Source organism: Acinonyx jubatus, chromosome A2 (genome assembly GCF_027475565.1).
Source record: "Acinonyx jubatus isolate Ajub_Pintada_27869175 chromosome A2, VMU_Ajub_asm_v1.0, whole genome shotgun sequence".
Classification (NCBI taxonomy): domain Eukaryota; kingdom Metazoa; phylum Chordata; class Mammalia; order Carnivora; family Felidae; genus Acinonyx; species Acinonyx jubatus.
Window position 1 is genome coordinate 144,379,311 of NC_069383.1, and position 125,480 is coordinate 144,504,790.

At 51.1% G+C, this 125,480-nt stretch overlaps 2 protein-coding genes across 3 annotated transcripts; one reads left to right on the top strand and one right to left on the bottom strand.

Annotated features, from left to right (window-relative positions):
• Positions 1-3,230: 3,230 nt before the first annotated feature.
• PRKCD (protein kinase C delta) lies at positions 3,231-32,904 on the bottom strand. 2 transcript variants are annotated; one of them, XM_053219217.1, is made up of 20 exons: positions 32,669-32,904; positions 29,144-29,257; positions 28,580-28,765; positions 16,953-17,086; positions 15,645-15,844; positions 14,261-14,321; positions 13,927-14,089; positions 13,809-13,840; positions 12,411-12,496; positions 11,990-12,119; positions 11,176-11,276; positions 10,430-10,517; positions 10,113-10,210; positions 9,769-9,942; positions 9,488-9,579; positions 8,842-8,904; positions 7,688-7,826; positions 7,336-7,524; positions 6,604-6,732; positions 3,231-3,953 (listed from the first exon to the last, which is right to left on the bottom strand). In XM_053219217.1, the coding sequence occupies exons 4-20, from the start codon at positions 17,065-17,067 to the stop codon at positions 3,795-3,797; spliced, it is 2,019 nt and encodes a 672-aa protein (XP_053075192.1). In that variant the 5' UTR covers positions 17,068-17,086; positions 28,580-28,765; positions 29,144-29,257; positions 32,669-32,904; the 3' UTR covers positions 3,231-3,794. The 2 variants fall into 2 exon arrangements, with proteins under 2 accessions (XP_053075192.1, XP_026894762.1); XM_027038961.2 differs by lacking the exon at positions 28,580-28,765.
• Positions 32,905-62,187: 29,283 nt separating this feature from the next.
• Positions 62,188-97,962, top strand: RFT1 (RFT1 homolog). The gene is made up of 13 exons (XM_027038960.2): positions 62,188-62,338; positions 65,822-65,907; positions 68,221-68,337; positions 69,438-69,627; positions 70,624-70,725; positions 75,307-75,444; positions 82,024-82,102; positions 84,981-85,031; positions 85,956-86,086; positions 87,430-87,574; positions 91,179-91,284; positions 96,129-96,378; positions 96,940-97,962. The coding sequence occupies exons 1-13, from the start codon at positions 62,276-62,278 to the stop codon at positions 97,105-97,107; spliced, it is 1,626 nt and encodes a 541-aa protein (XP_026894761.1). The 5' UTR covers positions 62,188-62,275; the 3' UTR covers positions 97,108-97,962.
• Positions 97,963-125,480: the final 27,518 nt, after the last annotated feature.

Sequence of the window (125,480 nt, forward strand, 5' to 3'; positions counted from 1 at the left end):
CTTCCAGGGTGTGGCCTGTTCAGAGCAGCGTTTCCTTTTTATTATTTTTTTTAATGTTTACTTATTTTTTGAGAGAGAGAGAGAGCCGGAGAGGGCAGAGAGGGGGGGTGGGGAAACAGATGATCCGAAGTGGGCTCTGCGCAGAGAGACTGATGCAGGCCTGAACTCAAGAGCCGTGAGATCATGACCTGAGCGGAAGTCAGACTCTTAAACCAGCTGAGCCACCCAGGTGCTCCAGGGCAGCATTTCCTGACTTCCCTTGGATGACTGGGCAAAATGCAGATTCATGGCTCCCACCTAACTGGCTCCCAATCGATGCAGGTTGGACCCTCCAGGGAGCTTTAAAAATGCTGATGCCTGGTCCTTCTCCAGAGATCACCATTTTTTATTAGACACAGGCACCCTGAGCATGGGGTTCCAACGTGCTGTCAGCGCTGAGACCTGCTGCTTAGAACTTGGCATAGTGGCCATGTCTCATCAGTACGTGCTGCATGCTGAATTTGAGAGACTTAAAGGGACTTTGGTCTGGGCAGTCCATTCATTCATTCATCCCTCTCTGTAGCCCCGCCCTGTGCTCCCAGAACCTATGGGTGCCTTCATAAGCTGGCACATAGAACTACTGGGTGGAGTCACTCTGAATCTTTCTAACTTGCTCATTTTGGTCTCCTGGCCTTGCACCACTTTTTATGTTAGGAAAGTATTCAACCAGCTCCCCAACTGCTGGGCTTTCTGCTTCCTTCCCAATTAATCCGTGCGATGGCAGGCATCCTGGGCCAGCCTCCTGGGGCCTGTGGGTGAGGTTCCTCTGAGCAGCTCTGCCTGAGAAGGGGGATGGCTGGGACATGGGGCGGGGGCGTCTGAGGTTTTAATCGAAACTGCCAAGTTGCTCCCCACTGTCCAGTCAGAGGCCCAGGAATTCAAACTGCACGTGCAGCTGGTAGGTCCTCTGTCCTGATTGAGGGAATGGAATCACATGACTGCTGTTGACTAAGCCTATTTTTGTGTCCTGAGTCCGTGGGGAGCTCTTAGAGACCTCCTCCTCACCCACAAGTAGCAGCATGGTTATCCCCACTTCACAGAAAAGGAGGTTGAAGCTCCAGGAGGTTGTCACTCCCTGAGGTCACCAACTAGGGACAAGCAGGAGTCGAACCCGGGGCCATCTGACAGCAGAGCCCATGTTCCTGCCCCCCAGGCCCTCCTGCATCCGTTACCATGCCTGCCCAGCACTGAGTTCGAGGCCTGGCACACATTTCGGGCAGGGCACAGCACTCCATCTGACACCTGCAGGGGGTGAGGGGGGCTGAGCTCACTGCTCCGTTTGCACACCTACTTGGTAGGTGGAGAGGAACAGCCTGCCTGCTTCTGGATCCCCAGGTTTCAGTGTAAATGTGGTTCTGGGCCCAGCCACAAGAGGCATTTCCTGAGGCTGCCGGGTCAGGCCTGGCACCTACCCAGCTCTGACAACAGGCCTGGAGCCACACAGCCTCCCAGGGAGTTTGGCAGCACCCTGGCCATTGCTTCCCCTTCCCAGGCTGCTTGAGGTGGGCTCCACAGGCCCAGCCCCTGCCCTTTCCTGGGCTCTTGTACCCCGTGGGGTACAAGCATCAGTCCTTAAGGGGCTCCCTAAAGCCAAGAGCTCCTCAAAGCAGCAAGATTGTCCCATTTTACAGATGAGGGAACTGAAGCTCAATGAAAAACCTCGTGGATGGCAGAGTGAAACTCAAACTCCAGGCTCCTGACTCTCAGCACCACATTCTTCCCATCACCCTCTGCTGCCTCTGACTGATAAACCACTCATCCCCACTCCACACAAGAGGAAGCTGGGGCTCTCGGTGCAAGGCTCCGCCTTGGAGCTGCAGAACAATGGAGAGAGGCTTGGAGTTCAAACACCAACTGTACTTTCGTTCTAAATTCACTCTGCACAGCCCCACGGGGTCTCTCAGGGCCTTGTGTGTATTGCAGCAGAGGTAGGGGTCGGGATCCCCCAGCACAGCCCATGCCACGCTGTCTCTTCCACCTGACCTTGAGTCCCACTTCGGGGGTTTTCACTGCTGTTCAGCAGAGGGGGGATTCAACAACTGCTTTCTAGAGAGTACGGCTGGTGGATGGAGAGGGGAGGGGGCCTTTAGTCTCTCTGGGGAGAGTTTGCTGCCCCCATCCCCACAGCCCCCTCCCCTGGCCAGCACCAGCCCCACCTCATCCCACCTCTCTCCAGCCTTGGAAACTTGTACCTCAGCCCAGAAAAATGAACTTGCTGGAAGTCAGCTGCCCAGCTGTCAGGGCCAACCAATCAGGCACTGGGGCATTTTGCCCACCTCCAGGGATGAAGGGCCAGGGGCTGGACCAGGGGGGCTGGAGGGCAGGCCCTGCCTCAGGCCTGTGGCCCAGAGTGGGGGGGTGGTAGAGAAGGGGGGAGGAGTAGGGAAAGAGGCTGAGAGGAAGAAATGGGAAGCCAGAGGGAGGGAAACACCGAGGTGGCGGTAAGGGAGAGCTGCCCATGCTCAGGGGTCACTGGTCGCCACCTTTGTCTCTCGGAGCCAGTGTCCTCACTACACCGCAGGCACACTGGAGCATGGTGCTCAACCCCGATGCAGCTGCTCAGCATGTTCTCATCCTTCTCCCATCCTGCTCCCCTCCCCTTCCCCAGGCAGGCAAGGACTCTTGAGAAGTAGATTCTAGAACTCTAACACAGACTTCTCTGTGGCAGGGACAGGGAAAAATAGCGATGAGATACAGAGTTCCATCTAGTTATCACCTCGCCTTGTCCCCATTTTACAGTTGAGGAAGCTGAGCCTTAAGATGATTAAGTGATAGGCCCATGTCTTTTGGCTACGCTGGGATTTGAATCTAGATGGGCCTGAAGCCTCAGCCCTATTTCCTTCCTCTTCTCTGTCCTCCCCAGTCCGGGCCAGCCTCCAAGCCTTTGCTCATGTCTCTCTGCTCTTCCAGACTGGCCCCCACTCTCCTAACACAGCCTGTGGTGGGTCCCACCTCCTCCCATCGCCCCACAGACACATTCAGGACTCCCTTCAGCCACCCAGAAAAAAGGTTTCTGCTTTAGGCCCAGGGCCTTAGAGGCACAGGAAACCCATAAATACAAACACATTTGCATGAAAACCCAGGCGTCTGTGTCTGCAGCTAACAGCTCAGTTAGCTTCCGGGATAGAGCTTCCAGAAGTGGGAGCAGCGGCCACCAGCGTTCCTGGGACAAATGTGTCCCGACAGCCAGGTCAGTACCATTTGGTGTTTATTCAGACACACAGATAAAAGAACCTGGTGGTTCAAACAGCTTGTGCTCTTTTTTGTTTTTTGTGGTCACATATATGTATCTGTGTATATATGTGTATATATATACATATATATTTTAAAAAATCAATAGATCACCAGTCCCTCATATGTTTCTTCTATACTGAGCAATATATACAGCCTATTATATATATATATGTGTGTGTGTGTGTATAATATATTTTTTCAATAGATAACTACATTCAAGTAATGAAACACAGGATTTACAATTTCCCTCTGATGGCAGAGGAAAAGCAAATTCACACATAGTTCACAGAAGTACCATAAGAGCCCAGCCAGATAGGAGCTGAGGCCCCTCCTGGAGGTAAGGGGGTGGCAGCAGCAGAAATCAGACAATCACACTGTTGCTCATTGTTGGGGGGGGGGGGGCGGGCAGGTACCGATGAAGGGGGACGCCCAGTCTGCTCTGCCTCGGGCTGGATGGGCAGGCCGTGCTGGCTGACGCAGGCTCCTCAGCTGGGGAGGGTTGGGGGGCATGTCTGGAAGTCTCACTTTTCCAGGAGTCTCTCAAATTTGGGGTTCACGAAGGAGAAGCCAGCAAATGCAGTTTGGTCCATGGAGTCGATGAGGTTCTTGTCGGTGTAGGAGAGGCGTGCCTTCTCGTTCAGGAACTCCTGGTCAAAGTTGCTGTAGTCTCCAGGGGACTTCTGTGGGCAGAATGCAGGGGCAAGTGAGTGGGACCCAAGGGGTGGCCGTCCAAAGGTTCCTGAGTTCCCAAGACTGCGTCCCAAACACCTCAGAATCCCCATAGTGCTGGGCCAGACCAGAGCTGGCCTTTTTTTTTTTTTTTTAATGTTTATTTTACTTGTTTTTTATTTTTAATGTTTATTTATTTTTGAGAGAGACAGAACATGAGTAGGGGAGGGGCAGAGAGACAGTGAGACACAGAATCCAAAGCAGGCTCCAGGCTCTGAGCTGTCAGCACAGAGCCCAATGCAGGGCTCAAACTTGTGACCTGTGAGATCATGACCTAAGCTGAAGTCAGATGCTTAACTGACTAAGTCACCCAGGTGCCCTGAGCCAGCCTTATTAAGAACAGAAAAGGGAGTCTCTCCCAAGAGCCTGAGAGGATCCCAGCTGGATAGTGGGTGCTATCTCACAGGGGGATAAAGGAAGCCATCAAGGAACTCTGGGCCTGGATAAGGAGAGGTGGGCATCATCCTGAACAGGGTTCTAGCAAACCACAGCCTGTGAGCGAACCCCACCCACCAAAAGCTTTAAGAATGGCTTCAAAAAAAAAAAAGAAGAATGGCTTTCACATTTTTAAAAAAAATTTTTTTTTTCAACGTTTTTATTTTTGGGACAGAGAGAGACAGAGCATGGAGGGGCAGAGAGAGAGGGAGACACAGAATCGGAAACAGGCTCCAGGCTCTGAGCCATCAGCCCAGAGCCTGACGCGGGGCTCGAACTCCCGGACCGCGAGATCGTGACCTGGCTGAAGTCGGACGCTTAACCGACTGCGCCACCCAGGCGCCCCTCACATTTTTAATGTTTAGGGGAAAAAAATCAAAAGGAGATTAATATTTCATGATATGTAAAATTTAAATGAAATCCAAATTTCAGTGCCTGTAAATAAAGTTTTATTTGTATAAGACTATACACATTCGTTGATAAATCTTCTATGGCTGCTTTGAGACTGGCCTGCAAAGCCTGAAATATTTAGCACCAGCCTGTTCCAGGAAAAGTTTGCCAAGTCTGCTTCTGGGGATACAATGGAATGATACTAGATCTCAGGCTGGTGGCCTTCAGGCCAAACTGAGCAGGTAGGTACAATCATTTTGACTGGTACTGGGTTTTAATGGGATCTGAGTCAATTATTTTATTTTTTAAAAGAATTATATACACACACACACACACACACACACACACACACACAATGTTTATTTATTTTTCAGAGAGAGAGAGAGACAGAGCATGAGCGGGAGAGGAGCAAACACAAAATCCAAAGCAGACTCCAGGCTCCGAGCTGTCATTACAGAGCCCGATGCGGGGCTCAAACCCACGAACTGCGAGATCATGACCTGAACTAAAGTTGGACGCTTAACAGACTGAGCCACCCAGGCGCCCCTAGCCAATTATTTTAAAATTGGACAATTTGACATAAAAACCCAGATTTCTGGCTTCTTTTGAAAACTGGCAGAGCAAACAGCCTTGGCCCCATTTCCCGGGAGGTCCACTCTTGGTACTGAAGCCCCTCGGACAGCTCGCCAGAGGCCCCATCATTTCCCACTGACGGCCCTGCTGACCTACACACCTGCCCTGTGTTTTCTAGTGCAGAGAAATAAATCGGCCCCTCTTTCTAGCAAAAGCGAGAGACTGAAAGCAGGCTGTGTGGCTTTCCTACAGCTGGCCTGGCCTGGTGATACGGTGCCCAGCCCAGGGGCCCCCGAGTTTGAGACCCCTGGAGCAAGGGCGATGCTCTCTGGTGACAAAACACAAATGTGGGGCACATTACACAGGCTGCCTGCCTGGGGGCAGTGTGTCCTGACAGAGACAAAGGGAGCGAGAGGGAAGAGCTATGGTCAGAGAAGGGCTACAGAGTCTAACTTCTTACCTAAGAATTCTGGCCCCAACCTGCCTGTGCTCTCCTGCTGGCTCCTAGGTGGCCTCTGTAGATTCTGGGCCTTTGTGTGAACATTCCTCCTCTGTCTGGAATGCCTCGCAGCTGCCCTCTGCCTGGCCTAGTCTCCCCACCCTGCTCATACCCCACTTCTTCTCAGACCCACTCTGTTCTCTACGTCTGGGCTCCTGCTGACAGACCCTCCCACCCCCGCCCAGTGACAACTGGTCAGGTGTGGCCTTGTGACAGCTCTCGTACTGTCGTTTCCTATCACAAATGATCATCAGTGTGCAAGTGATGAACTCCCCCAGAGTTTCTCTGGCTCTGGGCCTGGGAGTGCAGCTCAGCACGGTACCCATCAGGCACTCAACAGGCAGCCAGCAGGCTCCCAGCATTTCCAGTATTCCTTGGAAGACAGATGGGAGGGAGGGAGCGAGGTCTTAACTCTGATTCCCACAGCCTAGTCGCCTGCATACAGGGGGCCCTAAAGAATGTCTGGATCTGCAGTTCCCACTGTTTCTTGACTGACTGAGTGAGGGAGAGAGAGGGTGAGAACACAAGGTAGAGGCTGTGACCGAATGTGCACGTGAGGCCGGGAAAGCAGGTTTGCTGGCAGAATGGAGAGGAGGAAGGCATGTAAATGAAGCAAGAGAGAAGCAGAGCAAAGGAGATGCCCAACAGGAAGGCAGCGGAGGGCAACATCCAGTAGGGGCCCCCATGGGAGTGGGATCACGTACCACTTTGGGCTTGAAGGGCGGTTCCACGGCTCGTTTCTCCAGAAGAGTCCAGTTGATGGTCTTGAAGAAGGGGTGGATTTTGATGTTCCCTGTCACTCCCAGCCTCTTGGTTGTATCCCTTTCAAGCAGCTGCAACCCAGTAGGGGCCCTGGTTAGCACCTGAGGGCTGCAGGGAGGCCAGAGCCTCCACAAACCCCCCGAGCAGGCCCAGGGGTGCCCAGGCAGGTCTAGTCCAACCCAGCAGCACAACCCAGGGCCCCTGGAGCCAAGAGGGTCCTCTCTGGCCCCGCTGCACCGCTGGGCCCCTCAGAGATGACAGTCCATGGAGTAGGGCTGCCAGGACTTCCTGCTGGTGGGACCGTGCTTAAAAGCAGTAGAGTTCATTGGGTGTTTATTGTCTGCCTGGCATAGACCTGAGCACCACACGTTTATGGTTTTTTTCCCAAAAACTCTGTGAGGCAGTTTCCCCTGTAGCCTCCATTTTGCAGACAAGGAGACAGACTCAGTTGAGCTTCAGCTTATGACCCTAAGCTCATAATCACCATACTAGGCTGACTCGGCACAGTGGACTCAGGAGCTCCCGGGAACACGGAGAGCAAGCGATACCCCCCGGTGTGTTAGGACCAGAGCATCAGTGAGGCTACCATTCCAGAGATGAGGGGCTTCTGGCCATCCCACGATCTGAATGTGTACTGACCCCTGCCCCAGCCAGCCCAGCCCGGGGCCTCCCACCTTCTCCAGAATATCCTTGGACTCCTTGGTGATCCAGCGGGGATAATGTGGTGTGTCCACACGGATGGACTCAAACAGTTCGTCCTCATCGTCACCATGGAAGGGGGACTGACCAATGAGCATCTCATAGAGAAGGACTCCAAAGGACCACCAATCCACGGAGAATGAGTACTTCAGGCCCTGCAGGATCTGGGACAGGAGAAGGGGTGCAGGAGCTGAGAGGTGCCCCAGGGCATGAGCAGCACCCACCAGGCCTCTTCACCCTCCTAGCTGTGGCTCGGACATCACAGTCCCCACCCCCACTGAGACAAGGTATCTCACTGGGCTGGTGGCTGGGACGGTGCCCACTCACTTCGGGGGCGATATAGTCAGGGGTGCCACAGAAGGTGCTGGCCTGTTTCTCCCCGAAGATGTTCTCCTTGCACATCCCAAAGTCGGCGATCTTGATGTGGCCATCCTGGTCCAGCATCACGTTGTCCAGCTTGAGGTCCCTGAGAGGATGGTGTGGGAAAGGGAGTCATCAGGGACCAATCCCCCTCCTCTCCCCTCAGCCCCCATGGCCCCACTTCCAACCCTGTAAGCCTAGGAATCTCCCCAAGGGGACAAGGGAATGACAAAGAGGCAAGGATGCAGAAGGAGAAAGACGTGCTAAAAACAGGTGTTCCCTGCAAAACACCTGCTGGTGTGCTACATGCTGGATATACACCATCCTACTTCCTAAAGCCCGAATCGAGGCTCAGAGCGGTGATGTCATTTGCCCAGGGTCACCTAGCTGGTCAGCAGTGGAGGCGGCCCCGAGCTCAGTTTGGTCTGACTCCATGAGGGCAGGGACCACATCTGCTCTACACAGTCTGTGGTTGGAGGAGGTAATTTATGCACACGGTAACAAGTACCAGAGAAGGGCAAACAGCACAAAGTCCATTTTCCCTAACCTCGATACCCAGAGCGATCCCAGGCACGGACAAGCACATCACCATGTGCCGCTCGCCTCCACCTTCTAAATCCTGAATCCTAATATTCAAGGCACACTGTCCCACGGATTAGTAACCCACCTGGCAACGTAGCTTAGCCCCGTCCCACATCAGTGCACAGTCAGCCTTTCTGATGGGTCCTTACTAATCCACTGCAGGACGGGACTGTCATTTATTGGGTGAGAATTGATGGAACCAGTCCCTACTGATGGAAGCTTAGACTGCTCAGATGGGGCCTCGGAGCAAGATCGATTGCTCCAAGGAAGGGAGACACTACCAGGCAGTGCATACTCCCACCAGTGGAACCAAGTATGGGCAATGAGTCCCCAGTGCCTGGAGCTGGGCCAGCCTCAGCAGAGGGGCCACAGGAATCCCAGCAATGGAGTAGGAGGTTTAGGCAAACACCCAACTAACAACGGACTCTAAGCAGAGATAGGGCCATGGCTGGGCTGGGCCTCACTCGGAGCATTGTGGGGGATATGATGGGTTGGAGCTTTCCCTCCTGAAAGGCTCCCAACCACTCCCCTCCTCATACCTGTAAATGATCCCTTTGTTGTGTAGAAACTGTAGTCCACAGACGATCTCGGCTGCATAAAACCTGGATGACAGAGAGAGACGAAGTGTTCTGGGATTTCCGTGACCAACTCCTGCTTCTTCCTGGGCCCTCACCCCTATCCCCAGGGTCAGGAAATGCTGCAAAAAACCCCATGGGCCACCTGGGTCTGATTAAGCACATCTTGTATCAGGCAAGAGGGGGAGGGGGCCTGGCAACCAAAAAGAAAATTATTAAGGAAAAGCTCCAAATGAGACAGTTCTGTCATGAGTGTATACATTTATACAGACATACACACATACACACACACACACACCACGGAGTTTGGGAAGGGGTACATACTAGTCTGGGGGCCACACACCAGGGTCCTGTGTTGTACAGCATTACCATCTGCAAGGCTGCCCAGCCTGAGGCTCAAGGAGCAGGGGACAGGACCCCAGTACGCCTGTGCTGTGCTGTCAGCCAGAGTTCACTCACCACCCGTGGCTTCCCATATGGTGGGGACAGCCCCAGGCACCCCAAATCTCTCCAAGCCCAGCTCTAGCCCAGGCTGGCTTCTCCAGGGACAGGGAAGAAGGAAAAGAGGGCAGACCAGTAGGGCTCCTCCCCCCACAGGTCCCTCACATACGTAGCACGGTAGAGCTCGAAGCGGCCTTTGTCCTGGATGTGGTACATCAGGTCCCCCCCGTTGAGGAACTCCATCACGAAGAACAAGTGGTCCTGGGGTGGAAAGAGCGGTGAGCAGAGGCACAGAAAAGGGCTGAAGCAACTCTACTGAGGGCTACCAAGGGCGGAAGGAAGTAGGGGACAACTCTGCCCTGGAGGACACAAGCAGGGGAGACATGGCCCCGCTGGGAGGCCAAGGGGGGCTGTGGCTCCAGACACAATGACAGTGGGAGGGCTGGGTACCTTGGTCTGGAATGTACAGAAGAGGTGGGTGAGAAAGGGATTCTCCCAGGCGAGTGCCAGCACCCGCTTCTCCACCATGGTGCACTCCACATCATCATCGATCAGAACCACGTCCTTCTTGAGGGCCTTGACCGCAAAGAACTCCTTCCTGCCCTTCAGCTCTGCAAGCAGCACCTGATGGGTGGGCAGGATGATGAGCAGGGGAAGGCCAGGCCAAAAGCTAGGACACCACAACCGCACCCCATCAGGAAGAAGCCAGGTAGGGTGGGATGCAGGTGCCCCTGGGCTCCTGGGTTCCTGGGCCCAGGTCCATTGAGTTGCCCCAGGGCCAAATAGCCCCTTACCTTCCCAAAGCTGCCTTTGCCCAGGACCTTGTGGAAGGTGAAGTTCTCAATGTTGCACCTGGTGCTGCCCTCCCAGATCTTGCCATAGGTCCCATTGTCTGCCCAAGAGATGGCACTTTAGACTCAGGTGTCTGTCTGCTGAGTCCCCTCCCCTGGGGCCAAGAGGTGGGGTGGAGTAAGGGGCCTCAAAGAGGAAGGGACTCCCTCTCCAGGGGTGGTGTCTCCCTTCAGGTCTCAACAGTAGAGGGAGGTTGGGTCCCATCTTGGGTCCTAGTGGGGAGTGGGAACTTTCCAGGGGTAAATGGGCCCAGCTTCACCTGGGACAATTTCTCCAGAGATATCTGGCTTCTTCTCAAAATTCTGGTAGATCCCAACAGGCTCTGTTTCTGACTTCCGGAAGGGTCTCTAGAGGAGAGGGTAGAGGTTAGGGAGACATCCAGTCAGTCATACCAGGATCAGAACTCTCAGCCAAGAAGGAGGACCCCAACCATCCATGACTCCACTCTCAAAACCAATGGGGGACAGCAGGGGCAAAGCCCAGGACTCCAGGGAGCGCACGTGCGCGCGCGCACACATACACACACACACACACACACACACACCCTGTAGCACAGGGATACCTTGATGGCCTGGAAGGCACTGAATAGAAAGAAAATTTTGTACATTGAACCCTTTCACCACTTACCCAATGGATTATTTGTGTTGCCTTCACTGGTAATTGATTCTAGAATTTTACCTTAAAGTGTTATGGCATTTCTCAAGCTCCACCCACACCCAAACACACAACATACACAACACATAAAACATACACGCAATAAGGGCTCTTAGTTCCAAGCATTCCAACCTTGTGGTCCTCTGGGCTCACCAAGTACACAACCACATATGAGAACAAGCCCACCACCTTCTGCTAATTCTTGGACTACATCTTCCAGAAGTGGGGTCATGAATACAAATGCTGCCCACCCACTCCCCACCCCAGGGTTCTCTAATAGTAGCATGAGCCCTGACGGCCCACCCCCAATCCTGCCACCTTGTGTCCAGGGTTCCCACCGTGTCTGCCTACCTGGCTCACTTGGTTCAACGCCTCAGCCAAGAGCTTCTGGTTAATGCCACAGAGGTTGGCCACCTTCTTCTGGCACTTATGGTGCACATTCATGCCACAGTCTGGGTGAAGCAGACACAGGGCCATCAGGGCCCCCGCTCAGGCAGGGCCTGACAGGCTGCCAGCAGGCTCTGGGAGAACTGTCCCCGTTCCCCCAGGCTCAGCCAAGTGCAGGGAGGAGGGGAGGAGGGGAGGAGGGGAGGAGGGGAGGAGGGGAGGAGGGGAGGAGGGAGCGGGAGGAAGCAGGGCTTTGGTGGAGTCTGCCAGGTTTCTGGTCTTTAAAAAAAAAAAAATGCATCTGAAGCCATTGTGAGTGATTTAAATCTTTCATTATTTAAAGAAGAAAAAAAAAAGGCACAAGATAGGAGACCTAACTCTAAACCCTTCAAAGAATGTCTAGGGCAACCTAGACAAGCCACTTTTCCTCTCAGGGGGCCTCCTGTTTCTGCCTCACTAAAGCCTGGGGCCAGGGAAGGGGTCTGTGAAACATGTTTGCTCAACACCTTCCGCCTGCTTGTCCCTCAGTGATTCCCTGGGCCCTACTCTACTCTTACCCCTATCTTCCACTTGAGGACACTGAGCTCAGAGCAGTGGGGACTCCTGGTCACACAGCAGGTAAATGGGGAAGCCAGTGGGTAGAGGACATCGAGGCCTTCCCCAGCAGCGGGGCAAAGGCAGCATTAGTTAGTGGGAGTTTAGGAGGTCTGGGTGGGTAGGCACCAGCTGGGAGTGCCCTCCTGCCCAGCCCTAGTCCCCGGAGCTGGGTGGCACGCACCTTCACATTTTAGTCCCTGCTTCACCAGCCCCCACAGCAGGCTGCCACAGTGGTCACAGAAGGTGGGGCTCATGTAGTTGTAAACCTTGAATCGGTGCGGCATGTCGATGTTGAAACGTTCTTTCTGGAACTGGGAAGGAGAGTGTCACAGGTTGAGGGTCACATGCCAGCTCTAGCTCCTTCCTCAACCCCCAGCTCTCCTCAACCCCTTGCATGGCAAGATGCTCAAAAGGGCTCCACTGGGCCATGGGGTAGGGGGGACAGGGGGGAAGGTGCAGGAACTGGGCAATCTGGAAGTCCAAGGAGGCAACCAAGAAAAATGGGGAGAAGGGCAAACTCCACAGGGAAGGGGTGGGGAGAACCCAAATCCCTCCCAGCTGGCCAAGCCCCCCCAGGTCCCCCGCCCTGGGCCCAGCCTCACTATGGTGTCCCGGCTGTTGGCTGCGGTGCCGGTGCACCGGCCGATGATCTTGTCGATGCATTTCTTGTGGATGGCAGCGTTGCATTCTTGAGGAGGCACAGGCCAGGAGGGGGATGGGAAGGCACCAGGAGGGGCAGAGCTGTGAGCTGGCGCCCGCTGGCCCAGTCCAGCCCTCTATACAAAGCCACTGTTCTCCCTGCTCGCCCACACCCTCACCCCACAGACGCCTGGGGCCCACAGCTTGCTTTTTCTCTCCTCCTGCCTGCCCTCGTAGGAGGGGCCTGGAAAGGGGAGGAGCAGGGAGGGCGGGCCAATTGGAGGATCTCAGAGATTAGGGAAGGTTCAAGGGGTCCTAGTGGGCAGTGGGGGCAGCAATGAGGGCACAGAGTATTGCAGTGAGAGGACTGCAGGCAGAGAGCCCCCTGTCTCTCTGCTATGCTTGGGACAGCAAATGGGTCCTAAGCTCTCTCATGCACATGCATGCACATGCACACACACACACACACACACACACACCCCACCACAAAGACACCAGAATATACACACTTCTGCATAATGACAATACGCTCTCTATATAAAATGCTTACTATGTGCCAGTCACCTAAACTGCCGCTTTATATATTTTATCCCATTTGATCTTCATAAAGGCTATTATCCCCATTTTACTGAGGGACAGAAAGGTTAAGTCACTCTAAGGCCCTACAAATAGGAAGTGGCAGAGTTAGGATTCAAACCCAGGCCATCTGGCTCCAGAGCTTGTGCTCAATTTTTTTTTAATGTTTATTTATTTTTGAGATAGAGGCAGAGCGTGAGTGGGGGAGGGGCAGAGAGAGAGGGAGACACAGAATCTGAAGCAGGCCCTAGGCTCTGAGCTGTCAGCACAGAGCCTAACGTGGGGCTCGAACCCATAAACCATGAGATCATGACCTGAGCCGAAGTTGAACGATTAGCTGACTGAGCCATCCAGGTGCCCCCAGAGCTTGTGTTCAGAACCAGCACCACTGTGGAGGTGTCTTATATGTGTGTACCGATATACACACATGTCTAAACAGAAGCACATGTGTAGCCAAGGGTATACTGTAAAAGGTCTAATAGCCTCTGCAGGGGAAAAGAGCCGTGATAAGTAGCATTGGCTGATTTCTATGTAAATACTGCACCAAAGCCTGGGAAAAGACACAGAGAACTGGCTTTCATGAGCCAGAGCAAGCCCGCTCATGCACCCACTGAGTGTGGTTCTCGTACACAGACACTCTGATGTGGAAAATCTCACATGCACACATACAAGCACACAGAGTCTAGACATGTGATCCTTGCACAGGGACATGGGCTTTCCTGAGAACGCACGCGGGTACTGGCAGACACACGTGTGCAAACAGACCGGGCAGTGGAGACACTTACGCCTGCATTTGTAGCCTTGCTTGTTGAGACCCCTGAAAGGCAAATCCCCAGGGTGAGTTCTGGGTGTGGGGCCCTCCCTCCCCAGACCCCACTCTCAAGAGGCACAGCCAGCCCTCACCAAACAAAGTCTTTGCATACAGAACAGAAGGTGGGCTGTCTGAAGAAGGTGGCAATAAACTCATGGTTCTTGATGTAGTGGATCTTGGCCTGCTTGATGGCTCCACGGCGGTTCATTGTTGGGAACTTGGCCTCGTCTTCACCCCGCATAGACTGTTTGCAATCTGGCGGCCGTGGAGTAGTGAAGTCAGCCCCAGCCCCGGAAAGGGTAACATTCCTGTAGTCCCTCCCAGGGTGGCCCTGGACAGACTGCCCACAGGGACTGCTTCCCTAAGGTTCTGTCCTGGCTCTGGCCTCTGAACATACACCCCCAGCCCAGATAGGGAGGGTCTTACCTATGTCTTCCAGGAAATACTGCACAGACATCAACACCTTGGCCTGGGGTTGCAGGTCCAGCTGCAGGGGTGAGGGTAGGGAAGGGGTGGGGGTGGAGGGGTCAATGAGGGCGGGCTCCAGCCATGCTGGACTCAGAACCCGCCCCCATGGTTGGTCCCCCAAGGCCAAGGGAGTCCTGGCAGCCTAGCCAGACACCTGTCTGCCCAGTGTGGGCACGGCCCCGCCCTTGAGCTCCGCCCCCACCCTCTACCCAGAGGTATTATTACATTTGGGGAAGTGAAAAGATCCAGCCCACACCCAGCCCGGCCACATGGCCCAGGAACAGAGTGGGAAGGGAAACTCCCCACCCCCACTCCTGGCTGCCCCCTTAACAAGGATCTTAGAATGCCCCCCCACACCCCCAAGTCCCTGCACACACAGAGACACAGACACATGCGTGTTGAGACACCCACGCTGGTTCTCTCTGTGTCCGAGTCTCTGTATGCCCAGTCTCCTCACATAGACTGGCTGCTTCTGGCAGGACCTTCACCTCTGCCAACACCCATGCCTGGTGACTGATATTGTTTCTTGGTGGAGTAGACAGACAGCACAGCAAGTATCTCTACCTGACCAGCCAAATGTTCGTACAGCCCTAGGTCAACTTCTCTCCTGGCCCTTTCATGCCTCACTGGAGGCTCACCAGAGTCCCTCATGGTCATAGTGTCTTTCCAGTGGGGACATCTTGGCTGCAGGAGCCCACATGTAACCCCAGGGGGCAAGAGGTGCTCTGCCAGCGCTGACATCCCATGGCCATAAGGGCCACATGGCCATATGCATGTGCGAAGTCCAGGTTTCAGCAGGTGAGTGATGGCCATAAGCCTTCCCTTTCTCCCACCTCCTCACTGTTGAGGAGACATAAGTGTGTTCCCTAATGCCTGCCTGGGCCTGGAATATCTGTGAAGGCTCCAAACAGAACTTGGAACAATGGGGGCCTCTGAGAAGTGGGTGCGGTGCCTGGTGGTGGGGCCAGGACATACCCTTACATACATTCTGAAATGTTTTACCTTGTGCATATCGTGCTTTCACAAAACTAAAAGGGAAAAGAGTAGTCGCAATGGCAAGGATGGTTCCCTTTAGCACCTACTATGTGCCCAGCGCTACATAAGCCCTTGGCATCCAGTGACTCATGTCACCTGAACAAATGACCCTGAGGTGGGGTCTTTTACTAGCTTCTCCTTTTACAGATTCAGAACTGGGCTCAGAGGGGCTGGGATCTGGTAAATCACAGAGCCAGCACCGATCGCAGAGCTGCTCCAGTGGCCAGACAGGACCTGCACCCCGCAGCCAGGCTCACCCAGGGGCCCACACACGTGCATGCACACGCTGCAGCCCTCACGTCCTCACCCAGAACTCGGCCTTGCCGTTGTTCTTCTTGCAGCGCTCAGCCAGTACCGACACACCCACTGTCACCTCAGACATGGGCTCTTCAGCTGCTCGCATCAGCACAATCTGGATGACGCGGCCCTCGTAGATGTGGGCATCGAATGTGGACTTCCACTCGGGGTACATGGTGGGCTTCTTCTGCACCAGTGTCTTCCCGCGCTCTGCAACATGGCCGGGCAGGCAAGGTCCGGCTCGGGTCCCTCTGTCCCACCACCCCACCCCCAGACTTCCCATAGCCTTCAGCCAGAGAGAATCTGCCTGGCTCTCCCTCTGATATTTCCACTCCCCCGCCTTCACAACTGTGCTCTGCTCACCTCCCCAGCCTCATGTCATTCCTAACACACTCCAGAGCACACAGCTGCCTGCAGCTCCTCTAGGAAGCCCTGCTAGGTCCCATCCCAGCCCCTGCTCTTCCCTCTTCCTGTGACCCTCTTCCTCAGCCCCACTTAGCTGTCACCTCCCCTCATGCACTCAGTGAACAAATCTGGAGGCCCGTCATGCCAGCCTTGGCATTTGGAGGTAAAGAACACGGCAGAAAGAAAAGTGAAAAACAGTGCCTGTCTCCCTAGAGCCCAGTCCAGGGCAGAGACATGAGCCCATTAATTCCTCAAGTAAATGTTAAATCACAGCTGTGATGAGATTGAAGAAAGCAAGGCCAGGGCTTTAGACCTCTCTGGGTCATGGTCAGGTGGCATGCCCCAGCCTAAGGGTCAGGGAATGCCTCCTGGAAGAAGGGACAGCTCAGCCGGGACCTAAGGGATGAGCCAGGGGCTCAGCAAGTGAGGACAGAAGCAAGAAGGAATGGTGTGAGATGTTTGCCTCTTCCAGGAGGACCTTGCTGAGCCCAGCCTAGGAAGGTGCTTCCTGTGGGCTTCCCTGTCACGGGACTCATTGTCTGGCTCCCACACCTGACTGTGAGCCCCATGAGGGCAGGGCTAAGTCAGCCCTGGAGCATGGCAGTGTCCTCAGTGCCCAGCACAGGGGCTGGCACAGATGAGCATGAGGAAATTGTTGGGTGAACCCACCAAGGGGGGAGGAGCCAGAACCCCCCCTCCCCCCCCACCTCCACCCCACGATCACCCTGGAGAAGGCTGTACACAGCCAATGCTAGAGGCCCTATGGGCACTCGGTGGTCTTCACGGTCCTACATCCACAGCTGGGCTGGGCCGGGAGGTGAGGATGAGGAAGAGAAGGATCCCTCGGAAGTTCTAGGGGAACAAGGCATGGGCCCTACAGGGCCTCCCACCGAGCCTGGATTCTCACTCCTACCTGTGCTAAGTGCCTCCTTCATCTTCACGGCACAGAAGGGCTGGCTGGCCTCGTCCGCAGCCTGCAGGGAGCCGAGCTCATAGGAGGTGAAGGCGATACGCAGGAACGGTGCCATGCTGGGGCCTGCAGTACGGCTGTACAGACAGAATGGGTGAGGCCGGGCAGCAAGGGACAGTCCCAGGAGGCGCTGCTCGGGTGCCCCCGGGGGACTCTCACCGCATTGAGTTTGGCCCATTGAGTTAGTCCTTACAGGGCACTAGTTCTAGTTGCCGTTGTCAAAACTGAGAAGTTTTCTGGAAGTCTGGATTTGTGGCATCCCTGGTAAAATGAAGATGTGACTTCAAGCACACTGGGCAACAGCTGGCTGGCACCCCTGCCAGTCTACTCCAGGCCAGGGGCCCCCTTTTTACTCCTTTCCAAAACCTACTGGGACCCTGGAGGCATTGAGTCTGTGACCACGAGTCATTTATTTGGAGACTCATTTAAGGCCCCCTGTAATACCCAATTCCTGTGCACGTACTATGTGCTGAGCACTCAGTATATGCTGGGCTCCAGCACGTCAGTGCCGGCCAAGATGGGCAGGACGGTACCCCTGCCTCCCTGCACCCTGTTCCCTTGCAGATCTTCTTGGTTTTCGAAGTTTGTTTTTTATTCATAACTACCCAGGAGGACAAATAGGGCCAAGATGACCACCCCCACCTTTCAGATGGAGAAACGGAAACCCTGAGGCTGAGCCAGAAGCTAAAGCTGAGATTCCACTAATTAAGCACCCACTTCATTCAGGGACCAGGGCAGGGAAAGGCCCCACCCTCACCCCTGACCTTTTGAACCCCAGCCCCTCTGGGTCAGGTGCCCCTCATCCTACAGAGGTTGCCTGCACTTTCCAACTAATTTTTCCCAAATATAAAACTATTTTAATGTTGAACGTAACACTGAATTTGTTTTTTAAACCACACAGGTCACCCCCACATCTCGCCCTATCCCTTGCTCTTCCTCAAATCAAGGGTCACTGAAGGAGGTGACCCTGAGGGTCTTTTGGGTTGTTATTCCTGGAGGAGGGCCACATGTGCAAGCCCCTGGGTGTACCCTCATACACCTACGTGGACACTGGCTCTGGGCCCCACACACGAGGCTGCTCCATAAACATGGCTGAACGAACACTCACTCATGTACATGCACATACGTATGTACTCACTCCATATTGAACGTAAGCCAGCGTGGCGGCAGTCTCAGACACGTGCCCCTAGACCCCCCCCCCCCCACATACATGTGAATATGCCAGAGCCGCCCTGCCCCCGGGATAGCTCCCCCAGCTCCTCCACAAGGCAGCCAGAGTAGCAGCCGGGTCTGCCGAGAGCTCCCAGCCCAGATGAGCTCACAGGAAACACTGACCTCAGCCTGAAGCCCAGCCCAGGGGCCCCGCCGGTCTTCTGAGGCCAGCAGCCAGGGGAGAGGGGAGGTGCGCCAGGCGAAGCAGACCCCACCACGTCCCCTGCCCAGGCCTGGCTCCTACTCAGAAGGAGCCAGAATGGGTGTGTAGGCTCACATCTGAGCTCAGATCCCAAAGCCTTCAGTGTAAGACCAGCCAAACCAGCCACTATGACCTCTTGGTAGGCAGGGAGGAGGAGCCAGCCGTGGGGGGCTGCTGGCTCCTCCCTGAACTCAAGCGTGTGTGAGTGTGTGAGCTGGCGTGTCTGAAGGTGTGAGTGGGTGGCACAAAGTGGGCACTGAGCTAGTGTGAATGGGAAAGAGAGCAGGCTCCATGGGCCAGGCTGGCTGTGTGTGTGTGTGTGTGTGTGTGTGTGTGTGTGTGTGTGTGTGAATCTGGGTGAATGTCCCAAACTGTCAGGCAAAAAGGACATCGTGCCCTTCGTGAGGCCACCCTGCTGGCCTGGGGACCCAAGGTGTGGAGCACCCGGCTGAGTTCTCCCTGGGGGGTCCAGATGATCGACAGGGCCCCTGCACAGCACACGTTTGCCACAAGTTTGCATCCACAACCCCCAGGCCCGACCCCAGCAGACATGCTGGGCCGTGTGCTTCCCAACAGGATAACCCTGGGACCCAGGGTGGGGCACTGACGGGCTTTCTGAGTATCTCAGAGGATGAGGGCTGAGTGGTCACACCGGCAGGGACAAAGGAGCAGTAGTCACGCTGCAGGGGCCTGGGTTCCTGCGAGAGAGGGGGTCAGGGTAGCCTTGGTGGCAAAACGATCTGGGCATTTGAGGCAAGCGGTCAAGATGCCTCCCCACCGCCTCCCCTTGGGGCCCAGTCCAGATGGTCCCAGGCTCCATGACCTCACCCACCTCTGTCCATGGGGACCACCCCAGGGGGCTGCATGGAGGAGATGGAATCAGAGAAGCCCCAGGAATGTGAAGCAGAGCCCAGCCTCGCAGGCCGCCAATCAGGCCTGTGCTCCAGCACCCAATGATCACACTCAGAGCAGCTGCTGCTCAGTTAGAAGCCACTGGAGGGAAACCGTAACCACAGCAAGCCCCAGCCCTGGCCCCAAACCTGTGCAGCCAGGCCGCAGTGCCATGAGGAGGGGGACCCATGGGGCTACTCAGCAGTAACCCCAGGGTTGGGTCACCCAAGCCCCAACTTCATAGATTAAAACTAGGGCATGGGCCCTCCACCCCACTGCACGGCCCAGACCCCAGGAGGGAGACAGACACCATGAACCAGGATCTTCTTCTATTACCACGTGACCCTGAGAGAGGTCTTGGGCCCTGCACAGTGGAGCCAGCGCTGCCCATCTACCTTGCAGTCTGAACACTGGTGGGGAAACCAGGGACTGAAGTAACAGCACAAAAGCAAGGTGTGCCGATTATTTATAGCCCCCATGCAAATAGGCCCAGGCCCACAGGCCCCAAAGGAAGGCCACTGGCTCAGCCTCACTGCCGCTCTGCCAGGCCATGGAAGTGGCAAGGGCTGATCCCACACAGACCTCCATGAGGACCTGCCCCTCAGAGCCGGCTGAGGCCAGCCAGGCCTTTCCCAGCTAGCAGTGGGCTGTTAATCTCTACTCTCCAGTTTCTTCAGCCCATAGCAGAGGCAGCCCTATGAAGTGGGGGAGTACTGGACACAGAGTCAGAGGATCTGGGGGTGAATCTCAGCACCCTCACTTATAAGAAGGATCATCCTTCCCTAAGGCCAACACACACCAGATTAACCTTGTAATGGCATTGGCTCACTTCGTGTCCGTGCTGGTTCTGGAAGTGGGTATTTTACTGATGAAGAAACAGATTTGGAGAGGTTAAATGCCCTGCCCAAGTTCACACAGCCAGTAAGTGGTAGAAGGATTTGAATCCAGGCCTGCATCTTGCAGCCGATGTTCTTTCCCGTATACCATGTCAGGAAGAAGAGACAAAGGGAAAGAGGGAGCAAAGGTACAGACAGATAAATGTGCCAAGCACCACACACAGACACTGAGGACAGAGGAAACGAGGAGAGGGGTAAGGGCACCAGGAGAGTGGTGCCCTGTGCTTAATCAGAGTCTATCTGCCCAACCCCCTCTGGGCCAGCCCTAGACCTGACCTTGAGGACCTCTTCCTTTTCTGTATGAGGGTGGTACAGACCCCTGAATTCTACCTTTCCGCCCATCCCAGCCCCTTGGGCCAGCCTCTGGTGCTCAAAACCTGGGGAAGCCTAGGCCATACTAGATTCCAGTCCCAAGGCATGAGGGCCCACTGATTTGGCTCCCCACCCCACCCTAGACCAGCCACCCAGAGGTAAGGAAAGGTGGTGCTGGGCAGGACCAGAGCAGGCAGGTCACCTCCTCCAGGGCAATGTACTCCCAGGCCGTCCAGGGCAGTGGACAAGGCCAACCTTGAGGTGAGCAGAGTGACCGCACTGGTGAGGATTCCTGGGGCACAGAGGACAAGTGTGCATGCTGCACATCCACGTGTACACCCGTGAGTGTGTTCCAGCAATGGGGGTGATGTGGGAGACATGGCCTGAGGTGTGCCATCCGGAATAGAAGTGTACTTTCTAACTCTTCCACAGCAATCACGTGTGATTTGTTCAATAACAGTTTTGTTAAAGGTGAAAAATAAAACCCATTAAGTCAAAACATATCTAAGAGATGGACCTTTAGACACTGACCCGCCCATCTCCTCTTTGCAGGGAGGGGGAAACCAAGAATGAGGTCCTGCAATGAGAGTCTCCAGGTCCCCAGACCCGACCTGGCCCCTCTACTCCGGTCCTTCCCTGGCACTGGATTCTGTCTCATAGGCCACAGGGACATGCTCACTGGACCGAGGAGCAAAGTGGGGCCCCAAGAAGAGAGACTTGGCCAGGCTCTTGGGGAGTGTGTGCAAACATAGATGGAGGCTCCCTCAGAAAATCTGCCAGAGAAATAAGAGGGGGCAGGCTGAGGTCGAGAAAGGCAAGCAAACAGAGCCGGGGCAGCTGCTGGGGCAGAAGACGCCCTCCTCCCATGCAACCCTTTCCCACACATATCTGCCCAATCTTGGGGCCAGCCCCTGTCGCCTGCCCATGGAAGGCACCACCCGCTGCCAGTCAAGGCTGGGTGGAGGTGGCTGCAAAGTGGAGGCAATGTCGGCCCAGGATTTCCTCGGTATACAGACCCGGCCTGGGAAGTCGTTCAAGGTCTAGCCCACTTGGGCCTAAAAGGATGAATGAAGGAGGGAGGACACATGAGGCCCAGAGAGTGGGAGTGAAGGCGAGTGAAAGGCAGTGTGATCAGTAGTATGGAGCAGGGCTGACTCTGGCAGAGCAGCAACAGGGCAAGGCAGCCGGGCTTGGCAGGGAGGATGGCCTCCCCAGATGGCCTTCCCAGACGGAAGCAAGTCAGAGAGGCCACAGGGGTTTCACAACCCAGGAAATGGGCTCATCAAGAAGAGCAGGAGGTGGGGGAGGGGAAGGGCTAGGCAAGGTCCCCTCTAAGGCCCTTCTACCAGGTCCTGTGCCCCAGCCTCCATATGACCAGCTTTGTCTTGGAGGAGGACCAGCTATGGTCTCAGATCATAGCCAAGTCCCAGAGCAAGTCCAGACACTTGCTCCCAACCCTCAACCCCCACGAGTGCTCCTTCTTGCCCCGCCCCTCACAGACCAACCACTGCAGTGGACTCTCCTCCCTTTCCCCAGCGACCCCAGTCACCACCAACCCATGAAACCTCCTGGGCTCCCACTGCCCTTGGAGAAACCCCAGACCTCAGCCTGGCCCTGGCTTGCTTCACCTCAGGTCTCACCTCTGGCTACTCTGTGAACTCCTGTCTCGCTTTTAAGCCCCCTCTTTTACATATGCTATTCCCTCAGCCAGAATATCCTGAATTCCTACATATCCTTCCAGACAGTTCTAAAGCCAACCCTGGGGAATCAGGAAGCCAGCTTCTTCCCTGCCTCATGTACTCACTACAGGTACCCTGTGCAGTTGTCTGAGAAGTGCATGCTGAGGACCTGGGTCTGTTCTCTGGGCACTGTCTCAGTCCCTGTCTTGGGCTTCTCAGCTCTGGCCACACATATGAATGTCCTGGGGACATTCAAAAATCATTCTGCCAGGCTGACCCAGTCCACAGGGATCCAGTGGGAATCACAGGTGAGGCCTGAGCAGCATGAGTGAAGCCTCTGCAATTGCAAAGGGGTGGTCATACCCTGAGAACCAATGAAAGATGTGGACCCTCTTCCCAGGAAAGCACGTACAGGTGGTGACATAATTCTGCACACGATGGGGTGGGGGCTCTAAGTCCCAAAGGCCCAGTCCAGCCCTCCTCAGGCCCAGCCAGCAGGCACCACAGTGACAAGACATACTGGGCCATGGAACTCACAGCTAGGAAGGTGGGGGACAGTCACATAAATATGTAATTACAGAGGAGGATATGACCGCTGCTCAGGTAGTGAGTGGAAGGGAGCGAGAGGGGCTGGGGTAGAATGGGGACCAGGCTTCAATCTGAGAGATGTGCAGGGGTGCAGCTTGCCCAGCCAGTCAGAGGATCTGGAAGGGTCTGAGAGGCAAGACTTGGGACCCTGGCTGTCACTGGCTCACACTCACTCCTGCCAGCACATGGTAAGGGGAGGGGTGAGGATAGGACCTTCTTGGGGGCATAGTCCATGCCAGGCCCAGGCTTGAGTCACTCAGCTAGTCCTAGGATTGGGGAAGCCCTGGGCTCAGTCAGAGGGAGAGTTCCAGGTACCCCCTGAGAGAGAAACAAAGGCCCCTTCATGGCAGGACTGAGGACAAGGGGGCCTCTGTGAAGAGCTGGGGTGGGGGGTACATGAGGGTCTTTCCCAGAATAACCGCACATGTGTGCACACACGGGCACACCCACCAACCCAAACACACAGTTACACATGGGGAACCCTGCTTGCAGTTAGACACACACACAGATGGTTGTAACCACAGGCATATACACACTCCTAGGATGACTCAGTGACACACACTGAGAAACACCACCCCCCACAACCGCTGTCACCTGTTGACAGACATCGATACCCTCATGTACTCATAAGCACAGAGAGATCTGTGTGCACACACGGTATCACCAGCACAATGGACAGAGATATTCCAGGCAGACACAGGGATAAACACACAAGTCTGGAAGCACCCACACACATCTGGCTAGGGTCTGGCACCAGGAATGTCCAAATGTAGCCTTTTCGACCACAGCCCCTGGGGCACAACGGCTAAGGAGGGAAACAGCAGCTGGGTGTCAGGCAGCCTGGGCCTCTCCATGGAAGGAGGCAGAGAAAGTCCCTCCTGGCCCAGAGCAAAGTCCAAAGTGCACAGAGGAAGAAGTGGGCCAGTCGCATACATCACTGGGCAGGCCTCCCCGCCCACCCGTCTGAGGGGACAGCGGAGGCTGAGGACGAGACCGGGGGTCACAGGTGGCAGTCCGAGGCCTGGCACACGGAAGGAGGGGAAGGTTCACACCTGTCAGGTGGGACGGCCACGCCAGGTACCTCACACATGACCTCCAGTGAGCTCAGACTCACTGAGCAGAACTCAACAAAAAGAGAGCAATTCACCCAAAGCCACAAAGCCGATGGGGCAGTCCCGTGGGGAGGCAGAGGGGGACCCTCCAGTTCTAACTCTGGAACTGGCCACCTGGCCTCCTGTGGGGTGAGGGCATGTCTGTGTGCCTGGGGGTGGGAATGGTTCCTCCTCCAGCCTCCAAAGAGGTGGGCCCCGAGTCTACTTCCTCCACCTTGTCCCTCTGCACCCCCAGAGGCCTCCTTCCAGATTCCCATGGTTCTCCCCATAGTTGACATTAATCTCTGTGTTTGGGAGAAGGTGAAATGGGCACCTAAGGCTTTTGCCACCCATCACCACAAGGGGAGCAGGGCTCGGATGACGCCTCCCCATCTGGGGATCGGGAGAAGCCGGGAGAGAGGCAGGGCCATGGCATGCCATCCCATGGCGGGCAGTGAACACAGGAACTTAGGAGTGGGGGTCTGGGTGTGGGTTGGACAGGTCTAGTTCAGACCTGGTCTGCTCCTTGGTGCCCTGTGAGCCTGGTGAAGGTGCCCTGGCATCCCCGTCTGTAAAAGGGAGTGATCTTGCCCTGCCTAGGAGGTTGTGCTGAGTGCAAGACCTGGCACCATCATCCTTATCACCACCTCCACCCTCACACCTGGCCTCTCCACACCTGCCCCCCTGCCCATTTCCAGCCGTCCTGTCACCAGGATCAGTGTTAAAGGGGCTCTCTCCAGCCTCCCACCCCTGTAATGCCCTGCTCTGGACTGCTGCTCTGGGAAAAGACCAGGCTTGGCAAAGGCAGCCTGAGACCATTGGCAGACCCTGGGCTAGCTGCTCTCTCTCTCAGGCCCTCGGTCTCCCTGTACTGATAATTCAGACCCACAAGCTTTCTCCAGCCCTAGTTCTAGAAGGCCCTGCAATCCTCCTGTCTCCCTCCACCCTGGTCCGGGCTCCCAGCCCCTGCAGCCCACACCAAGCAAGCATCTGATCTAGCCGCTCCACTGTGCCTGTTTACCCAACAAGCCAGTGACATGATCCAAAGCTTCCGGGGCTGTTGTGAAAACAGTGGCTCAGCCACCGCAAGCCTGCCCTCCTGGGCACCTTGGCAGGGACCTTCGAGGGACAGCCATCCCAACCCCATACCGAGGGCCTCTTGAACTTTCCCACCAAAGACCCGCCGAACCCCGTCCTCCCCAGCCCAGGCTTGCACGCTACCTCTTGACTCTCATGTCTCTGCTTTCAGCTCAGGTCCCACAAACTCCAGGCCTGCCTGTGGGCCCACCTGCCTCCCCAAGCTCACCATGCTCTAGAGACACTCAAATGCACTTGAGCCAGGCCTCCTCATGTCCTCCACGCAAGTGTCCCCTCATCTCCTAGCAGGGCCAGCACTGGCCCCATGACACCAGAGGAGGTGGGGGGTTCACCCTCCTCCCCACACAGCATCACCATCAGTTCTGTGCTGCATTCTACCCTGAAGTCATCTCTTCTGTCCACCGCTGTCCCCATCCTAGCACCCCATCACCTTCCCCAGGCTCTGTACCTGCTTGCTCTCCATCCTCTGCTCTGGCCCCACAGTCCTTCTGCCCCAGCAACTAAGGCAGATCTCGTCACTCCCTGCCCAAGTCCCTAATGGTTACCTTTTCCTTCCCAATAAGCCTAGGCGCCTCCCCCGGGCCTGACCCACCCTCCCTGACCTCCTCGGCCACTGCCTTCCCCTCACTCCTCTGCCCCAGGCCACAGTGACCCCTTTCAGTTCCCTGAACAGCCAAGTTCCTTCCCGCTTAGGAGTCTCCGCATTTGCTGTTCTGTCTTCCTGCCCCTCCTCTGAAACACACACTGGCTCCTTATCATTCAGGTCTCAAATGGACAACTCCTTGACCTTCCCATTTCACAGATGAGGCAGCTGAGGCTCAAAGCAGTCTAGTCCCTGGCTCAAGACTACACAGCCAGTAAATATCAAGTGAGAATTCGAACCCAGGTCCGTCTGGTGCTTGCAGAGGTCTTGCTCCTAAACCTTCAGGATATGCCCTCACTCAAAACTCCTAGCCCAGGCCCCTGCCAATCTCCAGCCCTCCAGTCTTCTGGCCCCCGCCTACAATACCACTATCATTACCACACCAACACCCGAGGCCCCCAGCCTCTGGGCCCTGGATAGCAAAGGGCTTCCCCTCCCTGTCGCTAGCACAATCATGTCCCTGTCACCAGCTGCCACGTGTCAAGGATGTATGTATGGACATGTGTGTAGGGGGAGTTTCTATCCCCAGATGTCTACCCCCTTCCCAGTCCACAGGCTGACTCCAGGGGTCCAAAGGGCAGGCGGTCTGGCAGGAGGGCTCACCACCCACCCCCCATCACCAGCGTCAGTCTCTCCAGGCCCAACGTCCCGCAGGGGACCAGAGTCAGGGAAGGGGCCCAGGGGAGGCTGAGGGGGCAGCAGGCAGCTGCCTTTCTCTTCCCTGTATCCATTTGTCATGAGATCTATTTTCCTCCCTTTGAAAGGGAGTGAGGGGGCTGGGCTGCTGAGTGGGCACAGCTGCTCCGCCCTGCAGCTCCTCTCCTCAGAGGACATGGAACGTACCCTCCCCACCCTGCAGCACTGCCACCGGGAGGCAGAACAGAGCGGGAGTGAAGGAGCCTGAGACCTGGCTTCTCAGCCGCGTTGTGCAGCCACCTGGCCCTGTGACACTGGGCCAGTGCCCAGGCCTTCAGACGATAATAACCCCACCATCAGTACCACTTGCTGTTTTGGGGGATTGTTACCACAAACTGAGTGCTAAGTGCTTTACATAACTCCAGTTTCTACCCCTTAAACACTAATAAAGTGCCAGGCAAGATGCTAGCTACTTTGCATACATTATCTGTAGCTTCCGGCACAACCGCAGGAAGATGGATGCTATCATTGTCTCATCTGTCAGAGAAGAAAGATGAGGCACCAGGCATCAAAGCCACTTGTCCAAGTTCATTCGTACAGCTTGGAGCCGGCTAATCCCTGAGACGCAACCCAGCCGACGCCAGTTCACGCGATGCGGCTCTGCCTGCCAGAGTTAGCGCTCTGAGCCTCTGAGCTCAGAGGAAAGGAGGAGCTGGGGTGATGGGGGTTGCAGGGGACTTCATAGCCTCAGCTCCCCGAGCCCTCTCCTTGGGCCTCTGTCAAGGCCTGGTCAGCCCTGGCAGCGGGAAGCCTGGTCAGTCAGCCTAACCCACTGGCCAGGCCCTGCTCCCCTCACAGGCAAGGCCGGGGCGGGGCAGGCCACAGCCGGAGGGCTGGTCAGTCCCACTCTGAAACCACTTCCTGGGCAGCCCAAGGGAAGTGAGCCTCCGGAAACACCTCAGATGGACAGATCTCTCCCTGGGCCCAGGCCTTGGAAAGTGTACAGACCGCCCTGGGAGAAGTACCCTGCTTGCCTCCCAGTCGCCAGAGCCCAGCAACTCTGCTGTGGGCACTGACACTGCGGGGACAGAGGAACTGATTGGACCCCCACCCACCTTCGAGCACCTTAGCCCCATGACCACAGGCAGCCCACTTCCTCCTCTGCGGCAGCAGCCACAAACGGTGCCAGCACAGCTGAAGTCGTCCCCCATCGTCCCTCCCCCCACCCCCTACCGAGTCCTGGTCAGCCGGTGGGGGGGGGGGGGGCCTGGCCCAGGTGAGCAGGATGGCTGGTGAATGCCTGGGCAGGCAGAGCCCACCTCCTGGTGTGGCCCAGCCCCCTGGAGCACCTGTGGTCACAACCACACCTCAAACCTCACCCTCAGTGCCAGACGCAGGCTGGGTTGTGACCCTGACCAAGGACCCCGTTTCCTGACCCAGGATGGGCAGTGTGGTGTGTGTGGGCAGGCTTCTGAATGCAAGGGTGACTGGCCGAGCACCCGAGTGCGTGTTTGAGCATGCCTGTGGATGTGTGTGCGCATGTGTGGTGTGTGTGTGGGCACTTGAGGGTGTGCAGGCCTGGGCGCAGAGGGCAGCTCAGTTTCTATATCCCTGTGTGAGCATATCTGTGTCTGCGCCGGCTGGGAGGTGAGGTTTGAGCTTTGAAAGTGGGCTGGCTCCAAGACTAATTGGTTGAATTTCTTAGGGAATGAGGCTCAGGGCTGGGAGTGGGTGGGTCCCTGACCTCAGGTAGCAGAGGCCTCCAGCCCGCCAAGGACACGTCACCTCCTCCCCTCACCAGGTTTGATGGTAAGTTGAATAAACAGCAGACCCAATGATGACCCTCCCCTTGTTTAGCCCCCACTCCCATCCCAGGAGCCAGGGCCCTGCCCTCCTGCCCTCCTGCCCTTTTTCCCCTCCAAGTTAAGCTCTGAGAGCACAGCCCCCACTGATCTATTCACCACCACCCCCCACCCCTGCTGCCCCCCGAAAACCTGTAGATACCAGTAGGGGCGGGAGTGGGGCAGTAGGGGCAGGAGCAGGGGTTGATCAGGGAGGCTTCCCTGAGGAAAGACCACCTTTGCCACCCCTCCCCACTGTCACTCCCTAGGTTCCAAGTGCCCTCAGCAACCCCCCCCAATCACACCCCAGAATCTTATCCACTGAACTTTGGACATTCGATAGGTAACTCTCAGGGCTGTTTTCATTATAATGAGGGCAGAAGGAAGGAGGTCTGGCCCCAAAAGGAGGAATCTTTAGCTTTATAAGGAGCCTGAGAGAGTGCAGCCTTCCCCAGTATTACTTAGAGACTGCCTAACTCACCCAGAATCTGGAGGCTGGGGAGGAGAATTGTGTATCTCTCCTTCACCCCAGAGAAGATGGGCAAATGAGGGAACTGGGATGTGGAAAAGAACTCAGGAGAGACCTCATTCCATCCTCAGTTTGGTGTCCAACCCACTGTGGGGCCCAGGGCAAACCTCAGTTTCCCTGTGAGATGATGAGAACAGCCTGAGGCAGAGACAAGAGGCCATAGAAAAGCTGATACATCCACCCTGAACCCTTGGCACATGCCCCTCCTTCTTTCTAACTGACTAGCAAAATGTCACCCCTCCTCACCCCAGACGGCCGGTGGGCCCCAGGCCTCTGTGCTCCAAGGCCACAGTCTTCCCTGGGCCAAGAGCCAGTGTCAGGCAGGGAGCCCTCATAGGCAAGGCCAACTGCTGCCCGCTCTGGGCACCCAGGCCCCTCACTCAACCCAGGGACTCTGTGTGACCCTTCCCCTACCCGACCCAGCCCCAGCCCCAGCAGATGGGGAGGACCCCAAAGAGGAAGGCCACCCCGGCACACTGTCCATATGTCCATCTGTCTAGGAGGATCCAGTCTTACCTGGGGCTCCTGGCTCCCCCTTGCCCTCAGTCCTGGCTCCCGCTGCGGCCACCGCCACACTACCACCACCAGAAATAGGTCCGCTGCCCTCACCTGGGCCAGTTCCAGGCAGACCTGCAGGACCAAGAGGCAACAGCTGAGCTGGGAGGCACTGCCAAACAGGCTTTCCCCATCAGTCAGCCCCAGAACGACCAACGCAGGCCCGGCTCAGCCCCATCTGGCTCTGAGGCCTCAGCCTCTTTGGACCCAGTTTTCTCTTCTGTGAGGTGGAGTGTTGGGCCCAACTTCTCCAGGGCACTGGCCCCATGTCCTCTCCACGCTAGGGGTTGGATCGCTGTGTCTCAGCCCTCAGAGCATTTCCAGACTACAGACGCAGCAAGAAAGCTCCCACTGTCCGCCCGAGGTTGTCCTAATCTTCCTGTCTGCAAGAGGTTGCCCTATGACTTAGGAGACCTAGTGGCAATTGGGGGAGCCACTGCTCTGTGGCCTGGGGTAATTTCCCTGAGCCTCAGTTTATCTTATCTTTAAAATGAGGAGACTACATCTCTCCAGGTGGTTCTGAGGCCCCAGTGATGCGGCATGATATAGCTCCTGTGCTAGACTCACCTTGGGAGTACCAAATGAATAGTGACATTTTAAAAAAAATGTTTATTTATTTATTTTGAAGGAGGGGGCAGAGAGAGAGAGGGAGAGAGAGAATCTTAAGCAGGCTCCACGCTGAGCATGGAGCCCTACGAGGGGCTCGATTCTGAACAAGGAGATCACGACCTGAACTGATATCAGAAGTTGGATGCTCAACCAACTGAGCCACCCAGGTGCCTCATGACACTTTTTTATTCTTTGTTTTATACCTTTTAGCTCAGGTGATTCTCACATTAATATTGTGCCCATTATACAGCTGAAAAAACTGAGGCCCAGAGAGATCCTAGAAGGAAGGAATGGCAATGGCAGCAAGGTGTCCCAGGTCTCCTGGCTGAAAGGCCTGGGCCTCCACAAAAGATTCCTCTCCCCAAGATGTGAGCTCCTCCTCCCACTGAAGACCCTCATCACTGCTCCCTAGGGACTGAGGCATCCTCAGGTTTGTCTGTACTTTATTTCTAATTTGAATTTAAACTCCAATTAGCTGTGGCAGCTAAATGGTGTCAAGTGGGCTGAATAAGGCTGCTGGGGTCTCTGCCAGCCCTCAGCCCTTCCGAAAGCAGTCTGGTAAAGGGCATGGGAGGGGGCACCAGACACATCACAGAAAAGAAACTGAGTGGGGGACTATCTGGGCTTTTATTAGCCCAGCTCTCAGGAAAATGGAGACCATAGAGTAGGCAGTGGGGAGTGGTCTCCAAATAAGACTTAGCATGTGCTGAGCTCTGACAAGCAAGCCTGTGTTAGAGGACTGTTGACACAGGACCTCAAGTCCTCACAGCAACTTTCTCCGTTCTGCAGGTAAGGGGACTCAGCCTTAGAGAGGCTTAGCCCCAGTCTTGCGCCCGTAAGAGGCACAGTGAGTATTTGAGCCCTAGGTCTTGGTCACAGCACTGCAAACCCAAAGACTTGCCCTCGGGTATCCTTCAACTTGGGGGAGCAGAGGAAGGCAAGAGATAGAGGCCTTCCCCAACTCCCCAGGAACCAGGGCTGGCCTTGAGATGCCCCGTGCACATCCACACCCTCACAGCCTCCCACATGCTCACACACACTGGGGCTCTCACCTTCCCACCCAGCACTGTCACCTTGGGGCGCAGGCACCACACTCTCGGTTCCCTACAATCACAGGGACTCCCTAGCACACAGACTGGCAGTTTCATACAGTCAGACTGTGAGTCTCCCACCAGTCACACACTCACCAGTCTCGCCCAGCCACAGTTCTGAACACACCAGATCCCTTATACCAGCCTATAGCTAGGTATAGCTGTCCAAACACCTCTACGTCACACACACACACACACACACACACACACACACACACACACAGGATTGCCCTCTACCGGCCTGTCCACCGCACCCCAACTCAGTCCACAGCAGGAACAAGGAAACTCAAGGGACCAGTCCCCTCCCTTGGTGACCAGGTCAGCCTGGTCACAGAGGCTCAGTAGCAGAGGGAGAGGAAGAACGAGTGTTACACACATACCCACACTCAGACACACACATGAGCCTGGTGGGCTAACACTCTAACACAGGCTCCCAAAACTAACAGCTCAAATGTATTTGGCCAGTGGGTCACCATGGCACACCCAGTGTACAACATAGGACTGTCCAGACACACAAGGGACACATAGGCACACAAAGACACACACACACCCCAACACATTGACGGGAGTCTGGTGATAAAGAACACACCAAGACATAGTGCACACAGAGTTGCGAAGGGCACACAGAGCCTCAGGACACACAGACATACACACATGTACATAGGGAAGGCACACAGGTGGGAAAAGACCACAGAGGCAAGTTCCAGACACAGTGACAAAGAACACACAGGCAGACACAGACACACAATGTACCTACATGTCCAGATACAGGCAACTCATTACAAGGAGTCAAGTCCAACTGTATAGGGTAGGGACCAGAGGAGAAGGGGATGCTCTTACGCACAGCAAATCCTTCTGACCAGGTGTGAGTGGGGGGCTTAGTGGGGCTCTCCCTTCTCACGGGAGGAAATGAGAGTCAGAGAAGTAGGACAGTTCTGACGGTGCCCACCTCCAGCCTCTTCACCCCGAATCTCCTCCACTCTCTCCCCTCACCTGGTCGGGACCCACAGGGGGAGGGGTGGCGTCTGAATTGCGGAGGGGCTAGGACCGACGGGACCTGGAAGGGGCCTCTAGGCGAGGGGGCTCAGAGGGGCGGAGGGGTGGGGCGGTCAGGGGGATGGTGGAGACTGGAGCCACGCCCAGCCGGAGACAGATGGAGAAAGACCGAGAGAGACACCCAGACTGAAAGGAGAGAGCGAGCGAGAAGGAGGCGCCGCTCCGGCTGGGCCGGGCAGGGACCCAGGGGCGGGCGGCGAGGCAAGGCAGGCGGCCTGGCTTCTGCTCCGCGGTAGAAAAGGAGAGGCTGCGGGACCGGCAGGGGGCGACGAGCGTGGGTTGGGGGCGCGGCTCTGGGAGGACAGGATCCAGGGGCGGCGGGAGGTGCGGTGGGGGTGGGGCACGCGGAGGTCTAAGGACAGACAGATCAAGATTAGGAAGACGCGGACGCGGGAACACAAGAGGGGGTGGGGACAGATGGACCGACCGAGGGCCCCAGGGAATCGACGGGGACGGGCGGACGCTCGGAGGGTCTAGGGACATACTGGCGGGTAGAGAGGCCGGGAGCAGACCAACGAGAGGGCCTCGGCCCGTACCGCTGAACGGAGGGACAGACCGACGGACCGGGGACGGAGGCACCGGCGGGTCTCGGAGCGCGGCGGGGACTTTCGCTGGCCGCGGCTCAGTTTCTCAGTTTTGGAAAGGAGAACCGGATTGGAGAGGGGGAAGGGAGGGGCGGCGCGCCCTAAGGGTAGCCCGGCTCCCTCGTCCGGTCCCGGCCCTCACTCACCTCCCGCGCACCTCCAGGCGCCAGGGGTCTCGACGTCTGGGGTCCAGCTCCGTGCTCCGTTCCGGGGCGCGCGCGAGGACTGGGGGTCGATGCGGGCCCGACCGGGACGGGCCCGGAGGCCGCTGAGTCCCGTCCGGGCCTCAGCGCGGCGGGCGGATGCCGAGGGTCGCTCCGGGGATCCCGGTGCCGCAGCCTCCCTCTCTCGAGCCGCTGCACACGGAAGTGCCAGGGGGCGGGGCGGCGCGACCTCACCCAGGTGCCTGCCACGGCCCCGCCCCCGCTCAGGGCCCGCCTTCACAAGGGCCAGCCCCCTAAGGCCCCGCCCCCGCCGCGGAGAGGAGGGGGTCCCGGCCTCCGCCTCCCGGTGCCGGTCACTCTCGGCCGGTCCCGGCGCACCTCGGCCCCTGCCAGACCTTGGCGCGCGTACCAGCCCTCAGAAGGGGCGCCACTTTACAGAGGAGGACAATGAGGCCCGCGGGAGGAGGACGCTCTCCCAACCCCCCCACCCCATTCTCCACCCCTCTCACACCGTAGCCTGGGAGGTGCCGGCGGGGCTTCCCCAGCTCCCAGCGCCCACGCCCGGGACTCCCCACCGGCCAGCTGGCCCGCCGCGCCCGGTCTCTCTCTCTTTCTCTCTCTCTCTCTCCCCCCCGCCCCTTTTTGTTGGTGGGAGTGCAGACGCGGCTGGGTCCGGTGTCTGCTGCCAGGCCGGCTCGTCCCGTCCCTGGCCCTGAGAGTGGCTGAGAAAGCTCCAGGGTGGGAGGCTCTAGCTGGTTCATCACTGCTGGTCAAGAGATTCCAGGAGCAGCCCCTATCCTGACCCCTCAGCTTTCTGCTCTCCTGCCCCCCACCGTCCATAGCTCCCCACCGCCCCTAATAGGCACCTGAGCTTCCTTCCACACTTGAAACTTGGTTGTCAGGCATAACTCATTCATTCACTGGGTACCCTCTGGGCCTAAAGTCTGGGGATGGTGAGGGACCCAAGGAGTCCATTCCCTTGCCTTCAAAGCTCAGAAAGGAAAGAGCTGATGACTCCATACTCCAAAGAAATGTCATTTTCCACAGGCAAAGAAGAGGGTTCCAGGTCCCAGACCTTCCAGGGGAACACCTAGACAGCTCTTCCCTGCTGAAGCCTAATGATTGGAAATGAGGGGCAATTCCTGAGGAGGCCTGAGTTGATCCAAGGGGCTCATGGCAGAGACTTTGGTTTTCTCAAGGAGCAGGTGGTGGCAGCTGTTACACTGGAGTGGCCTCCTGGGAGAATGGATAGGGACAGAGGCTGCCACATTGTGCAGGTTGGAGGACCCTGGGTTGTGAAAGATGTATGGGGAGTACAGGACAGACCAGGTGGGTCATGGGGCTGTGGTTAGATTGGGAGGAGGAGGTGTTTAGTGAGACCTCCAGGGATGGAGAGCCCTGGCAGAGGTGTGGATCCCAAAACTCTGTTTTAAGGGGGGTAGGTTTAGACTGGAAAGAGAAAAACTACAATGACTCTTTTTATCACAGAGCAAACAGGGACACAGGTATCCTATACCTGGAAGAGAGGGCCTATTTTGAGAACTGGTTTATGTCCATGTTTGTAGTCCTATTGCCCCATTGGGGTAGGCTTTTTCCACCAAGCTGGACCCCTCTGACCACACTGGATATCATTTGGAAAATAAACCTTATGCCTTACCCCTCACAACAGGACCTTTGAACATTCTATTCTCTGGGCCCCAAATGCCATTTCCCACCCACCCCCATGTCTCTACCTGTCTTGGTTGTGTCCACTCACATGACACTCCTCCCTGATGCCCAGCTGTGAATCCATGGTACTGCCCTGAGCTAAGGGAATGTATTCATTAGTGTGTTTTGTGTCCTCATTCTCTCACCCCCACCCCACCCCATGGCTTCCCTGGAGTTGGGCTGGAGGGAAGGTGAGCTTCAGGTGACTTTTGTCCACCCGGGATCAAGTTTCCTTTCTGGTTCCTCCCTCCAGGTCTACCTCGGCAAGTATTCTCTCCCTCAGCATCAACAATAGGTCCACCCTGTACCAAGGACTGCTGGAGAGAGGGCAAAGGAGGGTTGACCCTCAGGGATCTCCAGATCCAGCCACGGGAACTTTGCTCCCACACCCTGAGGTTCACCTTAGAAAATGGAAAGGAAGAATAATGGCTATCACTAATGGAGCTTCCCCAGTGCCAGGCCCCGTGCCCAGTATTGGATATGTTCAATTCAATCAGTTCTCAGACCCTATAAGGTAAGGGTTACTGTTAGTGTCACTTTGAATGAAGAGCAAACTGAGTCTCAAAGAGAAGCAAGGCCACTTGCCCAGGGGTACAGAGCTAGTGAATGGTAGAAGCAGGATTCAAACCAAAGTCTGCCTGGCTCCAAAGCCCATGTTTTATGTCCGGAGTTCTCAATCTCAGCACTATTGCCCTTTGGGCCAGATAATTCTTTGTTATGAGGACTGTCCTGTGCCTTCCAGGCTGTTTAGCAGCATGCCTGCCCTCTACCCACTAGATGTCAATAGCACTCCTCTCCCTCAAGTTGTGACAGATAAAAATGTCTCCAGACACTGCCAAATGTCCCTGGGGCAGGGAGAGGGGCAGGGGAGCAGGCAAAATCACACCTTGTTGAGAACCAAGGCTTTAGAGCAGGGCTGGTATTGTGAGAGCAAGAAAGATTGAAATTAGACACCAGGAAGTACTTTCTGGGCCCTGAGGATTATGCAGACACGTGGGCTCAGGGGCTGTGAGCACACACTGGCCTCAGCCAATCTTTCTCTTCTGGAGACTTCAAGGGGAAGTGTGATAACCCAAAAGGGGCAGAGAGGCTAAGGCTGTGCAGGCCACACTGTGACAAGGGCAGAGGAAGGATGCAGAGACAAACGCTGCGACCACAGGCCCCAGAGAGAATAAGCTTGGGTGGGGTCCAGGGAGTCCAGACCAAAGTCAGCTGGAGCCACTGTGCATGGTGGAACTGTTCCTGGGTGCCACACTGGGTGGGCCAGAGCAGGGTCCATGAGAGCTTGCCTCTGTGCCCTCATAACCTGCCTGCTCCAGGCCTTCAAAGGGCCTACTGAGGCCTGGAAGCTAGCCTTGGCTGTATCACATGCTAACTGTATGACCTGAGGCAGGCGACCACACCTCTCTGATCCTGAGTCCTCACCTGAAAAAGGGGCTGATGACAGACTCATGTCAGGGGCTGAGTAAGGGTTAGGTGAGATGATGTGTGGGAAACCTCAGTCAGGGTGGACACCTGGTGAGGGCTCAGCTCACACTGGCCAGGGGCACAGGTATCATCACTTTGCTGAGTCACAGGCTGTGAGCCTTGGAAGAGCCCTTGATGGCCTCTCATGACATAGGGTGTAAATCCCCAAGCAGGGCTGGGTCCATGGCAGCCACCAGGAAGTGGTACTTTCTCTTCTTCCTCCTCCGGGTTTGCAGCCAAGGAAACAGACCCATCACAGATAGTGGTGGACAGCATCCAGTCTCCTACCCCCAGCATCTGCCCAGGGCTAGTTCTCTGTGGATTCCCTAGAGGGTTTGTCCAGAGGAGGGCTAGCATGACCAGTGCAGCCCCTACCCCACCCATAGACCATGAACCCTGGGGGCCCCCAGGCCCCTCTGCAGGAAGTCCAGGACTCAGCCAAGCAACCTAGAAAAGGCCTAAACCTTCTTCTGTCCCTGGGGCCCACCTACCTGAGGGCAGGATAGGGTCCCCCCAACCCTTGATCCCTGCCAAGAGTTGGTCCTTGTCCTGGCCTCTCTGCCTCTCGCTCTCTGTTTCTGCTTCTCTGTATCATCATCCCCATTCCTGAAACTTTGGCTGCCAGCACCATCCTCATCACACCCAGAGTGCTGGCCTGGCCAAGGTAGAGTCACTCATGTTTCTGGAGCAGGAAGCCCGGGCCAGCAAGGGTGTTGCACCTGGGTGATTTCTGGGGATGGCAGAGCAGTTGGGGGATGAAGGTTGGAAGGGCACATGGGACATGGTCCAACCTGTGGCTATACCTCAGGCCACCAAGATGGTCATGAGCAGGGATTTCAGCCTCAGGCACTGGGTAGGGGGCAAGCAAGGGCAGTGAGTTTGGGAGCAGCGCCACATGGTAGTAGAGTGCCAAGCCAAGGCCTAGAGGGGTCAGGTTCACATCCTCCTCACACCCTGGACCTGTGACTTAACTGTGCCTCAGCTTCCTCATCTGTGGAATGGAGATGATAAAGGTAATACTGGCCTGGCGGGTGGTTGGGAGGATGGGGAGACCAGGCTCACGGGGCACTAGGCATGAGACTCAGTCTGTGTTGGTGTTAACTGCCAAATAAAGAGTTGATGAGGCCCAGCTAATAGTCCCCAAGTTCTGTAGTCAGTATATTTGTGTTCAGGTGAAACTTGGGAAATACTTGGGAGTAGGCAAGGGGCAGGTGTTTTCTGAGAGCACGGGACACGGGGTTTTTTTCTGGAGCTATTACCGGTATGCAGCACCTGGCCTGCCCCAGTCCCACGTTGACCATGGCACAGCCCCTGCCTGCCTGAGTCCCCACTTCTGGCTCCACACCCAAAGGGGTGTGGGGGGGCTGGATAGACGTCGGTGCTGTCAGAGGCAGAAACAGAAGGAAGGCTTTTTCTTGACACAGAGACCCAAGGGAGCCTTCTCCACCACCTCCACCTCTCCTATCCCGCACACGCAACAGCACCCTCTGCTCTGATCTGCTGGGTCTCACACTAGGCTCTGACACCTGGGAGTCTGAGCAGCCCAGTCACCCACAGGGCTTGCCAGCCCCCTGGCCTGGCCATGCCTCAGTTTCACTCCACACACACACCCACCCCCCCAGCACGGGTAGCTCACTGAGCCCTTTAGCCCGTGGGGAACTGGAGGCAGGCCCAGCGCGGGAAGGCAGCCCACTATGTAGGGAGGGTAGGGAAGAACCGCAGGCACACTGGCGTCCCCAGTGCGGCACAAACATCCCATCTCCACCCCGACAGCCACACGCGCCCCCGCAGGCACGTCTCCGAGCTCGGGTACCCACTGGCCGGGGGCCCGGCCCCGCCCCGCCCCAGGGAAGCCTTTCCGAGGCCGGCCGGAGGCCCCGCCCATCCCTGTGACGTGGGCCTGGTATAAAAGAGACGGCTCTATTCCGGGTTGCGCAGCCACCTGGAGGTTGGACTGGCGCCGACACCTGGGCCCCGGCGCCGGGCGGCGCCTTCTCCTAGACCTTCCCCGCTGCCGGCTCAGTCCCGGAAAGTCGGGGAGACCTGAACACGCCCATTTCATGGATGGCGCAACAGAGGTCCTGGGAGTGAAGGTGGTCCAGCATCCTGCTAGCTAGCTGGGAACCTGTAAGAAGATCGGAGGACAGGGGTGGATGGGGGATGAGAGATAGGGAGAGTCACAGAAACCTAGAAAAGTAATGTTACACATTAGCGGTTGGTGATGAAAAACAGAGCAAATAAGGAAAATAAAGACTAGCTTTCAGAGGAAAGTAGAAATCTCCCATAATTCCTCCAATAACTTAATCTTCCCTGACAGACCTACCCTCCACGCTGTGATTGCATCTTAGAAATTGTTCTGTTGGAGGCCAAAATCACCTGGGAGGCTTTCTAGAGGAGATGACAGAACACTATGGGGCTCAGGACCCCTTAATAATTTTGCCCCGAGATCAGGACTGGGGGATCCTAGGTTCCTGACCCAGACGTCACCCAGAGTTTGCCAACAGCTTTCAGCAGGACTGTGAGCAGGGCCTGAAAAGAAGTGGTTGGGCCAGTTGGACCAGCAGAGCCTGAGCAAAGTGCCCACACACTCCCATAGCCAGCACCCTCCATCCCAGGTCCTCAAGCAGTATAAGAGGCCCTGGGGCACCAGGACACCCTAGCCAACCCACTCACCTGCCCCCTCCCACCCCCCACCCCCCATTGTTCATCAAAACCCCTGCCTCTGCTCAAGCTGTGCTTTGCCACTGGAATGTCATCCCATCAAGTTCTTAACCATTTAACCAGGCCCCCTACAAAAAAAGTCCTCCTCCAGGGAGCCTCCCAGATGCCTGCCCCTAACCAAGGAGGTCCTCTGCTTTCTATGAGCTCTCCCCTCAACTCTACTCACCCCACCCACCCAGTCCAGGGTCTCTCCTGAGGCACCAACCACATGGGGCAGAGGCTCCAGAGTAGGTAGAACTAACATGCAGCTCCACACTAACTGGCTGTGTGACCTTGAGTAGCCCCCTTGGGGCTCCCTTACCCCTTAGGGCTGCTCTGAGGATGGATTGAAATGTTGGGAGCAGGGGTGCCTAGGTGTCTCAGTTGATTAAGCATCCGACTTCGGCTCAGGTCATGATCTCAGATTTCGTGAGTTTGAGCCCTGCTGTGGGCTTTGTGCTGACAGCTCAGAGCCTAGAGCTTTCTTCGGATTCTATGTCTCCCTCTCTCAATGTCCCCACCCCTCTCGTGCTCTCTGTCTCTCTCTCAAAAATAAACTTAAAAAAACGTTTTTTTTTTTTAATTAAAAAAAGAAAGAAATGTTAGGAGCAGAGGACCCAGCCTGTGCCCAGGACTAGAAACAGACTGCTACTGGGCTATCCAAGCCCGCCTCCCCAGACTGTGAGCTCCCTTGGCCGAGACATACTTCTGCCTGCAGTGGGCAGAGACAGAAGTTAACCTCCTGGGGGATTAGAGTCTCACCCTCAGACTATTGCCCACCCCCACCGCCTTCACACGCCTGAGCCCTGCCTCTGCCCACAGGCTTCTGTGGGCATAGGCTGTGGCCACCTTGGCCACAGCAGCTAGGCAGGCAGCCAGGCTGCTGGGCAGGCCTGGGCAGCAGGAATGGCAAGCCCTTAGGGCAAGAAACACAGCCAGTTCCCAGGCCAGCCCCTTGGGGCCTGTGAACAACTGGGCCCTCATCCCAGGGCAGTGGAGGAAGGGGACGAAGAAGGCTGAAATTTCTGGATAGAGGATGGCATTTGGGTCAAGGGCTGGGGTACAGAATCTAAGCCCTCAGGCAGATTTCATGTGGGGACCTTTACACCCCCACTCTAGGCCAGTGGGGGGGAGGACTCAGGCCAGCTGAGTATAGCTGCAGCAGGCTTCCCCAAGGTGGGCACTGGAACGGAGGCCTCAGCTCCAGGTACCAGGCCCAGAATCACAGGAGCTGCCAGGTGTGGGGGAGATCTAGGATCATGCTTGGGGACCTTGCAAAGAAGATGAACTAGACTTTCAACTTGGCCTCAGGTTTCACAACCTGGAAGCCTGAGAAGTTCATGCTGATGTCTGCTCTAGTTCCATCATGTTACAAAGCAGCCATGCTGGTGTGTCCTCTGGGGTGGGAAGGTAGCTCCCCTGGGCCTGTGTGTGTGCCCACACCACTCCTTTCCAGGGCAAGCCAGGAGGGAAGATAAAGCAGGAATTGGGGAAATTGTGAGGGGGGTTGAATGCTGGGCTTTAGAGGCTGCAGTGGGAGTGTTCTGTGGCACGTGACTTTGGGTTCTTGTGTGTGTACCTAAGGTCTGATGGTGTATATGTGGGTGGGTGGGGGTGGGGTGGTTGGAAGGGGGGGTGTGGCAGAAATGCCCAGTTTTTCCTCCTGTTCCTCAAACCCCCTCCTTCCATACCTCCTTCCTCATGAAGCCACTGGAATCTAGAGAGGAAGGCCCCAAGGAAGCTTCCACACTTTCTCTCAGGCTTTCAAGAAGGCAGGTGGTTGGGGGTGCTGTGTGTGTGTGTGTGTGTGTGTGTGCCTGGCATAGCCATGTTACAAAGTAAAAAAATAACATAAACTTTTCTTCCCTGAGGCAGAAACTTTGTTCCAAAAGATGGGGAGGGAAGAAAGGATTCCCAGAGGCTGGGATGGATCGAAGTGAGCCTGCTCTAGGCAGCCTTTTGGCCTTCTCCCATGCTCAGTTTCCCCCACACACAGTGGTTGCCACCCCAGCCCGGCCCCAGGTCACTGTGGAAACTTTGTCCCCTCAGCACCTTAGTCTCCCATTCTGACTTCTCACATTCATTTGTCCCCACTGTCGCCATCCTGGCCAGGGCCACTGGTGTCTCTTGCCTGGCCATCTGCAGTGTTGTCTACTCAGGACCCCACCGCCCCACCCCCACAATTTTTTCTCCTCACAGCATCCACACAATCCTCCTAACATGTCAAGGAGTATGCACTCCCCATCCTGAAGGATCTCTCAGGACAAAGGACAAAGTCCACACATGACCACCAGGCCCAGCATGGCTTAGCCCCTGAACTCCAGTAAGAGGAAGTTCTTTCAGTTCCCACCGGACAACACCCTGCAATTTCTCACCTCGGGCATTTGCCTGTACAATTCCCTTTGCTTGGTGCTCCAGGCCCAGCTACCTCCTCCTCCATCTTCAGGCAGGTCCTCCTCTAGGAAGCTTTCCCTAACCACGTGTACCCAGTTAGGCAGACCTCAGCCATCAAGGCACAGTGTGCCTTCTATCCCTGGGGAACACCACCACCCAGGATTTCTTCTTCACTCATCCCTGTCCAGCTGCCAAGCCTGAGCCTCCTCCCTCAGGTCTCTGAGGAAGAGAGAATAGAGTACAGGGAGAAGTAAGGGCAGGGGACAACCAGGGGGTCTCAGGATGACTCCTGGAGCCCTGTCCCACCTGCTCTATAGGGCCTCAGCTGATTGCTCCTATCCCAATTATCTCCTGAGTCTGCTTTCACCAGAGCCACCAGGTCTTGGGTTACCTGGACCTCAGCATCCTCCCCCACTGATCGTAGTCCCCTAGCTGAGTCCCAGCTCAGAGGGAACCCTAGTAGCTGAGGGCAGGCCTGGCATCTTGTGTCTTGTCTGATGGGAGGTAGGCACAAGGTAAACTTCTGGAGGACTAACCAGGGGTGGACCTGGAGCACAGCTGAGGCTAACGTGGGCCCCCAGTGGACACGCGTGGGGAGATGCCTGGGCAAGCACCACAAGGCTGGGGGCTTGGCCTGCCATGCCTCTGACTCTGGCTAGCTGCAGGATCCCGGCAGGCCCCTGCCCCTCCAGGCCTTGATGGCTCCAGCTGTATAAGGGAGCGACAGCATGGTACATATCAGTTTGCCACTAGGATGATACTGGGTCCTGCCAGGGGCTGAGCAGTCAAAACAGCCTCTTGTTTAATGCTCAGGGCAACCTGCAAAGTCAGGGTAGCCCCAGTTTATAGATGAGGAAACGGAGACTCAGATGGGTGAGGCTATTGCCCGAGGCCACTTGGCAGGTCAGGTGGCAGGGCCAGGTCCCCAGATCGGTGTGAGGCTACAGCTTCCAGGCTTTCAGGAGGAAGAGCTGGTGGCTTTAGAGGCAGGGGCCCCTGGTGGTTAAGCCTGAGCCCCAGGCAGCCAGACTTCCCCACGGTTCAACCTTCTCTGGCTGGGTGACCTTGGGCAGGTAGGTCAGCTTCTCTGAAACACTATGGAATGACCATGAGAGACCTAGTTCTCTGTGACCACAAGGATTAACTGACCAAGTGAGGGAAGGGGGAGGAGGATTCCTGCCTTCCCCATCTCATCTCTCCCTCCTTCCCAGGTATGCATGAGGGTCTGCCTAGGGCACAGATGGGAGTACAGTTTGGAGGGGTGTAGGAATCATGTCCTGCAGTTCTGCCCAGCCACACTCTTCTCTTTACCCCTTGGCTGAGAGGCTCCCCCACTTCCACCCAGAGCCCGCTAATTGCTGTCTAATTGCCTACACCTGGGTAGAGCAGGCATGCCGATCCCGTCCCACAGGTGAGGAAACCGAGGCTCGGGTGAATCCTTGCCCTAGGCCACACAAGTTACTGGAGGAGACTGAGACAGGAGCCCAGGGCCTGGTTTGTCCACCTGTCCTGCAGAGGGTCTCTGGTCCCTTCTCTACACAAAGGATGGATGCTGAGGTGGGGGGCAGGCTCTGCCACCCAGCAGTTGGTTCTGACAGGGGCATGGCCAGGACAACTTCTCAGGAAACTGGAAAGGGGGCAGATATTTACAAGACTGTTTGGGCTGGGCCCAGATTGACTTAGAAGTATCCCCACCAGAGGAGGGCATGGGGTCTAGCATGATTTAAGAGGCCAGGCACCTGTTTTCCTCTGGCTGGCAGGGATGCGGGGCTGGAGTATCCCTGCTGCCAAATGCATGGGTGACTGCCCTCCAGAAACCCCTATTCCCTTTTACATGCCTATGAGATTCCCAGCTCACAAGGCAGCCCAGCCTCTGAGCCCGAGCCTCCTGAGATCAGGAACAAGAGTTAGCAAAAGGGCCTATCCTTACAGCTATTATGTTGGAGGGCAGTGGCTAAACATAGGGGGCCCTGGTAGGAGGTCAGGAGCCCCTTTGGGATGATGGGGGCTGGCCTTCTTGCAGGGAGCTCAGCCCCTGAACTGTGTGACCTTGGGCAAGGCACCTTGCTTCAACTCCCTTATCTATAAATGGGGCCCTTTGTACCCCTCAGAGCTCAGGGAGTGTGGACCAGACAAGGGTCTGGCACAGTGCCTGGATCAGATGCATTCTCCATAGATCACTGAGACTTCTGCTATATGACTTAATTTTGTTATTATCGGGGTATATAAGGGGATGGGCAGGGAAGCTTCCATAGCCTGAAGCCTCTGCATTAAATCTAAGGTTCTTAGAAGCTTAATGCAAGCCATTTCATCCAACTCTGATTTAACACTGTGTCATGGGAGACCAAGCTTCCGACAAGCAAAGTCACTCCCAGGTTACCAGCAACAGATCCCAACAGAGCTGAGAATAGAACATAATTCATTGTTCTTTCCTTCCTGCCATCATTTCACGGGCACCTACTGTGTGATAGGTTTTGTATGGGGGTGCTGAGGAAGCAGGGAAGGCTCTACTGCAAAGGTGCCCCTGGCCCAGGCCAGGAGGACAAGGGAAGTGGGGGTGAGAAGACAGAGAAGGCACCCCAGGCAGGAGGAGGAGCTGGAGCAAAGACTCAGAGCTAATGAACTCACTACATCTAAGCCCAGTTCCAGTAAACAGTGAGGTGGGCCTTTGGGGCTTGTGCAAGGTAACCCAAGGGTCAGTTGTGGGGTGCGGGGGTGGGACGGTGGTTACATTCTCAGTGCCTTGGGTGCCATGCAAAGGCCTAAGCCTGCAGGTGGGCCTGTGCTGAAGACAATGGGGAATGAAGGCTTGGGGAAGGGGTTTCCCAGACAGGAATGAAGGGAGAAGATCAGGAGACTAGAGCTTTCTAGGCAGAGGACACAACGAAAGCAAAAGCCTAGAAGCAGGAATGGCTGCAAAAAGCACCTTGAAGTGAATGGATAAATGAAGGCATGGCCTTTATTATTCATATTCATGCTGCCAGGCGTTCTTGGGGCCCAAGGGGCAGGGACTGGAGTGCCCTGCCCCATGCTCTTAATGGCCCTGGCCCAGTCGGTGTGGGGAGACAGAATTCTACTTGCTCAAGTTCCCAGCTTCCCTCCCCCAAGGCAGTGCCTGAGGCTGATGACAGCCTGCTCCTTGAGCATAAGGTTTGGCTACCTGAGAAGGCACCAGTGGGTGTGAATGCAAGGAACCTTCACCAGTCTTTGCCCTTCTGACCTTTGAGCTCGGTGGCTCAGCCCTCACCAAGGGCTACTGGGAATCTGACCAGCAGCTCAATGGTAAGGGTATGAGTGTGTGGAGGGGGCTCCTGGGCCACCTCAAACACACTTCTTTCCTTCACCGTTGATCCTGGAACTTTTGTCCTTGGGTCTCGTACTCCCTGGTGCCACGGTTCTGGCATGTGACCATCTTGGGGCCTATATGCCTGCAGGGTCACTCCCTTGAGGGCCATGTCCTCTTCTCCTGGTCACTCCCTATGCCACCACCCATGTGACACCACCCTGTGAGGGCCAAATACAGTGTGGACACATAGTAAAGACTGGCTTTCCTGTGGTGGCACCCCCGTGCCCAGAGACACGGCTCAGAAGCGTTTGTCCACCACACATTTCTTGACTTCCCCAGCTCAGGGTCTGCCCTTGAGGCACCCTTACTCCTAGCCACCCCAGTGGGAGTCATGCCAGCATCTTCCCGCATAAGACCAAGGCCTGGGTGGCTAAGGGGAGGAGGAGGTGGGGGAGACCGAAGGGGAGGGGACGGGGATGGAGAGTCCACTGTGGGTTCCTGGCTTCCCAGGCTGCTCCATACTATGGCTTCACACTGTGCCTAAGAGTGCCCTGGGTGCTCCCCATCAGGTTTCCCAGCTGCTCCAGGCTCCTCAGAGCAGAGGTGGTTCTGGGGAGACGTGGGCTCCCGAAACCTTTGCACCCTGCAGAGGTCAACCTTTTTGGAAGGGCCTTCTCCCCAAAGAACTCAACCTTTATCCGTACTAGGCAATGGCCAGCTGGTAAGGGCTGCCCAAGAGCACTGTCTGGGCATCATAATAAAACTTGACAATAGCTGCTCCTGCTCAGTGCCCCAGAGCTCCTGCACTGACCCTGCTACTAACCTTGTTAGTGCTGAAAGAGAATTGTAAGTGGCCTGGGATGGCCGACTATGCACCGCACAGAACTCGGCCAGCTCAGGGGCCACGGAGCTACAGGGAGCCCCTGCCTGCCCCATCTTGCTCTGTCCTAGGCCTTCAGGTTCAGAGCATCCCAGATCCCCAGCACCAGGACTTGCCGCCATCCTGCGCATCTACCAGTCTTGGAAGTGGTCCCCAGGGAGTCTGGGTAGAATCTGGACTCTGCAGATGGTGTGGAAAACATGAACTTGGTCTCAGATTAGAATAATAATAATTCCAGCCCCCACCTATCAAGTGCTCACAACCTACCAGGCCCTGAGATAACACTTGATGTTCTTTAACTGACAAGCCTCCCACAAAGCCTTTACGATGTGAGTGGGTACCATCAGGAACCCCATTTCACAGGAGGGAATACTGAAGGCCAGGGAGGCTGAATGACATGCTCAAGACACAGCAAAACTGAGCCTCACACCCCACTGTTCTGCATTCCAGGCCAGAGTTCATAGTCATTAGGCCAGGCTTCCCCTAAAGCCATAGGAGCAAGGGTGTGACAGTTGGTACCTGGCCCAGGTGGAGCCAGACAAGAGACAGATGTGGAGGCATTGGCAGCTGGCAGGGGAAGGACAGAGCTCCTCTTCCAGAGCCTTCTTCCCCAACTGTGAATGTCTGTGTGGATCCTGCCTGCATGGCCTCACAGGGTAAATGCCCAAGGGGCAGTGGGAGTTGGGGAAACAAGGGTAGCACATATGGTCTGGCAGCCTCACAGTTGGCCCTCTCGACCCTGCCACCCCTCCCTGGCGGCCCGCCCAGACTTTCTCAGCCCGGAGGGGACATCCTGCCCATCCCTGCCTGCTCTGATCCTACTAGATTCTTCCCCCACAACTTGGAAAACTGTGTGAGGGCAGGGGCTCACGCAGAGCCCCACCTGACCCTGTGTGCCCCTCAAACAAGCTGGGCCCAGTGAGGACACCCGGGTCTAACAGGCGTGGAAAGCTTGGGCCTGCCCCCTGCAACACAAGGCCCCAACACCTGGGCCTTTGTCTGGATTATCTCTGGAATTTGCCTTGGAAAACTCTTGGTTCCTGCTTACTGGTGAGGGCAGAGCCAGGCCTGCCCTTGTCCCTGGACTCAGGGTCTCAGTCACATTGCCAGGAAATCCTTATGAGCATCTGACTTCTCACTTGCTCTCTGTTATTCTTTCCCATTCTCTTCTCCCTATTCCCTTCCTGGCTCTTACAGATACACTGGTAAAGAGGCCATGTGTTCGTATTTCCATCTCCACAAAGGGTGATGACTTCTGCACTGACCTTGTTAGCAATCAACAAGGAACCCACCACCCTTTATTTTGTCCTCTTCTGTTCAGAGAGCTGAGAAGTCAAATGAGGGAGCAAATTCTGAGGTGGGCTAGTGTGGCCCACTCTGCTTGTGGCAGGTATTGGTAATTGATCGCAGCACTTCTTGCTGAGCCTGGAGAGATACAGCTCAAACTCCTTCATGTATATATATACATGAGTATATATACATATATATACATATATATGTATATATATAATATGCAATATTATATATTATTATATGCATTATTTTATATATATATAATTTTTTTAAATGTTTACTTATTTTTGAGAGGGAGACAGAACGCAAGCAGGGCATGGGGAGAGAGAGGGGAGACACAGAATCTGAAGCAGGCTCCAGGCTCTGTGCTGTCAGCACAGAGCCCGACACAGGGCTCGAACCCACAAACCACGAGATCATGTCCTGAGCCGAAGTTGTACTCTTAACTGACTGAGCCACCCAGGTGCCCCTAGAATCCTTCTTAACAACAGCTTCAGGGAGCCATCAGCAACCAGCCGGAATTGACATACAAGTCGAAACCCATCTACCCACCCTTCTGCCGCCCACTTTCTGCTGAGGATTGAGGCCAGGGTCAGGCCAGGACTTCTGTGCAAAGCTATCCTTGTCCTGTCCCACCTTGCACTGCCTGTGCCCTGATTTCTTTGTCCTCGTTCTCAGCGCCTGACACAAGATGGGAAGAGGGTAGACAGGATCATCTGTCTTCACGTCTCAGGTTGCTGTGAGGCAGTGATGGCCTGGTTAGGGACTTGGCCCCAAAGTGGTGCAGTGCCTTGAGACCCAAGGCATCTGGGCTGCTGCATCTGAGCACCTTCCACAGCTGCTGCATCAGGGACCCTCCCTGAACAAACCTCTTTCCAGGGCTGCCTTGGGGCCCAAGAAGCACAGGTCCCCTTGCCTGGCCTCCTGCTCCCCAGGCCCGCATTGTGCCTTCCCTCCCAGGTTGAAGACAAGGTCCTGACCATGACTTGCCTTTTGTAGTCTTTCATACACATAGATTAACACCCACTGAACGTCAGAGCCTCTGGCAGGGGTCAAGAGCCTCCCTGAGCAGAAACAGAGGGTCCCTGATTCAAGGAGTTTGAGGTCTGCAGGGGAAAGGGGTGTATTCCCAGATGGGTTATTGAGAAAGCATCAGACTCAGGGAGGGCCAGACAGGTGGGAAGTCAGTCCCAGCTCTGCCACTGGGGCCTCAGTTTTGTTGTGTGTGACATAGGATTATAGTAATAACACAGCAACACCTGCCTCACAGACTTAGTTAAGGATTGAACGAGATAACATTCCATCTTTCAACATTATTCATTGAGCACTTACTGTATGCCAAGGCTTGCATTCAACTCAAGGGATGCGATTGCTCTCTTAGAGCTGACAGAGAGAGAGCAGGCAAATCACCAGGAAAAGACCTCACAGAGTGAGCAGAGCCCAGATGGGGGAAGTCTAGCAGAGCCCAGATGGGGAAAGCACTGTGAGAGTCAGAAGAACCCCTGACCCATCCAGAAAATCAAAGAAGGCTTCCTGGAGGAGGTGACTCCTTAGGGAGGAGGAGGAATAGCCAGGCTTAGGGACAAAGGTGTTCCAGGCAGAGGGAGCACTCTGAGCAAAGGCTAAGCAGTGAAGATGGTGCATAGGAAAGTGCCCAGCACTGGGCTTCAGCATTTGTTTAAAAAATACAAGGCAAGAGACAGGCCCAGACAGAGTGCTGGATGTGGGACAGATGAACTGGGTTGACTGTGTCCAGGGAGCTGCATTATTTACTGTCCCAGCTATAAAATATTTACACGGGCTTCCTGATGATTTATGGTGTTTGCTTTCCTACCTCCGGGCTCCTGCAGGTAAACCATGTGCCCTAGAGCTCACCCTGGGAGGAGTCCTGAGGTGCGGGTGCCAAGCACCTAACTGGGCCAGGAGGAGGGCTCTGGTCCAGCCAGCCAAGCTGTGCGCTGGCTCTGAGTTCTAATGAAATGTAAGCCCCATAGGCCTGAATTCCCTACCCCCAGGGTCCCCAGGGCAGAGCCAGGAACCCAGGATGACAGAGGTCCAGGCTGCAGAGAGAGGCAGACCCAGACAGTGGCCCAGTGCTCACTGGATGTGTGGTCTTAGGTGCTGGGTCTTTCTCACCCTGTTTTCTCCCCTATAAAATGGGGTTAATAGTAGTATGATATTTTGAGTAGATTGAGATCACATGGCACAGGATATGAGCTCAGTGACAGGAAGCTTGAAATTCCTACATGTTTCACTAAATGTCTGCAAAGTGTAATATTAGGACAACTTGTCAAATGTAGCACACCTCAACTCTTATAAAGTGATTCAAAAGTGTTTTATGACGTGGGAAGTGGGTATATTTTAACCTGCTTGGGTTGTGAGCTGAGCCTGCAGAAACCTTAGAAGGGTCTGACCTCAGTTTTCATGGGAGGGAGATCAGCTTCCTCTGCTCCAACTCCTCTCTTGGAGTCTTTCTAGAAAGTGGCCCAGTTTCCGGTTCATTTCTGGAAAGGAAGAAAGGAAGAGCCCCAGACAGTGGGAGGGCAGTGGAGTAGGGGACTCAAGTGGACCTCTGTCTAGGCCAAGTGGTGCCCCCTATTCCTCTGAGGGGAAGTAACCCCTCAGCCAGGCAGAAGGCAGAGCCCTGATGGCTGGAATCACTCCTGGCCCTGTGGGTGGGAGGTCTAGACCGGGGCTGATGGGCTCTCAGGCTTATGCAGATAGGACTACAGGGAAAAGTGGGCATAGGACCAGGTGGGCCCCAGCCTGGGACAGCAGGATGAATAGGACATTAGGTGAGAAGGGATGGTGAGGTCAGCAGATTCCTGAGGGAGGCTCCTGGAGAATCGTGGCCTGGTTGTGGATGTGGACCAGGGTCTTCCAGGGCCCTCCTGGACCTGTCTGACCAACCTCCCCATTGAGCAGATGGGCATGCTAAGGTCAAAGAGAGAAAGGATCAAAAGGCCACATAGAATCAGAACTGGGACCAGAACCCAGGGATGTCATGCCCTTGCTCTAAGAGTCACAGATCTGTGGACTTTCAGAGAGCAAAGGTCCTCAGGGACCATCATTTTCTGACCCCCTGTGACAGTGCACAGAAGGGGAATGTGCACATCCTGGACCTGTTTGCCTTTCCCAGCTCTGATCTTTGTCCATGGAAGGGGCCCAATCTCTTCAGGCTGCACTCCCCAAACATCTGTGTGGCTTGGTTTAGCCTGTGGGGGTCCTGTGGGGGAAAATGGACAGAGACAGGAAGAGAGACCCCTTAGGCAATGTCTCCAGCTTGTGGCTATATCTCCTTCATGGACTCAGACCCCCTGGACAGACCCAGTGAGGTTTTAGCTTCTTCTGGATGACATGCATATCAATCAGTAATACTTTAGTGAGAATCAATTGATTGGTTCCTTAAGTTCAATGTATTCCCAGGCAGATCCATAAAGCAGAAAAGCTGGCACAGAGGTGGGGTGAGGAAAGCAGATCCCCGAAAGGAGAGGAGGCTGAGGAAGCAGAGAGTGGGCTGCCACAGGCAAGCCCCTTTATGCTGGGCAAGTAGCCTCACCTTTCTGGACTTCTAGGGTCTGGCAGCAAAAGAGAAGCCAGTCTAGGTATTTCAAATAGACGCAATTAAATGTAGGGAATCCATTGCGCAAGTCGTGGAAAAGTGGAGACGTTATACAGGGACTGGAAAGGCAGCCCAGAGAGAAGCATCAGCAGGCAGCCACCACTAACCCCAGGGTAAAGGGACAAAGGATGAGGTGGTGGTGTGCATGTGCTAGCCCTGGAGATCCCCTCCCCAGAGCTCAGCAGCCTGTTGGATTTTCCCCATCGTGTTTCTCAACTGGGGTGTTTGCAGCAGCAACTTCCCCATTTTGCACATACTTCCGTCCCTTGGCTACAGCTCTAGGGCACACAGTCTTCTGGAAAACTGCTGCTTCATTTGCCTAGCTTGTCTGGGACTGGAGAGGCTGCGGCCTGTGCATCACTCCTACAGTGTCCAGAGGGGGCCTGCTGGGCCTTTATACTAGGGACCTGGGGAGAGAGCTGAAGAGTGAGGCCTTCTGAGGAGCAAGGCCCTGGAAACCCAGAAAGTTGAAATCTCCATCCCATCATCTAGACTCCAAATAGCAACAGTCCCTCAGGGTCTTTAGGCCAATGCTCCATCAGCCAGTGGACCCACAAATCTTTACTGAACACCTACTGTGAGCCAGGCATCTTTATGTCACCTTGGTTTTACCTGACTCCAAACCTGTGAGGTAGGTATTCTGATATAAGCCCATTTTGCAGATGGGGAAATAGAACCTTCAAAGGGTCACTTGCCCAAGGTCCCGACACTAAGATGAGGCTGTGCTACTTTACATTTATTCCCGCACAGCCCTGAGGTACAGACGTGGAGAGCACTTGGCATTTGCCATTTCAGCATGAGGGGCTTCTAGTGTTTAAGAGTAACCACAAAGGTCAGGGACTTTCTGTCATTCAGTGCATGGCTGAGGCATGGATTTGAACCTTGTATAGGTCAAGGCAGGCGGTGGGAGGCTGATTTTGAGGCTTAAGCGAAGCAAAGCAGGCTGAACTCCTCGCCAGCACCCTGTGGGAAGGCATGGGGGCTATCAGGCTCTGGGGTCAGGTTACCCTCCCACCCCCGCCCCAACTACAGTTGCCTGTGAGCCATCCCTTTATCTCCTCAGCTGTAAGATGAGATACATAATCCTGACCTTGAAGAGTTCTTGTGAAGACTGCAATCACATATGTAAAGGTCCCAATGCTCCAGGCATAGAGTAGAAGTGAAGCTGATGTTGGCATAACTCATGGCTACACGGCAGGCCATGAGGCCTGAGTCAGAAGGAGCTCCGAGGCAGCCAGGGTGATTCTAGGGGGTCAGGGAAGTGAGGAGGGTCCATGCAAGTTGAAGGTCAGGCAGGCAGGAGGGGCTGAGGTGTGTGCTCAGCGGCTCTGGCCTCGGGGATCACAAAACTCCTGGGTGCAAATGGTGGCTCTGCCCCTTCCTGGTGGTATAGCCTTGTGCAAGTTACTTCAATGAGGCCTCACTTTCTTCTGTAAAATGAGGGTGTCACCAATGGCTATTTCCTAAGGTATGTTGAGGAAGTGAAATGCAATAATGCACCTGAAATGCCCAGTATGTGCCTGGCACATGCTAAGTGCTTTTAACTAACATTGATAGTAGCTGTTATTTAACATCCGTGGTTACTATTATTTTCACGATGGCTGGACAAGAGCTTTGGGGCATGAATAGATGGTGACTGTCCTCTATGGCTCCGGTGGTATTTCCTGGGTCCCAAGGCCCACTGGCTTCTCAGCTTTGGCCTTGTCTGAGGGAGCATTCCTCCGGTCCCCATCACTTCCCATCAGACTTGGGCTAGGGGAGTGGCCGAGGCACTTCTGACAGTTTTACCCGCTTCTGTGAGGCCGAGGTCACTTAAGAAATGGGTCTGGATACTCCGCTGTGAGTAGCTGGCTCCCTGCCCTGGTCTCAGCACTGATGTCACTCTGCAGAGGCCCTCCCTGACCACCCCACTGAAGTAGGCCTCGGATCGTACCACCCTGCCTTCCTGACTTCAAGGCACTTACAGAGATCTGGAATTATCTTATCAACTTGCCTACTGGTTTGTGGTCTACCTCTCCACACTGGGAGGAATGCTCCTTGAGGCAGGGTCCTTGACTGTATCTTAGCTCCCAGTTTGGTGTGTAGCACTTAATAGGTACTTGGTAAACATTTGCTGAACACACGGATGAGCGATGACAGGGAGGCAAAAGGTGAATCTTGTAGGAGGTACAAGAAGAACACTGGACAGAGACGAGAAGGCCTGAGTTCCCAGCCTAGCTCTGCCCCAGCTGTGTGCCCTTGGGCCACAGCCACCCCACGTGTACCATGAAGTCTTTGGTAAAAGGAGCTCAGAGATCTTTTCAGGTTCCAACATTTTATGCCTCCAAGGGGTGTCTGCCAAGCTGCAACTCAAGGAAGCCTCCTCTGCCACTGGGTAACAGGAAGTCCCTATGACAAATGCAACCAGGTCTATATTGAAATACGTTCTTGGATTGGCTATGTCTGAGCTCTGGGTGACTAAGCCCAAAGAATTCTCCCTTTCCTCGGGGCTGCTTTCCACAGCACGTGACTTGAGGCACCCACACACAGGAGCACATACACGCACACATTATTCACACACATGCACAAGCTCACGCACTCACACAATCTGTATGCACAACTCTTACACCTGCATATGCATACTCACGTATACCTGTTCACACATGTACACGACACAACACAGGGAACACTCACCCACATACGTACTCTGTGCATGCTTACTCAGACACGTTCACACACACACACACGTACAGATGCTTCCTCACACATTTACATATACTCTCTCACACCTGCACACACACACACACACACACTCACATTTACTGTCACACATGCTTACTCACACAGTCAAGTACAAACTCATTCAGTCACATACACATGCACACACTCATACACAATCACATACACCCTTCTGTTGCACAAGCCCAACCCCCACCTGTCTGGCAGCTTGTCCTTCTAGAATTGCATGGGCCTGGCCTCGTCTGGTGGCTTCTCCCTCCTCTCTTTTCCCTTTTGGTTCCATTTATTTTTCTTAGTCATGATGAGCATATTTGGAGAAGGATCTATTTTCACCCTATCTGGAAACATATTTCCCCTTGGCCATGAGCTCGGCAGATTAGTGAGAAGGCTCAGCTGCCATGATGTGGGCCAGGAGGGCTGAGGCAAAGCCAGGATGGAGACCAGAGAGCCACAGAGGGCCGGAGGGCTTCCTGGGGTGGTCTTTCTGCCCAAGCTGGGGCCCCAACTCTGAAATCCCTTTTGGGTAACTCTGAACTCAGGGCACCTGCTTCCCAGAGAGGCAACTGTGCCGGGGGGAACTTGGCACCCCTCTTTGCTTTTTCCATCTGACCTGGGGGTGTCCCTAACTCCTTACCAACCTCTCTTTTCTCTAAGGGAGTCAAGCCTTTAGAGATCGTCTTGTCCCTCACAGTTTTCAGATGACAAAATAAAGAACATGAGCTATATTTAGTGAACATTTCCTCTGCCCCAACCTGTGTAAAGGCCTTTACATGCATCATTTCATTTCAGCCTTATAACCACCTTGAGAGATTGTGCTAGTATTCTCCTGTTTCACAGATAAGAAAACTGAGGCTCAGGGAGGCCAAGAAACATGCATAACGCACACAGCATTGGGGACAGAGCAGGGTCCTTCTGTCTTATGGCTCAGGCCTCAGCAGCCCCGCTGTCGCCAGCACCTACCCTGCAGAGCTGCCTGGAGATGACCAGGAGCTATGTGGCTGGCCATGGCTGGGTAGTAGTAGGTTTAAATCAAGAATCCCTAAGGGAGCATACTCAGGGGGTACCTGCCACTCCGGTCAGCTTCTGGCTGCATGGTACTGACCACACGGGTGGCAGGTGTGGCAGGGCAGCCAATGGGCAGGGGAGGCCCTGGAAGGGTGCATTGCACAAACAGAGCCTCTGAAACCCGAGGCCCTTGTCAAGTCTGTGCCTCCTCCCCTTTTTAGAGCGGTGTCCCTTCCTTCACACACATGCTCCAATGCAATACTCCTGGGAGGCAGAGCAGGGCAAGTTTTCATGCCCCAAGCGGAGTCCCTAAGTTATGTCAGCACAGAGCAGGTGCTCAGTAACCACTGGCTAAAATAAAAAGAACTTTAAAATTGGCAAAGGATTTGAACAGACACGTCTCAAAAAAAAAAAAAAAAGACACGCAAATGGTCAATAAGCACATGAAAAGATGCTCAACATCATTAGTCATTAGGGAAATGCAAATCAAAACAACAAGTTACCGCTTGACACCCACTAGCATGCCTATGATCAGAACATGGACAACAGTAAGCAATGGTGAGGGTGTGGAGAAATCGGAGCCCTCCCATGCTACTGGTGGGGATGTAAAATAGTGCAAGCCACTGTGCCAAACAGGTTAACATAGGGTTGGCACAACCCCACACCTATGTACCCACCTGAGAATTGAAAACAGGTATCCACACAAAAATCTTTACACAAATGTTCAAAGCAGCAGTATCCATGATAGCCAGAAAGTGAAAACAACGCAAAAGCCCATCAGCAGTTGAGCAGATAAACAAAATGTGGTCTACCCATACAATGGAGTATTTATTATTCAACCAATAAAAAAGAAGGATGTCCTGACACATTGCACAACACGGATGATTCTCACAAACATTATGTTAAGTGAAAGAATCCAGATATAAAAGACCGCATTCTGTATGATTCCATTTATATGAATTATCCAGAGTAGGCAAATCCAAAGTGATACAAAGTAGATTCTTGGCATGCAGGAGCTGCGAAGAAGTGGGGAAGGGGAATGTCTGCTAGTGAGTCTGGGGTTCCTTTTTGGCGTGATGGAAATGCTCTGGATGAGATCAGAGGCAACAGTTGTACAACTGTGTGAATACACTAACACCCCCTAGATTGCACATTTTAGAAAGGGTGAATTTTCTGTCACAGAATTATGAAAATAAATATTTAAAAATGTTTAAATAAGGCTAACCAAAAAAAAAAAAAAAAGTAAAAAAAATCTCTATGGGGGTGGGGGGTGGAGGTCCAGAAAGATTCAATGCTTTGTCAAGGTCACAGGGAGAAATGATGTCAGCCCCGTCGTAGCAAATCCGGTGAAAATGTCACTGATGGCTCCTGTTGATGAGGCATGTTCATTCCATGTGCCTGGTGGTGTGGCGGCCTCTCCATGCATGACCTCATTCAGTTCTCACTGTAACCCACGGGGCAGGGGCTATTATTACCCACATTATACAGATGAGGAAGGGAGGCTCAGAGAAGTGAGATGAGTTGCCCCAAAGGCATTTGACCTCAGATCAGCCCACCTCCAAAAGGTAGGGACAATGATTTGGAGAGACCCTTTTGTGTGTTGCTGTTTGTTTTGTTTTGTAACATGGCCAGCCAGCCGACTGACTGCAGGAAGAAAGACAGGAATGCAAGTTGGTGCTTGGTGCTGCAGCAGCTAACGGGCTGGTGGGGCCCAGGGAGGGCCTGCCCTGCTTCCCAGCCCCACCACTGGTCCTCAGTCCGGGATCCTGGCCTGTTCAGAGGCAGGTGCTTCACAGCAGGCCTTCAGGCCTTCAAGAAACTAGCACAGTGGAGTCTGGGACAACTCTCTATGCTGGGCTGCTGTTCTAAAGAGCAGGACACACAGCATTGCTCAGGCTAGGGGCCTCTCACTGGCTCCAGCCCAAATTCTTTGGGGTTTTGGATAAACAAGGGCTGCTCCATTTCACCTCTGTGTGACCTTTGTACGTGTGTAGCCATGGGTCCCAAGAGCCAGGCCCCAGGGACAGCGCCTTCCTATTTAGCCCATGAGTAGCTCTGGGTGTCTGCACCACATCCAGGCCAGCTAAACGCCAGGGCATCTCCTCCCCAGGAACTTCACGAATTGCTTAGCAGCTGCTTGGAGGAAATGGTAAGGGGTGGGCCTCTGGGGTCCCACAGCCTGGGCTTAGCCTTGGCTCTGCTACCTGGTGGCTGAGTAACCCTAAGCAAATCACTTTACTCTCCTGAGCCTCCGCTTCTTCCTCTGTAAAATGGGGATAATAACAACTGAGATTATTATATAACTATTGTAAGCCCACCTCATAAGATTGATGAGAGGATGAATTAAAGTGATGCATGGCAAGTGGGGGCCTGACTCTACAACATTAACCATTACTACACTCACAGGGTCTAAGGACCCAGAATCAGCCTGAAGGCTGACTCCCAGAGCAGCACGCGTATTTGTCTACCTGCATGCATCCACACCTTCAGATCCTCACACGGTGCCTGCACTGCACGTGACCATATCCATATGCACATGTGAACTCGCAAGCATGTAGCCATCACGTGCATGTCCACATGCGTCCTTACACAGACTCGTATCTGAAGGCAGACCCTGGCAAATCACCTGCTCACACATGCACGTGCACACTCGCCTTCCCCGCATGCATATGGACACATGTACCTGAACTTGTATTCTTTCACACATATGTGTCCACACCCTTGAACTTGTTCTTCACGGAGCCCTCAGTCCAGCACTAGGCCCCAGACCAGTCATAGAAGTCTGCACTCCAGGGCAGTCAGAGTCTATTCCTAAATCCCCCAAAGGGCTCTGCCAGTTGCCTCCTATGAGCCCTCACTGCTACTGCTCTCTGGGCTCAGCACGTCCCTCTGTTTGACCAAGCCCTCTTGCCCTTTCAGGCACAGCTCAAAAACAGCCCCGGCCAGAAAGCTTCCCTGATGTCCCAGCCAGAAAGATCTGACCCCTCCCCCTGAATTCTCCCGGCCGTTTTTTCCACCTCAGTGGGCCTCGTATCACTCTTGTGTTTTCCTGGAGAGGGACACTGGGGTTCTGAGAGGACAGTGGTTATGGCTCATTCACCCTCATGCCCCCTCCCAACGAACAGCACAGGGGAGGCGGTGACTCTTAAATAGAGGCCGTTTTGAAGTGAACCACACTGAACATGTCAGGTTACCCTCTTATCTCTGCACAAGTCAATGACCAGAGGAGCCAGCAAAACCAGGGGCCTGGGGCTGCTCACCCTCAACCCATGGGCAAACCCTGGGCCCCCAGTGCTGCACTGTACACCCTTTCTGGCCTGGAATTTCTCCAAGACCGTCACCTAGGCACTGCCTCCAGCCCCTACTGCCCTGCCCACTGACCCAGAGCTGAATCCTGACAGCAAACCCCTGCAGCCTGGACAAGCCTGGGGGCAGATCTCAGGACTTACTTTGCCTGCTTTAAGCAGACAGACTCTCTCAGCTCATCGAAGGAGATTTTCCAGGGTGCCTGAAGAACTGCCCTTAAGCAGTGCTTCTCGGAGCCTGGTGCACTGTATCAGAACCATCTAGGGTGCTGGTTCATGCATATATTCCCTGGCCCACCCCAGCCTTCTTGAATCAGAACTGCTGAGGAATCAGCATTATCAATAAACACTCTAGTTTAGTCCTGGTTTGGAGTCTGAGAGCCATACTGCCAGGGTCAAATTCCAGCACCACCATTTACTAGCCCTTCAGCAAGTCCCTTAATTTCACTGAGCCTCAGTTTCCTGGTCTGTAAAATGGGGATAATAATGGTGCCTACCTCGTGGGGCTACTGTGGGAGTAAAATGAGATCATGAAAGCAAAGTGCCCGGCACAGTGCCGGCATGGGGTCAACAAATATGGACTATTAGTCGCACAGCCACGTTCTCATGTCCGGGACTTCTGAATGAGGGGCAGAGCCTTGAGGTTTTCCTGTGGGGAGGGGCCCTGGGGGAGGTCCTCCGGGCAAGCAAGAAACCTTGGTAGAGCAGGGCCCTCACCCAAGACACCTGCCACCTAGCGGCTGGTGTATGGGACCGTGCCCAGCTCTGTCTCCACTCTGCAGAGGCCAGGGGCACCACTTGCCCTAGCTTCCCCCCTGCCTCGCCACCGCCTGGCAGCCCCCCTCCCTGCCTGCTGCCTAGGGAGCCTAGCTGGCTTGGCGTCAGCCCTGGCACTCCCTCTAGCTTTGTAATAAAATAGCCTGTTTGGGTCAGCTTTCCTTGGCAGGGAGGCCACCTGGCACAGAGGGCAGGACGGAGGCGGGAAAGCCTGGGGAAACAGATCCTTCAGTGACCACCGATTATAGTCTGGTGTTCTCACTGGTTCCTCAAACCAGGTGACCCCTGAGAAAGAACCCTTCTTGTCTTCCTGCTTTTCCTAGAGTTTCATCATTCATTTATCCATGCATTCACTCATTCAATAGCAAAATGTCTAATGCATGTCAGGCACTGAGGCTTGACGGTGATCACCAGGATTGGCAAACTTTTTCTGTAAAAGGCCAGATAGCAAATATTTTCAGCTTTTCGGGTCACACTCGTCTGCTCTTGTAGCAAGACAGTAGCTGTAGATAGTATGCAGACAAATGGGTAGATGTGGCTATGTTCCAGTAACACTTAATTTGCGGACACTGGAATTTGAATTTCATATCATTTTCATGTGTCATAAAATATTCTTCTTTTGATTTTTCCCCCAACAGTTTGAACGTGTAAAAACGATTTTTAGTTCACAGGCTGGATAAAACAGGCAACAGCCAGCAGATAGCCGTTCACCATCGTGAGCTTAGCCCTCCACACAAAAACCATGGGGTATGCCATGCCCTGTTGGTGCCAATGCTGTTAGGAGAGGAAAGGCCTTTGGAGAGGCTCAGCACGGAGGTGAGGGAAGCTTCCAAGCCCACTGCCGCTCAACCACTGCAGCCCTCCCAGAGTCCATCCCTTCAATGCCACATAAGTTCCTTGTGGTTTAGATATGCAGACTCTTAGGTCTCCTTTGGGACTTGCAGCTTTTTTTTTTTTTCAAGTTTATTCATTTATTTTTGAGAGACAGAAAGCACAAGTGGGGGAGGGGCAGAGAGAAAGAGGAAGACACAGAACCTGAAGCAGAGTCTCTGAGGCAGGCTCCAGGCTCTGAGCTGTCAGCACAGAGCCCAACGCAGGGCCCGAACTCACAAACCATGAGATCATGACCTGAGCTGAAGTCAGATGCTCAACCGACTGAGCCACCCAGGTGCCCCTGAGACCAGAAGTTTTTGAGGGCAGGAACATCTTCAAGCATTCAGTCAGAAAGCATCTGGGTTCAAATAGCAGCTTGACTGCTCCCTAGCTGAATGACCTCGGGTGTGTCACTAACGTCTCTGTGCTCCATTGTCCTCCATTGTAATACCCACCCCATGAGTTGTTGAGGGGATAAAGGAGTTGAAACACGCATGTACAGTGCACACGCGAGTGCCTGACATGGAGCCAGTGGTCAAAAGGAGTTGAAACACGCATGTACAGTGCACACGCGAGTGCCTGACATGGAGCCAGTGGTCAGTGCTCATTGACACTGAGCACAGTCCTTTCCCCCACCCACCCCAGCACCCAGTATGGCTCTGGGCACAAAGTGTGTGCTCATTCTCTCCTCACTAAGTCCTAACTTCCAGAATGAGAGAAAAGGCCCCCAACTCCATGCCCAGGATCCCCTTGGGGTCTGTATCCTGGACTCCCATGAGGCTTTGCCCTCCGGACTTCACTTGGAGCATTTCCCTTTTGGCTTCTTTGCCCCAGCGAAATGATCTCCTTGTCCCTCCTAGACCAGCCCAGCAGGTTGCCCAGGGTTAGGAGTATGTGGACATGAAGAGCTCTTGGTTGGTTCTGCTTCAGGGATGAGCTATGGAGGAGGTGGCTGCTTGGCTGGGAATAAAAGGAGTGGGAGCCTGCCTTGCCTGCCAGCCCAAGCTCCATGGTGGTGGACAGCCTGCCCAGGTCAAGCCCTTGGGCATCTCAGCCATTGGGCCAGATACCCCAGCCTCCTAGCATTTTTTTCCCTCCTCTCTAGGTACACTCCTCTCCCACATGTTGATTTACTCTGCCTTCCAGAACAGCATCCTCTCTCCCCCTCCAAAAACCTCTATTACCTTATTTATTTCATTTTTTTCATAGCACTTATCACTATGTGAAATTTTATTTTTATTTATGTTTTTAAATGTCTATTTATTTTGAGAGAAAGAGACTGCAAGCAGGGGAGCAACATAGAGAGAGGAGAGAATCCCAAGCAGGCTCTGCACTGAGCCCCATGTAGGGCCCAAACTCACAAACCTTGAGATAATGACCTGAGCCAAAGTCAAGAGTCAGACGCTCAACCAACTAAGCCACTCAGGCACCCTGAAATTTTATTATTAGGATTTTTTCGGTATCCCTTCCACTAGAATTTAAGTTCCTTAAGGGCTAGACTTTTGTCTGTTTTGTGATTACCTTCGCAGAACAGATGGATAGATAATCTCTCTTATTTAATAGGTGAGCATACTGGGGCACCTGGGTGGCTCAGTTGGTTAAGGGTCTGACTTTAGCTCAGGTCATGACCTCACAGTTCATGAGTTCAAGCCCCGTGTCAGTCTCTGTGCTGACAGCTCAGAGCCTGGAGCCTGCTTTGGATTCTGTGTCTCCCTCTCTCTGCCCCTCCCCTGCTCATTCTCTGTCTGTCTCTCTCTGTCTCTGTCTCTCTCTCAAAAGTAAATAAACATTAGAAATTAAAAAAAATTGGTGAGCATACTGAAGTCACCAGGTTAGTGAGTAGCAGAATGAAGATTCAGGGCCAGATCTGTCTCATAGTCAAATACATTCTGAACCTCTACCATAAGACAGAACTTGATGAACCTGGCAAGATGGAGTGGGGGAGGAGAAGGCATAGGCCTTGAGTCCCATAGTCTGCTTCCAGCAGCAATAGCAGCTATAACAGGGCAGGAGGCATTTATGGAACTCCTAGGAGCCTTCTCCAGCACTGCTGCAGGAGGCAAAGTCAGGTGGGCTTCACTCTTGCCTTCTTGAATTCAGCTCATGGGCTGCTTAGACAGAGACACATGTTCTAGCCTCTTCACTGCAAAGCAGACTGCGCTAGAAGCTATAAAGTTCACAAAGTGCTTTCCAGGTGCTGTCGTAGTCTGCTTAGACTGCTATCACAAAATAACATGGACTAGGTGGCTTAAACAACAGGAATTTATTTATTGCAGTTCTGGAGGCTGGAAAGTCCAGGATAAAGTGCTGGCTGGTTTGTAGATGGCTGCCTTCTTGCTGTATCCTCACATGGCAGAGAGACAGCATTCCTATTCCTCTCTCTCTTGTCTCTTCTTAAAAGGGCACTAACCCTATTCATGAGGGTACCCCACTCATGACCTAATTACCTCCCAAACGCCCCACCTCCAAATACCATCACGTTGGGAATTAGGGCTTAAACAGATGAATTTGGGGAGGGCAACAACATCCAGTCCACAGCAGGTGCTGACTGTATTACTCGGGAAATCCTGGACAATGGGGTCTTGGAGAGTGGTTGCAGGGGGAATGCCATCAGAGAAGGTGCCTTGGGCAGAGGGCAACAGGAATAAAGGCCAATGAGAGAGGGCCTGTTTGAGGAATGGTAAGGGCTCCGATGGCTAGGCCTGGAGAGTGCTGGGGAATGGCGGTGATGGTCTGAAAGGTGGTTCAGAAGGTAGGCTGGGGTCAAATCACGGAAAGCCTAAAAGAGACTGGGAAAGTGCCCTCCCTAGGGATGCACAGTAGATAATAAGAACAAGGACAGAGCAGCTGATGCTGTGTGTTGGGTGCTTTACGTTTTACAAAGCAATTCCCAGCCATTCCTCTGCTCTGTCCTCACAGCTGGAACATGCGAGCAAACGCTGCAAGTTTAGGATCAGGAGCCCAGGGTCCGCTCCACTGAGGCAAAAGTTGTGCAGTCTTGAACAAGTCGTCTTACATCTCCACTGTCTCCCCTTACTCCTCTGACAACAGGACCCAATTCTCAGAAGTTTAGGAAGGATTACACAAGAGCACACACGTGAAAAAATGCTGCACTTAACTTCTGATCCTCAGTCCTTTCTTTGTAAAACAGGGACAATTCCTGTCCTGTCTCATTTAGGGGGCTGTGTCGCAACTTTGTAATCAAGGCCAAAAGGGAAGAATCTTATTAACAAGGCCGGAGAAATCAGTGTTTCTTGGTTAGCAGGCTGAGAGCCTCAGGGAAGAGGCTTTGGGCTACTTTAACAGCTTCTCCTAACTTATTTGGGACGGGGAAGGATAGGCACAGAAAACTGAGCTCACACGAAAGGGAAAAGAGATGCGGCGCAGGAACACTGACGTCACTCAAGCCGCTCACTTAAAGGGCCAGAACGTTTCTTGCTTCGTCCCCGCCGCCCCCAAATCACCAATCAGAGAGCGAGCCGCCCCATGACGCTATCTCCCCGCGACTAGGCCGGCTGGCGGCGGCGGCGTTTCCTGGTGACCGAGGCGGGGCGCAGAGAAGATGGGCAGCCGAGAGGTGCTGGGCCAGGCGGCCCGGCTGGCCTCCTCCGGTCTGCTCCTGCAGGTATTCTGCCCCGCCGGCCGCAGACCAACCCGCAGTCCGGAGGCGCGGGGAGGCGGTCCTGGGGCCCTTGAGAGCGCGCTTCGGGGCACACCCAGTCCCGGCGTGGACCCCCACTACTGAGGGTTCAACAGGAGACGGTGGCGGCGGAGAACCGGCACCTGGGCAGGAGTTCAGAGGTCTGGCTGGGAGACTACAAACAAGTCGTTTTCCTTCTGAGCGTTATATTTCCCATATGGTAGTAGGACAGGGTCAGGTGGCAGGGGCGCCTTTGGTGCTCTAGAATTGGATATTTTTAAGGCAAGGAGTTCACTCTCTCCTTCCCCCACCGCTGACCCTCAAACATCTTCAAGCTCTCTGACTCTGAGTTCATAGAGACAGTATGGCATAGCTAAGAAAAAGATACCTGGGCTTAGACAGCCCTAGATTGGAAACCTGGTTCTACTACGTGCTTTCTGCATGAACCAAGACAAAGGATTTCTTTTGCTAAGCCTCAGCTCCTCATCGGGAAAATTGGGGTAATAATAGTACCTAGCTCATAAAGTTTCTATGAGGCTTGACTGAAGTCATTCAGATAATTGTATTTAATGCTGTACCTGGCTCTTGGTGGGCACTTAGTAAATGTTAGCTGCATTTTCCTTCTGGCTATGTGACCTTAGATAAGTCACTTCCCCTTCCTGGCCCTAATTTTCATCATCTGTCATTTAAGGTACATACCAGTTGGTCCAAATGGTGTCTAAAGATCCTTTTAACACTAGGAGTTAGTCATTCTAAGTGGCTCAGTTCAGCCTTTATTCAGAAGAGTCCTGAATCCACCCTTCCCCTATATTTTAGAGGCAGCATTTCACTTGGATATTAAGAGAGAACCAGGCACATGTGAGCTCAGGTTTGGTCCTTGTCACTTGGTAGTTCCCTGCCCTTGTGAAAATCGCTTTACTTTGAATATCAGTTTCCTCATCTTAAATGAGAACATTAGTGCAACCTCATGGGGTCATTAGCAAGATTAGATGACATGCCTGTTAAGTGCCTGGCGCATTATAAGTACTTAGTGAATGTTAGGTATTTTTATTATAGTAATAAGGATTTTCTTAAATGGTCATTATAGGAATGGAATGAAACAATTTACATAAAGCATGTAGAAGAGTTCCTTGCACAAGTCATGTGCTTAATAAACATTCACCTAACCCTAAATTAACTAAACCTTGAATGTACCAAGTTTTTTCTTCTATCCACAACATAAAAAACTGAGTTCATTGCTTTATCTGCAGTGCTGATTGTTCAGGCTTTGATGATACCTTACGGCCCAGATTGGCTTCATAAAAAGAAAACAAGTCTTGGGGCGCCTTGGTTGCTCAGTCAGTTAAGTGTCCAACTCTTGATAGTGACTCAGGTCGTGACCTCGAGGTTGTGAGGTCGAGCCCCGTGTCGGGCTTTATGGTGACAGCATGAAGCCTGCTTGGGATTCTCGCTCTCTGCCCCTTCCCTGCTCGTGCGCTTACACACTTTCTCTCAAAATCAATAAACATTAAAAAAGAAAGAAGGAAGGAAGGAAGGAAAACCAGTCTTAGCAGAAAACACAATGGACTGGGAGTCAGGTGGCCTACCATAAAGTCAAGCTGGGTCATATGATTATTATGTGACATTGGGCAAATCACTTTGCTCTGAGTCTTAACTTGCTTCCTGTGCATTTATCCAATTGCTTTTAAGGGTCAAATAATTAACAGATGTGAAAGAGCTTTTTTAAAACTGTAAAGTCCGTTACAAAGTTAAATGAAGACTGTGTTGCTACTAAGGGCCACTTACATGGAGCAAATACTGGGTCGCATGAACAACATTAGAGCTTCATTAACTCGGCCCTTTCTTCAAACCAGTTAGGTTTAGACCATGGTAACTTTGACATTAAATTTGACACTAACTGTATGTACGTCATTTTTTTAAAAACAGCCATAATCTAGGCTTCCTGAGTGTTTTAATCTGGTCTTGGATGTATTCTCAAATTACAATGCAGACACTTGAGGTAGCTTTGCAATTACATTGTATCCTGAAAGAATTTGAGCTGGCCATAGTGAAAGTGTTAATTCCTTTCATTTTTTAAAAAATTTATTTATTTTGTAAGGGAGAGAGCTCATGAGCGGGCAAGGGATGAGGAGAGAAGGACAGAGAGAATCCCAAGCAGGCTCCACACTGTCAGCGGGGAGCCCCAGGCAGTGCTCAACCCCATGAACCTGTGAGATCATGACCTGAGCCAAAATCAAGAGAGGCTTAACTGACTGAGCCACCCAGCGGCCCCCATGCCTTTCACTTTCATTGTCAAAAATGCTTTCACCTCTAAGGTCTTATTTGATGGTTGTTATCAACCCTGTAAAATAGGTAACCTCATTTGACAGGAGGAAATTAAAGCTTATAAGAGTTAGGAGACGAAGGGCTTAACAGCTAAATGGTGATTTGAGACTCTCAGCTGAGTGGTTTTTCCATTCAGGGCTCCATGAATTGGCTTCAAATGTCTAAATTTGAGTAAAAAATTTGGTAAGTAGGTATGTATCTGCATGTTTCCAACAACTACAGAGGTTTCATCAGACTCTCAAAAGGCTGCCTTTGACTCCATATTGTGATATCTTGGCTTTGGAGACCTTGCTGCTCTGTGACACTTCAGGGACAGTGTTAAACTGTACTCTCCCTTTTTGGTCATACCTTTCCCTGGAGATTTTTAGACTGTTGTGGTCCACTGGCATATTTTGATTGAGTCTTTCAAATTGCACCTGTTCACAGATAACTATGAGAGTGATTTGTCATTTGCTCTGGAGCACACTGTGGAGTACACCTGTCATGCTTCCTGGATGCAGACGGGGGCTGAGGTTTGCACCCCGCTCAACATCCCCCTTTAGCATCCCCACTTAGCACCCTGTTGTTCTCTGTCTCATGGAAGAATTCTTTGCTCAGGTTTGAATTGACAGGTTTGAAGTCTTGGGATATATCCCTTTCAAATGGTAATAGCTGGAAAGAGATTGAATGTCATTATCAGAATCCCCAGATATTGCTAGGCAGAGAAGAGAGATTAGACCCTGTGATTCCTAGAGATTCTGCCATTCCCTGCAGGCTGCCACTTGCTAAGTGTGTGCTATTTCTCAACAAGCTGGAGGGAGGGCCAACATGAAGCACTGACTAGAATTCTGTCTCCTGAAGTGCCTGACTTTGAGCCCAAAGGAATTCACTGACTTGTCAGGCCCTCCCTCTTACCAGTAAATTAGAGAGATTTCCAAGTGCCTTTGTGCACTGTTCTACCATTGCACAGGAGTGCCAGGGGACCCCTCCAGGAATGAAATTTCAGCTGAAACAGACAGGTGGTAGGTCTTCAGGAGGGTCTCTATGGCAGAGCTGCCGTACATCAGTGTGTTATTAGAAAGAGCAGCCACATTGTTTTCATTTCAACAAAATAAATATTCCCAACATAATTTATTCTCATGTATTTTTCTTCTTTCTCTGTAGGTGTTGTTTCGATTGATCACCTTTGTCTTGAATGCATTTATTCTTCGCTTCCTGTCAAAGGAAATCGTTGGCATAGTGAACGTGAGGTAAGAAGGGAGTACCCTGGCCTTGCCCACAGTTCACGTCCCCAGTCAGGGCACCTGTGTGTCACCCTCAGATTTTGGAAACAGGGGCCTTTACTGGAAGTGGAGTGTTCTAGCAGTGGGCTGAGGAAGAGCACGCTGGGATGGGGGAATGAGCAGGCAATGCTACTTTTAATGGACCCATGGAGTGTTTTCCATTAGCAGCCTCCAAATGCACATTTCTCTGCCAGCTGTTCCGGTTTGTCTGTTCTTAGAACCCAGGAAAGGAGTGGGAGTAATTCACTGCAAACCCTGTCTCAGGTATAATCCTGTGTTCTTGTCCTGCTGACAGCACAGGAAGCAGGAATCCCGCGGCTGGTGAGGATGTGCTTCGTAATTGCAAGGCTGGAGCAGCCTGCCTTCCCTCCTCGGTGACTTTTATAATTGGAAAATGGTGGTTAGGGTGACAGTGTGCATCCTTGTCATGAGTCCCTTGGCATCTCTTAGAAAGCTGCTTGCTTTGTCTTTTAGACTCCATTTGTTCCTTCTACTCTCTTTTCTGTTCAAGGGCACCCACGCATATTCTGTATTCACAAATGACACAAAAGTCTATGAAGTGATGTGAATGCTCAGGTTAGCTCAGCTTCTCAGGTGATATCTTCATGTCCTCATAAACAAGACCATATGTTCCAGACAGCATTTTACATCGAATACCCACCAAACGTATGCTCTGGGCTCCGTTTTCAGAGCTTAGAGAAGGTTCTCAAACTTTGAAGGGCAAAGGAATCATCTGGGGGAGTTTTGCACTAGGTGGGGCTGAGAAGAGGTCCAGAAATCAGGATTTTGACAAGTTCCTTAGGTGATTTTGAAGCAGGGATCGAGAAATACTGTTTTAAAAGTGGGAAGGGGGGCACCTGACTGGCTCAGTGGGTCAAGTGTGTGACTGTGATCTCAGGGTTATAAATTTAAGTCCCATATTGGGTGTAGAGATTACTTAAAAATAAAATCCTAGGGGCACCTGGGTGGCTTAGTTGGTTGAGCATCTGACTTCAGCTTGGGTCATGACCTCATGGTTCGTGGATTCGAGCCCCACATCAGGCTCACTCACTGCTGTCAGCACGGAGCCTGCTTTCTCTGTCCCCCCCACCCTTTCTCGGCCCCTCACCCACTGGTTCTGTCTCTCTCTCTTTCAAAATAAATAAACTTAAAAAAAAAATCTTAAAAAAATAAATAAATAAAGCAAGCAAGCAGGAAGGAAGAAGACCAAATCTCTTAGGTGTTCAGATTTGAAAGCAGTTTGGGCCTCTTGCCATCTGGTCTTCCCCAGATTCTCAGGTCTCTGCTTTGACAACCTTTATCTGGCCGGCCCTCTGCTTAACATACAGTTCAGTCTCCTCCTTCCCGATGTTGGACAGAAGCACTGGATAGCAGCATGATCCTTGGACATTCTCAGAGAGACCTTAGCCCAGCTAAGGTCTGTCTCCACGGCTGTCTCCATTCTGACTTCATCACACATGGCCTGTTGATGAGGGAAAATCTCAGCTCTTACTCATGCAGGTGCAAGAGGGTCCACCTAAATATTGCCCACCCGGGAAAGATGGCAGACAAGCCTTGCTGACCTGGGCTGCAGCGGCCTCTGTAACGGCCACCAGCCTATTGCCTATTGCCTATTGCCTGTCCTGAGATGCTTTTGGCCAGAGCTGCCACTCAGAGCCTCAGCTTCTCATAAGAGCTCTCATTGGTCACCAGTCTCAGGGTGACCAAGAGGTCCTCTTGCTGTGTGTGGTCATATCTTGTCCTTTTCTCCTATTGTCAGAGCCATACCTCTGCCTATAGCCATGAGGCCTTAGGCTTTGGGGGCCACTGTGGCACTTTCTATCCCGGATATAATGCTCTATAGGCACACTTTCAGGTGTCCTTTGTTTGGTTCCTAACTCTGTTGTTCAAATGGATCAGACTAGTACAGGGACCCTGTAAAAACTCACTGCCCTTCACATCACCACCAGTGATTTATGACCAAGACTTTCTTTCTGTCGCTGGCAAAGTCTCAGAAATTCTCTCTATGAAAAAAGATTAGAGTCACTATTGATTATTTTTTGTTAATGTTTGTTTATTTTTGAGAGAGCGCGCAAGAGCGAGCGGGGGAGGGGCAGAGTGAGTGGGGGGCGGGGGGACTGAGAAACCTAAGCAGGCTCCAGGCTCTGAGCTGTCAGCACAGAGCCCAATTCAGGGCTCAAACACACAACCCACGAAATCATAACCCAAGCTGAAGTCGGAAGGTTAACCTACTGAGCCACCCAGGCACCCCCATTATTGATTTCTGCTTTTCCTTTAAAGGCTAACACTGCTTTACTCGACCACCGTCTTCCTGGCCAGAGAGGCCTTCCGTAGAGCATGTCTGAGTGGGGGTGCCCAGCGAGACTGGAACCAGACCTTCAACCTCTTGTGGCTAACGTGAGTTGTGCTTTGGCAGGAGACCGTGCAAAAGCAAGCGTCGTAAGTGTTGTAAGTTAAACAGCAACACTTGCCCAAAGCTGAATTGTCTCCAGTCTGGGTTTCTGGGGCCTGGGCATGGGACAGGAAGGAGAAGGCATCCAACATCTTGGCTGTTTCCTCCCTGGATGGCCAGGAGCCAGGAGGAGGCTGTGGGTGGGGGCTTCAGGGCCAGGTTTCTACCCTCTTGGGAGGTTGTTTCTGCCATTCCTGATGCCCACTCTGGGCCCCAGTGGGCCTGTGCCGTCTTCTTTAGTCCTAATCTTTCCCCCTCCCTGTGGTCTTTTCTGAGCTTTTAACAACCACTTAGCATTCTTTGAAAGCCTTTTAGGGCTTTCATTATATCTTTCTTCAATTTTGTAATGTGGATTTCAATTCTCAGCCCTTGAGAATATTCTTGAAGATCAAGTACATCAGCTAAAACTTGTAATGGCCTTTCTGCAGTTAGATTCCTGCAGGGAGGGCTGGCACTTGAGGTTTTTTCTCAGTGCTGCCTTCCGTAACTCCTTGCCTCATGGAAATGACTGTCACGAGGCTGGTAGGTGTTCATTTTATTAGAGGATGACTGTTGGCTACCCAGTCATATTTAAGTGCTCTGTGGTGCACATGCTAGGGGACACTGTGCACTGGACTGTTGCTTATTTGGGTGCAAGAACTGACTGTATACTATATTTTAGTCATTTGTGTGCAAACAACAGGCACATACTTGCCAGGAGTTTTGTTTATCTTGTCAGTGTCACACTGTGGATAGGAGCATAGACTTACGAGTTAGATGGGGATTGGGTCCTGCTTCTGCCCTTGGCTAATTGTCCATGACCTTGGCCAAATTCCCCAGTGCTTGTCAGCCTTAGTTTCTCCATCATTTCAATGGGGTAATAGCAGGATCATTGTGAGGGGTCTGTGTAAAAGGGGTAGGTCTGAGTGCCTGGCATGTAGTAAGTGCCTTAATAAGTGGTAGCTATTTTTAAAATTCTATTTCTTTTCTGTTTAATGTTACTATTTTAATATATATATTTTTTATTTTTAGCATATTAAAAAAACATTTTTTTTTCTTTTTCTAGGGTCCCCCTGGGTATGTTTTGGTCCTTGCTCCTGGGCTGGGTGTGGTTACAGTTGCTGGAAGTGCCTGATCCTAATGCTGTCCCCCACTATGGAAGTGGAGTGGTGTTGTTCGGTCTTTCGGCTGTGGTGGAGCTTCTGGGAGAGCCCTTCTGGGTCTTGGCACAAGCACAGATGTTTGTCAAGCTCAAGGTCAGCATGCCTTCTGCTCTGATGGGAAATTCAAAGAAGGGAAAGAGTGGTTTCTTAAAAAGATTTTCTAGGGGCGCCTGGGTGGCTCAGTCGGTTAAGCGTCCGACTTCAGCTCAGGTCACGATCTCGCGGTCTGTGAGTTCGAGCCCCGCGTCGGGCTCATGGCTCAGAGCCTGGAGCCTGCTTCCAGTTCTGTGTCTCCCTCTCTCTCTGCCCCTCCCCCGTTCATGCTCTCTGTCTCAAAAATAAATAAACGGTAAAAAAAAAAAAAATTAAAAAAAGATTTTCTAGGAGTGATGATTTTTTTTCAGATTTGCATTTAAAAAGAAATTTGGAAAAAGGTAACATGATCAGTTTAATTCATTCCCTTGAAATTTGGCAGATGGGCTGGGCTTAAGTTTACATCTGCTATACTATTAATGCAAAAACAGGTTTGCTAATAGGGAAGTTATTAGCTTAGATAAGAATTTAAGAGGACTGTGAAGGTTTTTCAGATTTTCCTAGTGATTCTATTTTTAATTGTGTGCTAATATTAATTTTTTGTGTTTTAAAATCTGTTGTTTAATATGTACAAAAGAATATATGCTGTATGTGTAAATCTTTTTTTTAAGTTTATTTATTTTTGAGAGAATAGGGACAGTGTGAGTTGGGGAGGGACAGAGAGAGGGAGAGAGAGAGAGAATCCCAAGCAAAGAGCCCTATGCGGGGCTTGAACTCACAAACCGTGAGATCATGACCTGAGCTGAAATCAAGAGTCAGACACTTAACCAACTGAGCCACCCAGGCACCCTGCTGTATGTGTAAATCTTAAAGCATGATAATACTGAAAATCTATGAACTTACCACCCAGCCCAACTAGAACATTGTCATGCTATGTCTAACCACATGCCCCACCCCCATTGCCGGGGTAACCACTATCCCAGGTTTCTATTTGTCATTCCTGTGCATCTTTAGTTTTTAATAACGTAAAGTGCACCCTTTACTACATATTTGCAGGTGATTGCTGAGAGCCTGTCGGTCATCCTCAAGAGTGTCCTGACAGCTTTTCTTGTGCTGTGGTCGCCTCACTGGGGGCTATACATTTTCTCTTTGGCCCAGGTAAGGGTTATGGCTTTTCACTTTTGTATAATCTATGTTTCTCCATTTGATTTTCTTCTTTTTTTTTTTAAGTTTATTCATTTATTATTTCTGAGAGAGAGAGAAAGAAAGAAAGAGAGAGAGGGAGGGAGGAAGGGTGAGTGAGCACAAGTGGGAGGTGGGCAGAGAGAGAGAGGGAGAGACAGAATCCAAAGCAGGCTCCAGGCTCTGAGCTGTCAGCACAGAGCCTGAGGCGGGGCTCAAACGCTGACCGCGAGATCATGACCTGAGCCAAAGTTGAAAGTTTAACTGATTGAGCTACCCAGGTGCCCCTGATTTTTTTCTTCTTGTTCCCATTACTGTGTGGTTTACATTTGCAGTATTCATGCATGTGAGGCAGGCTGGAAGCTCTAGTAAGATGGTCGTGACGGTTCTTTTCCTTTGGCTGTCCACTCTACACCACGTGCTGATGCTACTGATATCCCCAGGGGCCCGGTGAAGGCCCAGCACTCGGCCTCATTGTCCAACATGACAACTCCTTTAGATGTTCTGTGGGCGAGCCCATACCAAACTCACCTTTGATTGTCTTACTGTCTCATGGAGGAGGGAGAAAAGCAGTGAGGGAGTGGGGTGAGAACCAAATTGCATGTGTGTTTTTTTTTCCCTGGATTTTAATCAGTTGTTCTCAGGATAGGAAGAAACTCTGCCAAGCCTGTTTGAAACTTGCATTGAAATCTCACACAATGCAGAGCACATGAATTGAGTCTTTAGCAGGCGCACTCTCACTTTCAGCAGCTCTGGCCTCGTTGCCATCCCAGTTTCTAGTTCTAGTTCATATCTGTAGCTTGAATAAAAGTACGACTAGGGTATAGTGCTCATTTTAAAAACAAAACCTAAGATCAGATAGATATCAGAACATCTTATAGGGCAAAGCAGTTTGTAATATTTCTTGATGTATAGGAAGGTAAATTAAAATTCTTAGTCACAGTTTTAGTGAAAGTCTTTCCTGTGTCCTAAGCGAAAACCGCAAATGTATTTGTGAACACATTAAAAGTAGATTTAAAAATAATATTATAAGAATGACAATTACCTCCCAAAAGTAGTTTGCAAACAGTTGCATATTTTAGAGAAGTTATTTGTGATTATTTTTGCCATGTTTTATTAGATCTGGGATTACAGTACTTTGCATTCATCATGTTTTTGATATATTCTTCCTAATAGAACAGGAGGCCATGGAGATGCCCAGTTATTGGTTGGCCCTTCTTGGGAAAGGCGCTTGCATTATGACTTTCTGATGGTCCTAGCTCCCACTCAGGATACATCATAGGTCAGCAAGGCCCATTCTAAGTTTATTTGCTTTCTTATTATAAGACTTCAGAGAGCTCTTCTCTGGTACATTCTCTGTCAGTGTCTGTGTGAGAGGCCTGAGGGCCATCAGCACCTCATATCAGCAGGCGATCCCTGCCCAGGGCTCTGGGATTCTCCTTTGTCCTACGCACTTCCAGGTTCCTCCTTACCCCATCATATATCAAATACCCCATCTTTAGAATATATAAAGAATTCTTACAACTCAACAACAAAAAGACAGACTACCCTAAAAGTGGGTAAAGGAATGGAATACTACTTGTCAATGAGAAAGAATGAAACATGGCCTTTTGTAGCAACGTGGAGGGAACTGGAGAGTGTTATGCTAAGTGACATAAGTCATACAGAGAAAGACAGATACCATATGTTTTCACTCTTATGTGGATCCTGAGAAACTTAACAGAAGACCATGGGGGAGGGGAAGGGGAAAAAAAAGTTACAGAGAGGGAAGGAGGCAAACCATAAGAGACTCTTAAAAACTGAGAATAAACTGAGGGTTGATGGGAGGTGGGAGGGAGGGGGATGTGGGTGATGGGCATTGAGGAGGGCACCTGTTGGGATCAGCACTGGGTGTTGTATGGGAACCAATTTGACAATAAATTCCATATTAAAAAAATAATAAAATAAATAAATAATAAAAGGGGGTAAAGGACCTGAATAAACATTTTATCAAAGAAGATATGCAAATAAATAGCCAATAAGCACATGAAAAGATGCTTAATATCATCAGTCATTAGGCAAATGTGAATTAAAAACAATGAGATAACTTTATACCAATTAGGATGGCTGTTATCAAAAAATAAAAGTAAAACCCAGAAAATAGCAAGTGTTGCTGAGGATATGGAGAAATTGGAACCCTCATACATTGCTGGTGGGACTATAAAATGGTGCAGCCACTGTGGAAAACAGTTTGGCAGTTCCTCAGAAGGTTCAAACGTAGGGGTGCCTGGGTGGTTCAGTTGGTTAAGTGTTGGACTTTGGCTCAGGTCATGATCTCCCGCATCGAGCCCTCTGCTGTCAGCACAGAGCCCACTTCAGATCCTCTGTCCCCCTGTCTCTCTGCCCCTCCCCTGCTTGTGCTCTCTCTCTCTCTCTCTCTCTCTCTCTCTCTCTCTCTCTCTGTCAAAAATAAACATTAAGGGGAGCCTGGGTGGCGCAGTCGGTTAAGCGTCCGACTTCAGCCAGGTCACGATGTTGCGGTCCATGAGTTCGAGCCCCGCGTCGGGCTCTGGGCTGATGGCTCAGAGCCTGGAGCCTGTTTCCGATTCTGTGTCTCCCTCTCTCTCTGCCCCTCGCCCGTTCATGCTCTGTCTCTCTCTGTCCCAAAAATAAATAAATGTTGAAAAAAAAAATTAAAAAAAAAAAACATTAAAAAAAAAAAAAGTTAAATGTAGAACTGATGTATGCCCAGCAATTCCACTCCTAGGTATATACCCAAAAGAATGAAAGCATGAGTTCAAACAACTTGTACACAGCAACACTATTCACCATAGCCAAAAGGAGGAAAGAGCCAGATGTCCATCAACTGATGAAAGGATAAACAAAATGTGGCATATCTATGCCATGGAATATTACTCAGCCATAAAAATGATAATGTGCCACGACACCATGAACTTTGAAAACATGATACCAAGTGAACAAAGCCAGACACAAAAGGCCACCTATTGTGTGATTCCATTAATATAAAATGTCCAGAATAGGCAAGTCCATAGAGACAAAGCAGAATTTGATTGCCAGGGACAGAGGAGTAGAAAGTGACTGCTTAATGGGCACAGAATTGCCTTTTGGAGTGATGGAAATGTTCTGGAATGAAATAGTGGTGATGGTTGTACAGCACTGTGAATGTACGAAAAGCCACTGAATTGTATGTTTTAAAATGGTTAAAATAGTCAACGTCATGTTATGTGAATTTTTCCCAATAAAAAGAGGGAAGGATCATGTAGTTGGGATTCAGTGCATGAAGACTACTCACAGTTTGTTACTGCCCCCAGGCGCTGCTCTGTGGGAAGATGAAGGGAGGTAGGGAACGGTACTCTTGTCACAGAAGATGTTGCATCTGGTGCTATGGCTCACAGCAGAGCTGCTGTGTCTCAGAGGGCTTGAGGCATGATAGAAGGATGGTGGATGGCGGGCTCTGTCCTCAGGCATGGATAAGGGTGGAGAGCTGAGGAGCCTGAACCCACTAGACAAGACTCCCCTTTCTCCTTGCTCTGTGCCTTTGCCACAGGAGCAGGCCTGACGTTACCAGATTGAAAGCGGGGCCTGGAGGTCCTGTTCCTTCCTGAGCTAGTGCACATTGCTGTTCCCAGGGGGGAGAGAAGGAAGAAGAGAGCTTGTGAAAGGGGCTGTTTGGATACTCCTCCCAACCTGCAAACAAAACCCCAGGCTGCCGCTCCTGGCCAAAAGCCACCCTTTTGTCCTGGGTGAGTGGAGGGAAAGGTGGGCCCTCCCATCACCCCCCTGACTCCCTCCCCTGTCCTGTAGTAGCTCTTGCCTTGCCCACACAGTGGGCTGAGAGGAGGGAGCCAACAGCTTATTTCTGCTTTGTAATCACAGTGTGACAGGCTTCCTGGGTTTATGGAAAAGCCCCCATCCTAGATGATGGCAAGTCCCCAGATACTAGCACAGTACATATGGGTCCTCACGGTGTGCTGTCTAGGCGGGAGACTCGTTCCTTTGGCCAACTACAAACATTTTGAGAACATATGTGACATTACTGTAGTGGTGACACTATGGGCTGTCTGTGATGGAAATTATGTTCTGCCTGCCTGGAAGCACTGTTCTCCTAGTCAGGTCAAGGGTTTGGAGCACTTTTCCCAGAGATGCCCCAGCAGAGCTGGCTTTTAGTGAGTAGTGCTCTTTTCCAGAGGGTGGGGCATTGCTCGCTAGAAGGTATAGTTAATAAAGACGGTTCTATTTCTCTTTTTTTTTAAGATTGACTGATTGATTGATTGATTGATTGATGAGAGAGAGAGAGCGGGAAGGGCAGAGAGAGGGAGAGAGAGAGAATCCCAACCGGCTCTGCGCCATCAGCACAGAGCCTGACTCGAGGCTCAAACTCACGAACCGTGAGATCATGACCTGAGCCAAAATCAAGAGTCGGATGCTTAACCAACTGAGCCACCCAGGCACCACAAGCCATTTCTTGATTGGCCTTTGAGGTCAAATTCATAGTTATATCTTAATTCTGCCTATATTAAAACTGTGCAATTTAAATCCATTATTTTCTTTTTTCAGCTTTTCTATACTGCAGTTCTGGTGCTCTGCTATGTTATTTATTTCACAAAGTTATTGGGCTCCTCAGAATCAACCAAGCAACAGACTCTTCCTGTCTCCAGAATGACAGATATGTTACCCAGTATTACAAGAAGTAGAGTAAGTAATACATTCTATCTCTTGTCATTTTAATCACAGATCCTGATTATCCTTGAAAGGAAGAAACTATTACTTTCTTGTTTATTGCTATAATAGCAAGGATAGTTCCATAGCTTATATTTATTGAGTGCTCACTAAGTGCTAGGCCAAGGTTTCTCAGCCTTGACATTGTTGACATTTTGGGCTAGATAATTCTTTGTTGTAGGGGCTGTCTTGTAGATTGTAGGATGTTTAGCAGCATTCTTGATCTTAACCCAGTAGTTGCCAGTAGCTACCACCTCTCAGCTGTAGTAACCAAAAATGTCTCCAGACACAAATGTCCCCTGGGGGATAAAACTGCCCCCCTCGAGGACCGCTTTGCTAGCTCCTATGCTGGGTGCTTTCATGCCTTATTTAATGCTTATACCAACTCTGTGAGCCTGACATTATTATTGCAATTTTAGGGTTAAGGAACTGAGGCTTAGAGACTAAATATCTGCCCGAGGTGAGGGTCAGAGTGAGGGCAGGGGCCTGGAGTGGCTTGAATCGCCACAGAGCACAGGCTGTAACCACCGCGGGCCACTCTCTGTTTTGCTGTGTCTTGGTTTTTCTCAGGACTGCCTTCCAGCACAGATGGTCCAGCCTGCTGACAAAGCAGGGTGACCCCTCCAGAGCTCCATTACCTAGTGTCAGGCCAGTCTCTCCGGTGACCCACTTTCCCACGTAGACCACTAAGGATTCTAGCTGCTGATGTGTAGGAGTGAGGAATAACCTTTTTCTTCTGAACTCTCCAGCTCTCGGTCTATTTGACTTTTATTTCCTGACTCTGGTGGGGTCACTGCTGCCTGTGGCCCCGGCATGGTACACGTGATGTTATGCCACGTTGCCTCTGCTCAGATGCTTTGTGAACTGGGCCGACTCACTTTCCCTTTTCCCATACTTGTTTGCCGCCCACATGTGGTGCACGTAGTGGAGGTGAGGCTTCAGCTGGACTTCTCCTTATTCCTTTTTTGTGATTACTTGAGAAAGTAGGAAAGTATTTGAGATATAAGTCTCAGAACTTATGGAATCCTGTTAGACAGCTTTTCAAGAAAGACCAGATGTTATGTAACGAAGCCAGATATGTTCTCATTTGTTAGATAAGCGTTCTCCATTCCGATCACACAGATCTCACCTTTAGCCTAAATCAGCATGGCAGTTTTGAGATACCATGCTGCCTCATCTGCAGACTTGGAGGATAAGGACTTGGGATCACTTCTCCTGCGTAGAGCTTCTGCCACCTGCCCACAGAGCAGCTTTTCATACCGGGCCAGCCCCTGGGTCTGGCAGTATTTTGGAAAAGAGCATTTGGACTATTAACACAGGCAAGGAGAGGGTAATGAAAAGAGCCTCAGTGTGTATTTAATTCTGTGGTGGGCATACAACTCTGAGCTGCAGTTTAGTTGTCTGTCAAATGGGGATACTAAAAGTACCTTTCTCCTAAGGTGCTTGTAGGAACAGGATGAGATGGGGCATCTGAATACTTAACACCATGGCTGGCACAGGTGGGTGTCCATAAGTGACAGCTGATACCATGCCCCCACCCCCCATGCCGCTGCTGCTCTCAGTAGGGATAGCTCCACCGGCACATCCTAGCAAAGCAGCCACTGGTGGCATCGGGGCAGGAACCCAGTGGTTTGATCTGGCACTCCGTCCTGAAGGCACCCAGGCTCATATTTCTGGGACAGAAGTCTTGACCATGAGAAGGTATGTGTACCTGTTACACACAGTGGGCCATTCCTGCTGACAGTCAGAGCACAGCCCTCTGCCAGGTGCTGTCTGGGATACAGATACGTAAGGTGATTGCTGGGCCTCAGGGAGCTTCCTGTGCTTTTGGGAGGCAGTAAGTGCTGATATGAAGCCTGCATCACTCTCTCCAGACCTCAGGGTCCTTATTTTCTTTTTTTAATGATTTATTTATTTTTGAGAGAGAGAGAGGGAGAGAGAGCGCATGAGTGAGCATGAGTGGGGGAGGGGCAGAGAGAGAGAGGGAGACACAGAATCCTAAGCAGGCTCCAGGCTCTGAGCTGTCAGCACAGAGCCCGATGTAGGGCTCGAACCCACGAATCATGAGATCATGACCTGAGCCGAAGTCTGACACTCAGCTGACTGAGCCACCCAGGCTCCCCAAAGGGGCCTTATTTTTAAGGTGAGATAATTAGTCTGCACAACCTTTGAGGCCCCTTTGAAGACTTAAGGAATTGTGAAAGTATTTGAACTTCAACAAAGAACCGTTTATAATAACTGCCACTGACTGCATGCTTACTCTGTGAGTGGCACTCTGCTAAGCACTTTACATGGACTCATGTGCTTAACCCTCATAGTAATAACCTTATGAGATATTGTCTCCATTTCACAGATGAGAAAACAGAGGTTCAGAGTAGTTAACTGACCAAACCAAAATCCCACATCTGAATTTGGACCCACTTCTCTCTAACTTGTATCTGTGAACTAATCTTAGTCTGTGTTTTTAATCTCCCTGCTGTGTAGTCTTCCAGAAGAAATTGGCTTATTGCCCAAAGTAGTTACTTGTTGACTTAACAATTGGGAAGTTCTAGGTGGAACAATTCATTATTCAAGTTGTTTTTGTTGTTGTTGTTGTTGTTGTTTTTTTGTTGTTGTTTTTTTTGTTTTTAAGAGAAAAGAAATGAGCTGCATCTGAATGCAGTGGATGGCTTTACCACCAGCAGCATGTACCTACCTTGACCCTTGGGAGCAGTTTTCTGCACTGGGGGTTCCCACATAGAGAGCTGGTCAATTCTATTCAAAATCAATTTGACCAAAATGGGAGATTTATTTCCTGTACTTGTAGAATTCCATCTTCTGCAAAAGAGACTTACTTAGCCTTAAAATAAATAAGTGATACTTCAAATAATGGCTGCTTTTAGATCTTTTCTATTTTTTGACACTTCTGAGTGATTTCATATGAGAGATCTGCTAATATTTAAGTAAAGCTGAGGCATTTAACACAGCAAGCATGTCATAAGCAGTATTCTGTGTTAAGCACTGTACCAGGTGCCCTGAGTGGGGTCCCTGCCCTCAGAACTTGCATTGTGATGGGGAGGTAAGATGTGTATTCAACTAACCATTGCAAGACAGTGTGTGTGTGTAGTGTTGACAAAATAGAAGCACAAGGAAGGGACTGATGAATTCATGCAGCAGCATTGAGGAAGGCTTCTTGGAGGAAGCTACTTTTGAACTGGGCCTTGACACATGGGTGGACAGAGTGAATGGGCATGTGTGGTAGAAATGCTCACTTGTGGCTGCGGGAAGAAGACGTTTGCTTGGGCCCCATTATCTGCCCATCACTGTGTTGGCACTGGGATTGCAGAGATGACTGGGGTACTTAGGTTGGCTGAACAGTGGGGGAGGGGAGAGGAAACAAGGTGGAAGGAGTTTATGGCCTGCTGGGCTAAGGCCAGGTAGAGGTGGCCTTGGTGCTGTGGAGCGTGGGCTTGATTCAGGGGCAGCGGAGCCTAATGAAAGGTTTGTGAACAGAGCTGTGATCCAGGTGCCTGTGTCGAGGCACTTACCATCTGTTTCAGATTTATCAAGTGTCTTGTTTTCTCTCATTCAGTCCTCATACCAGGAAATAGACTCCTTATCCCATTTTGCATATGAGAAAACTGAGGCTTAGCACTAAGAAGTTGGGAGCTGCAGTTTGAGCCTCAGTCTGTGAGCTTGACTCCAAAGCCTGAACCCTCCCAGCAGGATGAGCTAGAAAAGAGGCTGGAAGTGAAGAAGCTCATGAGGAGGCAGTCCAGATGAGAAGTGATGAGGACAGTCAGAGGACATGTGAGCGTGAACACAGCTGGGGCAGAGGCCATAGGCCCAGAGCAAGAGAGAGAGGAAGGGGTACTGTGTGGGATGTGGAGGTGATATGGAGACTAGACCGTGGCCGCAGACTCCCTGGTGACTGTTGTCAGTGTGGGAGGCACGTGGCTTCTGGACTGTCCTAAGGCAGGAGAATTTGGAAAGGGGAAGAGTGACTCATATTAAAGCATTGTGAGCCCCCAAGTTCAGATTGCAGACATTCCCCTGTGGTTCTGCCCATTACCTTTTGCCATCCACGCCTCTATTTCTCCATCAGTACAGGAGGCAATGGAATGGCTTGTTGGTCAGGGGATTCCAGAGAAATGCACAGCCACGTAGACCAGCTAAGCAGTACCAACCTAGCTCTTGTGAAATAGGCCTCTTTGACCTCCTGCCAAGTGACATATCCATCCTAAACAAAATAGTAAAAGCCCAAAGAATGTGCTGCTTCTTTTCTCCCACTTCTTCTTCTCAGCAGAGACCACTGAGAAGAAATCCAGTCTTTGATCAGACTTCCTGCCTCTATGTCCTGAATGAGCATTTTGGAGATAGTAAGCAGCGTGACCATTCCTTCTAAACTGTGGGTCCATTTAAATTGAAGGCATTAGGAGAATGGAATGCTCACGTGTGAGCTTTCAGGTCAAATACACTGTCAAGATTTCACTCTGGTAAACAATCTTTTTTTTTTTTTTTAATGTTTATTTTTGAGAGAGAGAGAGAGACAGAGCACGAGTAGGAGAGGAGCAGAGAGAGAGACACACACAGAATCAGAAGCATGCTCCAGCCTCTGAGCTGTCAGCAGCAAGCCCGATGTGGGGTTTGAACCCAGGAACTGTGAGATCATGACCTGAGCAGAAGAAGTTGGACACTTAACCAACTGAGCCACCCAGGTGCCCCTGGTAAACAATCTTTTAGAGTTCAGTCATCTTCCCAACCCCATTTACAACCTCCTGGCAAGTAGGCTTCACAAAAGCCCCATGGGCAGCTGTAACTGTTCATTTCCTTTGAAAAGAGCTCAGGCACTGCTGTGCAGCACCCCCCACCCCCCACCGAGCCAAAAAGGACCACTTGGCATTGGGGTGCAAGCGAGCTGCCCACGGCTCCCCTGGAGCTGAGGGAGGGATCGGTGCTGGCAATGATGTGGCTCACAGTGCCCCCTAGTGGTGGTAGGTACTCTGGCGCTCTTTGCTCTCGGGAAAGGAGATGCCCAATTTCCTTGACACTGGGGAAGATTTACTCCTGGGTTAGTGCTCCCCATGGCATCTGCTCCAGGTCCAGTGATGCTCTGAGGACAGCGTGGCTTGGGAGATTCAGGCTTGTCCTCACAGTGTCTAGAAGAAACGCTCTGAAAACAAGGAGTGAAGATATTTGAAGCCTGAAAATGACCTTCGTTTTTAAGGAATGCTCCAGACTTCCTCTGTCCTGAATGGTAGCCACCAGCTACCCTGGACATCGAGACGGGCCGTAAGCACACCATAAGCACTGGATTTCAAAGACTTAGTATGAAAAAGATAATATGAAATGCCTCTAATATTTTTTTACATGTTGAAATGATAATATTTTGGGCTAAGTAAAATATATTAAAATAATTTTATTTCCCTTTTACTGTTCACTGTGGCTGTTGTAAAATTTAAAATGATATATATAGCCTGCATTATATTTCCACTGGACAGCCGTGCTCTACACAGATGGTTTTGGGGCCAAGATCAGGGGTTCATGTGATTGGGACAGGTTCCACATCTGCCCTTGGGCCAACTTCCATAGCTGTAACTGATCTTTTGGAGAGGTGGAGTGGACTTGGCCTTTGTGATTCACCCCTTTCCTCCCAAAGAGCCCCACTGAAATCCTCCCTTTCAAAGTCATCACTGAGTTAGTAAGAATTTTTCAAAATGCAGGTACCCTGAGATTAAGAACCTAACACCTAGACTGAACATTATGGGATCTCAGGATGCCTACATTAGAGAGGAGGGGCCTCCACAGGGAACTGGGGGAGATAGAAAGACAAAAGTGACATCCAGCTAGCTGCTCCACTCTTCCAGTTTGTGGTCAGCAGTCTGGCCTTGAGACCGCCTGTCTCTTACAGGTTGAACTCTGCCCTTCCTAAGCATTTACTTTCTCCTTACCTTCCTATCCTTAGGAAATGGGCGGTTTGGTGTCTCCCTGGAGTTTTGGAAGAGCCATATCAAAAGTTTTGGGTTGGTTTTTTCCTCCCCTGTATCATAACCGTTTTGAGTGGTTTGACTGACTTGGGAAGCCCGGCTCCCTTTTGAAATATACAAGCAAAGCTCATATACTTTGTATAAAGGGACCCTGGATGGCAAAATACAGCATTAAGATGTGGGGTGTGTGGAGCAGAATTTGTTCTGCAGCTTGGAATCCTTCAGACCTATCTCAAGGAGATAAACGACTGTGAGCTGTGTGTTAGATACGGTCAGCTTACCATCTGTGCAACAAGGGGATAGCACAGTTCCTTAGGGGTCTCAGTGAATGAATCTTTGTAGGCCCTTTACAGAGAGGCTCTTCCCACCTAGGACTTTGTCTTCATGTTTAGCAGTGGAAACTCTTTGCTAGGATTTGCCAGGATTTGTTGGTTGCCTTCTGTGTGCTTAGCATTAAATGAAAAATTAATGGACACTCTCCAAATTGGGATTTAGGCACCAAAATGAGTTTCCCTCTCGTGTAGCATTATTGTACCCTTCGACTTGCAATGCCTGGGAGATTTTGTTTTTGTTTTGTTTTCTCTTCTAGGCTTTTGTAAATTGGAAAGAGGCTAAACTGACTTGGAGTTTTTTCAAACAGTCTTTCTTGAAGCAGATTTTGACAGAAGGTAAGTGAAAGGTCACCCTGAGCAGTCTGGATACCATAGTATATATAAGTGAGGGAATTTCACAGAACTGCTGATTACCTAGACCTGGACCATTTGCTTTATAGAGCTCCCTGACCTGAGGAACCTCAGAAATCGGAGCTTTTTAAATAAGGAGGACACTGACATTTACATACCGAGGGTCAGTGCCATTGTCTAATTTCTACAGGGTCCTACAGTAATGAGGAACGATTTAATTTGAATCCACATCTAATTCCTAAACCCCATGTTTTATCATTTAAAGAAATGTATTATGCAAGTTCTTTATGAATTACAGAAAACTTGGAAAATAAAATTATCCGTAATCTCATTATCCTGTCCTAACTTTTTAGACATTTCTTTTTTTGAACTTTTTTTTTTTAAGAACCGAGTTTTCATCATTTTATTTTTTTAAGCAGTCAGAGTCACCCTTATGTGATAGTGTGGCCAGGCTTCCAGTTTCTTAAAGCTTTCCAGTTTAACAGTGACAGAGCAATGCAGGCAGAGGGTTGGCACAGAGCTGCACATACAGCTAGTCTTTCTCCATGTGTGTATTGGTTTATTTATGCCCAGCTGTAGTTCAGAGAGTGAGGCTGGAGGCAGCTGGAAGCCAGTAAAGGCAGTGGCTTCTCTCCACATAAATGTCGTATGTCATACACCTACATATTTGTTACTGACCATGTTTTTAAATCTTTTCAAAAAATTATATTTTAATTATAAAAATAATATAATTCATTACAAAAATTTTAGAAAATAGAAAGTTCCCTATAATTCTAGCATTCTAATATAACCATCATTATTATTATCTCGTTATTTTCCTTTTTTCCCCTGTCTTTATTTTTCATTAATTATGGTTCCAAAGGGAAGTAACTCCCCTGAGCCACTTTCCCTGTCTGTGAGTTAAGGCGTAGAACCAGGAGGGCTCTGAGGGCTCTTGAGCTTTGACAATGCTTATTTCTAGCCTGAGTCTGTAACATTGCCATTACAAAAGTGAAACTCGCTCATAGGACTTCTGGGGAAAGTAAGGTCAGAAGCCTTTGGAGAGCTGAGTGAAGGTGCCTTACCTCTATGTTGCTTGGGAGCAGGATGTGCTGTTTACCACCATCTCCCCAGAACCCTGCTGGGACTGCTTGTGATCAGTGTTCAACAAATATTTATTGATAGAGGTATCTGTAGTGAAATTGTATATTGTGATAGTTCAGGTTGTTAGAATGGGAAAATCAGTGGAGGGAGTTTGGAAAGGGCATTTGCTTTTATGCACTTTGTTTTCCTCCTGGAGTTTTAAGAGCAGTTGAAATGAGTTAAGAAGTGGATCCAGTCAAGCAATGGCCCGATTGTCTAGATTGGAGTGGCTAGGTTTGTGGCAGCAGGTGTGAGTTAGCCAGGCCTGAATGTGGTACCGATGGCTTCCACGGTGGGGCCACCCTGGCCTGACTGCACAGGGCTGTTAGGAACCTCTCAGGGCTTTCATCTCCATGGCTGTGAAATGAGGAAGTGGCTGGACAAGGACCACCCCCACAAGGTTCTTTTTATCTACAAACTACAACTCTAAAAAACAGTTGAAATCATTCATTGTAATAGCAAAAATATAGGTGCTGTTAACTTCTGCCCCCACATTTCCTGAACACTGTGTGCCAGGTGCTGAGAATACACAGATGAATGAGTTACAGGCCACAGCCTCGAGGAGCTCATTCTCTCACCAGAGACACAAACAGTTGTGGTTAGCTTTGAACCAGGGCTGCGAGAGCTATACTTGGAAACATTAGCTCTTTCAAGTGCCCTCGCATTTCCTGGAGCTCTGCTAGGAAACGAGGGACAGCAGTGTGAGGGAGATGTGGTTCCTTCCCCCAGGGAGCTTACAGAGTTGGGAAGGAGAAGCCGCTTGTACCAGAACACATAGAAGTTCCTGTGGAAAAGCCAGTCTAGGTGGCCAGCATGCTTAGAGTCGAGGCTGGGAGCAGGAGGGGCCCAGCCTGAAGCAGAGCAGCTGGAGGGGCTAAAGCCTGATGGGGCAAAGCAGAGGATGACCATGTGATGGTAGGTGGGGATGAGGTTGGTGAAGGAAAGCTGAAAAGATAGCCTGGGGTCGATTTACAAAAGGCCTCAGGTGCAGAATTACGGAGCCTGGACTTTTTGTAAACATCAAGAGCCATTTAAAGGTGTGAAAGCAGGGGTCACCGTAAGATCTGTATTTGCAGAAGCTGGGACTGTTAGCAATGAGGATGGATCAAGGCAGTGCAGAGACACAGATAGGAGCTAGTGATGTCCTGTGGTCATGTGGGCTGAGTCCGAGAGGGTGCAGGGAGGACCAAAGGGAGACTTGAGAGAAGATCCTCACTGCTTCTAGTCTCTGAATATCGCTTTCCTTTTTGAGCAAGTTGCTAGGAAGTGAGAATTTGCCCTTTACGGCTGTGGGCACTGCTCAGAGCTCCATCCATCCACAGTGGGCCACACAAGGAGGAAACCTGATGAGCCTGTGCACATAATCATGGACCTCTCATTTCACAGAACCTACACTTAAAATTTGGAACAGTCATTTTTATGATTAACATATAGTAATCTTACCTTCCTCCCTTTTTTTAAGTTATTAGACTGGTCTTATTGATTTTGTTTTTGTTTTCAATTTAACTGGTTTGGAGATTTGCTGTCAATAAATCCCCCATCATTTGCCGTTATTACTATTTTGAGATTATGGATAGAATCTTGTTTGAAATCAATATTAAGAACATGTCTTTAACTGACTATATAATTTTTCTCCTTTGAGAGTATTTGCCAGCTGGAAAGTTGATAGTCGATAAGAGAAAAGGAAACAAGAAAATAATGTGCCCTTGAAATGCTAATTATTTTGGTTTTCTATTTGTAGGCGAGCGATATGTAATGACATTTTTGAACGTGTTAAATTTTGGCGATCAGGGTAAGATGAAATTCTGTAGTGAACACCGTTAGTAGATAATTAGTAATAGTTTTCTCTGCGGTTTGATACATTTAATGAAAAATATACCCGATGATTATAAAAGATGAATATTGGAAAAAAATGATTCCTAAAGATTGAAAATTGTTGGTCTCTGTAAATATATAGAGTGTACTGACCGCCCCCTCTCTTGTGGCTCGGGTGGCAGGTTCTCTGTTGAGATCCCCTGGTTCCTGCAGAGCTCTGGTGTCCATCTGGGGTTTGGGGGCACTGACAGAAAAGGGAGCTTGACATCACAGTCACAGAGTTGCCCTGTGATCGTGCGGCTAGATAAGTCTCAATACTTTCTTTGTATTTATTTTTGACTATAATCCTGAAGTAGTGGAAAGAAAAAAATTTTTAAATCAACTTGGCATTAATGATTTCTATAAAAAAAAGTGCTGGTGCTGGAAATGTTCTGTCTTGACTGTGTCAGTGTCAGTATCCCAGCTGCAATACTGTGCCCTGCTCTCACAAAATGTTACTATTCATGAAACTGGGTAATGGATCTGTGATTTCTTAAAACTACCTGTGAATCTATAATTACCTCAAAAAAGTTCCATTAAAAAAATTAAATTAGTGGGGCACCTGGGTGGCTCAGTCGGTTGAGCGTCTGACTTTGGCTCAGGTCATGATCTCAGGGCTCGTGAGTTCAAGCCCCATGTTGGGCTCTGTGCTGACAGATCAGAGCCTGGAGTCTGCTTCGGATTCTGTGTCCCTCTCTGGCTCTGCCTCTCCTTCACTCATGCTTTGTCTCTCTCTCTCTCAAGAATAAATAAAACATTAAAAAAATTTTTTTTAATTAAATTAGAAAGAATGTTAATGGTGCCATGAAAACTCAAATCAGAAAACTAGTAGGATTATTGTTTCTTCCTTTTTTTCTTGTAGGTGTATACGATATAGTGAATAATCTTGGCTCCCTTGTGGCCAGATTAATTTTCCAGCCAATAGAGGAGAGTTTTTACATATTTTTCGCCAAGGTGCTAGAGAGAGGAAAGGACGCCACACTTCAAAAGCAGGTAGTCTTGGTTCTTAGGTCACTGTCTCTCTGGTGAATTCTCCAATTTCAGGGTAAACAGACTGAAATGTGCAGCAGCCAGTTTCCCTTCTGTTTGATCTGAAATTTCCTTCTAGATTTCATTCTTCCATCGTCTTCCAAATGATGGTAGGACTCTGAGCTCACTTCTTTTGAAGCCTTCTCCCTTTGCCCTGGCTGGCCCCTCCCTTCTCATTCTTAGTCCTTCTTTGTAAGCTCACTCTTGATCCAGCCTTCTCAGAACTCTCTGCAGCCATCCCCAGTGCGGCGCATACCCCTCCCCTGGTCTAGGCGTAGCTGGAAGAATTGAGGTTGCCTCCTCCATCCTCACATTCTCAAGAACCACAGGCGAGCCGAAGGATGCAGAGTCTGGGACAAGTCTCGTGTAGGGCGTGGGGAGAAAAGGATGTGGTCATTTGGTGTCACTCACCACACCAGTTGCTTAATAAGCTTCTTAAAGACCGTGAAGTGCCCGGAGCTACACTCTTCTATATACTCCTATTGATAAATAACAGAAGAGATTTTAATCCAGGCATATTTGGTTGTCGAAACTTCCCTTTTTCTAAAACCATCGAAAATGTCTGACTTCTCTTAGAATTAAAAGGAAGCTAAGTCACCCTCTTACATGTCTTAGAAGACATTTTGAAAAATACAGTTTATGCACAGTCGACTGGTTCTCAGTCGATTTAGGAATATTTTCCTAAGCATACTTTGACAGGAACGTCAGAATTTGGAGACGTTTGTCAGGAGAAGCACACTGACAAAGCTAGCCGGCTAGCAATGTAAAAACTTGCTGTCCATTTAAGAATAAATACCAGGGGCATCTGGGTGGCTCACTTGGTTAAGTGCCAGACTTCGGCTCAGGTCATGATCTCACAGTTCGTGGGTTCGAGCCCCGCGTCGGGCTCTGTGCAGACAGCCTGGAGCCTGCTTCGGATGCTGTGTCTCCCTCTCTCTCTGCCCCTTCTCAGCTCACACTCTGTCTCTCCCTCTCTTTCTCTCAAAAATAAATAAACGTTAAAAAAAAAAGAATAAATATCAGAGAGGAAAGCTAATGTTTCCTAAGCAACCTTTGAAATAACTTATCCTGAATGAGTTAAAAACCAGACCTCCCCTGAACTACCTAAGAAGGCACAGATTGTCTTTTTTTCCTTCATTTCCTTCATGCTAATTGACATGGAAACAGCATAGGCTGCAGAAAAGCAGTGACGCCTCTCAGCAGGTGAACGAGTGATCTGCAAGACAGCAAAGAGAGATAAGGCCAGATGTGAAGTTTTTCTTTAGCTCATGATTCATCCAACTTCCTTCCCTCTCCCCCTGTCCCAGGAGGACATGGCTGTGGCCGCCACCGTGTTGGAGTCCCTGCTCAAGCTGGCCCTGCTGGCCGGCCTGACCATCACCATTTTTGGCTTTGCCTATTCTCAGCTGGCTTTGGATATCTATGGAGGAGTCATGCTTAGCTCTGGATCAGGTATGCGCAAGAGTTTTGTCAGATTGATTCTAATTTCTAATCAGAAATAGAAAAGTCTTATGAAATTCAAAAATTGCATGCATACGGGTTGATACTTGTCAGTATAGGGGACATTGTCAGTGGCTGGGATTCTGAGGCCGTTCCCCTCATACAAGGTCAGAAACATCTGGGTACCATTAGGGGGGTTTGGCACCATATCAGCCAGTCCCCCAAATTCACTTGGAGAAGTCGTTATGAATCTTTGGCTCTCCTCCCAGGCTTAAGATGTGTCTTGCGGGGCACTTCCCTGTGCACCCTCTTGGATGAGGGAGGAAGGCAGAGAGCAGGCTCTAATGAGTCTCCGCTTGATACTAAACACATCTGAAGGTAGTAAATGCCACATAAATCTCACGGCCTGATGCATGAGAGCCTCTGAAGATAACTCAGAGCCATTTGCAGAGAATAAAATTGATCTCGGCAAGTAAAATGGTATATTTAATCCAGTGACTCTTGGTCTTTGAAGGACAAAATTATCGAACGTGTCTAACTTTGAAACATCAGTGCCCAGGCCACTGAGCACCTCACAGCACTTGCTAGGCCCTGGGGACTTCACCAATTTCAAAATGTGCTGGGCCACAGGCTGGCAGTCCACTTGCAGTGTTTCATCTTGGGTTGGGTAAAGATGTTTTCAGTTCCTCAGGGCACTAGACAAGAACCCTGAAGTCTTCTTTCTGCTGCCCCATCTCAATGTAAAGGGCTTTGTCAGATGCCATTTTACAAGTTCCCTGGCATGTTTTGGTCTCCACTATAATGGTCCCAAACTTAGGGTATTACGGAGGAGGGGCCAAGTTTCTACACAAGAGCCAAGGTCATTAAGTTTGGAGAAACACCTGCTGTGAACCCAATGAGGTGGTTTGCAGCTCCCTGCAGCTTGTGATGTGAGACCCTGGGATTCCATCAGACAGGCAGGGAGGCCTCATTAGGAAGCCATTAGTATGAGTCAGTGTGCAGAGATTGGGGATTTGACTATTTCACAGTAGCAGGGCCTCCTTAAAAAAGGTAATCACCAAGAAACAGCTTGTATTGTAATGAAATCACAGGACATTTTCATGAGGAGAAATCACTCATGATGTCCCATCAATACAGTGTTCACCTGGTAGAGTAATTAGTCATAGAAGGTACAGAAACAGACTGCTGTGATTGTGTAGCCCTTTTGCTCAAGTAAGAGGCTGGTCCCAGTTTTCAGCATTGATCATAGATTTATCAGTTACAAGGGTCAGTGTTAGTTGATTTCTAAGGTAATAAGTTCTGTTTCTAATGTTTTATGTCCGTCATTAATAATTTTAGATTCAACATGATGAGCACTGAATAATGTGTACAATTGTTGAATCACTATATTGTACACCTGAAACTAATACAACACCGTTAAAAAAAATAACAATTTTAGATTCAAAAAGATATTCCTTTGGTATCCTCTTCAGAAATAGAAGAGTCTTAAGAATAGTCTGGATTCTCAGTCTCTGAAAAAAATGTGCTGTTTGGTGAATCAGGACTGTTGTTATTTCTTGCCTGGCCCAGGGTTCCATCAGTGCCACTGTCCTAGCAGGGTCATCTAGCATTTTTCTCCTCGTGGTAGCTGCCTCTCACATTGACCGAACTTTCAGCTCTCTCTCTAACACCAATGGTGGCTTCTGGTAGTATATCCCCAACCTTGGCCCCTGCTGGCTTTCCTTCCCTCATCTCCTTGCTCTGCTCCTGACTCTTTGGACTCGTGCTGTGGATCTGAATGCCTTTCCTTTGCCAGAAAATATGAACACTGGATTTCTTTTAGTGACTAAGTTATTGAGGCCTAATTTACATAAAGTAAGATTCTGTACTCTTAAGAGTACAATTTGATGAGTTTTGACAAATATATACACCCATGTAACCAACATCCTGGTTGATAGGTTCAATACTTTCATCACCCCAGAGAGTTCTCTCAGGACCCTTTCCAATCATCTGCTTCCCTCTACCTCAGAGGCAACCACTGTTCTGATTTCTATCACTACAGATTAGTATTGCTTTTTTTTTTTTTTAATGTTTATTTTTGAGAGAGAGAAAGCAGGGGAGGGGCAGAGAGAGAGGGAGATGGAATCTGACGCAGGCTCTTGCTGTCAGCACAGAACCCAGTGCGAGGCTTGAACCCACGAACCGTGAGATCATGACCTGAGCTGGTCAGAAGCTCAATCAGCTGAGCCACCCAGGCGCCCCAGTGTTGCTTTTAAAAGGGACTTCATATAAATGAAATCACATGGGGCACCTGCGTGGCTCAGTCGGTTAAGCGTCCAATGTCAGCTCAGATCACGATCTCTTGGTTTGTAGTTTGAGCCCCGCATCGGGCTCTCTGCTGTCAGCACAGAGCCCACATTGGTTCTTCTGTCCCCTTCTCTTTCTGCCCCCTCTACTCACTCTCTCTCCCCCTCAAAAATAAATAAACATTTAAAAAATAAATAAGTTTTTTAAAAAAGCAAATGAAATAATAAAGTATGGACACTTTAATGTTTGTTTTTTTTCCCTCAATATACAGTTTTTGGGATTCATCCATGTTTTGACACGGATCAGTAGTTTTTTTCTCTTTGATCACTTCTCTGAGAAGTATTCCTTTATATGGCTGGCCCACAGTTTATTCTTTCTCTTGTTGATGATCAGTTTGGGCTATTATGAGTAAAACCGCTATGGACATTTTTGTACAAGGGGTTTTGTGAACACATACATTTATTTTTGTTGGATGGATATTTATGGGTGGAATTGCTGGGTCATAGGTTTTATTAGAAGTTGCTTGGCTGTGGGGCGCCTGGGTGGCTCAGTCCGTTGAGCATCTGACTTTGGCTCAGGTCATAATCTCATGGCTGGTGGGTTCGAGCCCCACGTTACTCTGTGCTGCCAGCTCAGAGCCTGGAACCTCTTCAGATTCTGTGTCCCCTCTTTCTCTCTGCCCCTCCCCTGCTCATGCGTGCTCTCTCAAAAATAAACAGGAATATTAAAAAAAGTTGCTTGGCTGCCTCTTGGTAATGGCCCTCCTAAAAGAGGGGATCAATTCCATTTTTAAGGCTCCCACTCTTTTGTTAGCAGATTTTTGTGAAGCTTGTTAGTTAGCTATAGAACTACATCACTATGTTTTAGAAGAAAATAACACGATGGTTACTCTGATTCTCCCTGCAGATTTGCGGAGGGGTTCAGTCTCTAGTTTTCTGCCGCTCCTGAGCCCTGGGCTTCTCCCCAGTGTCTTTTGTCCAGGACCTGTTCAGCCGAGGTTCTCATACATGCAGGGCCACTAGTGGGCTTGAGTGCTCAAACCAGCAGACCTCTTCGTGCAGATTTACAAAGTGAGAAGACTTGCTTCCTGGCCAGATGAGAATTTAGTTGTTAAGAGAGATTTGTAGGCTTAATCTCAATTGCCCTTTTGGTTTTAGCCGTTTCTTTTAATCGGTGCCATGGAATACTGGGAGGCCTTCCAGATAGTTAAGACCATAGGCTTGAGCACGTGTCTGCCCATTGACGATACCAGCAGGGCTCCTGAGCCACTTCTGGTACGTGTGGGCCTTCTGTTTGGGCTCTGGAGTCTCTGTGGGTTGTTTCCTCATAGGTCCTGTTTTGCTGCGTTCCTACTGTCTTTACGTCCTCCTGCTTGCCATCAACGGAGTGACCGAGTGTTTCACATTTGCTGCCATGAGCAAAGAGGAGGTCGACAGGTAGGTAACCTGAAAGACCCGCCTTTAATCATGGCCTTCTGCTGAGTTGCCAGTCTTCTCTCTTTTCGTCCTGAGCGTGGATTCACGGAAAGCTCTCTCAGAGGCAGCACCTACAGCACTAGCGCCATGCCCGGGCTCTCCGGTGGCTGTGCACGCACCATCCGGTTAGTCTTCCCCATGCACGGCCGGGGCAGCAACCCCCCTTCGCCTCCCTTTGGAGGAGGAAGAAATCCGGGCCCCATGGGGCTGTGTTAGTCCAGGTTTGCAGAGACAGGCACAGGACCAGCTCCACTCCTCCACCGCCTTGCCCAGTGCCCCTGTGGGTTACCACAGAGCTTCTGCAAGATGCAGAGTCCTCCACCTGAGACTCTGATTTGTAGGCCTTGGAGAAACTCAGGGATCTGTGACATCTTTCCTCAGAGAAAGGCCCAAGTGCGCATATATGTTTGCCACAATTTTTTCCCATCCATTGACCCCAGATCAGGACCTCTGCTCTGGTGCCTCAGACTGGTTCTTAGCACTGGCCGTCAGTCAGAATGCCCCCTGGAGCTTGTTCGATGTGCAGATTCCTATCGGCCCTTCTTCCACCACTCTCCTAGCACGCTTGCGAAACCAGCCGCCTCCCGACATACGTGTTTTTTAAAAGCTCCTCAGTGATTCTGACACCACCTCCTAGCTTAGAGCTTCTGACCCTCACCCAGCATCATTCATCTCTTGCGTCCCAAATGCCAGAAGTAGCATGGCAGTATCTTAAGGCATCACTACAGGATGAGGTTGAGGAGAGGGGTAAAACTGATAGGGGAAAAGGAGAGGAGGAAAAGGGAAAGACCGTAGAGGGACGGGTGCAGATAATGAGGCAAGTGGTCCTGGTGATCCTCTTGTCCCCTGAGGCCTGGATCCCTTGTGGAAGGTCTTGTACTGCCTTTCTAAGGCCTTGAGTGCCATCAATAGCCCTCAGGCCCAGTGGTGGAGGTGGGACAAGAAAGGGTAACTCTGAGAGTTGGAGAACCTTCCTATCATTCAGAGCAGCCTCTTTATGCTTCCAGCCTGGGGCTGTTTCACAAGGAAGCTTGGTGACTTTGCTACCGCACAGTCGAGAACTGGAGCCCAGAGCAGCATCTTAGCCCAGACCCACCAGAGTCCCCTAGGAGTTCCAGCCCCTCCTAGACCAACTGAATTAGCCTGTAAGGGGCTGGGGCCAAGGAATCTTCCATCACATAGCTCTAGGAGATGTCTGATGGACAGCTACGGTCTGAGGAACCACTGGCCCAGACCAGTTTATCGGTAAAAACTACATTGAGCACTGTGACCCTGTACATATTAGGTGGACATGACTGAGTGAAGCCCTCACCAAGCAGCAAATACCCCAGTTATGTGCAGACACACTGATGATTCTTAATTCTGTTAGATTGCATTTTTCAAACTGCCATGTCATGACCCAGTAAACTGATTTCTCAGCCTACTTTTAAGTCACAACCTGCAGTTCTCAGATACTAGCCAGATAGGGTTTTTACTTCAGATAGTTAAATGTGTAACTATAAAACTACTGGGAGTCATCCTCCCCACCCTTTTTTTCCCCATGGATGAAAAGGTCTATTTAAGTTTAATTTTGAAATACTGTGTTTTTATTTGAAAGGTGTTTCAAACGTGAAATAATTTTTAGACATAATGTAAAATATACTAAATGAGGCACTGGGCCACAGTACAAAGAGCTCTGGACAAGGAATCTATCTCTTTGGAGGGAATTTTGTTGTAATAATTTCAGCATTAGTGTTAAGGGGGAGAGTCAGCACTAAGCCTGCTTAATATGGTAAAATGTATCTTACAATCAAATCATGAGGGAATATAGACAGTGGCTGGCTGCTTTCTTTCCTCTTACATTGCAATGAACCAAAAGAAACAACTTTCTAAGTTTGCTGTAATGCGATTTTGATGATATATAAACATCTGGAAAATTATTTCCATGGTATTAGTAGTCAGCATGGAGAAAACACAGAACCAAAGCGCCTTCTAATGCAGTTTTCATCTGTAGCAACACACTTCCCCAAAGAGTGAAATGTGTTCCCCCTGTGTGTATTAAACCCAGCAGCCAGGTTCTGTCTGGGCCTGCGGCCCAGCCCCCAGCCCCCGTGTGAGCACATGGCACCTGGCCTCATCACAGACCACAGCATTTTTTTATCTCTGTGAATTTAACCAGACATACAACTCCAGTAAGGACTTTTATAGTGGGTTTGGGCAGTTTAGTTAAATGTTATGATTGATTTACATTGGGCATTTTAGATTCTGAATTGAAAAAAATACTGTATTGATAAAGTCATGGGCTTTTACTTAAAACTTTAGTCAGTGTTTTTCTAAATTAAAATAGGGCATTTGGTTGGACCTGGAATATTAGAAAATCCTTTGAATTCCAAGTTTTTTTGTTAATAACCTCATAATATATATGGACTCTGAATGATGGCTTTTTCGTCTTCCCTGTTGAAGAATTTTTGTTCTGTTTTGTTAAGGAGCTCTCCATTTCTTTTCATTTGACAAATGCTTTTTGAGCATTTGCTTTCTAATAGGCATCGTGTTAAGCTCCAGGAATACAGCAATGAAGAGACAGACGAGATCCCTGCTCTCCTGAAGCTGACGGTGGGGGAGGCAGAGAGCAAACACGTAAATAAATAAGGAAATACTGTGCAGCTCAGATAACTACAACAGGGTTATGCAGAGAGAGTGAGGCTCTTTTGGATTGGGAGGCCCCTCTGAGGAGGTGGCATTCAGGCTGAGGCTGGGTGACCAAGCAGAGTCTGCTGTACAAAGATGGGGCAGAGCCTCTCAGGCACAGGGGACAGGGACACAAAGGCCCAAGTGGCCTTTGAATGTCCAGCGTGGAGCTGGTCTCCATAATTGTTGAGTGAAGGACGAGTGCCATTTTCTCATGTTGGCTCATGAGAGACTGGCACCATCCTTTTCATGGCTGCGGAGGCCACATTGATGGCTATGCCTTGATGTGCTCAACCAGCACCCGCTGGGGGACACTGCAGTTGTTGCCACAGCCCACATCCTTGACCATCTATGTCTTGATAAGCATGATTTTAAGCCTAGTATTTTCTTGGGGCCATGAAAAAAATCAGCATTCATAAAGAATTTACTGTTTACATTAACCAAACCTTATAGAATAGTCATTATTGTCGCTAATTTTGAATTGATTTAAAAAGTGGTATTTTAATTGCATCTTTAAATTTCCCTTATTTTCCTGAAGTGGATTATGCCTTTAAGGCTATAGATTTGTGAGTTCTGGAAATTTCAACAGCTGTAGAGCCATCTTCTGACAGTGAAAAACACTGGACCCTTATCATTATCAGCTCTTCCCAAATGGCCACACCAAAGAAGCCACACTGTTGAATTCGTCGCTGCTTGAATTAGCGTTAATTAGCTACTGGTTTCACCCATTATTGACATTTTACTTAGAGTTGGGTGAGAATGACTTTGAAAGTTTTGGAATCTCTTGCCTCAAATCCAAGGATTAGTGCAGTAGAGCTGTCTGAGATATTTTCTGGGGGAGAAAAAAAAAGATTATGTAGCTCTACCTCTTTTTGTAAAAGAGGTCATGTAACTGGTCTGTGATGGTCCCCACCCTCAGTGGCTTGTTATGAAGTTGGCCATTCTGATCATTGATCAGGTGTCAGTGAAAAGTACACCTCCCTTGTTGGAGGAGTGTGTGTGTGTGTGTGTGTGTGTGTGTGTGTGTGTGTGTGTGTGTGTGGTATTCTTATCACCTCCTCTGATAAAGTATATCTCCATAGCACCTTGGGCTTGGTCAGCCTGAGGACTAGTACCTGGGCATTTGGCAGACATAGTGGCTTTCTTACCACCCCTTGCGTGCTGAACCTGGGTGGCCTATGAGGTTTCCTAACCCAGCAGACATAGCTGGGGGACCTAATGGTTTGGTTCCCTCAAAAACTATGTACCTAGAATGCCTGTTGCTCGCTAGGCAGAAACCAGATGCTGGAGAATTTTGTTCATGACTGTACAAGCCTTTTGGAAGACTACAGCAGCTGTTTTCTCTTTGCTAAGACTCAGTTGCCCTTGCTGAGACCTAAAGGTAACTAAGCTCATGCTGCTTGAAGCCAGAGAAGTAGAAGGGCAGCATAGTCCATCCAGTCAGGAATCCAGAGAGCTCTGGTGACATGAAGAGCAGATGGAAGGATGGGGACACTGCAGTGGTTCAGGCCTTGCTCCCTGTGTGCATATCACTTTGGAGGCTGGTCACCTGTTGCGGGTAAAGTCTCCTGGCCAAGGTTGCAGGGCTTCTGCATTTCCCAAGGGAAGCAGTATGCGTTTCCCCAAGTTTAGGGCCCAGAGTCAGGTCACTCCTTAAGCAGATTATTCAGCCTCTCTGTGCCTGGTTTCCTTGTCTGTAAAATGCATCGAAGCCTCAGAGCAGGGCCACGTGTGTCACTCACCAACGTATCCCTGCACCCCTCACAGTGCCTGTCTCAGAGTTTGCATTCATGTGTAATGATTACCCTGTCATATTCTTTGTGCCTCACATTGAAGACTTGGGCTGAACAGGATTTTTGTGTTTTGACCACAAAGTGTCAAATCATTTATCCTTAAAAACCATAAACATCTTGAATTACTCATTTTCTCACTCTTCTATTCGGTGGGGGGCCGGGGGGTGGCGGGACAATGACATTTCCGTGCTACCCATATAGCATTCATGGTTATGAAAACTAGCTGGGTCATGGCAACTCAGAGGTGCTTTCTGTGATCTCATGTTCACAGCCACTTATTTTGGAGCAATCTTATCTTGGGAGAACGTACCCACTGCCCTGCTTTGCTTGTCTCCCTCTCTGCAGGTACAATTTCACAATGCTGGCCCTATCATCTTCATTCCTGGTGTTATCCTACCTCCTGACCCAGTGGTGTGGCAGTGTGGGTTTCATCTTGGCCAACTGCTTTAACATGGGCATTCGGATCACACAGAGCCTTTGCTTCATCCACTGCTACTACCGAAAGAGCCCTCATAGGCCCCTGGCGGGCTTGTGCCTATCACCGGCCCTCCTCGGAGCATTCGCCCTCAGTGGTGGGATTACTGGTATTTCTGAGGTGAGACTCCCGGCAGCCTTCACACTACATGATTTTGCAAGCTGCCCACTGTCCCTTGCTCTCGGCTCCCCCTTCCTCCTCTTCCTGATTCAGCTGGGTAAGTGCCGTGAAACCCTGGTTTGTGAGCATAATTCATTCCAGAAACATGCTTGTAATCCAAAGCACTCATATATCAAAGCAAATTTTAGGAACCATTGACTCAGTTGTGATCATGTGACATTCAGCATCACATACTACTCGTTTTGCAAGACATCGCTCGTTTATCAAATTAAAATGTATTAGAAGTGTTTACTCATCTTGCAGAACACTTGCAGAACAAGTTACTCATAATCCAAGGTTCTACTGTATTTGCCACCCTTTCCCCTAAGCCTCTAGGACAGCATCTTATGATAGACGTGGCCAAACAGTGTTATCAGTGGGAACAGAGAAGCCCCTCGGTGTGCGGTTGTCACCCCTTCTTTCTGACCTGAAGCTGGAATATTAGGGCCTCCGCTTTCCCTGGCTTGCCCCAGAGGAAGGCCGTACGGATGGAGGGGTGATGACCATGCTTTCTTCCCACAGGTGTTGCTCTGCTGTGAGCAGGGCTGGCCAGCCAGGCTGACACACATTGCTGTGGGGGCCCTTTGCTTGGGAATGACTGTTGGGACAGCGTTCCTCACAGAGACCAGGCTGATCCACTTTGTTAGGACTCAGTTAGGTGTGTCCAGACTGGCTGACAAAACCTTGTGACCGCAGAGGCGTGGACACCTGTGGCACCTGGACCAGCCGCGGGGCAGTTTTGTGCAGGTGCAGAAGAGCCCTGCTGGGGGTCTGCAGTGGAGTAGGACTGGCCCAGGCAGGTGACACGTCGGAGAGCTGCTGGACTGAACGCTGTCCGTTCAAACCTCCCAACGGGAAGGAGGAGCTCTGCTTCTAAGGGAAGACCAAAAAGCTCTTTTAAACTCAATACATTATTTTTGTCACCAGTCTGTTCTAATCAGTATTTTTCCCTTTGATTAATGTATTCCTTTCTGCTGTGATTGACCTAAGGTGCCACACACACCAGCAAACTATCTCCTGGATGTTATAGTTAACATCCTGGCCCGGAAACAGATGTGGCCACTTGACCCTTCACAGGAACATGGAACTTACTCCATAAGAGAAGGAAGGAGACCTGATGTTATGCACCAAATTAGAACAGAGATGGCCCTGGAGTTGTGGCTTTCCCCATGTCAGCACTGTGGTCTGGGTTTTTAGAGTGGGAACAACATTCCTCAATGAGAAACCCAAGAAATGAAAACACAGAGTCTTTTGGGTCACATTTCCCGGAGTTAGCTAGGAGGAGTCACACACCTCATCTTGGCTGCTGTGCACCCCAGACCACGTGCCTTTCCAGATTCAGTGCAGGCTGGCTCAAGACCCCCGGCTTGGCCACCTGCAAGAAGGCTCTGAGGGAGCGGTGACCCGGTGTGAGCTTCCTTGGCCCCTGAAGAGAGTGCTGCTCTCGCGGAGATTGCACAGATGGCAGCTGAAGCAGAAGTGGGGTATTTTTTTCCTTCAGAATAAAATGAGGTGTTTTCTGTGTGGCAAGCCCCTCCCTCCGGCCCATTGCTTCCAGCACTGCTCAGTAACCCTGAATGCCAGCTTCCGGACAAGAGTGTCAGGCCTGGGGATCTGGTCCTCCAGATGATGGTCTGAGCCCTGCATCCCGCACCCTGCAGCCAGCAGGCAACATCATCAGGCATCGTTCTCAGGTGGCAAAGCATTTTTCTTCTTTCACTAATATATTCCTTTTGGGTATCATTGACACAAACCGTATGCTGGATGGTAATAGTGATAATGGTGATGGTCATAGTGGTCCTGATGTCCCACACTTTCCATTTATACCCAGAAACAGGGCAACTTGTGTCAGGTGGTGGTTTGGCTAAAATGCACCCCTTTAATACACACCCAGGGGCCAAGGACCAAGACCCACAGCACGTGGAGACTAGCGCCAAGCCACTTGGACTTTTTATCTGTTCAAAGGGAGAATGCTTTGTGCTAATTGGAAAAGTAACTAAATGCAAGGTATCATTGCCCAGTCAGAGACCCTCCCAAAGCGTGGCCTTGATTATGCTCTTGTAAGGCATGGTCAGGCTAGCTTAGAACTGATTGTCCCATGGGGTGGGGTGGGCAGCACGCACTGAAGCAGCCCTCCCTCCCTCCGTGTACTTTTATTTACCTCTTGAGTGTACAGAAATCGACCTTTAGGGCTCACAAGTTCCTCCTCTGCTGCCCTTGGCCACCACCCTCTCCCCTGGAACCGTTTTACCCACCGCATGCCCATTTGACCCCAGACTCCAAAAGTGACCCTTAAACTACCTGCCTCAGAATTGCCTGGTTGCAAGTTAGAAATACAGCTTCCCAGGACCCACTCCAGACCTTTGGAACCATCATGTCTGGGGGCAGGCACTGGGATCAGCCTTTTTGGCAAACTAAGGTTAGCACACCCCATCGTCCTCACCCGCATCAGGGTTCGGGACCAGTTGTGCACACGTTCACAATGATCATTCTCTGCTCCAGGAGGAGCTGCTATTGCCTAACAATATTGCCAACTCCCCAGCTCTCGGGAATGGGCCCAGCCAGGTTTCTGCTGTGCTCCCCGGTGTGGAGGCTGTGCCTGACAGCTGGTGCTCTGGTCTCTCATCCCTCACCCCGCACGGTCCACCTGGAACTGCTGTCAGCACAGGGCCGCTGCGGTCAGGGCCAGCTCCTCTGTTGTTGTTGTTCTTTATTTTTTTATTTTTAGTTTATTTATTCTGAGGGAAGACAGAGAAAGCACAAGCTGGGGAGGAGCAGAGAGAGAGGGAGACAGAGAATCCCAAGCAGGCTCCAAACTGTCCACGCAGAACCTGATGCAGTGCTCGAACTCACAAAACCGTGAGATCACGACCTGAGCTGAAACCAAGAGTCGGTCGCTTACCCTACTGAGCCATCCATCCTGGTGCCCCAGGGCCAGCTCCTCTTGAAAGATGGCCAGCTAGGCCAGCAGTCCAGGGCTCCTTCCCATGTTCTACCTCCCTGTTTATAGGAAAAGTAGTCCCACGGCTGAGTTTTGGGCAAGCGGGTGTGTTCTCACTATGAGCACCTGCCTCCTGGGCTGTCAGCACGTTGGCAGCAGGCCCTCTAGACTCTGCTGACCTCTGCCTCCACCCCCTGGCCACCTCCTGGAAATGTAGTTGGGCCCGAGCGCTGACTCGAGGGCTTTCCCTTGCCAGTGCCCTAACGCCACACCATGTTTGTGGACATGTGTGCCAAGCTCCCTCACTGTACCTAAGCAGAGTTTCTGGGGGGAACCACACATTTGGCTTTAAGTACCACTCAAAATACAGTGAGGCTGCTTCTCCATGGAAACCAGTCTCTAAAGCACACCCTTTTAGTATATGTGCTGCCGCAACAAGCACGTCCTTTTATGAAACGAAGAAGCCTTTGATGGTGAGAATAACAGTATTCCTTCTGTGCTGCTCTGGCCGTGTGCATGTGTCGGTGACTTCAGATTCTGCCATTTGGGTCCCTTGGTGAGGGGATGCTGCTGCCACGCTACTTAACGCTCACTCCTGGCTCTGGAAGTGTGGCCACGTGCCAGCCTGCATCCAGCAGGGGGCACACCCTCCCGCCTGTTTCCTGTGGAATTCGATTATGTTGCTAGTTTCCTGTCAGTCCCCTGATTTTAAAACAAATCCATTCTTTTAGTCACATCTTTTCCTTCCACAGAAGAAAAAAATTCAGAAGGACGGTGGGCAGATAGCTGGAGTATGTGAACCACCTTTATTCCTCCTGGGAACTTTTTCTCCTGCAGTGATGCTGTGACTGGCCTGTAGGCCCTAACTCTGAAAGAGGGGCAGTTTCCCAGCCTCTGCAGGGGGATCTTCTGTGTCTGGGACAGAAAGGCCTAGCAGCACGCTCCTCTTCTCCCCTTCCTGCCCCAAGCACCGTTTCCCATCATTTGCTGGGCTTTTCTGTCTCCTGTCTTCTCTGTCTGGCCTGGTCCTTGTCTTGGTCATTTTTTAAAAATTAAGCAGCCATCCTTTGACGGATCAGGACTCCTGTCAGGCAGGTAGGGCAAGTGTGTGATTTTAGACCATGATTTGGGGGAGTCCTGGGTACCCTCTCACCTTCACATCTTCCTCTATCAGGTGCTTGACCATGTATGTATTTAATTTGGAAATTTGACTTTTGAGCCCATCAGATGCTCTTGTTTTATTTTGCTCGTACTTGCTGTACCTGGGTGAAGTAGCCCTTAATGTAAATATTTCATTTGCTAGTTAACTTTCAAAGAAAGAAGAAAAAAGGTGCTTTATTTGAAGAATTGGAGGGAAAGGAAGATGCGTACTGATTTGCATCATCATCTGACCCCACTTACCATGGCACGATCAGTCCTGTTAGTCAATGTCATTGCTTTTTAACCAGAGTCATCTGGGTACAACATAGTAAAATTGGAAAATTGGGCTCTTAGTGTCATTCAGCCTCCTTTAGGGGCCTAATTAAAAAGGTCTTATAAATTCTTATTAATGAACAGAAGTGGCTGGGTGCCCCTGTCCCAAAGTGCAGTCAATTCCTTGCCCAGGAACTTCTCCATCACTCCTGGGCAATGCGGCATAGGTGGAAGGGGCTTGGAAGTGTGATGCAGGGAGTTGGGTCTTTCCCCTCATGAGTTAAGTCCTCACCAGAGTCCGTGTACCCAGAACTCCATGCTAGCCTCTGCAGGCCCCAGCACCCTCTGGAGACCCTCCCCACGGCTTGTGAGACCTAGTACAGTACCCTGTGCCCCCCACTGAACATAAAGGGTGCACAGGTGCACAAGAGCCGTAGTTGGCCAGTTGGCATGCTGTTTTGTTGCTGTGTCAGGTTCCTGAGGAGTTGAGGGCCCCTGGTTGCTGACAACAGGCCCCGGGAACTCGGGAAGGGGGGCTGTGAAGCACCTCCATGAGGCTGGAGGTGAGGCACCAGCGAGCTCCTGGCCCTCTCTGCTTCTCCTGGCTTCCTCCTGGGGTGATTCTCACCTCTCCTGGGGCCCCAGATGGTGGGCAGGGCGGTCAGGCTGGCGGGTGGTGCCAAGAGGAGTCTTCAGAACCAGATGCTGCCTCAGGCTGAGCAGCACTGTCATTGATGAGACCTTCTTTCTCACCACCTTTTGTCTCCAGCCCCCAGTCCTCTCAGCTGTAACTTCTGTTCCCGATGCCAAGCCCTTGCAGGAAAAAAGGATCCGGCCCAGGTTGTCCATAGCGGGCAGAGGCTGTGGGGCAAGGTCACAGTGAGCCAGGGGATGGGCCGCTCTTGGGGCAGCTGAGCCCCGGTTCAGTCAGCTCTTGCTGGGTAGGGGCTGGGCAGGGTGGCACACTTCATCCAGGGCTGCTCCTTCAGCCTCAGGAGCTGCCTGAGGGCCTGTGATAGAATAGCCGACTTGCAAAGGAATCTCCGCAATCACCGTTGATTTGTCTCGTTTCCTCCCTCCCTCCAAAATGTAAATGTGTCCCAAAGTTATGACCCCGTTGGCTACACTGTCTCAATGTTGCCCTGGCCTGACAAGTGCATTTGGCAGAGGCCGCCTGGTTCACAGTGCCAGTGGGAAAGGGGCCCGGAAAACTGACACCTCTTGGTCCTTGCCTCTCTTCTGCACCACCCTGTCACAAAGTGGGGCCTTGGAGCAGGGCTCTGATTCCGTTAGAGCAGGCAGTGAGCAGGGACTGATTAAGACACGACTGCATTAGTCACATTGGACATGACAGCTGAGCAGCATGTTTCTGGTTCGTGTCTGGGAGACTCTGACACCCTTTTCAATTATGTGGAAGTAATAGTGTGTGGCTTCCACACGGCCATGTCTGGCGAGGGAGGAGGCAGTCTGGAAGGAAAGCGTGACTCACTGAGGGCAGCGCTGGTTTGTTCCCGGCTCACCTACCCCACGCTCACTTCTTTGCACTCGCTTTTGTAAATCACAAAAGGTGACACAAGGGCAGAATGGCATACAGGGTACCAGAGGGCCTCTCCCAGATGGCCTTTTCGTTTCCACCCTGTCCCCAGGAGAACTATGACACAATTCCGGTGACACGGGAGCCTCCATCCTTTTGACAGGTGCGTGAACCCCTCAGCGCTGGTTAACTCCAGCCTCCCCGGTCTCCGAGCACATTCTTGTCCAGCCCTCATCAGAGCCTCCCGTGGCCATGCAGGGGAACCATGAAAACAGGAAAAGCGAGACTGTAGCCATGACAGACATGGGAATGTTTTCCTCCACACGTAATCCCAACCAAACTAGGGAATGTTGCTAAAATAGCTTTCCATTTCCCCTAGGGCATTAACACAACAATTTTATGAACAAACCAGATGAACAGAGCGCATTTTTAATGTTCTGAACCACAGCTCAAGATTCCTTTCTTCCTTCTGTAGCTCATGAGATCCCTGAGTGGCACCTCTCCAATGACAAAAGAATGCTCTGGCAGGTGTGCAGATGTCAGGCTGTGGGGGGTCAATAGAAGGGACAGAGCTCCTTTCCATTTTTTCTTTTGTATCCATGAGTAAAATCATGTGGCTCCCTGGCTCCCCAGCGGGGCTGATGGCATGATGCCCAGGCACACTGGCGACTTGTCCTCGCCTCCTCAGCTCTCCTGCAGCAAACCTGCAAACACAGGGCTGAGAGCCAGGCTCTGGGCGGCAGGACCCCAGAGGCGTCCTGCCTGCGGTGTTTCTTCCATCCGCGGGGTCACTGAGGAAACCCACTTGCATCCATGTCTGCCTTCGGAAAAACACAAGCAGGGTTTTGTTTTGTTTTTGTTTTAATGTTTACTTATTTTTGAGAGAGACACAGATAGACAGAGCGTGAACAGGGAAGGGGCAGAGAAAGGGAGACACAGAATCCGAAGCAGGCTCCAGGCTCAGAGCTGTCAGCACAGAGCCCAATGCGGGGCTCAAACTCACAAGCTGTGAGATCATGACCTGAGCCGAAATCGGATGCTCAACTGACTGAGCCACCCAGGCGCCCCAGGGTTTTGTTTTTTAAATGGCACTTGGTGGTGAACACATGCCGTCAATTATACGCCAGCCTGGCTGCCCTTTCCTCACTCACTGGGTGACCTTGAACAAGTCTCCCCCACTCGGCCAATTATGGAGCACTGAGCGCGTGCCAGGTACTGGGTGACCACACACTTGGTATGTGTTAGCAGTTAGACCTTCAAGCTGCCCCATCTGTCGTCTGCGTGTTACAGGTGAGAAAGCTGAGGCACAGAGATGTGGCTTGATTTGCTCCTTGGCCACCCAGCTAGGAAGAAGGTGACAAGGGGAGCCTGGGTGGCTCAATTAAGTGTCTGACTTCGGCTCAGGTCATGATCTCATGGTTTGTGGGTTTGAGCCCTATGTCAGCCTGCTTTGGATTCTGTGTCTCCCTCTCTCTCTCTCTCTGCCCCTCCCCTGCTCACACTCTGTCTCAAAGATAAACATTTTTTTAAAAATTAAAAAAAAGAAGAAGGTGGCAGAACTGGGGTTGACCCTGTGTGCCTGCTTCCTGAGCCCTGCCCTGGACCCCAGCCCTTCCTCCCTGATGCGGGCCCGGTGTGATCTGTGGAGGTAAGGCCTGGGCCTGAGCAGGTGCAGGCGCTGTCCTGCTCCTGTTCCAGCAGGGGCAGCGCTGATTTTATTCGTTTTGCAATTTGAGGGTTAGTTTAAGAGTTTGCTTGACAGAAAAATTCTTTTTGTTAGAAAACAAAACAAAATAAATCCTGAAACCCACAGGGTTTGATGTTTGAAAGCTCTGACCTTCTAGGGCTCGTTTTCCCCTGCAACTCTTACCCTGCCTCAGCCTTCGTTTTGTCTTAAAGAATGCAAGGTCACTGCTTTGCACAGCCATTAGCATTAGCTTGAATAGGAAATATCTGGAAGAAATAAATCTGGCCAAAAAATGATGTTACGTTACAAAGAAAAAGCTCTCTGAAGCCCACGGCCCCCTGTCTATGAACGTCCTTGACCCCAAGTGACGCCACCAAGGAGTGGGAGGGCGGCTGGCTTTGGGACTCCCAGGCCACTTCCTTACCAGGAGATCTTGCTCTCTGTCATCTGTCACTAGGCACCCCGCAGGGCCCAGGGGGCGTGTAAGAACAGAGGCAGCTCTGAGAGCTGTGGGAAACAGCCCACAGCAAGTCTTCCTAAACACCTCGTGGTCCTGTCTTTTCTGCTCTCCATCCCTTGGCCAGGTTCACTCTCTGGACACCCCACCCACATCCGTGCCCACCCAGGCTCCACTCTCCCACCCTGTGGACCCAACTCAAAGGCCTATTTCTGGATGAGCTAGCAGAGGAGAGACAAGCACAGAAGCACAGGCATTACACCCGCGGAGTTCACTGCTTTTCCTTGGCTCTGTCACCCACGAAAGGCATTGACCCAGAATGCACGGTATTATAAACACAGTCCCCGTCCCTTTCCTCGGCTCCTGCCCTGGCTGATGGGAAGGGCGCCCTGGGGAACCCAGCTGCTGTCCACACCTGTCCAGCCTCCAACCCTCACACCTCTCCTCTCCTCCCCGGCTACTGGGCGTTTGCCCCGGTCAGGCTCAGTTGCCTGTGCTTCTGACCTTCCAGGCTGCTCTGTCCTCATCCCATGCCTTTCCCTTTCTTCCGACAGCCCTGTTTTCCTTCTACCTCTAGAATGAGGAAGGTGGTTTTTGGTGGGGGTCCCAGAGAGGGGCCTGGAAGCAGACCCAGCCCCACTTCAAACTGTGTGACCTTGAGCAAGGCAGTTTCCCTTTGAGTCTCCGTTTACTCGTCTAAAAATGGGCATAAGACCACTTGCCTCATAGGGTGTGGCAAGAAATAAAGGAGAGGCTGCAGAGGGTGCCCAGCATCAGCCTAGTGTTTGCCCTGTGAGTGGAATAAGTCTGCCAAACAGCGTTAGTGAGGAACTGTGGCCCTGGGAGCATTTGTTTCACCCCTACCTGCTTCCTCTTCTCCATCGAACCCCAGTCCACAGAAGCTATGCGCCTGTGGTTGAGTCCTTTCTTCCTTAAATAGAAACCTTTCTTTCTCCTTTCCTTGAAGGCAAAGCTACAACTGAAGAGGAAATGAAAGCCCCTTCTCAGCCCAGCTTGCCTGGAGGGGCTTACAAGGGTGAGATATGGGTCAGGGAGACTGCGCAGAACCAGGCCCTAGGGCCCCTGAATCTCGGTGAACTCTGGTAGCCAGGCCCAGAGAGGCAAAGCCAAAGCTTCCGGGGAAGCCCAGCCTGAGCGACTCCCCAGAACAAGAGGGGATGCTTCAGAAGCTTGTTAAATGATTTTCAGCCATTTCAGAAATTGCCTCAGCTTGTTGTTTAGATTTCCCTGCAGCCTTAGATTAAAGCAGAAAGAAAAAGGGCCCTTGGCGATAGAGGACAACGTGGCTTTATCCCAGGAGGGCCAGCCGCTGTCAGCAGTTCCCGAAGAAGACGGAAAGGCCTGAGTTGGTCCTGCCATGTGGGTGGGCAGCCGTGGCTCTGGCTCCCACAGCCTCAGCTTTAGGCCCAGGCCGTGGCACCCCTACACGGCCTCACTCACCAGTTTGCCAGTGCCCTCACCTTGAACCCACTCATCATGGCTGATCTAAAACCTGTTGAATTCTTCCTCCTCACCCTAAAAAAAGACCACAAAAAACAAGCACTATCTCTGCAATCAGCCCATCTGATTTAACCTCTGTAAACTCCATGTTTGTTCCTTGTGGTTCCCTGGCTGGACTGGGAGGAGGGTGCCAGGTGCAGATCAGCTGGCTTTCTCCTTCCAGAAGCAGCCCAGGAGAAAGAGAAAGGCCAATTGTTGGGGGTACCCATCGGGTGCTGTCTTGAGTACTACTGTTAAGGTGGGTTTCCTAAGAAGGGACAGGTGTTCTGGCCACAGTTAGGACTTGTGGACAGCACAAAGGCACCAGACGTGTCTGATCCTTGGGGAAGGAGTAAGGCTGTTGACATTCAGTATCTGGGTCATATCTGAGTGGCAGGGGTCCATCAGGCCTTCCTTTTGCTCCTCTTGATCCTCTTGCTCCTCCTTAAAGAACTGTGACTTGGGTGTGCCTGGTTGTGACTCGCACAGCCCACTGCCCCAGGCCCCCCATTCCCATCAGCCTCTGTGGGCCATTCCTCCAACCTCTGCCAGGGCTCCCGTTGCCTTCGCAGCCTGGGAGATGTTTTGGCCCTGGGACCGGCTGCTGATCCAGATGACCAACAGAACCAGAGAGCCTGAGAATCACATTCTAACTCCAGCCCCGCCTTTGTCTCTTCGTAAGATCCTGGGGGTTAACTTGACCTCTTCTCCATCTCCAGAAGGTTCTAATCCCTGCCCTGTTGTTCTGGGGCCATCATGGGAGCCAAGGAAAAGTCCCCGTGCAGCATTTCTCAGGGGCTGGCGTGGTAAGCCGGAGAGCAAGTGTGCCTGTGTGCTCCAAGGCTGAAGCAGGGAAGTAGACCAGAGTCAGATGTCTGCATGCACTTTTTCCTGTTAGCAAATGATTTTACGGGCACATGGGTGGCTCAGTCAGTTAAGCATCCGACTCCTGATTTCAGCTCAGGTCACGATCTCACAGTTCGTGGGTTCGAGTCCCACATCAGGCTCTGTGCTGACAGTGTGGGGCCTGCTTGGGATTCTCTCTCTCTGTCTCTATCCCTCTCCTGCTCACGCCCTCTCTCCCTCTCTCTCTCTCAAATTAAAAAAAATTTTTTAATGATTTTATCTCCTGATACTGTTATGTATGTTATATATTTTGTAATATTACATTATAAATTATAAATTATGCCAGGGCAGCCCTGTAGACAGTTAAAAAGACAACATCCTGTCCGTGGTCTCTTCACTTCGCATGTGGTGCACTCACCTTGCCCTGCTTATGTTGCCGTCTGCAATGCTCTTCCTCACCTCCTGGTGTACAATTTAAGGCTGCCTGCAGTTTTTTGCTGTTATAAACTGTATGATAATGACTATCCTGACGTGGAGACCTCTAAGTATCGGGCCTTCTTCTGCATTTTGCCTGCAGATTAGCCGTGATAGCCACTTGCTATAGCAGAGCAGGTCACTGTCTCGGCACTAATCTGGGCCCAGAAGCCTGGGATGGAGAGAAGACTGCCGGGGCCAAGCCAACGTCATGACTGACCGGCTAGAGAGCCCCGGGCTCAGGACCTGCTGGCCAGTGGGCCGAATCCCTCCTTTCACTTGGGTTCCATGTCTGGAAAGGACTACACATGATGCCAGGCACCCAGCAATGGTGAACATTAACTGTGGTGTCACGACAGCCTGTCACTCGGTCATTCAACCAACAACTGCCGAGGCCAGGAAAACCCTGGAGGAGCAGCGGGCCTTGCCGTCCCTGGTGACTGCAGCCAGTGACCGGGACCCGAGACTTCAGCCTCCACTGGATCCTCAGCCGCAGACAGAAGGGTGCGGTAGGCTCGTTGCGGGCAGTGTGCGTCTGTCAGAAGGCATTGCTTCCCAAAAAGTGTCAGGGAAGTCACTGATGCCCCAGCTCTCCTTTGTTTCAGATGACTAATCAGCCTGGCTACATGGAGGACTTGGGGACAAAAGCCACCGGTAAGGAGAAAGGAGGCAGAACAGTCTGGGAAGGCATCTCTGCTTGCTGCTCCCGCTTTACCTCCGGGATGATGTGCCCTCCGTGGGCTAGTGGCTTTGGACTTTGTCTCCCCACCCAGAGGCATGGCATGCATCCCCTTAGGCTCGTGGCCCATTTTTGCAGCCTTTGTGGGTGCTTGGTGAGCTGCCCGGCCCATGGACTGAGTCCCTGGTGTTGACAAGGTCACCCCAAGCTCTCATGCCTTTGGCCACAGACCTGAGCACCATGCTGTCTCCTGACTCTGCGACCCTGGGTGGTTACTCTCTCTCGGGCCTCAGCCTGCTCTCTATCTAAACCCTATCTGTTTTTATTTTCAATTTTTCTTTTTTTTTTTAATGTTTATTTATTTTTGAGAGACAGAGTGCAAGGAGTGGGGAGGGGCAGAGAGAGAGAGGAAGACACAGAATCTGAAGCAGGCTCCAGGCTCTGAGCTGTCAGCACAGAACCTGACGCGGGGCTCGAATTCATGAACCACGAGATCATGACCTGAGCCGAAGTCGGACACTTAACTGACTGAGCCACCCAGGCACCCCTTCAATTTTTCTTTTGATCAAAAATAATACATGTCCAAATTTTTAAATGTGGAACAATACTACAAGGCTAATAGCCCCACACTGGCAGGTTCTGCCCCCACCCCAAGGTCCCCTCTCCTTTCAGTTCTGCTGGCCATTTCTTCTTCTGTTTCCCTTCTTATTTCTCAATTTGCTCATATTGCTATTGAGAGAGAAGGTGGGGGGGGGGGAGGAGACCATGAGTGGGGGAGGGGCAGAGAGAGGAGCACAGAGGATCCAAAGCAGGCTCTGCACTGATAGCAGAAAGCCCAGTGCGGGGCTCGAATTCACAAACCGTGAGATCATGACCTCAGCCAAAGTTGGACGTTTAACTGACTGAGCCACCCAGGCACCCCCTATGTTGCTATTTCTTGATTCTTCCCCTTTAGAATGTAGCCTCCATAGTATGGGGCCTCATAATAGGAGCTCTGACAGCCACTTCTCTATACACTTCCCTCCCATCCTCCCAACGTCACAATCTGGGGCAAATTGATATTCAGTGTTTATGTGTGTAAAACTATGTAAACATTGTTCTCTGCTAAACCAAGTAGTACACTATTTCCTTTTGCTAGAATCCATTGTTTTTCCTCAAGCTATTAATTATCTCTTTTTTTTCCATTTGCTGCTTCTTTCTGTGTGTGTGTGCTTTATGCTGTCCCCTACCAAATCAGAAAACTCTGAGCAAACACCATAAAGCTCTTATCAATGTGACTAAGCCCTGCAGTCTGGTAGATTCCATGTTCTCCCCAGAGACGTTGCCCCATGCCCTCACTATCCCACCCATGGGCCCTTCTTCCCTGGAGGGAAAATACTGAGGCTGAGACAAGTTGGGGGACATTGCCAGACAGCCTAGAGGTAGTAGGATCAGGTGGACCTGGGGGCCTAGACCAGAAGAGAGCCTCGAGCTGCCACAGCCCAGCAGGGTGGTGGCTCTGTCAGTGGAACCTTGCAGAGGGTTTAACGTGCAGCCCTGCGGAGGGCTGAGTGCGGAGGGCAGAGGCAGGTCCCACTGCTCATCCCGAACGGCCCTTCCCGGGACATTGCCCTGTACCTTCCGTCCTTATCCCCGGGCAGACTTGACCACAGGCTAGGCCACTCCTTTCTCTGACCACCCTATGGTTACCTTCCCTTAGATACGCGAAACCAGGCCGCATCCAACTGCCAGGCTGAAACCATGAAGAGTCGTGGCTCTATAACGGGGGCCAGGGATTCAGCATGAACAAGGTGCGCCTTCCCAGCCCTGGGGGCAGCTGGCACCCAGGGTAGGAGGTAACCACTGACAGCTCAAGCCCTCTGGAGAGAAGGACCCATCCGTGCACGTGATGCCCCCACCCAACCGCCCTGCATGCCTCCCAGGGCCACCAGTGCCCTCTTCATCCCAGACAGGGCCATTCTTTCCCACCCCCCAGGTCTCCCTCATCGGGGGCCTGATCTGTGACCCACTCCCCACCTTTGCTGGGCAGAGTGGCTAAGGTCAGCTCTGTGGAAAGCGTGGAGGTTAAGGTCATTCTGGGGGCCCGCGGGCCCACTCGTCCAGTTGTTCACATAAAGGCAACTCCCAGCCGTGGCTTTCCAAGTCCCTAAAAGCAGCACACATCCCTGACGGGGACAGAGAGAGCCTCCTGAGTCCAGAGCTCTTGCCAGAAACCCATTGTCTGGGGCCACTGTCGGCCACTGTCCAGCTTACCTCAGAGGCTACACACCAGATGCTGTCCGTGTGATTGAGCAGGTGGGAAGCCAGATCTCAGGGGGTCTGCCACTGGGCCAGGACCACCCCAGGGGCACAGGAAGTAGTGCTCGGCACATCTCCCCTGCTTCAGCCATCAGGAAACAAGGAGTGGGTGTCAGAGGCACTTGGGAAATTGAAGATGCATAGATCTCTCCAAGCAGCCACATGCTTTCGAAACAGACAACTCACTAGGATTTAATCTGCAACTCAGATTCAATCTGCTAAGTAGAAAAGAAGGTGTGTGGTTGTCATGGCAACACCAAATTGCCCGGGACTGGTTGATCTCTAAGGTGGAGAAGGGAGGGGAGCAGAGTGAAGTCTCTGTCTCCCTGGCGGGGATGTGCTGGGGGATGGGGGCCAGGCTGGACACACCTGCATTCTTCCCATCACCCCAGCTCAGGACTGAGGGCCTGAGCCTTGTGGTGTGGCACAAAGGGGGCTGGCCGGCTCAGGGCACTCACTCTGGGGTCTGGGCTCAGGCATAGGTGTTCCAGCCCCACCACACAGCACCTTGGACTTGGAGCCCCCTGCTCCTCCCGACCCCCCGGCCTGGGCCTTCCTGCCAGGGCTTGCACCCACAGGCCTGCTCACGGATGGCACATCCCCTGTGTCCAGTCTGAATGATCAAGGGAACAGCAGCCTCACCCAGAGAGTACCAACCACAGCCGCACGGAGGAGGATATGGGGCTGATCCTTCCCGTAACAAGCACACCATGCTGCCAGCCTGGCTTTTTCTTCCCGCCAAGAACAAAATGGAGCCAGCCCAATGGGTTGCCAATGCCATGCCAACCTGGGTTCAGGCCTGGGTGGGGGTGAGTGGTAGAGGAAGGAGAGGGCTGTTCCAGTGGAGGAGTTAAGCGCCAGAACCTTCCTACCCTGAGGCCCACCTTATCACTGGTCGGCCTCTGACCATCCAGTGCCCTTAGGATGAGGTCCTGACCCTCAGCTGGCCTCGAAGGCCCTGCTGATAGCTACATGTCATTTTTGTGGTTGCAGGGCCTGGCCATAGGAGGGGCTCAACGAACACTTAATGCGTGAATGAATGAGTGGATGGATGCATGGATGTGTGAGGACTGGGAGGAGAGGAAATGAGAGGCCAGGTTGGGGTGAGTAGCTGGTGTGAAGGCCTCAAACACGAGGCTGAGAGGGGGCTGTTTGTCAGGCCCCCCATCCCCCAGCTTCTGTCCTAGTCCTGGAGAAGCTCCCACTTTCCAAAGGGACCATTGGGGTCCCTAGCAGATGTGGCCTTGTCATTTGATCCCCGCTCAGAGAGACAGGGACCCTAGAGCCCCATCCCCCAAAGCCTCGCTCACCTGGCCCCTGGTGGGGCCTGCCTCATGGGACCCTGCAGACATGACTGTTTTTGCTGCACAGTCTGTGAGTCCTCCCTCTTGTTCAATTAGTGCTAATTGGGAACAGGAAGTCAGGGGCGGGGGGCACTCTGATGTCCTTGGCAGAACCTAGAGGCTTCCTGGAACAGGCCCTTCCCCAGAGCTGCGGGGTCTCCTGTGGGACCCAAATGAGATTATACCGAACCACATGTGCACAGAGTCCTTCTGTCCAGGGGGCTTGGGCTGTCCTGGCCACCTCCTAGCCATGGTGCCAGCTGCCCCCAGGGATGGGCAGGCCCACCCACCCTTGTTCGTGCTGAATCTTGTGCCTGGCAAGATCCACTAACTCTTCAGTTTCAGACTCTAGAAACGAAGGGTAGAAGGATGCGGGGCCTGGCATGGAGGGGCTGGGGGTCTCCTGAAGCTGAGGCCCCAGCCTCAGCCCATGGCTCAGTAAAGGCAAGAAGAGCCTTGCTTGTCTGCCCAGGCACACACTCTTGCCTCCCTGGAGAGGTGGGACTTCCCCTTAGATTCCCCTCCTGCCCATGTCCCTTGCCCCCTTTCTCTTGGGGCAGAGATGGGGGTGTCCAGAGGCAAAGCACATTTTGTGTCAAGCTCTAGGCTAAGTTCTAAACTCCAGTGATACTTCCCCCTGCTTACAGGCACTGGTCACAGCCTGATGACAGAGGCTATGGTCAGGGAAGACCCCACGCCAGCCTGGGCAAGACACATTCCCCATTCCAGAGCTAAGGCTCTCCTACCCCCCTGGAGTGCTTGTGTTGGCCATCTGTGAGTGCCCTCATGCTGGGCACAGGCAGGCATCCCTCATAGCGGACTCGGACCCTATCACCCTAGGACCATTCAGGGCCTCAGGCTAGGGGGCTCATATCTGGAAGCAGGGCTCTCAGGGCTCGAAGGAGCCCATAGATGAAGATTCCTGGGTGCTGGCTCTAGGGACCAGCTCAGTTTCCATCTCTATGAAATGGGCTTGTTCCTGTGCAGCAAATAGGCACTAGAGAAGGCAGAGGGGGAAGTGGGCTCCTAGGAGGCCCAGGAGCTGGGGAGAGGTCCGCCACCAGTGGCCACTAGAGGGCAGAACCTTCCCATGTGTTTCCTCCAGAAGGCTAGCGAGCAGGTGAGCCGGGCTGAAGGGAAACAATGGCGCTGCGGGCCCCTGGATGCAGATGCCCTATGCTACAGGGACTCTCTTAGGCTCCAGGGGAGCCTGGGATGCTGGCCAGAAGTCCACCTAGGGCCCGAGACCCCACAAAACCGCCCTGTGCCTTTAGACTTTCACTTCTGGGGTGGGGGTGTCCGTTCCTGAGACTGCCCAGTCTCCTCTTCTTAGAACATCAGCAGGCAAGGAGCAATTAGAACAGGCCCTCCAGCCTCCTCTGGGTACATTAAGGAAACAGAGGCAGGGAAGGATTCACCTGACTGCATCCTGACATTTGGGTTGGGGTAGACATTTCCTGGGAGCTGACCATGAGCCAGGCAGCCACACGGTAACTCCCTGTGTCAGTGCTGTTAGAATTACCCTGCTTTTGCAGATGAGGAAACTGAGGCTCAGAGAAGTTTTCATTTGCCTGAGCAAGGGTGGTACCCAGGTTCCAGCCCAGGCAGGGTAACGGCAGAGCCTCTGTTCGAGCCACCACACGGTTTCGATCACACACCCTCCTATAACCCTCCTGACATGAGTATGTGTCTGCATGCCACAGGGCCCCTAGTAGCTATGGCAGGAATGGGGTGCCTCTCCCAGCCTGAGGCCTCTTGCTCTTGCCCTCATCTGGACCTGGCCAACAGCGAGGCCAAGGAGCACTGCCTCTGGGGCACATGCTCCATGAGGATGCTCCCCCTCCACTCCCCTGGGCCAGAAGCTTCTCCATGCTCTGACCACTTCTCATTTAGGCCCACTTGGTGCTAGGGGGAAGTGAGTGCTGATTAAGAGAACCAATGGCAGATTGCTGACCTCATGAGGCCGTGCCTGCAGCCACAGAGATCAAGAACCAGCTTTGAGCCCTCTGCTTGGCCTAGCTCCTTCAACCAAGCTTGGAGCTCTCTGACCAGGGCAGGGGATGAGTAGTTCCTGGCTCAGGCAGCCCCACCTCTGCCCTGTGACAGAGAGGGAGAAGCCCTCAAGCCCTGGAGCAGCTGGGCATCAGATCCCTAGTGACAGCCCAGGCAGTTGGAGGCTGATTCCGGCTGTCCCGATACTGCCATGGAGCACTGGAGATCCAGGGTGGCTTGGGGGCCTGTTCGTGGAGCTGTTGTTGTGTTGTGGTCCATAAAGGGCTCATGAGGTTGATTGGAATGGAGACCCCAGCTTGGCTGTTGGGTTGGAGTTCAGGGCCCTGTCAAGGGCTGGGGTCTGATGGGGAGGTAGCCCTGAAACCAGATCTTTCTCTACAGCCCAGACTGGTCCCTGGTGTGTTAAAACCATGAGCATCAGGCAGGCCTGGGAGGGTAACTCTACTGGCAGTACAAACAAGGGCAGAGAGGAACCTTGCCCTCCAGCCAAGTATCTGGAGAATAAACCCTTCAGACTGCAGAGTGCACCCCCTTAGTGCAAGCGTCCTCTCAGCAGCTTCAGGGCCCACAGACGAGGATACCCTGGCTCAGTCTTCACCACCCTTTTGCCAGTAGCTTCTTCATGGGTCTCCTCAGCTTCAGTTTTTTCTTTTTCTTCCTTATTTTCAGCTTTCAAAAAAAATTATTTTAACTTCTAAAAGTAATTATTTAGTTTTTATTATATAAAAAAATACATGAACACATCCTCATTTTAAAAATGTAATACACAGGGCGCCTGGGTGGCTCAGTCGGTTAAGCATCCGACTCTTGATTTCTGCTCAGGTCATGACCTCACAGTCGTGAGACTGAGCCCCACATCGGGCTCTGTGCTGACAGGGCAGAGCCTGCTTGGGATTCTCTCTCTGCCCCTCCCCTGGACGCTCTTTCTCTCTCCCTAAAAAAAAAAAAAGAAAAAAAAAAAAAGGAAAAATGCATATGCATTGTGATAATCAAGATAATCAATACATCCATCACTTCACGTAGTTACGTTTTTTGTGTGCATATGGTGAGAACTTAGGATCCACTTTCTTCCAAAGTTCAAGTACACAGTATGGTATTGTTACCTACAGTCACCATATTGCACACTAGATCTCCAGAACCCATTCATCTTGCATAACTGAAACTTTGTACACCTTGATCAATGACTCCCGATATAGCCCTCCCCCCAGACCCTGGTAACCAGTCTCCTTGCTTCTGTGAGTTTGACTATTTTAGATTTCACATATAAGTGAGATCATACAGTATTTGTTTTTCTGTGTCTGGCTTAATTCACTTGGCATAACGCCCTCCAGGTCCATCCATGTCTCCACTGGCAGAATTTCTTTCTTTTTTAGAGCTGTATAATATTCCTGTATACATGTGTACATTTTCTGTATCCATTTATCCATTGATGGGCACTTAGGTTGCTTCCATGTCTTGGCTATTGTGAATAATGCTGCATCAAACCTGGAGTATAGATGTCTCTTTAAGATCCCTATTTCAATTCCTGTGGATAAATAAGCACAAGTGGTGTTGCTGGGTCACACGGTAGTTCTACTTTTAATTGTATGAGGAACCTCCATACTGTTTTCCATATTTTGCATTCCCAGCAACAATGTACCAAGGTTCTCTTTCCTCCATGTGCTAACCAACACTTACCTTTTTGTCGTTGTTGTTGTTGTTGTTAAATAATAGCCATCCTAATAGGTGCGAGGTGATATCTCATTGTGGTTTTGATTAGTGATGGTGAGCACTCTTGCATATACCTGTTGGCTATTTGTCATCTGTGTGTCTTCTCTGGAAAAAAGTTTATTCAGTTCCTTTGCCCATTTCTTAATCAAGTAATTTATTTTTGTTTTTGATTTTGAGGTGTTCAAGTTCCTTCTATATTTTGGATATTAACCCCTTGTCAGATACAAGGTTTGCAAACATTTTCTCTCATTCTGTAGGTTGTCTCTTCTTTTTAAGTTTTTTTTTAATGTTTATTTATTTATTTTGAGAGAGAGACAGAGAGCGTGAGCAGGGGAGGGGCAGAGACAAAGAGAGAGAATTCCAAGCAGGCTCTGCACTGTCAGCACAGAACCTGACCCGGAGCTCGATCCCATGAACCATGAACCTGAGCCCAAATCAAGAGTCAGATGCTCAACCAACTGAGCCACCCAGGTACCCCTCTAGGTTGCCTTTTCATTTTGCTGGCTCGTCTTTTCTAATTTAGTGATCACTTTTATTTCCTCTTCTATAAAGAGTCTGTTTAAAATTTTTTAAGTTTTATTTTTTTATCTTTAAGAGAGAGAGAGAGAGCGTGCACACGTGCAAGTGGGGGAGGGGCAGAGAGAGAGGGAGACAGAGAAACCCAACCAGGCTCCCTACTGTCAGCACGAAGCCAGTTGTGGGGCTCGAACTCAGAAACCGGGAGATCATCTCCTGAGCTGAAACCAAGAGTCAGATGCTTAACTGACTGAGCCACCCAGGCACCCCAAGAGTCTGTTCATATCCTTGGTCCATTCCCCACTATGTGTTTATTTTTTTCTTATTGATTTGTAGCACTATGCATTAGGGATTTTAATCCTTTGTTACACATATGGCAGGTATTTTCTCCAGCCTTTCACTTACGTTATAACTTTGTTTATGGTGTCACTTGTCACACAGACATATATTGCTTTCTAAAATGCATGCCTGACATTGTCTCTTCCTTGCAGAAATTTCTGGCTGTATCCACAGAGTGCAGTACACGCCTGCAGCCTGTCAGGGGAGCTCAGGGACTGAAAGCCAGGGCCTCCACAGATCGTTCCTGGAGTGGCCCTCTCTGAGCCTCAGGGTTCACAGCTCTCAATAGGGCTAATGCCAGTCCCTGCCTCTGGCGGCTGCGGTAGGAAGATCACAGTGGGAATGAGCCCTTGGTACTGTCAGCGTCAGTATCATTACCATCCCAGCATCAAGGGCTTTGTGATCAACCCCCCCAAACCATTTCTGGTCTTATCTCCTGCACTCCAGCCAGGGGCACCGCTCACCGTTCCCTGCACCTGCCCACGTCCCCACCTCCAGATCTTGTCTGTGCTGTTCTCATTCTCTGTCCCTGACCTCCCCAGGCCTCTCACAATTTCTTAGTCTAACCCCACTAGATTTCCATCCCCCCTCCGTTGGTGGAGACCTGGAGCCTTCACCCCACCCAACTCCAGGACCCCTCCCACTTTTCTCCCTCTCCTGAGGCCCACCCCCTGCCCTTGATCCAGAGCTGCCTTTGATCCAGAGCTACCATGATTTGGGGCCCAGCTGGTCTTCCCATTGACGGTGCTCTTCTCCGGGAGGGAAGCCAGGTGTTACTCATTTCTATTAGCCTTCCCCCCTCCCTGGTCCATCTGAGAATCTCCCTGGGACCTGTAGCCTATCCTGCCCTCTTATCTGAATTACCAAACCAAGGAGGTTCACACTCAGCTCACGTGGAGGGGCAGGGGGAGATGCCCTAGAGCCTGACCTCTGCCCAACCCCATGGGTCATGCCCAGATTACAGAGGTGGGAGGCACCTGGTCCCAAAGGTCTTTGTGTCTACTGAGGCAGGAGCTGTCTGGTAAGGCCTCTCAGGAAGTACAGCCTGCCAGCCCCTGACCTCCGCTCCTTCCCTGAGCCCGGGAGACCCTGGAGACTGGGGTCAACTGCTGGAGGGGCCCTCTCCTCCAGGCTGGACCTAGACTACACCCTGGCCCCAGGTTCTCCCTGACATCTGACAGCAGGGCTGGCTGAAGATGCACCTGGCATGGTCCTTGCCTGGGCCTAAAAGTGACCCACTTGGAAAAGGTTAACCTTTCCTGGACCTCTGCCTCTGGATGAGTAATCTCATTATCTCTGGCTTTACTTTCTGCCTCCAGAAAATGGGGTGAAGGGGCACCTGGGAACAGGAGGTTGAGAGGCTTTGGGCAGCTGGAAGTTTGGGCCCAGGTCCTGGGAACTCCATGTGGATTAGGTGCTGGGAGAGGCTCAAGTGTCCTGGACCTGTGTCAAATGTTTCTGTACTTCTTCCTAGAGCTCGCCATCCCTCTCCCATGCCCTCCCACAAAGAGCACTGGAGATTTCTGGCTAGCTACCAAGGGCTCCAGGGAAATAGAGTTGGGATGGAACCCCAGTTGTGATGGAAAAGCATGTTCTTAGGAGGTCCCAACTCACTTCCCTTTGACCAAAGAAGGCTCCGCATGCGAGGGGGTGGCCAAGGGGGATGGCAGGATGGGCCTTCTGCCTGACTAAGGCAATTTGGAGGCCATGTTGGAGAGTGTCTGAGTAGATGGTTCACAGGCAAGTGATTGTTCTCTGAGCTTCTGCTTTACAGTCTGTAAAGGGGCAGGCTACTGCCTACCTCACAGGGCCGTGGTGAGGACTGGCTGAGCTGGCACGGGGACAGACCACCCAGCACGGTGCTGCATACATACGACACAGGCCACAAGCGATTGCTCGACTGAAATTGCCCTGGATTTAGTAGATTGATGCCCAATCCATGGTGACTGCTATCCTGGTGCCGGTTGTTAGTGGGGCCATGTCTGCAGCCCCTGTGCACACCTGTAAGTCCATGCCTGTTGCTGTGGGTCCTCCTGGGATGTGTGTGTGTGTGTGTGTGTGGTCTGTTTCCACGTGAGGACAACCATGTCTTGGCACAGGTGTAGGTGTGGGTCCCTGGGGATCATTTCTCCTGCAGAACCAGCGCTCAGAAGGCAGCAGGTAGGAGGCAGTCTGAGGAAGGCTGGCGCATGAGTGGAGGGAGGAAGGGACAGGTTGAGCTTGGGGAGAAACACGGCAGGAAACAACAACAACAACAACAGAGACAGGTCACTCCATTTTGGATGCAGTTGCTGAGGTCTGTTAGCGGCAAGCCCTGTTGTCTCCTACACCAGGGCGGGCCCTCAGGAAAGGGTTGTGCTGAGCACCACCTCCCGGCAAAGTTGGCTTTCACTGGCCCTCATGATCCACCCCAACCACGCAATCCAAGGGCCTCAGAAAAGCCCTGGGATCCAGTGGCAAAAGGTGGTCCAGCTCACTTGAGGGCAGGAGACAGACTATCAGGCTGTGATCTGCTGGCCAGTGGTAAGAGTCTCCGTGCTGTAAACCCTCCATACGTGTTTCTGAGCTCCTTCCCCAGCCAGTGGGCTAGACATTCAGTTGTGACTGATACCCGAGCGAGGAGGATGAGTTCCCAGCCAGGGTCCTGCAGGATGGGGTGGACGGAGAGGGCACTAGTGTGCAGGCACAAGCTACCACCTGCTTTCCCCCAAAGCTGCCCCTTCCCAAGGGCACACCGTGGAGGCTAATTTTTCCTATTGAAGAATAACTTACATTCGGTAAAGTGCACTGATCATAACTGTGCAACTTGACGGCATTTATACAGATGGACACCTGTGTAATTGTGACCCTGAGCAAGATTCGTCATTCCAGAAAATTCACTTGTGTCCCTTCCCAGTCAGTATATCCTACCCCAGAAGGAACCACTATTCTGACCTCTATCATCAGAGATTGGTCTTGATGTCCTAGAACACCAAGTAAATGTACTCATACGGTATGTTCGTTTTTGGGTCTGTCTTCTTTTTTATTATTATTATTATTATTAACGTTTTTTATTTTATTTTTGAGAGACACAGAGTGTGAACTGGGGAGGGGCAGAGAGAGAGGGAGACACAGAATCTGAAGCAGGCTCCAGGCTCTGAGCTGTCAGCACAGAGCGCGATGTGAGGCTCCAACCCACCAACCGTGAGATCATGACCTGAGCCGAACAAAGTCAGCTGCTTAACCGACTGAGCCACCCAGGCACCCTGGGTCTGTCTTCTTTTGCTCAGTATAATGTGTTTTAGATTTATCCTTGCTGTCACGTGTAACATTCATTCATCCCATTTTATCACTGGGTAGTGTTCCATTGTATGAGTGTACCACAATTTGGGTATCTTTTCTTCTGTTGGTGGGCAGTTGGGTTGTTTCCAGTTGGTGGGCAATTGGGTTGTTTTATCTATCATGAATAAAAGTGCCGTGAATGTTCTTGTGCAAGTCTGTGTGTGGACGTGTTTTTATTTCTGTGGTTTTATTTCTTCACCTATGAGTGGGGAAACTGGATCACAGGGTAAGTCTACGTTGAACTTTGTAAGAAACTGCCAATAGCAATGTATGCAAATTTCAGTTTCTCATCCTTGGAAGTCCTTCTGCTCCAAACCCTCAAGTGCCTCAAAGAGCCCACTCCCTGGCCCCATCTGGAGATGAACCTGGCTGTTAGAAGTGGCAGACCTCCTCCAGGGACCCAGAATTCTGCTGCATTAGAGGGGTCTGGCTGATGTGGGCAGGTGAGGGCTACACCCTCTGGGAGGGAGAAGGGAACTCACATTTGGTGAGCACCAACTAAAAATCAAGCACCACACAAAAACCTTTAGGTACATGGTCTCGTGGAATCCTCTGGTTTCTGGGGTCCTGTGACAAAGGGCAGATAAGACTTTGCTGTTTGAAGACAGCCTGCACCCAAGGCTGCCTGTCCCCAGCAGCCCTTCTTCCCCTGGCACCATATTGGATCTATTACATGACCCAGCACAAGGGCACTGAGAAGGTCTGTAAAGCCTGTCTTCAACCTTCCCACCCACCCCATCCCCCTGCACAGAGGAAGAGAAGGCCCTGAGAAAGAAGGGATTGTGCCCCTACAGTAATAAGCAGAGCTGGGTTACAACTGAGATTTCCTGCTTCCTTCTCAGGAGAGGAAATCAGGCCTCCTCCCTTGGAGAGAGGCTTTTTCTATGCTCCTCTGTCATGGAACCAACCCTAGGGAGAGCTTCACCCAGCTGGGAACACCTCTGGGTGCAGGGCATGTTACAGTCCTGTCTGTGAGCATCAGCTCAGCCTGCACAGGCACACAGCAGGCATCAACGAGAGGAGGGATGGATGAGTGCTTTAGTCTGGCTCTGCTGCTTGGAAACATGCTAGCAAAGTCCTTCTCTTAAATGGTCACAAGTGTGTTCACAGCTCAAACCCCGAATCTCAGAGCTGAAGACATCATTGAGTGCAGTGCTCGGCTTTCAGCAGCCTGGGTGCTACCAGCCAAATTTTAAGGATAAAGTAATTGATATCAGGAAGTGAAGTGACTGCCCCAGGTTTTGTACTCCAGACCTGACTGGATGAAGACAGTAGAGAATGGAAATTGGAGGCCTCAGGAGCAAGACCCAGCACGAATGAAGATCACACATCTCAGGAATTACGTAGTAAGTAATGAGAAAATTAGGATTCAATTGACCACACTTCATTTTGTACAAAGCCGTTGGGTAAAGCAAGATCCATTGGCATTTTCCCAGATTATGTCTATATTATGCAGAAATCTCTTTCCTCCCAAATCTACCCAGTGCTGACAGGCAGGGACCAAGTTGGGGGCCTAGAGGCAGCACCATGCTTTTGGCTGGTGCGCCTGGCCTGGTAACTGTGAGGCTTTTGTGCATCAGGGAGATTAAGCTGCCCTGTTACTATAAGAGGCATCAAACAAACATATTAAATGTCCTTGTTAACATTTTATAGATTCACACCAGTATGCTAACAGTTATTGTATATAAGCTGTAGCTCAATAAAAAAAGGGGGGCGCCTGGGTGGCTCAGTCGATTGAGCGTCCGACTTCAGCTCAGGTCATGATCTCACAGTTTGTGGGTTGGAGCCCCACATCGGGCTCTGTGCTGACCGCTTGCTCAGAGCCTGGAGTCGGCTTCAGATTCTGTGTCTCCTTCTCTCTCTGCCCCTCCCCCGCTCACGCTTTGTCTCACTCTGTTTCTCAAAAATAAATAAATGTAAAAAAAAATAAAAAATAAAATAAAAAAGGAAAAATGGCAGCATGGGAAAGGGTGGGGGATGAGACACAGGGCTAGGATAGGTGGACACTGTGGTCTCCAGTTCAAGCAGGCAGGGTATGGAGAGAGGACCTGAGCATCAGAGGGATTCAGGCTATGTTTGCGCAAGCCCAGCAAGTGGCTCCGGTAGAGAATAGGAGGGCCTGTGGTCACATCTCCCTTTACCTTCTCTTCTCCTGGTGGGCTTGAGCTGCCGACTCCTTTCCAAGGGCCCAATAGCAAGTTATCTTCACAAACGTCCTACTTTTGACCCTCCAAGAGGGCCATGACAGATCTGGAGAATGTTCTGTGGCTAAGCTGGCTCTGCTCCCTACTCCTTCCTGGCTCTTGGGCTGCAAGCAGCCAGAGATAGGAATCCTTGGCCGGCACAGGGAGACTTGGTATCCTGGCTTCAAATGCCAGGCCCTTAGCCCCAACCTGACCCTTAGGTCTTAGGATTTGCCTTTCTGGGGTGAAGCCTGCGTGACTGTTTCTTTTCAATGTGCTATCCACAGCAAATGGGTAGAGGACCACAAGGCATGGGGACTAAATGGCCCATTAGGGACATACAAGTTAAATAAAAGTGTGTGTTTATATATTTGCATATATAAGTGTGTGTGTATATACTTGATATGTATGACTGTAAATAAGGCATTTATATATATAGAATATATTTAATACATGTTATATTATTACATAATACAATTATAGTATATACATTATTATAAAATTACATTATATTTTCACTTACATATTATATATTTCACATTACATATACAGATTCACTTACTATTTCACATTACATTTTATTATATATATTTTCATAAATATGTTATATTACTAATTAATAATTATATGTTCATAACAACCCTACACTGGAAAGAACCCAAATGCCCATCAACAAAGGAATGGATAAGCAAATTGGTGGTATATCCATACAAGGAATACTACTCAGCAAGAAAAAAGAATCAGCAACTATTAAGTGCAATAGCATAAAAGGATCTCAATATCATGCTATACGAGAGAAGATAGTACCTATCTTCTCTCAGACACACACACACACACACACACACACACACACACACAGAACCTATTATATAATTCCATTTATATAGGATTCTAAAAAATGCAAACGTTAAAATTTTTTTTAATGTTTATTTATTTTTGAGAGAGAGAGACAGAGTGTGAGCCCGGGAAGGGCAGAGAGTGAGGGAGACACAGAATCCAAAGCAGGCTCCAGGCTCTAAGCTGTCAGCACAGAGCCTGAGGCAGGGCTTGACCCCACCAAACTGGGAGATCATGACCTGAGTCGAAGTTGGAGGCTTAATCAACTGAGCTACCCAGTTGCCCCAAAACGAATCTGTAGTTTAAAAAAGCAGATGAGTGACTGCCTGAGGTGGTGACGGAGGGAGGGATAGATTGCAAAGGGATGTGAAGACACTTCTGGGGATGATGAAAATATTTGTTTTCTGTATTGTACTGATGGTTTCATAGGTGTGGTTGCATGTCAAAACTAATCATGTTGTGTAATTAAAAATGTGTAATTTATTGTATGTCTTCATATACTTCAGCAATGTAAAAAAGCATTTTCAATCCAATTCCTTTCTTTAATGATATCATTAATATGATTTTCTTTAATATCATTATTATACAATCATTTAACATAATATTTGATATTTTCTCAACTCCCTTTGAAAATATATATTTGCATATGTTTTATAATAGATGTGATGTTTTACCAGAATAGTATACATACATAAAATAATATGATTTAAACATAGATAAAGGGGCGCCTGCGTGGCTCAGTCAGTCAAGCGTCCGACTTTGACTCAGATCATCATCTCAAGTTCGTGAGTTCAAGCCCTGCATTGGGCTCTGTGTGGACAGCTCAGAGCCTGGAGCCTGCTTCAGATCCTGTGTCTCCCTCTCTCTCTCTGTCCCTCCCCTGCTCATGTTCTCTCTCTCAAAAATAAAATAAACATTAAAAAACATAAATATACTGGAGAGTATGTACTGAAATGTCACTGATGTGGACACAATATTTTGAAGACCAATAGAATAAACAGCTGCTGAACTTCCATTCCTTGGGCATTCTGTATGATTGAAATAATATTATTTAACCTGAAATAAAGGAGTGGTGGAACGTTAGAATGAAAAAAAAAAAAAGGGAATCATCAGGGTGCCTGCTGGCTCAGTTGGTAGAGCATTTGACTCTTGATCTCAGGATCGTGAGTTTAAGCCCCATGTTGGGTGTGGAGCCTACTTAAAAAAAAAAATCATCTTCTGATGCATCCAACAACTGTGGGTGAATCTCAAAAACAGACACAAAAGAGTACTATTCTATGATGAATTTTTAAAAAACAGACAAAACTTATCTACAGAGATAGAAATCAGATCAGTAGTTGCCTGTGGGTGGGGGAAACCCTGGAATGGGATGAGAGGAATTTTGTGGGGTGATAGAATGTTGTATCTTTTAAAAAAATTTTTTTACACGTTTATTTATTTTTGAGAGGGAGAGAGACAGAGCGTGAGCAGGAGAAGGGCAGAGAGAGAGAGGGAGACACAGAATCCGAAGCAGGCTCCAGGCTCCGAGCTGTCAGCATGGAGCCCCATGTGGGGCTCAAACCCATGAATCATGAGATCATGACCTGAGTTGAAGTCAGACACTTAACCAACTGAGCCATCCAGGTGCCCTCAGAAAGTTGTATCTTAATTGTGCTGGTGGTCACTTCTGTCAGCACTCAGAGAACTGTACACCTATAAAATGGGTACATTTTATTATATGCAAAGTATACCTAAAAAAAAAAAAAAAAGAAGAATATTGTGAACAACCTCACTGTGCTGCCCAAGCAATGTACCACATAAGTCACATCTGACCCAAGAGTTATCAGTTTATGTCCTCTGTGACAGTCACTGTAGACTGTCTCGTAGACTTTTCTCATACATCAAAATCTTTTTACTGTTTATTTATTTTTGAGAAAGAGAGTGGGGAGAGGGGCAGTGAGAGAGGGAGACATATCCATGCTCCTTGCTGTCAGCACAGAGCCCAATGCAGGGCTGGAACCCAGGAACCACGAGATCATGACCTGAGCCGAAATCAGATCCTCAACTGACTGAGCCACCCAGGTGCTCCTCACAATTTTTTTTAAAGTAAGCTTTCTGTCCACTGTGGGGCTTGAACTTATGACCCTGAGATCAAGAGTCAGATGTTCTACCAACTGAGCCAGCCAGGTGCTCCTCTCATACAATTTTTTGATTGAGGTCCTAGTCACATACCATAAAATTCGCCCTTTTAAGGTGTACAATTTTGCGTTTTTTAGTGTATCATGAAGTTGTGCAGCCATCACTGTATCGAATTTCAGAACATTTTGCCACCCCAAAGAGAAACTCCAGCCCTGTTGCCTTTGCATTGCTGAGTGTCCTTGATGCCCACCCCCCACCCCCACCCCCAGCCCTTTGGTTTCTGTGAGCTCTCGTTAATAGATAAGAAGTTGAAGGTGCAAAAAGGCTTAACAAAATGCAGGACCCAATAATATAAAATTGAGAACACTGTGCTCATTAATTTATTTTCCCCCCATCAATTGAGAGAAGAGGGGTGTGGAGGCAGAGAGGGCCCCCTGGGAATGAGTGTAACATAGCCTTGGGCTTGTAGCGCTCAAGGATGGAAAATGGAGTCCTGAGGCCTGTGCCTTTCCCAGGATAGGCAATTGGGGAGAAACAAGCTAAGTGACTTAGGCAGACAGAGAAAGAAATGGAGAGATCTTGAGAGGCCTCCTGGAGGAGGTGGCTTTGGGGCTAGGCCAATTATTTCTCACAATTCTGTTGTGCTTTACGGTTTGCAAAGAGCATTTACAAACATTATGTCCTTGGATTCTCAGGACCCAGGCAGACGGGTGGCTTCATCCCCATTTTACAGAAATAAGGAAACTGAGGTCCAGAGAGGTGAAAGCTCCCGTAAAGAAAGTCCCATAAAGAAGCAGTGACTACTAAATCTGGACTTGACCCCGAGCTGTCTGCCTCCAAGCCCACTGCTTTTT

Excerpts from the sequence above, each read along its gene's own strand:
- PRKCD (XM_027038961.2), bottom strand. The coding sequence starts at position 17,067 with ATGGCACCGTTCCTGCGTATCGCCTTCACCTCCTATGAGCTCGGCTCC. Across the intron at positions 14,090-14,260 it reads GTATTTCCTGGAAGACATAG|ATTGCAAACAGTCTATGCGG; the intron begins GTAAGACCCTCC and ends CACGGCCGCCAG. Across the intron at positions 13,841-13,926 it reads GTATGCAAAGACTTTGTTTG|GGGTCTCAACAAGCAAGGCT; the intron begins GTGAGGGCTGGC and ends TTTGCCTTTCAG.
- RFT1 (XM_027038960.2), top strand. The coding sequence starts at position 62,276 with ATGGGCAGCCGAGAGGTGCTGGGCCAGGCGGCCCGGCTGGCCTCCTCC. Across the intron at positions 70,726-75,306 it reads ACATTTTCTCTTTGGCCCAG|CTTTTCTATACTGCAGTTCT; the intron begins GTAAGGGTTATG and ends TTCTTTTTTCAG. Across the intron at positions 96,379-96,939 it reads GGATTACTGGTATTTCTGAG|GTGTTGCTCTGCTGTGAGCA; the intron begins GTGAGACTCCCG and ends TTCTTCCCACAG.